This window comes from Lepus europaeus, chromosome 4, assembly GCF_033115175.1.
Source record: "Lepus europaeus isolate LE1 chromosome 4, mLepTim1.pri, whole genome shotgun sequence".
NCBI classification, from domain to species: domain Eukaryota; kingdom Metazoa; phylum Chordata; class Mammalia; order Lagomorpha; family Leporidae; genus Lepus; species Lepus europaeus.
The window spans coordinates 87,869,913-88,014,091 of record NC_084830.1 but is presented as its reverse complement, the minus strand read 5'-3'; the positions used below and the strand labels follow the sequence as shown (position 1 = coordinate 88,014,091).

Genomic DNA, 144,179 nt, shown 5'->3' with positions numbered 1-144,179 from the left:
ATTCTTAAAAAAAAAAAAGAAAGAAAAAAAAGAAATCACAGTGTGATAAACAAAATGCAAAGGAGGGCAAACAAGACCATTCATTTCAGCTAAACAGGAGTTAGCCAAGGAAACCTGGAGGGCCTGTGGGGACTGTGCAGCTAAGCAGAGGAAAGTTAGGTGCAAGGTGTACAGAGAACCTCAAGGAAAGTAACGCGTGTGGCTAAATCTTAGTGGTGGAAAGAAGATGAAAAGGAATGCTAAGTCCCAGCCTTACTTAAAACTTTGTTAACAACACAGAACTTTCTCCTAAATGCAAAGATCATTGTACCACCTGAACACACAGCATTTCTATGTTCCATTTTCTTGCATTTTTTGCAGTTTTAATTGAATATATCAATTTTTAACTATGAATTGTAGAGGAGTAAAATAGTTTTCTTCTTTTAACATACAGATGCCCTCAACTTCCAATGGGAATATGTCCTAATATATCCACTATAAGTTGAAAACATCCTAAGTGGGGAAACATTGACTCCACCTAACCGACCGCATGCTTTAGCTGAGCAGCACAGCGCACTGTGGAGCAGGGGCTGGACCCCTCTGACTGCAGAGCTGACTGGGAGCTGCGCTTGCTGCTGCTACTCAGCATGTCCCGCAGGATTAGGTTGTGCAGTACTAGCCCCAGAGAAGATTCAAGTTCAACATTCCAAGTATGATAAATGGGCATCACTTTCACATCACTGTAAAGTCCAATTATTACTAAGTTGAAACATCATAAGTCTGGGACCGTCAACAATAAATTAAATAGAGACACAACTTGGGTTACTGGATTCTTTTTTGGTCAAAATGCCCTTAACCACTAATTCCACTTCTTGGTTAGGGTCCTTTGTTGTGAAATTATGTCATGATGGGATTTACAGTAGAATTTAACTAGAAAGAAATTAGCATTTCCAGCCACTTAAAAGGCATAGAACTTGGGGCCAGTGCTGTGGTGCAGCAGGTTAAACCCCCGGCCTGCAGCGCTGACATCCCGTATGGAGTCCTGGATGCTCTACTTCCAATCCCACTCCCTGCTAATGTGCCTGGAAAAGCAGCAGAAGATTGCCCAAGTCCTTGGGGCCCTGCACCCATGTGGGAGACCTAGAAGAAGCTCCTGGCTCCTGGCTTCAGGTGGGCTCAGCTCTGGCTGTTGCGACCATTTAGGGAGTAAACCAGTGGATGGAAGACCTCTCTCTATATGTGTGACTCTACTTCTCTCTGTAACTCTGCCTTTCAAAATAATAAAATAAATCTTTTTTTAAAGGCATAGAACTTAACAAATGTGGATAAACCCCACTTCACATCACACTTTCCCACCTGGTCAGCAGGTGGGGCCTGGCTCCTGGCAGTGACACTCAGACCAAACTCTGTCCACTTTTTCAGTTCAAAAATTGTGCTTCCACTTCAAGAAGTAGCTCTTTGAAGGAACCAGTTTCTAATAGAGACCTGTTGCTCAAAATGAAAAGTAGAATACAGATAGAGGTGTGAATTTTCACACCTAATAAAGATCAGCACATGGAGAACATTTGTAGCGACTGTATGGGAATTTGCATCCTTCCCAGGTATCTTAACTTTGTGCCAAGAACGGTGGTTCTTGAATGCACTAGAGTAGTCACTCTGCAGTATTTTCAGATTTTTTTTCTCAAGTTTTGTTTTGGAGCTAAGATATTGTTTACTCATTAAAAAAAAAAAGAACCGTGCCCTGATCACTTAAAATATAAGTATGCTGGGGTAGGGGAAGTTGAGGGACCACATAAAAACAAACCATGACACCTTCAATGCTGTATGGACACCGTCACTATATTGGCCAGTTGTACATGGTGAACATATACTGAGTAACAATGGAGCAGGCTGTGCTGATTAAAAACGTATACAACAAATCTCAGTATGTGACTTAGGACGTTTGTCTATTTGGGACATAAAACCTTAAATAACAGTGGCTTCAAAACATTAGAAGCTGAGTCTAGTGTTGTGGCACAGCTCGTTAAGCTGCTGCTTAAGACTCTGGCATCCAGTATCAGACTGATGGTTTGAATCCCAGTACCTGTGTACCTGTGTACCTGGGAAAGCAATGGAAGATGGCCTCAAATACTTGGGACCCTGCCACCCACATGGAGACAGGAGTCTCCTGGAGTTCCTGTAAGATTATTCTGGGGGCCAGTATTGTGGCCAGTGGGTTAAGCCACCACTTGACATGCTAGCATCCCATATGAGTGCTGGTTCATGTCCTAGCTGTTCCACTTCTGATCCTGCTCCCTGCTAATGCACGTAGAAAGCATTGGAAGATGCCCTTGCATCCATGTGGGAGACCCAGACAGAGTTCCAGGCTCCTGGCTTCAGTCCAGCCCAGCCCGGCCATTGTGGAGTCATTGTGGCCATTTGGGGAAGTCAATCAGTGGATGGAAGATTCTCTCTCTCTCTCTCTCTCTCTATCTATCTTCCCCTTAACTCTGCCTTTTATGAACCAATCTTTAAAAAATTATTCTGTTGAAAAAAATTTTAATTCATGTAGTTTTTCCATAATATGCATTTTTCATGAATGTTTTGAAGACCCCTCATATGCACATATTCCAATTTTTTTTTGCACTAAAAAGTTTCCTTCTTAATTTCATTTTCCATGAAATTTTTGAAGTGTCCTGTGTAAAGAAAGCACCATAGCACTGAAAAGGTTTAGATTCTAGTAATGAAGCTAAGATCAAAATAAGAAAACAGAGAGCAGCACAAGCTGATGTGATATTTAATTAAATTATGCGACAATGGTACAAGTGCGAGAACTCAAAGTCCCAAAGGGCTTGTGTAGTCTTAATTTTGTAAAAATGAATGCATTTTCAATATGAGATGCCTAAGAATTCTGTTGTTGTGAGCAGAGTTAAATTTCTCAAAAGACTCATTACTCTTCATTTAATGCTTCAGTTTAAACTTTTCAAATAAAGAAAGAAATATTGGAATGATATAATTACTGAGAGAAAGCATATATAGTAAATAGATGACACTTAGGTTATCCTGTGTGAATATGCTAAACTGCTTTAGCTTCCCAATAAGCAAAGGATAAGCACTGAAAATGCACAAATTTGTGGGGACTCCTTAGCTGTTGCTCTCCCCACGGAACTGCCTGTCCCTAATCCAGACAACCAGCTGAGCCATTTTAGTATGACTAAAACCACAACTTTCTCCCTGCCTCTGAACTCCGTACCAGAAGCATGTCTTTATACCTTCTTCCTGTCCAGGTTTATACGTTTATAACATCAAAATAGTGTGTCCTGGAAGGTTAGATTTCTCAGGAATCTCTCTGCTTTTCCCTGTATTTTGAGAATGGATGGGAGATGGAATTGAGCTTCATGCAGTCCATTCAGTAGTGGGCCAGATTAAGTTCACTGAGAGTTGTTGGCTTAAAATCCATCTCTGCTTTTGGCTCATATATGTCTGAATTGTTTGTAGATATAGCTGTGGACAACAATTATGTAAGTACATTTTTAGAAAAATTATTTTTTTCATAACTTTAAAATTGGACTGTGGTATTTCTTAATAAGGAAATACGTCCAACATTCCTAAATAGTTGATGAGACTCATTCAGAAAATTAATGAGCATACGCTTGCTTGTTCCTCATAAAACCTGTTCTATGGAAGCTTGTGGCTATGATTTGGACATTAGCTGGGTATTCCCCGAAGTCTCATTTGCTGAAGGCTTCGTTCCCAAAGTCTTACGTCAATGGTCAATGGATTAACCAGGAGCGTCACCTATGGCCTTCCTAGACCAAGCAGGATTGGAATCAGAGACAGCACTGGGAGAGGCAGGAGACTCATGGGCTTTTGCAGAGATCTGCTCTTTGCTAACAAGTCATTTAATCTCTTGGAGTATTCAGGTTTCCTCCACGTCTATATAACACTGAAGGTGAGGATTCAAAAGCGTGAAACAAAAATCATTAGCACTGAGAAAATATGTAAGGGGTCTTCAGGAAGTTTCTGAGACTTGTGTATTATGAAAAGACTGTACCTGAATTCCAAAATTCTATTTGTGCCAGAATAAATTTATCTTTTAATTCTACTTTTTAATGAGCTTCATTTCATCTTTTTTTTTACTTATTTATTTGAAAGGCAGACTGATGGAAAGAGAGGGAGAGATAGAGAAAACCGTTCTTCTGTTCTACTGGTTCACTTCTGAAAGGGCCGCCATTGTTGGGATTGGGCCAAGAGGAAGCCAGGAGCCTGGAACTCCACCCAGGTCTCCCATGTGAGTGGCAGAATTTCAAGTATTTGGGTCTTCTGCTGTTTTACCAGGTGTGTTAGCAAGGAGCTGGATTGGAAGCAGGCGCTTCCAATCAATTTTTTAAATTTTTCAAATAGATAATGTTTTGGACTTTTTAGGTCATACAATCTGTTTCAACTGCTGAGTTCTGCCAGTGTAGAGTAAAATCAGCCATAGAAAATACATAAACAAATGAGCATGACCCTGTCTCAGTAAAACTATATTTGTGGAAACTGACATTTGAATTTCATGTGCCACAAACTATTATTCTTCTTCCAGCCTTTTCCCCAAACATAAAAATATACAGATTGGGGCCAGCCTGCGTCACTTGCATCCCATACTTGCACTTGTTTGTGTCCTGGCTGCTCCTCTTCCAATCTAGCTCTCTTTTTATGGCCTGGGAAAGCAGTGGAAGATAGTCCAAGTGCTTTAGTCCCTGCACCCCTGCAGGAGACCTGGAGGAAGCTCCTGGCACCTGGCTTCAGATCAGCCCACCTCCAGCCGTTGTGGCCATTTGGAGAGTGAACCAGCAGATGGAAGACTTCTCTCTGTCTCTGCCTCTGCCTTTCTGTAAATCTGCCTTTCAAATGAATAGTAAATAGATATTTTTTAAAAGTCTGCTGCTTAATTTTCAATTGTAGTTTTTCTTTTTTGTTTGTTTCAGTTGATTTCTAGCTTGTTCACTGTGGTCAATGAACATCCTTAAATGATTTCAATCAGTTAAAATTTGTTTTATGATGTAGCATGTGACCAATATTTGGCAAATATTTCATTGCTGCTTATAAAGAATTTTAACTCTTTTTAGGTCTTGATTTATGCATGTCGTTTAGACCAATTTTGTTACATGTACTTTCCAAATTTCCTATACCTATTAGTGGATGTGTTTACCTCTCCACATTTGCTTTATATATTGGGAAACTGTGTTTCTAAGTGCATGTACGTTGAGAATGTATACCTTCCTGATGAATTGATCCTTTCATCATCATTAAATATCACTTGTTAACTCCAGTTATATTCCTTTCCTGAAACCAACTTTGCTGATGGTATAGCTGAACCAGTTTTCTTTTGGTTGGTGTTTGTTCTTTTACCCATTCTTTAACATCCAGCTATTCTTCATTCTTATGCTTACAGTATTGTTTCTTATAAGCAATATATTTAGGTTTTATTTTATGTTATTGCCTGATAATCTGTCTTTTTTTTTTTTTGTAACTGCATGCATCTGAGTTTGTCTGTGAACTTAATTTTTTCTTTAAAATTTCCCACTTATTTTATATCCCTTCATATATTTTGGGGGGTTGATAATTTTTTTAAGATTTATTTATTTGAAAGGTAGGACTAAAAAGAGAGAGAGATCTTCCATCTGCTGGTTTACTCCCCAAATGACCATAACAGCCAGGGCTGGGCCAGGCCAAAGTCAGGAGCCAGGAGCTTTATTTGGGTTGCCGACGTGGGTGCAGGGTCCCAAGGACCTGAGCCATCCTCCTCTGTTTTCCCAGGCACATTAGCAGGAAGCTGGGTTGGAAGTGGAACAGCTGGGACACAAACTGGTGCTCATATGCGATGCTGGCATTGCATCTGTTATGCCACAATGCCGGCCTCCCTGTTCTTCCTTCTGGTAGATAATCCAGCTTAGTAGTTTTGAGTTCAGTGATGGCTGTTTTGCTATTTAACACACACACCACTTTATAATTTCATCATTGTATTTTGCTTTTTATTTTTTGTAAGTTCTGTTTTTGTTTTTTTTATAAAAATAATGCTTGATCATAATTAATAGCCCCTTGTTTCTTAATCACATTTTAAATCCTCTTTTTATTTTTTTTTATTTTTTATTTTTTAACTTTTATTTAATGAATATAAATTTCCAGTGTACAGCTTATGGATTACAATGGCTTCCCCCTCCCATAACTTCCCTCCCATCCGCAACCCTCCCCTCTCCCGCTCCCTCTCCCCTTCCATTTGCATCAAGATTCATTTTCAATTCTCTTTATATACAGAAGATCAAATTAGTATAAAGATTTCAACAGTTTGCACCCACATAGAAACACAAAGTGAAACATACTGTTTGAGTACTAGTTATAGCATTAAATCAAAATGTACAGCACATGAAGGACAGAGATCCCACATGAGGAGCAAGTGCACAGTGACTCCTGTTGTTGACCCAACAAATTGACACTCTAGTTTATGGCGCCAGTAACCATCCTAGGCTGTCGTCATGAGTTGCCAAGGCTATGGAAGCCTTCCAAGTTTACCGACTCTGATCATATTTAGACAAGGTCATAAAAGACAGAGTGAGGATAGTAACCAATGATCCTAAGAGTGGCATTTACCAGGTTTGACCAATTATACAGCATTAAGTGGGGAAGAGGACCATCAGTACACACAGGTTGGGAGTAGAGCCATTGATGGTAGAGTAGAGGTTATGATTACAAAGGAATGAGGCCCAAGTGCCCTAGACAGGGTCTAGAACAAAGGACAGAGTCATTATTAGAGGAGCTAAGAAAGGTGCTGTCTAAGCTACAAGTAATTTTTCTGATTTAAATCCTCTTTTTATTGAAAGCATCTTATTTTTTGGATTTAATATGCTGAGAATCTCCAAAAATGAAGTTTTTTTTTAACTTTTATTTAATGAATACAAATTTCCAAAGTACAGCTTATGGATTACAATGGCTTTTTCCCCCCCATAACTTCCCTCCCACCCGCAACCCTCCCCTTTCCCGCTCCCTCACCCTTTCATTCACATCAAAATTCTTTTTTTTTTTTTTTTGACAGGCAGAGTGGACAGTGAGAGAGAGACAGAGAGAAAGGTCTTCCTTTGCCATTGGTTCAACCTCAGCCAGCACGCTGCGGCCGGTGCACCGCACTGATCCGAAGGCAGGAGCCAGGTGCTTATCCTGGTCTCCCATGGGGTGCAGGGCCCAAGCACTTGGGCCTCTCTTTATATACAGAAGATCGGTTTAGTATATATTGAGTAATGATTTCAACAGTTTGCACCCACATAGAAACACAAAGTGAAAAATACTGTTTGAGTACTAGTTATAGCATTAAATCACAATGTACAGCACATTAAGGACAGAGATCCTACATGAGGAGTAAGTGCACAGTGACTCCTGTTGTTGACTTAACAAGTTGACACTCTTGTTTATGGTGTCAGTAATCACCCTAGGCTCTTGTCATGAGTTGCCAAGGCTATTGAAGCCTTTTGAGTTCACCGACTCTGATCATATTTAGACAAGGTCATAGTCAAAATGGATGTTCTCTCCTCCCTTCAGAGAAAAGGTACCTCCTTCTTTGATAACCTGTTCTTTCCACTGGGATCTCACTCTCAGAGATCTTTCATTTAGGTCATTTTTTTTTTTTTGGACAGTGTCTTGGCTTTCCATGCCTGAAATACTCTCATTGGCTTTTCAGCCAGATCCGAATGCCTTAAGGGCTGATTCTGAGGCCAGAGTGTTGTTTAGGACATCTGCCATTCTATGAGTCTGCTGTGTATCCTGCTTCCCATGTTGGATTGTTCTCTCCCTTTTTTATTCTATCAGTTAGTACTAGTCTTGTTTATGTGATCCCTTTGACTCTTAGACCTATCAGTGTGATCAATTGTGAACTGAAATTGATCACTTGGACTAGTGAGATGGTATTGGTACATGCAACCTTGATGGGATTGTATTGGAATCCCCTGGCACATTTCTAAGAAGTTATTTTTTTAAGATTTACTTATTTATTTGAAAGTCAGAGTTATACAAAGATAAAAGGAGAGGCAGAGAGAGAGAAAGAGAGGTCTTCCGTCTTCTGGCTCACTCCCCAGATGGCCGCATCAGCTAGAGCTGCGTTGATCCAAAGCCAGGAGCCTTCTCCAGGTCTCCCATGCAGGTACAGGGGCCCAAGGACTTGTGCCATCTTCTACTGCTTTCCCAGCCCATAGCAGAGAGCTGGATTGGAAGTGGAGCAGCTGGGACACGAACTGGCGCTCATATAGGATGCCAGCACCACGGGCAGCGGCGGCCCTACCCGCTACACCATTGCACAGCCCCTGAAGTTTTTTAATGTCTGGATCTGTATGTTCTGTAATTACTCTGACTCGGTCTTCTGAATCAGTTCAGTTTTGCCCTCCAGGTCATGTGTAAGTCAGATCTGGGCCCCTTTTTATTTGTCATGGTACTTTGTTTCCTTGGGTGATTTGTGATTTTGAATGTAAGCTTATATGAGGAATTTGGCAAGAATTCTGATGGGTCTAGTTTTTTGAGAGGTACAGAGACACACAGAAATGGAGCTCCCATTTGCTGATTCAGTCCCTGAATGAGCATCCTAACTTCTAGTCAAAATACATTCCCCCAATGCATCTGGTTTAAGTTAGTTTTCCTCTTAGATTATTAGCTTCTGCCTGTTGCCTGGGGACAACACAATCCTGGAACAACGTTAAACTAATTTCCCAGGAGCTGGCGTTGTGGCCTAGCAGGTTAAGCCTGTGCATGTGACACTGGCCCACATGGGCGCCGGTTGATTTGCGTCCCGGCTTCTCCACTTCTGATCCAGCTCCCTGCTAATGCGCCTGGGAAAGCAGCAGAAGATGGACCAAATGCTCGGCCCCCTGCACCCCTGTGGGAGACCCAGATAAAGCTCCTGGATGCTGGCTTCAGCTTGGCCCAGCCCTGGCTGTTGCAGCCATTTGAGGAGTGGATGGAAGATTCACTCTTTGTCTCTCCTCAGTGACCCTGCCTTTCAAATAAATAAAAACTAAGTCTTAAAAGAATTAACTTCTCAGCCTGAGCTATTTTTGAACTGTATGTTATATGTCAGTTTGCTGTACCCACCCCAAGCCAAACAAAAAATGCTGAAGGCCAATTTGTTGATTTTGATTTTTTTTTTTTTTTTGACAGGCAGAGTGGACAGTGAGAGAGAAAGCAGAGAGAAAGGTCTTCCTTTGCCGTTGGTTCACCCTCCAATGGCCGCTGTGGCCGGTGCACCGCGCTGATCTGAAGCCAGGAACCAGGTGCTTCTCCTGGTCTCCCATGCGGGTGCAGGGCCCAAGCACTTGGGCCATCCTCCACTGCACTCCTGGGCCATAGCAGAGAGCTGGCCTGGAAGAGGGGCAACTGGGACAGAATCCGGCGCCCCGACTGGGACTAGAACCCGGTGTGCCGGCGCCGCTAGGCCTGTTGAGCCACGGCACCGGCCCAATTTGTAGTTATAAATCCTAAGGGATTTTTTCCCCATTGTCCAAACGCCAGGATCAAGTAAGATCAACATCAAGACTAGAAGTTTGTCCCTTCTGATGATGAGCCATGTGAGGATGTCTGTCCTTTGGCATTGCAGCTTTATGGAGAAGGCTCCATTAGGTTTCTCACCTGGTGGGGATATGGGGCTTCTGAATTTTATCCTAAGTCAGATTCAGCGAAGAAAATAAGAACCTAAGAGGTAAAAGAGTTTGATGAGAAACATATATACAAAGGGAAGTGAAAAAATGTAGAAAATGGAATTAAAAGATAGGTTTATTTTGGAGCAATACATTTTTGAAGCTCATGCATGATTTATTTCATAATACATATTTTTATGAACTTTTAGAAGACAATTCACGGCCGGCGCCGTGGCTCAACAGGCTAATCCTCTGCCTTGTGGCGCCGGCACACCGGGTTCTAGTCCCGGTCGGGGCACCGATCCTGTCCCGGTTGCCCCTCTTCCAGGCCAGCTCTCTGCTGTGGCCAGGGAGTGCAGTGGAGGATAGCCTAAGTGTTTGGGCTCTGCACCCCATGGGAGACCAGGAGAAGCACCTAGCTCCTGCCATCGGAACAGCGCGGTGCGCCGGCCGCAGCGCGCTACCGCGGCGGCCATTCGAGGGTGAACCAACGGCAAAAGGAAGACCTTTCTCTCTGTCTCTCTCTCTCACTGTCCACTCTGCCTGTCAAAAATAAAAAAAAAAAAAGAAGACAATTCACTTACATCATCTTTTTTTTTTAAGGGAAAGAGTTTATTGGGGGAAACCCGACAGACTGGAGGGAAGGGGCGAAGAAGGAAAAGAGAAAGAAGGAGAGCATAAGAGGGAGACAGAGACAGAGAGACAGAGATCGGGAGACAGAGAGAAAGAGAGCCACGTGTTTAGGAACATCTCGCTTTAAAATTTTGCTGGGGGGGGGGGGGTGGCGCCGTGGCTCACTTGGTTAATCCTCTGCCTGCGGTGCAGGCATCCCATATGGGCGCCAGGTTCTAGTCCCGGTTACTCCTCTTCCAGTCCAGCTCTCTGCTATAGCCCAGAAGGGCAGTGGAGAATGGCCCAGGTCCTTGGGCCCCTGCACCCGCTTGGGAGACCAGGAAGAAGCACCTGGTTCCTGGCTTTGGATCGGCACAGCACTGGCCGTGGTGCCCATTTGGGGAGTGAACTAACAGAAGGAAAGACCTTTCTCTCTGTTTCTCTCTCTGTCTATAACTCTACCTGTCAAATAAATTTAAAAAAAAAAAATTTCCTGGGGGGTAGGGCAGGGAAGTAGGAGCAGCGAATTCCATTAGGATGGGAGTGGGGCTTGACACCAGTGGTTGGGCCATGTGGCCACCTGGCTTCCAGCAATGGAGGCAGGAGGCTAGGGCCTAGGATGGTGTCAGGGTGTAGATCGCGCCATAGATAAGACTGCGGCCATTTTGCTAACATTCTCCCCTTTTGTTTTTTATAAAGCACAAGTAATTTACATCATCTTAAACGTATCTATCCATCAAATCATTTTACAGGGAAATCTGGTAGATGCCCTCATAACCAAGTGATCAAAGTTACCAGCACTGTGAATGACACAAACAAACATACATGCCCCATGATGTAGATGTGCCAGGTGGAGCACAGTATCATTTTTGTACTATGTCTGCCAAAAAGGCATAACTTTGTGTTTATGTCTGACTGAAGACAAGTAAGGATAGCATTGGTTAAAGTGACTTTGGGGTTTTTTTTCCATAAAATTTTGAAGATGTAAAGTTGGCATTCTGCTTTTAATTTGACTTTTAATTTTTTGAAATCATAGTTTTTACAGAACAGGCAACTTTTACAAATCAACATGGAAGAAAACCACAGGAACACCAGTAAGAACATAGGAAAAAAGATGAATTACAGAGGAGGAAACGTAAGAGACCAAAAGCATATGAAGAGGTGCTCAAATCCCTCAGTTAACCCAAAAGAAGTAAGCCATTGGTATTCTTGTTGAACTGAAAGAGTGACTTGATAACTCTACACAGCCATTGTGAGTACCTAGTTGTGTGAAGTATCTGTGTACCCAGTCATCCAGCAGTTGCACTCCTGGACACACACTCCAGAAGTGCCTCCCAGGAGAGCTGGAGGAGCACTCGTCCCAGTGCTGTGTGCAACAAAGCACAGCCAATGCCAGTGTGATTGTTCAAATTGTGAAAATGTGAATACATGCAAAACAGATGTAAACACCATGAGATGAGTGGATCTTAACAACACAATGTTGAGCAAATAAAAAGTAGGGAACATAATGAATTATGTAACACAGGCATTCTAAAATAGTCTCTAGTGGTCACAAACACATGCAACAGGAAAGAACACACCCTGAACACATTGGAAGAGTTGTTTGTGTATGCCAAGGGAGGACTGGGAGTAGTCTTACCACTCAGGAAGTAAATTTTCAATGAACCTCCACTTTCCAAATGTAATCTCTGCCTCCCCTCTGCTGTGTTGGTGCCCAATCAAGAGCCTCCCTGATTCAGCTTCCCCAGGATGTGAACCTCAGTTTTCCTTTTCAAGACTTTGATGAATCTCACTGCTCTGGATGCTGTCTTCAACCCTGCTTTCTGGGGCAATTGGGACCCCCCCCCCAGTTCCAGATCTTTCTGGATTTTTGCTATGAACTTCACCTCACTTCCTGTTGGCTTCATTCTCTGGGATGTTGAAGGCTCAGTTTTCAGTTCTCTGCTCAGTTTTCTCTGCTACTCTATCATCCTCTTTCCACCACAGTCATAGACATGGCCCTTCCACAGACATTGCCCATTCTCTTTGCCTTTCTTTCCACAGATGATGTTTGTAAAACCTTTCATTACTGTCCCATTTCTGAGCGTTAGAAGGGAGCAAGTACTATGAATCCATCTGCTAAGTTTAAGTCCAGTGGAGGCAGGCAACATCCTTCTGAAGAACATCTTCAACCTGTGCTTTTGAGGGAAATTAGGATCCCCCAAAGCACTTTCCAACTTTCTAACATTACATTTTGAAGACTTAACTAAGATCATAGTGAAAGGACTTGTGGGCCGGCGCCATGGCTAACCAGGCTAATCCTCCGCCTGCTGCACCGGCACCCCAAGTTCTATCCGTCGGGACGCCGGATTCTGTCCCGATTGCTCCTTTTCCAGTCCAGCTCTCTACTGTGGCCCGGGAAGGCAGTGGAGGATGACCCAAGTGCTTGGGCCCTGCACCTGCATGGGAGACCAGGAGAAGCACCTGGCTCCTGGCTTTGGATCGCAGCGCTGGCTGTAGAGGCCATTAGGGGAGTGAACCAACGGAAGGAAGACCTTTCTCTCTGTCTCTCTCTCTCACTGTCTAACTCTGCCTGTCAAAAAAAAAAAAAAAGAAAAAAAAAAGAAAGGACTTGTGGAGGAATTGTAGTTTAATTTCTCATGCATTTTTTTCTTTGAGTGTTTGGGAATCTAGGTGAGAGATGCTCAGAATGTGGATTTAGACAGGTGCAGAAAATACAGAAAGGAGAAACATAAGATAAGGAGGTAGAAAGGATAGAATGACAAAGTGAGTGACAGAGGATGAATCTAGATAGTTCCATGACTCACTGGTGGAGAAAACATTGCAGGAGGAGGGATTAAGGAGAGTGTTTTTAAGTTTAAAAATTTTTTTTCATTTATTTGAAAGGCAGTGTGTGTGTGTGTGTGTGTGTTGAGAGAGAGAGAGAGAGAGTGAGAGAGAGAATCTTCCAACTGCTGGTTCATTCCCTAAATGGCTGCAATGGTTGGGGCTGGGCCAGGTCAAGGCCAAGAGTCTGGAACTCCATCTGGGTCTCCCCTGGGGGTGACAGAGGTTCAGGTATTAGGTGCATCTTCTGCTGCTTCCCCAGTGCATTGGCATGGAGTTGGGTCAGAAGCAGAGCAGCCAGGGTTGAAATTGGCCCTCAGATATGGGATGCTAGCATCATAGGTGATGGCTTAACCTGCTGCACCACAATGGCAGCCCCAAAGGAGGTGTTTTAAATATAGTTTTATTATTATCGAGGTGTGATGAAGCCAACACATTAGATGATACAACCAAAATTTTTGTTTTTGTTATGCTTATAGATCCCTTGATGTTCTTGATGCCATACAATAAGAGGCTGCCTGGAGAAACTCCAGCATCAATCAGGAGGCAGAGGAAAGAGGGGTGGAGACTGTGGGCCTTTATTGTGGCTTCTGAGGGAAGGCACACGTAAGACAGGGCAAGCAGGCATAGGACCGACTGGCTTAATTCATTTGTGCACACTGGAACACGGGCTGTCCCTGGTTGTCTGGTTCCTGGCCCTGGTGATTAGGACTGGTGGGTTAGTGGCCATGAATGAGTTTGGTAGTGCAAGTGGGGGGCATGCAGACAGAAATGAATTGGCTTATATAACTGGACACCCACACATAGAATGGCATTGAGGGTTGCCTTAATGTAATGGCATTGCTTCTATTTCCCTGTAAGTCTCTCAGCTCAGCTTCCTGTGATATTGGCTTTATCCTGGTTTCAGGTGGCATGCCCACAGCACTTCCAGAATGCACAGCTGTGTGTAGTAAATCCAGACAAAGACTTGTTGGACATAGAGCCAAGTCCTAAGTGTGGGTACTCAACAGGTTCCATTCCCATCAGCTGTTTCCTCCTTGTATGGACTTAAGCACATTGAATAAACGCTAAGGATCAGACTGCTCATGTGTTAAATGGACACACTGATCATACCTGCCTTGTGGAGTTGTTGGGGACATTAAGTGTGATCACATTCTACAAATTCCCATGAGCACAGTTTTTATTTAATATTCAGAACCTCCAGATTCTAACTTCTGCTGAATTTGCTCAGCTCAGGAATGGCCTGGAAGGCCCCTGTGCACTCGCCCTGCTCTACCCCTAACCCACCTACACAGAAATCCTGCCTCCTTTCCTTACTTTCCACAGGAAAACAAACAACTCTTTCACCCTCCGGCTCCCCCCAAACTCCCGCTCCTCCCAGGCCTTTTAGTGGATTTACTGAAGTTTTGAGGAAATGGTCAGGATTTACTTCCAGCAGCTTGAAATTGGATATTGGCCATTCTCATTTTCCTTTACTATAAAATAAATGCATTGTCATAGATTCAAGAAGTGCAAAGGAAAATGTTAAGAAGTTTCTTTCTCACCATTTCCACTCCCCCAAAATAACCATTGGTAATATTGTGGCATATTTTCCAGAAATATTGTATATAAAATAGACATGAACTTATATGGGTATGTCTTTAAAGAAGTGTAGGGTGGCCAGCGCCATGGCTTAACAGGCTAATCCTCCGTCTTGCGGTGCCGGCACACCGGGTTCTAGTCCCGGTTGGGGCACCGGATTCTGTCCCGGTTGCCCCTCTTCCAGGCCAGCTCTCTGCTATGGCACGGGAGTGCAGTGGAGGATGGCCCAAGTCCTTGGGCCCTGCACCCGCAAGGGAGACCAGGAGAAGCACCTGACTCCTGGCTTCGGATCAGTGAGATGCGCCGGCCACAGCGGTCATTGGAGAGTGAACCAACGGCAAAAAGGAAGACCTTCCTCTCTGTCTCTCTCTCTCACTATCCACTCTGCCTTTCAAAAAGAAAGAAAAAAAAAAGTGTAGGGAAAACCCCACTATTTCTGCAGCATGAACTTTAGTCTTCAGTCTTGAAGTCCTGATGCCTATATTCTTCATGGAAGAAGCCACACATACAGAGAAATAAATGCACACATGCATCTGATTTCTCCCAGCCCTGAGCTGAAGACATCATCTCTCATTCTTCATCATCAAATCCAGCGTCAAGTCACACCTCCTTTCATGAAGGTAAGAGTTCCACTTGGCAACAGCTACAGGTCAAGCCCTTGCCTTTTTTATAAATCATGCCTCCGTACACCAATTCTTACATTAACATTTCAAGAGACAAAATATGAAAAACAACAACATGTTTTAGAAGAATTGGGAAGTGTACAGGCCCTGCAGATTCCAAAGTTCAGTGTTTTAAATTCTTTTTTAAACTTCTTTGGGATGAGCTTTGGTTTTGTTGTTATATTTCATAACTGCAACCCACAAATATGACTAACGTGGGGACCAAGTGATGGAGCAGATGATCCATTGCTTGTGAGCTTCTTTACTCTCTCTCATCAGAAGGTAACATCATGTGGCATTCATTTCTATGGGTTTGCATTGCAAGATGCTCTGTTTTCTGGCCCTGCCTCCATCCCACCCAGGTGTGTGACCTTGGGCAGAATTACTCTCCCTCCAGGTACAGTTCACCTCCATGAAAAGCAAAGGGAATTAAGGGCCCTATTTCACAGGTTTGTTGAGAGAATCAATGAGGCCATCCACGTAAAGGGTTTAACACTTTTATGCCACCTGATTGCATAATGCACAAAGCAGGAAACATAGGATCTGGCTCGTAAGAAGCACAGGACTCGGTGGATTCCAGCTATTATTATTTTCTTTCCTGTCTGTGTATGTGCACAAGCATGCATGGGCGCACATGCCCGCCCTAACTCTTGGTTCTATGTTATATATCTTTATGCCAGTTTTGTTTCAGCTGTTTTTTTTAAGATTTATTTTTTTTTGAAAGTCAGAATTATACACAGAGAGGAGAGGCAGAGAGAGAGAGTTAGAGTTAGAGAGAGAGAGAGAGAGATAGAGAGGTCTTCCATCTGCTGGTTCCCCAATTGGCCGCAACAGCCAGAGCTGCACCGATCTGAAGCCAGGAGTCAGGAGTTTCTTCCGGGTCTCCCACATAGGTGTAGGGGTCCAAGGAGTTGGGCCATCCTCCACTGCTTTCCTAGGCCATAACAGAGAGCTGGATTGGAAGTGGAGCTGCCAGGACTTGAACCAGTGCCTATATGGGATGCCGGCACTGCAGACGGCAGCTTTACCCACTACACCACAGCACTGGACGCTGTTTCAGCTGTTATTCCAAATTGTAATGATCTCTGTGATTGAACATCCAACAAGCTGATGTTTCCTTCTATTTTAGAATAATATAATTTTATTTATTTGTTAACAGCTTTGTTGAGATGTGCGATCATTGCTTAAGTGTTGATTCATCTTCAGATTTGATATGCAATTCTTCCCTGGAGCTTAATCCAGATTTTTATTAAACAGTTTGTTGTGGCCTCTTTGCACTGTTATTAGAGCTGTTCTTTGGGTGTTAACTTCTCTCTGCCTGATTTCAAGCCCCCATATTCTGATTCTTTCCATTGCACAAGTCACTTAATTCCCACCTGCAGGAACAACCCTTCTTAGAGTCCACGGGGGAAATGAAAGTAACATTCATTAAGCACCTGTTAGATGAAGGTACTTTAAAAAGTCCATGGAGGGAGCTGGTGTTGTAGTGCAGCTGCACAGCATCCCATTGAGCTGTCTGCACCTTAATGTTTACTGCAGCTCAATTCACAATAGCTAAGACCTGGAATCAACCTGAATGCCCATCAACAGTATACTGGATAAAGAAATTATGGGACATGTACTCCATAGAATACTATAAAGCAGTAAAAAAAAATCAAATCCGGTCATTTGCAACAAAATGGAGGAATCTGGAACACATCATGCTGAGTGAAATAAGCCAGTCCCAGAGGGACAAATATCATATGTTCTCCCTGATCGGTGACAACTAACCGAGCACCAAAAAGGAAACCTGTTGAAGTGAAATGGACACTATGAGAAACAGTGACTTGATCTGCCCTTGTCCTGACTGTTGATGTACAACTTAATACTTTATCCCTTTTAGTATCTTTTTGTTCTACTTAATACTATTGGTTGAACTCTGTAATTAACACACAATTATTCTTAGGTGTTTAAATTTCACTGAAAAGTTATCTCTGTTAAATATAAGAGTGGGAATAAGAGAGGGAGGAGATGTACAATTTGGGACATGCTCAATCTGACTTTCCCCAAATGGAAGAGTTAGAAATGTGCCAGGGGATTCCAATACAATCCCATCAAGGTAGCATGTACCAATGCCATCTCACTAGTCCAAGTGATCAATTTCAGTTCACAATTGATCACACTGATAGGTCCAAGAGTCAAAGGGTTCACACAAACAAGACTAGTGTCTGCTAATACTGATAGAATAAAAAAGGGAGAGAACGATCCAACATGGGAGGTGGGAAACACAGCAGAATCATAGAATGGCAGCTGTAGGCTGGCGCCGTGGCTTAACAGGCTAATCCTCCTCCGTCTTGCGGCGCCGGCACACCGGGTTCTAGTCCCGGTTGGGGCGCCAGATTCCATCCCGGTTGCCCCTCTTCCAGGCCAGCTTTCTGCTATGGCCCGGGAAGGCAGTGGGGGATGGCCCAAGTGCTTGGGCCCTGCACCCGCATGGGAGACCAGGAGAAGCAGCTGGCTCCTGGCTTCGGATCAGTGCGATGCGCAGGCTGCAGCGGTCATTGGAGGGTGAACCAACGGCAAAAAGGAAGACCTTCCTCTCTGTCTCTCTCTCTCACTATCCACTCTGCCTGTCAAAAAAATAAAATTAAAAAAAAAAAAAAAAAGAATGGCAGATGTCCTAAACAGTACTCTGGCCTCAGAATCAGCCCTTAAGGCATTCGGATCTGGCTGAAGAGCCAATGAGAGTATTTCAGGCATGGAAAGCCAAGACACTCTGTAAAAAAAAAAAAAAAAAAAAAAAAAAGCAAGCTCTCTGAGAGTGAGATCCCAGTGGAAAGAACAGGCCATCAAAGAAGGAGGTATCTTTCTCTGAAGGGAGGAGTGAACTTCCACCTTGACTATGACCTTGTCTAAATATGATCAGAGTCGGTGAACTCAAAAGTCTTCTATAGCCTTGGCAACTCATGACAAGAGCCTAGGGTGATTACTGATGCCATAAATAAGAGCCAATTTGTTAAGTCAACAACAGGAGTCACTGTGCACTTACTCCTCATGTAGGATCTCTGTCCTTAATGTGCTGTACATTGTGATTTAATGCTATAACTAGTACTCAAACAGTATTTTACACTTTATGTTCTGTGTGGGTGCAAACTATTGAAATCTTTATACTAAATTGATCTTCTGTATATAAAGAGAATTGAAAATGAATCTTGATGTGAATGGAATGGGAGAGGGAGCAGGAGTAGGGAGGCTTGCAGGTGGGAGGGAAGTTATGGGGGGGAAAAAGCCACTGTAATCCATAAGCTGTACTTTGGAAATTTATATTTACTAAATAAAAGTTCAAAAATTTTTTTAAAAATTGATTAAATGACACATAAAATTATACTATGAGTCTGCTGTGTATCCCGCTTCCCATGTTGGATCCTTCTCTCCCTTTTTGATTCTATCAGTTAGTATTAGCAGACACTTGTCTTGTTTGTGTGATCCCTTTGACTCTTAGACCTATCAGAGCCATCAATTGTGAGCTGAAATTGATCACCTGGACTAGTGAGATGGCATTGGTACATGCCACCTTGATGGGATTGTATTGGAATCCCCTGGCACATTTCTAACTCCACCATTTGCAGCAAGTCGGATTGAGCATGTCCCAAATTGTACATCTCCTCCCTCTCTTTTTCCACTCTTATTTAACAGGGATCACTTTTCAGTTAAAATGTAAACACCCAAGAATAATTGTGTGTTGGCGAGCGGCAAGATGACGGAATAGGAAGTGAGCACATTGATAGTTCGGCAAGACACAGGTTAATAAAAGTGGAGATACTGCAGGGTCAAGGAAGAGTAGGGGAAGAAACAGCAGAGGAAACTCTTCCGGAACTAGTGATTCACAGTGGACCTGCGTGGAGAGCGTGGGAGCCCAAGATCGGGACACCAGCGGCAGACTCAACGCACCAGCGCTGGAACGCGAGGTGAGCCGAACCTCAATAGCCTGAGACACCAGCGGGCAAGCAGAAAGAGGAGACTAGAGGGAACGAGGCTTGAAACTCCGTGGGGAAAAGTTCACCAGGCTAACTAGAAGAGAGAGAGAGAGAAAAAAAAGTGACTGATACGGACATGAGTTTCTCTCTCTCCGCTCACCCCTCAAAGGCTAGCAAGACAAAGAGCAGGCGCCATTTTGGACATACGTCATAAGCAGGGCGACCTCAGGTCTGCACCAGCCCTGAGCCTAGCAGAAAAACCTGACTCTGGGGGGAGGGGTGAAGTAACAGGAGATTAGCATCTAACTTGGCAACCCAGTGGGAGACTGCAGGAGAATTGGAGCCCACACTGAGGGCAGCAGAGATTCCCTGTGTGGTCCTTGGGAAAGAGCTTCTGATCTCTGGCTCCTGTGGGTATATCATTTGCCTGCTAACTACCTCCGATTGCGTTCAGCTGTGTGAAATTACTTCCCTTTTGAATCAAAAAAAAAAAAAAAGAAAGAAAGAAAGAAAGAGAGATTTACCACGCCTAACCTGGGAGTGTCATCTTTGACATACCCTCAACCCTGAAAAACCAAACACAGCTCTCAGGCCACACTCATCTCAAGCCTCTAAGGCTCCACCGAAAGCAGACAGTCCACTTAATATAGAGCCATAGTGTAACAAGAAAAAACACCACAGTGAAGAAACCAAATATCTCCAACATGCCATACAACAAACGCAAAAACTGAGGTAACAAGAACAAGGAAGACACTATGATGCCCCCAAATGAAAAAGACACCCCAATTCAAGATTATGAAGATGATGAGATTGAAGAAATGCAAGAAGCAGATCTCAAAACATTGATAAGAACATTAAGAAGTTCTCAAAAACAAATTCTTGAACTACAGAAATCCTTAATGGACAAGATAGAAAATCTCTCTTGTGAAAATGAAATATTAAGGAGGAATCAAAATGAAATGAAACAACTAATAGAACAAGAAACTGTGATAGTGATGAGAAATCATAATGAAATGAAGAATTCAATAGATCAAATGACAAACACATTAGAGAGCCTTAAAAACAGAATGGGCAAAGCAGAAGAGAGAATATCAGACTTAGAAGACAGAGAACAGGAAAGGAAACGGGCAAACCAAAGAAAAGAAGAAGAAATCAGAAATCTAAAAAATATTGTCGGGAATCTACAGGATACTATTAAAAAACCTAACATTCGGGTTCTAGGAGTTCCTGAAGTCATGGAGAGGGAGAAAGGATTAGAAGGCATTTTCAGTGACATTCTAGCAGAAAATTTCCCAGGTTTGGAGAAGGACAGAGACATCCAAGTACAGGAAGCTTATAGAACCCCTAATAAACATGATCAAAAGAGACCTCACCACAACACTTTGTAATCAAACTCACCATGTGAAACATAAAGAAAAGATTCTAAAATGTGCAAGAGATAAACGTCAGATTACTCTCAGGGGATCTCCAATTAGACTCACAGCAGACTTCTCATCAGAAACCCTACAAGCTAGAAGGGAATGGCGAGACATAGCCCAGGTACTAAGAGAGAAAAACTGCCAGCCCAGAATATTATATCCTGCAAAGCTCTCATTTGCGAATGAAGGTGAAATTAAGACTTTTCATAGCAAACAGAAACTGAAAGAATTTGTTGCCACTCATCCTGCCCTGCAAAAGATGCTTAAAGATGTGTGACACACAGAAACACAGAAACATGGTCACCAATATGAAAGAAGGTAAAGGAAGGAAACCTCACAGCAAAAGATCACAGGAAGCTCAATTTCTCTTTGACATAGAATTAAACTCTGATGCTCTGTTAAATCAATGTGTTAAAGTAATCTATTATGTTCTCTTGATGTCTGTTAAATTCTAATTGTTCAAAAACAGCTGAATTTTTATTAACAGCTATGGGTTATTTAAATATGTGCTTATTTTCAAAGATTGGAATAATCACCTTGTAACAGTGATCAAATTTGGTCTATGTCGAAGGATGCCCAGGTCAGAGCCACAGATCTTATTGGCTCTAAGCTGAAAAGCCCTTCACTCAGCCCAACTTCCAAAGTGACCACTGCAGCTGAGGGTATGGTCAAGTAGGGTCAGCAACATTGAAGGCAGAACTGTAAATTTCTTGTTAGAGATGCCACCTGCCTTTACCTGGCCAGCTCTCCTCCCAGGCCAGCCAAGTAATGAAAGTCAACAGAATGCCTTCCCCTAGGAGGTTCACACCTCCCTTAGGATATACCCCATGTGAAGAGATAGATAGGTCTGGGCCTCTTAACTTACAAGGCCTAAAGCCCACCAGATTATTATCAAGCCCCTTCTATCAGGTTCTATTTGCCTCTCAGTCAGAAAACTTAATTGTAGCTTAGACAGCACCTTTCTTAGCTCCTCTAATAATGACTCTGTCCTTTGTTCTAGATCCTGCCTAGCGTACGTGGGCCTCATTCCTTCGTAATCATAACCTCTACCACCAATGGCTCTACTCCCAACCTGTGTGTACTGATGGTCCTCTTCCCCACTTAATGCTGTATAATTGTTCAAACCTGGTAAATGCCACTCTTAGGATCATTGGTTACTATCCTCACTCTGTCTTTTATGACCTTGTCTAAATATGATCAGAGTCGGCAAACTTGGAAGGCTTCCATAGCCTTGGCAACTCCTGACGCGAGCCTAGGGTGGTTGCTGGCGCCATAAACTAGAGTGTCAATTTGTTGGGTCAACAACAGGAGCCACTGTGCACTTGCTCCTCATGTGGGATCTCTGTCCTTAATGTGCTGTACATTTTGATTTAATGCTATAACTAGTACTCCAACAGTATGTTTCACTTTGTGTTTCTATGTGGGTGCAAACTGTTGAAATCTTTATACTAAATTGATCTTCTGTATATAAAGAGAATTGAAAATGAATCTTGATGCAAATGGAAGGGGAGAGGGAGCGGGAGAGGGGAGGGTTGCGGGTGGGAGGGAAGTTATGGGAAAAAAAAAATTTGGTCTATGTTATGTCATGATTTTAAGGAATCTTATTTCAACCAGATATTTGGATTTTGAGCCTTCTTGGCATTCTTGACAGGCATTCAAAAAATCAAAGTTTCAAACAATCTGGTCTCTAAAATTTCCAGTAAATCCTGGACTTTGGTTTTTCCAGTTTGGGCCCAACTGAAAAAATCAAAGGACCTATGTCTCTCATCTTATAGAGACACCAACTAATCAGGCTATTTGGATTATATTAGAAGTACTGTCAAGATGTGACGTGGTACTAAATTTTAAGTTTCTATAATGGAAAATGCTATTAATACAAATGTTTGAGAATTAAAAAGTCTAATGATCTTGTGTTACTAGACATGATAGTTATCTTAATGAGAAAGCCCCAGAGGCCTAAAGGGTTAAATACTTGTAAAATCCTACAGGTGCTTTCCAAAATACTGTGAAGTAAGCAAGTGCCTCTTGTTGGTTGATGAGTTTATAGTTTTAAACATGGCAACTTAAAGTCTTTTGTCATCCACAGTTATATATGATGTGCTGCTCATAAAACTAAAGTGTTGTTGGTTCTGTGTTTAGCTGTCCTCCTATAGGTTCCTATGGACTTTTTCCAGCCACTTCTATTGTATTCAGTACTTTGGGATGGCTCTGTAAACACATGAAGCCAATAATGTATTAACAGTACCAACTGAGAGAAAGTATGGTTAACTGAGGTTACTAAAAAGAAAAAGCAATTCAAATCAATTGGCAATCTACAAAAAGAGTTAAAGATTTTAAAAGCTATTATTAAAATTGCTATATTAGTCTATTATGCTATGTTATATGTGTGTACATATTGTATGTCCACATGGGGAAATTTTATTAAGAGTTTTATTTTAAATGGCTTATAGATAAGATTATCCATAAATTTAAGCTGCTAAAATTAATCAAAGATACATTTTAATTTGTGGGACCTGAATCTGTGTATCATATGTTTTAAACTTGTTGGTAGAAAGAAACTAAAAACATTTTAGATGGTTGTGCTTAAGTTTACTGGTTAAACAAACTACACCATGTTAGATATTTAAGAGGTGTTTTCAAATACATGATTCTTAAAATTTATAGAAGGCATTGGACCTTCTGGTAAATGTTTTCTTAAGTTGTTATCTAATGGTTGAAACAGTTTGCTAAGTATTCATGTAATATTGCTATTGTCAGCAAGCGATCTAGGACTTGCTCCCTCATTTCTCTATTCTAAGCCCAACTTGTTCTTTCATTTCTCTATTCTCTTCAAGGTAGGAAACTAATTCTATTATGAAGGAATCTGTAGGACGCACAATTTAATCTTTAGACCTTATAAAAGAGATGGCTAACATTTTTCTGTAATAGCATAGCCAAAATAAGAACTTAAATAATAATCTCATAGCTAGATTCTCTTCGCCATCAGCGAAGTAAACAGTAAGTAGAAAAAACCTCCCTTTCAGACCAAAGGGAAAAAAAGTTTTAAAGTGAGAATATAATTTTCCTCATGGGCATTGTCTACCTTAGAAAAACTACTACAGAACATGCCTGTGACTATAGACTTGTAGTTCAGGCCACCGAAGTTAGAGATGGGACTTGAGCACTCCCTTGACTTGCATCCTCTGGTCTGCTTTAACACAAACCAGGAGGAAAAGAAAGCTAGGCATCAGAAGCAATGTTGGCAGGCCTATTACTGGCTGATCTGTACAGTGATCTGCCCTCAAGGAGACCCAACAGGCCAGTCCACTGCAGTGGCTTTCAATGTGGTAAGCCTGGGCTTCAGCAGAAGTCAGCTTGTGAAGAGCCCTGGCAGCTCTGCCAAGAGTTGGATCACTGGAAATGGACCTGCCCTGGAGTCGAAGGATGCCCAGGTCAGAGCCACAGATCTTATTGGCTCTAAGCTGAAAAGCCCTTCACTCAGCCCAACTTCCAAAGTGACCACTGCAGCTGAGGGTATGGTCAAGTAGAGTCAGCAACATTGAAGGCAGAACTGTAAATTTCTTGTTAGAGATGCCACCTGCCTTTACCTGGCCAGCTCTCCTCCCAGGCCAGCCAAGTAATGAAAGTCAACAGAATGCCTTCCCCTAGGAGGTTCACACCTCCCTTAGGATATACCCCATGTGAAGAGATAGATAGGTCTGGGCCTCTTAACTTACAAGGCCTAAAGCCCACCAGATTATTATCAAGCCCCTTCTATCAGGTTCTATTTGCCTCTCAATCAGAAAACTTAATTGTAGCTTAGACAGCACCTTTCTTAGCTCCTCTAATAATGACTCTGTCCTTTGTTCTAGACCCTGTCTAGCGTACTTGGGCCACATTCCTTTGTAATCATAACCTCTACTCTACCACCAATGGCTCTACTCCCAACCTGTGTGTACTGATGGTCCTCTTCCCCACTTAATGCTGTATAATTGTTCAAACCTGGTAAATGCCACTCTTAGGATCATTGGTTACTATCCTCACTCTGTCTTTTATGACCTTGTCTAAATATGATCAGAGTCGGCAAACTTGGAAGGCTTCCATAGCCTTGGCAACTCCTGACGCGAGCCTAGGGTGGTTGCTGGCGCCATAAACTAGAGTGTCAATTTGTTGGGTCAACAACAGGAGCCACTGTGCACTTGCTCCTCATGTGGGATCTCTGTCCTTAATGTGCTGTACATTTTGATTTAATGCTATAACTAGTACTCCAACAGTATGTTTCACTTTGTGTTTCTATGTGGGTGCAAACTGTTGAAATCTTTATACTAAATTGATCTTCTGTATATAAAGAGAATTGAAAATGAATCTTGATGCAAATGGAAGGGGAGAGGGAGCGGGAGAGGGGAGGGTTGCGGGTGGGAGGGAAGTTATGGGAGGGGGAAGCCATTGTAATCCATAAGCTGTACACTGGAAATTTATATTCATTAAATAAAAGTTTAAAAAAAAGAATAATTGTGTGTTAATTACAGAGTTCAACCACTAGTACTAGAACAACAACAACAACAAATACTAAAAAGAATAAAGTATTACATTGTACATCTAGAGTCAGGACAAGAGCTGATCAGGTCATTGTTTCTTATAGTGTCCATTTCACTTAACAGGTTTCCCCTTTGGTGCTCAGTTGTCACCGATCAGGGAAAACAATGATATTTGTCTCTTTGGGACTGGCTTAATTCACTCAGCATGATGTTTTCCAGATTCCTCCATCTTGTTGCAAATGACCGGGTTTCGTTATGTAGAGTGTCATGCGATATTTTGATTCATGTATACATTGTGTAATATTCAATCAGGGCAACAAATCCATCCCTCAAATATTTATCATTTCTTCATGGTGAAAACATTAAGGAACATATGCAGTACAACACCATTATCCACAGTCACCCTACTGTGCAACAGAACTTCTTCCTCTTACCTAGTCGTAACTTAGTACCTGTTAATCAACCTTTCCTTATCCTGCCATCCCAGCTGTTCTCTCCAGGCTCTGGTTACCATCATTCTACTCTCAACTTGTAAGAGACCAAGTCTGACTCTTGGTAGAACTTCTTCAAATGCTGGCACACAGCTACCTGCTGACTACAAACTTGAAAAATGAACAAGCAAACAGTTTATAACTCTCAGCCTCACCATTTCAGTTACAATTAGTTTGAAGGCTATAACACCTAAAATATGTACTGTAATGGGCCCCCTTGACAGAAAATAAACTTAACAGGCTTTGTCCTAGGGTATCAAGGTAAAAAGAAAGGAATTGACACCAACAGAGGGAATGAGAAAACACAAATTACTAATGCTAGGTACAAAAGAAGGAAGTATCACTACAAATACAAGATATTATGAACAACTTCATGATAATAAATTTGAAATTTTACAGAAATGAACAAGTTTCTAGATAAACATCTTTTTGTTTGTTTGTTTGTTTAAAGATTTATTTAAAAGCCACAGTTACAGAGAGGGGGAAAGACACAGAAAAAGAAATCTTCCATCTGCTGGTTCACTGCCCAAATAGCCACAATGGCCAGGGCTGGGTCAGGCTGCAGCCAGGAGACTGGAACTCTATCCAAGCCTCCCACGTGGGTGCAGAGGCCCAAGCATTTAGGGCATTATCTGCTGCTTTCCCAGGGAAATAAGGGAGCTGCATCAGGAATGAAGCAGCCAGGACTTGAACTGACACTCCTATGGGATGCTGGCATCACAGCTGGTGACTTAATCTGCTGTGGTACAGCACCAGCCCCCTTATATAAACGTCTTATCCAACAAAACTTACTAACAGAAATGGAAAACTCTAAGATGAAATTGCCACACTCATGAATTCTTCCACTTGTTTAAAGAAGAAATATCAATAATACATAAAATTCTTCCAGAGAATAGAAAGGGTCATTTTTTATGAGTTTTATTAAGGCAGAGTCACCTCAATACTAAATCTGACAAAAACATGAGAGAAAGAAAAATTACAACCAGGTGTATATATTCATTAGTCACCTTTATGTAAATTCTGTATTTTATAATAATTTAAGCATTAAAGAAAAATATAACTTATACATAAATTTCTATGTTAAAAGAACTCTTTAAATATCTCACTCTTCAAATTAGAGAAGAGTTTATAATGGGAAGAGTTTATAATAGGATAGGAAAATAACTGTTAAGGAACAAACTAAATGGGATGACCAAGACAGAAGAACTGTTTCATAAGTATTTAATTATAATCTAAAACAATACCATAAAGCCACCTATAATTCCAAGATAATCTTAGCATCAGAAAGCCTGACGTGTAGAAGTCAATATGTCCAATATGGAAGAGATTTATTTATAGGATCACATCTATTCTTTCAGTTTCATAGAGTGTCATTATCTTTGAACATGAAAAAATAATCATATGATACTAACAGAAGTTTCAGGAACTATTAGGCAAACAGAATAAATAGAAAGGATCCAAACTGGAGCAAGTAAGATTGTTTATTCACAGATAACATAATCTAAGAAGTTGAAAACTCTAAAGATTTAAGACATAAAATAACTATTAGAACTAATATGCAAACTCAGTCGAGGGTACAAAATCAACTTCAGAAATCAACTGCATTTCTATATACTAAAAATGAACAGCTGAAAAGAAAATGAAGAAAACAATCTCATTTACAATACACCTAAAAGACTAAAATACTTAGGTATAAAAATAATCAAGATGATGAAGGTCTTATACATGAAAACTATAAAACATTTCTCAAATAAATACAAATGACAAATAAATGGAAAGAAAAGTTTCATGGGTTAATGACTTAATTCTGTTGAAAATACTTCCCAAAGTTACCCAGAGTCAGTGCATTCTGTATCAAAACTCCAACGGCTTGTTTTGTCATAAACAAACTTACAAATTTATTCTAAAGATCTTGATTGACTTTATTTTGTCATTCTTGGATTAGGATAGAAAATTAGATGAAACTTCATTCCATAAAACAAAATAAGTATTTCAATGAGCTCAGCCAAAAAAACTGGTTTTATAAACAGAGAAGGAAATGAAGAAAGCAAAACCGAAGAGCAGATTGGTCATTTCAAAGTTACTTTGCAGGGGTAGGTGTTTGGCACAGTGATTAAGATGCCCCACTTTGGAGCTGGTGCTGTGGCACAGCAGGTGAAGCTGCTGCCTGCAGTGCTGGCATCCCATATAGGTGCCAATTCAAGTCCCAGCTGCTCCACTTTCGATCCAGCTCCCTGCTATGGCCTGGGAAAGCAGTACAAGATGGCCCAAGTCCTTGGGCTCCGTACCCACATGGGAGACCCGAAGGAAGCTCCTGGCTCCTGGCTCCTGGCTTTGGATCGGCACAGCTCCAGCTGTTGCAGTCATCTGGAGAGTGAACCAGCAGATGGGAAAGCTTCTCTCTCCCTCTGCGTCTGCCTCTAACTCTGCCTTTCAAATAAATAAATAATCTCAAAAAAAAAAAAAAAAAAAAAAAAAAGGATGCCGCACTTTGTCCCTAAATTTGTATATATGAAACACATGAAACATGTAACAAATTTTAAAAAAATACAAATAAAAAAGATGCTGCTTGGAACATCTACATTACCTATCAGAGTGTCTGGTTCACATTTCACTTCTGCTTCCAATCTAGTATCCTGCTAATATGCATCCAGAACAGCTTCAAATGATTTTTAGTTGAATCCTTGCCACCCATGTGGGAGACCTGGATTGAGTTCCTGGCTCTTGGTTTCAGGAGAGTTCTGGATGTTACAGGCTTTTGGGGAAGTGAACCAATAGATGAATGATCTGTTTACCTCTCTGTCCTTCAAATAAAATGTAAAAGAAAGTCACTTTCCTTGTTAGGCAGTACAGTGAGATAGAAAAATTAAAAATAATTGATTAGTTAACATAAGGTTAATTCGGGTAATTTTTTTCTCAGCTAAAAGAGGGAACTTCAATGTGCCACTGACACTGCTTGGTTTGAAAAATTTACTTATCTTTCTCTCTCCTGATTTTTTTTTTAATTTATTTTTTTTTTTAATTTTATTTTTTTGACAGGCAGAGTGGACAGTGAGAGAAAGAGAGAGACAGAGAGAAAGGTCTTCCTTTGCCATTGGTTCACCCTCCAATGGCCGCCGCGGTAGCGCGCTGCGGCCGGCACACTGCGCTGATCCGAAGCCAGGAGCCAGGTGCTTCTCCTGGTCTCCCATGGGGTGCAGGGCCCAAGGACTTGGGCCATCCTCCACTGCACTCCCTGGCCACAGCCGAGAGCTGGCCTGGAAGAGGGGCAACCAGGACAGAATCCGGTGCCCCGACCGGAACTAGAACCCGTGTGCCGGCGCAGTTAGCCTATTGAGCCGCGGCGCTGGCCTCTCCTGATTGATTTAGATGGTTAAATAACTACTTACTTTTGGTTTGGTGATACCGAACTTTAGAATGCAGTATCTTCAAAAAGTTCACGGAGATACATACTATGAAACAATGTATGTGGATTTTAAAATTTTTTTGCACAAAAATACTTATTTTAATTCCATTTTCCAATGAATTTTTGGAGTACCCATATATTACTTCATTTTGATTTTTAGTCTGGTATCTGAGGTCTGGTGCAAGAGTTGAGTCCAAATCAATGGTCTCCAATATGCAATGTTTGTTTCTGCTGAGTCTCTCTTCAGAAAGCCACAGCAAATGTGTTATATTTTTTAAATAATGAATAATACGAATTATGATGAAACATCAGCAAAAACAAATTGAGGGCTTATTTACAAAATATGGCCCATTCTCTCTAAAAATGTACCTCTAAAGATTGAGGAATCATTCCAGGTTAAAGGTGACTAAAGGAATACAAAAACTAAATGCAATTTGTGATTCTGCTATATATGACAGATCAAGAAGGGAAACTGGATAAACTATATTATTGAGACAACAGGTGAAATTTAAAGATATCCTATAAAGCATTATATTAGTGATAAATTTTCTGACTTTGATTGTTGTTCTCTGGTTCTGTAGATGGATGACCTCACAGTCAAGGTAACATTAAGAGGCATGGTATTTGCAATTTACTATCAGATGATGCAGGAGAAAAAAAAAATTTGATGTTATGTTCAAAGAAAGAGAGGGAGGGCAAGGGGTGTGAAAAGAACAGAATAAATGTGACAACATTTAACACTGGTGAATATGGGTGAAAGCATATAGGGGTACTTTGTACTATTATTGTAAAGTTGTTAGTCTTAAGTTGTTCTAAAAGGCAAAATTTTACAAAAGGGCATGAAAAAATGTCCCATCAAAGTGTGCAACGTTCTGTGGACACTTTCCCCAGAAGACAAGACTGATAATCCACCAACTTTTCAATATTATTTCTATTTCCATATTTAGTAATATACCTTGACTATTATAAATGGTATTTAAATTCAAGTAGCAAAAATAAAGAGGAAGCCTTCCTGTTAGTCTGTGTATCAGGGAACAAAGAGGTTTTAAATAAAGCAGAACTTAAATACTTTAAAAATAATAGCTTTTGTTACACAAACAACAAATACTCTTCTTTCAGTCTTTAACACTCAAGTTTCCAATTTAACACCAGGGTTTTTTTTTTTTTTTTTCATTTCCAATTATCTTTATATACAGAAGATCGATTCAGTATATAATTAGTAAAGATCTCATCAGTTTGTACCCACACAGAAACACAAAGTGTAAAAATACTGTTTCAGTACTAGTTATAGCATCACTGCACATTAGACAACACATCAAGGACAGATCCCACATGGGATGTAAGTACACAGTGACTCCTGTTGCTGACTTAACAATTTGACACTCCTGTTCATGGCGTCAGTCAAAAAAACCTGGTGTTAAATTGGAAATGGCATAGAAAATTAATTAATTTTTTAAAAAAATATTATGTAGGATCTCTGTCTTTAATGTGCTGTACACTCTTATTTAATGCTATAACTAGTACTCCAACAGTATTTTTTTCACTTTGTGTTGCTATATGGGGGCAAACTGTTGAAATCTTTACCTAATATATACTAAACTAATCTTCTGTATATAAAGAGAATTGAAAATGAATCTTGATGTGAATGGAAGGGGAGAGGGAGCGGGAAAGAGGGGGGGATGCGGGTGGGAGGGAAGTTATGGGAGGGGGGAAGCCAGGGGATTCCAACACAATTCCATCAAGATGGCATGTACCAATGCCATCGCACTAGTCCAAGTGACCAATTTCAGCTCACAATTGATAGCTCTGATAGGTCTAAGACTCAAAGAGATCACACAAACAAGACAAGTATCTGCTAATACTAACTGATAGAATCAAAAAGGGAGAGAAAGATCCAACATGGGAAGTGGGATACACAGCAGACTCATAGGATGGCAGATGTCCTAAACAACACTCTGGCCTCAGAATCAGCCCTCAAGGCATTCAGATCTGGCTGAAGAGCCCATGAGAGTATAGCAGGCATGGAAAGCCAAGATATCATGGAAAAAAAAAAAAAAAAGACCTAAATGAATGATCTCTGTGAGTGAGATCCCAGTGGAAAGAACGGGGCCATCAAAGAAGGAGGTACCCTTCTCCGAAGGGAGGAGAGAACCTCCACTTTGACTATGACCCTATCGGAATAAGATCAAAGTCAGCGAACTCTAAAGGCTTCCATAGCCCTGGCAACTCATGACTAGAGCCTAGGGAGATTACTGACGCCATGAACAGGAGTGTCAAATTGTTAAATCAGCAACAGGAGTCACTGTGTACTTACACCCCATGTGGGATCTGTCCCTAATGTGTCGTCTAAAGCCAAGTGATGCTATGACTGGTACTGAAACGGTATTTTTATACTTTGTGTTTCTGTGTGGGTGCAGACTGATGAGGTCTTTGCTAATTATATACTGAAGTGATCTTCTGTATATAAAGAGAATTGGAAATGAAAAAAAAAAAAAAAACAACCTGGTGTTAAAATGGAAATGGCATAGAAAATTAATTAATTTGAAAAAAAAAAATTATGTAGGATCTCTGTCTTTAATGTGCTGTACATTGCTATTTAATGCTATAATTAGTAATCCAATGGTAGTTTTTTCACTTGATGTTGCTATATGGGCAAAAAGTTGAAATCTTTACCTAATATATACTAAACTGATCTTCTGTATACAAAGAGAATTGAAAATGAATCTTTACATGAATGGAAGGGGAAAGGGAGCGGGAAAGGGGAGGGTAGCGGGCGGGAGGGAAGTTATGGGAGGGGGGAAGCCATTGTAACCCATAAGCTATACTTTGGAAATTTATATTCATTAAATAAAAGTTAAATTAAAAAAAAAAAAAAAAAAAAAAAAGAAAATGAATCTTGATGTGAATGGAAGGGGAGAGGGAGCGGGAAAGAGGGGGGGATGCGGGTGGGAGGGAAGTTATGGGAGGGGGGAAGCCATTGTAACCCATAAGCAGTACTTTGGAAATTTATATTCATTAAATAAAAGTTTAATAAATGAAAAAAAAAAACTCAAGTTTCCCAAATACTACTTTTTCATTCATTTATGATGCTTATTTATTCATTATGAAAATATTTATCAATTTTGAATTAAGCACTACTTACTGGTGGAGGGAAATACTGCAAATTGACTCTTCATTGAAACTGAAATTAAAATATATTTATTACATTGGAAAGTAAGGCTTATTGTACTGCAGTGGCGCAATCGGTAGCGCGCGGTACTTATAGGAAAGTAAGGCTTATTCATAGTGGCTAAGATAAAAGAATAATTGTGGATGAGAAATGTGTAAAGAGTAAATAAAACAAAATGAGAAAAAACATTACATATTCAATCTCATAAGAAAATGAAATGCAAAGTCATCTTTATTTTTTACATTGTTTAATTTTATATATTACATGTACCATAAATACACACCTGTAATATAAAATTCTATACAAAAACCCAAGTAATTTAACATCTAAAAAAGGGAGATATACTGCATTTGATTTCTGATACTTTTGTTTAAATACTTTTTAAAATCAATTTTTAAGGAGACAACGAATCAGATGCCATTAATTTTTCATAAATCTTTGTGTTCACATAAATCTGTCATTCAAGTACATTTTTATTGGAACAATAACCCATCTGATTGGCTGTAAAGTCAAATGGAATAAGCCATGATCATCATACTAGAATCAGCATCTAATAGGAAAAACATGATTATGATTTTGAATCTTGTACTATTTAATGCCATAAACACAAGCACACCAAATGTTCATGTGGTTGGATTACCTCTTCATTAAAAATATAGTAAATACTAAAAATAATTATTAGAAATTTTAGTTTTCATAATTTTTTAAATTCAATTTGAAAAACAGTACATCCTTTTCATTGTGCTTGGCAACTGGACATGATACCTGAAGGAATAATTTATAGATCTAATGGACAAAATATATATATATATAACTAAAGGATTTGGTATTATTCAAAGAACAATCATTTTGGTTCAGAAGTCATCAATCACAGCAAATACAAATAACTTAAAATAAGGTTCCTCACCATAGTCTTGTCATGTTTTTAAAAAGTGAATTGTTGAGGCACAGAAACATTACATGATTTGCTCAAGGTCATGAAAGGAATGAAGGGGAAATAAAAGCCTTTTGTTCTCTAACTGAAGCGACTACACTACAGCCTAGATTATCCCATCCTCAAAATTGGATCAGTAAACATAAACTGAGAAATTAGATGCATTATTCAGGAATGTGTGTTTCACCTAAACTGCTGCTAGTAATAAAACTTAATTCTAAGGATCCATATTATTTTCATATATTATCAGGAATTAACAAATGAATATGATCACTTTCTGAATTATTAGGCATATAATAAAATACCTGTTAAATTTGACACAACTGATTGCAAAAACAAAATTGACAATATAATTTTAGACAAACAAGTTCTGAGAAAGATGCTTATCAACATGATTCTTAAAAAATACTAATCACAGGGCCTGTAAAATTCAGGAGACAGTACCATAGATGCGAACATATTAATACAAACATATTAAGTCATCTTCTAGTTGATCTTTTGTTTATGAAAACGTTCTAACAAAGCACTCATGATGTTTCCTGGTATTCTTTGGTGCTTATCAATCAAAGCTTGAACAGCATTCTTCGTCTATTAAGAAAACAAAAGAAAAGCCATTATTCTTTTAGTTATCAATAAAGGTCAATTATTTTGAAGAGATTTTAACATATTACGACTTTCAAGAAGTCCCATTTAGCCTCCATCTTCCCTCAGAATTCATGATTTCCTTCTCATTACACCAACAGTATATTTCTTAAACTTATTTTATTAAGCCTTGAATTAGTTGCTATCCATCCACACGGCTATTTTCTATAGCAGACTACAAGCTTCTTAAAATGTATCTTAGTATTTCTCTGTCATTCAGCACAGCAATGCATTGCACACAGTAACACTAAAATGAACTGAAGAAAGAAAAGCAGAATAACAATGGGGTAGGGAACTTTCTGGCAGGCAAAAAGAAGACATTAGTAAACTCTAGTGCATTTCTGTTTTATCACTATATGAGTACATGCCAAACGGTTACACCAGGCAATCCAGCAGGAAAAAGTGAGAAAAACAAAGCATAAACTGGTATGGTTTATTCCATTCCCACAATTTCTACACAGTTCAACAAATTTTAATTAAATCTAGAAACAGAAAAGTCAATTAGGATTATTGAGAAATCATCTATCAAAGTTATTGGTTTCTCATTACATCTATGGAAAATCTCAACCTTAAAAAAAAAAAAGATTTGGCCGGCGCCGCGGCTCACTAGGCTAATCCTCCGCCTTGCGGCGCCGGCACACCGGGTTCTAGTCCCGGTTTGGGCACCGATCCTGTCCCGGTTGTCCCTCTTCCAGGCCAGCTCTCTGCTGTGGCCAGGGAGTGCAGTGGAGGATGGCCCAAGTGCTTGGGCCCTGCACCCCATGGGAGACCAGGAGGAGCACCTGGCTCCTGCCATCGGAACAGCGCGGTGCGCCGGCCGCAGCGCGCTACCGCGGCGGCCATTGGAGGGTGAACCAACGGCAAAAGGAAGACCTTTCTCTCTGTCTCTCTCTCACTGTCCACTCTGCCTGTGGAAAAAAAAAAAAAAAAAAAAAGATTTATTTTATTTATTTAAAGAGTTACAGACAGAGAGGAATAGACAGAGAAATCATCCATCAGCTGATTCACTCCCCAAATGGCCACAACAGCCAGGTCTCCACCTAGGTCTCCCACTTGGGTGGCAGGGGCCCAAGCACTTGGGCCATCTTCCACAGCTTTCCCGGGAGCATTAGGAGGGAGCTAGACTAGAAGTGGAGCAACCAGCACTTTTCCTTCCCTGAGTTCCCTCCCTATTTCAGCTGTCATGAATCTAGCCAAGTAAGCCAAAACCTGGAGGTCATCCCTAACAACTCCCGCTTCTCACTCACAATTGTCAATCCATCATTAGAGCCAACTAGTTTCACCTCTTGAATAGCATTCAAATCAATCCATTTCTTTCCATCTTCTTCCTACACTAATAATACATGTGGATATAAATAAATCTATATTTACATGTGTTCATGGACATATGTATGAACGTGTAGAGAGAAAGGCAAAAAGACAGAAACAAACAGAAAACATGGAAACAGAACAGAAATGGAGACTGAGAGAACTTCCAGAAATTCCCCATAGTGTCCTTCAGACATTATTATAGCATATTTTACTTTAGACTCAGTTTTCAGAAAATGACTCTTTTCTACAATCAAATGCCTGAACAGTCTATCTCCAATTTTAAAATAAGTGTTTCATTTTCTATATATAAATATTAATTTAGATACTAATAATTTCAAATTGTGATAATTTAGGAATCATCATTACTCTGTGGTTTATGCTTATAAGATAAAAATGAGAAAGACTGGAAAATCATGACAATGCATTCACTAAGGGAGAATTTTAAATATTCTTGATTCCAAGTGTACTTTAGTTAAAAAATGTTAACTTACAGAATATATTCATCCAAAGTGATGAGAATACTTAATGGAAGAGTGAGAATCAGAACTCAGATCTCTAAATCTCCAGGACAGAATCTTTTTTCTTCTCTATTACTTTCTTTTTTGACATAAATATAGATAATATTTATTAAAAAAAAATTGCTAACTATCTCTGACCCACTTAAATTCTAATAAATAAGAAAAAAATTTAGAACAAAATAGAATTCAGCTCTATCCTAAAGGAGAATGCATTTGTTAGGAAGCAGCAAAGAAGTATGTTAGGTTACCAACAAAGCACGTGTGGGCAGAAGCAACGTCAGAGGGTCAAGTCTCGACCCAGGGAGAGGGCACCTGGAGCTCTCAGGAACACTTCACCTCTCCTGAGAGAAGAGTCATGCTCTGCGGAACGTGTGTCTTGGCCCTGAAAGCCGGTGTCATGTGGTTTTACTTTCAGAACAAAGGACAGAACTAAACAGAGTGTATACCTGATGAACAAATTAAATACATAACTAAAGGCAAAAATGAACACACTGCATCACAAATGTCACCCTTATGAAACTTCTGACATATCAGTTGCTCCATGCGAACAGTCTCATCTAAGACATATTATAGCTGTTACAGCTGCACATGCTTTTCTAAGTGACTATATGGCCAGCTGTGTTATTACAGTCATTCCTTCTCCCTGTCAGGGTCCTCTCTTATGGGCCATTCTTATAGGAAAAGTTCAGGTCCTCCCTCATAGAAATGCAGTGTGGCTTTGTGACTGCTTTGGTCAATAAAATGTCAGTGGGAGTGAGTAAATCACTTCCAAACAGAAGCTTTAAGGAGCATCCGATGGTTCAACTCTTGACCTCTTCCTTCTACTGTAAGTGGCAACACTCCACAAGGGTTCTGTTTTCAGTCTGAATCTCAAAGTCAAGAAGCAGGGATAAAGCCGCTGCTGAGTCTTATGGGAAACATAACATGATTAAGAAGGAGATTTTACAGTCATAAGCCTCTGAGAGTCTATGGCAGTTAACCTATCAGAGCAGACTGAATCACTCTGTCTTCTCACGTGTCAAACAGTAAAACAAGATCTACATTATAGGGTTGAGGTGAAGATTAAAGCATACTATATATGAAAAGGAAGAAGTAAAACTCTCTGTTGGTGACATGACCTTAGGCACAGAAAATTCTAAAGATATTTTAAATGCATACACACACACACACACATACAAACATACAAACAGAATGAATCCATTCAACAAAGTTGTACAACTCCAAATCAATACATAGTATCAGCTGTGTTTCTATGCACTAACAATGAACAACAGAAATGGAAAATAAAAGAATAGTTTCAATTACAGTAGCATCAAAAAGAATAAGAGGCAGGAATAAATTTAACCAACAAAGAGAAAGATTTATACACTGAAAACTATGAAATATCCTGAAAAAATTTAGACATAAACAAATGTAAAGATGCATCCTGTGTTCACAGAATGGAAGACTTAATAGGTTAAGATGGCCATACTATCCAAAGTAATCAACAGATTCAATATAATCCCTATCAAAAATCATAATGGCAATTTTTTACAGAGATAAGAAAAAAATCTTCTAATTCATGCAGAATCTCAAGGGACCCCAAATAGCCAAAACAATCTTCAAAAAGAAGCATAAAGCTGGAAGACTCAAAATTTCCAAATGCAAAGCAAATTACAAAGATATAGTAATTAAAAGAGTATAGTACTGCCATAAACACTACAACTGAAAGCCCAGAAATAAACTCCCACATACATGGTCAAATGATTTTCAATTGGGGTGCCAAGATCACACAATGGAAAAGTCTCCTACAAATGATGTCAAGAAAACTGGATATCCACATGTAAACAAGTGGAGGTGGTAAACCTTATCCTTATCTTATACTGTATATAAAATTAACTCAAAATGGCTTAAAGATCTAACTATAATATCTAAAACTATAAAACTCCTAGAAGAAAACATAGAGGAGAATCTCACAACTTCAGATTTGTTAAAGATTTCTTGGATGATAGCAAAACAACAGGCAACAAAAGCAAAAATATACAAATGGAACTATATCAACCTCAAAAACTTCTACCCATTAAAGGAAACAGTCAACAAACTGAAAAGGAATCTATAGAATGGGGGAAAATATCTGCACATCATATATCTGATAAGGAGTTGACTTCTAATAGACTATATATACAAAAGATTGGTATAAAAGTCAAAATACATTCTCACTTTTTTCAGAATTAACAATTGTTAACATTTTGCCATGTTTGCTTCACATGTAACTTTATATATATACACACACACACACACACACTATTTTCTTCAAAGGATATATGTTAGTTATCACAAATATGGAATTTATGAAAAAAATAAAAACAAGAAAGGTATATTATTACATAAGGGGTGTATTTCAGTAAAGACAATATTTTCAAATAATATGGCATCCACACATCATTTAAACTATATGTGTGTGTATATATATATATATATATATATTTTTTTTTTTTGACAGGCAGAGTGGACAGTGAGAGAGAGAGAGAAAGGTCTTCCTTTGTCATTGGTCCGCCCTCCAATGGCCACCGCGGCCGGCGCGCTGCGGCCGGCGCACCGCGCTGATCCAAAGGCAGGAACCAGGTGCTTCTCCTGGTCTCCCATGGGGTGCAGGGCCCAAGCACTTGCGCCATCCTCCACTGCACTCCCTGGCCATAGCAGAGAGCTGGCCTGGAAGAGGGGCAACCGGGATAGAATCCGGCGCCCCAACTGGGACTAGAACCCAGTGTGCTGGCGCCGCAAGGCGGAGGATTAGCCTGTTGAGCCACAGCACTGGCTATATGTATATATGTTTATACATCAGCTTCAACATAAGACAGAAAACACGGAGTTTTGTCTTTCTGAGTCTGGTTTATTTCACTTAGACTAATGACTTCCAAATGCATCTATTTTGTTGCAAATGTCTGGATTTCATCCTTTTTATGACCAAGTAATATTCCATTATGCATATATACCACATTTGTTTTTATCTAGGCATCCACTGATGGACATTTACATTGATTCCATATCTTTGTTATTGTGAATTGGGCTGCAGCAAACAGAAGTGCAGATATCTCTTTCATATGCTGACTTTATTTCTGGATATATTTCCAGAAGTGTGACAGCTAAGTCTTCCGGTAGATCTACTTCTAGTTTTTGAGGAATCTCTATACTGTTTCCCAAAAGGGCTGCACTAATCTGAACTCCTACCAACAGTGTTTCAGGGTCCCCTTTTCTCTACATCTTTCATCAACATTTGTTATTTTGATTTTTTTATAATAGCCATTATGATTATTAGTACATTTATTATTAACACACTTTTTCCATGTGTTTGGCAGCCATTTGTATTTCTCTTTTGAAAAATATCTATTCAGATCCTTTGCCCATTTCAGAACTGGACTGTTACTTTTGTTGTTACAGAATTTCTTGAGCTACTTATACAGTCTGGATAGCTATCCTTTATCGGATGCAAATTATGAAAATATTTTCTTACATTTTGTTAGTGTCTCTTTACTCTGCTGTTTCCTTTGCTGTGCAAAAGCTTCTTAGTTTTATAAAATCACATTTGTCTATATATTTGATTTTATAGCCTAAGCTTTTGGAGTTTTATCCAAAATAACTGTTGTCTATACCAATGTTTTGGAATGTTTCCCTTATGTTTTTTCTCAAGTAGCTTCATAGTATCAGGTCACATTTAGATCTTTGATCCATTTTGAGTTAACTTTTGTTTAGCACATAAAGTAGGAGTCTTGTTTCAAACTTCTGCATGTAGAAATCCAGTTTCTCCAACATCATTTTTTGAAGACTGTCCTTTCTCCAAGGAATGTTTTTAGCACCTTTGTCAAAGATAAGCTGGTTGTAGATGCACAGATTTATTTCTGTGATTCCTATTCTGTTCCATTAGTCTATGTGTGTATGTTTAGGCCAATGGCATGGTGACACTGTAGGCCTTTAGCAGCCTGATACTGTGATGCTCCCAGCTCTGTTTTAAATGTTTGAGATTGCTTTGGCTATTTAGGGTCTTTTGTGTTTTCACATGAATTTTAGCAATGTTTCTTCCAATTCCATGAAGATTGCCATTGGTATTTTGATGGGGACTTCACTGAATCTGCAAGTCACTTTGGGTAATATGGATATTTTGATACTATTAATTTTTCCAATCCACAAACAAGGGAGGTCTTTACATGTTTTGTGTCTTCTTCAATTTCCTTCATTAGTGTTTTGTAATTTTCACTGTACAGGACTTTCAAATTTCATTGTATTCCAGTCTTCATTAAATTTATCCCAAGACATTTGGTAGACATTGTGAAAGGCACTACTCTTCTAAGTTCTTTCTCAGAGTTAATTTTGTATTCTGCACTTTTGCTGAACTAACTCATCAGTTCAAATACTCTATTGGTAGATTCTTTTGGTTTCCTATACAAATATTCACGTCATCTGCAAGCAGGGAAAATCTGACTTTCTCCCTTTGGATTTTTCTCTTGCCTAATGGTGCTGGCTAAAATTCCAGAACTACACTGAATAAAAACCATGAATGTGGACATTCTTGTCTGATTCTAGATCTTAGTGAAAATGCTTTCACCTTTTTACCATTCATGATGATGCCTGTGGTTTTGTCGTATATCGCCTTTATTGTAATATTTAGCCTTTTTCTGTGTTAAGGTATGTTGTTTCTACATGGATGTTGTATTTTATGCTTTCTCTGCACCTCATGAGATTTCTTTATCCTTCATTCTGTTGATGTGACGTACTGATTTGAAAATGCTTAACTATCCCTGGGATATCCCTGGGATTCTTGGGATATATCCAACTTGGTCAGGGTAAATTATCTTTCTGATGTATTGTCATATTCAACTTGTTAGTATTTTGCTGAGGATTTTGCCATTTATGTTCATCAGGGATATTGGTCTGCAGTCTCTTTCTGTTGTATCTTTGTTGGGTTTTGGAGTTAAGGTGATATAGGCCTTTCAATTATTTGGAAAAGTTTGAAAGGAGTTGACAATAGTTCTTCCTTAAAAGTTTGGCAGAATTCATCAGTGAAGCCATCTGGTCCTGAGCTTTTCTTGTTGGGTCAGTCCTCTTCTTTTCCGAACCTACCTGGTAAATCTCAGCTTCCGATACTGAGTATAAATGACTTATGGCTCTTCAGCACCTAAACTGACTTCCCTCTCAAACTCCAGTCCAGTATTTCCAAAAACCTATATGTAGAAGTATATTCCTGCATATCTTGCAGGTAACTATAAATTCTATCACTGGCCTCTAAATATCTGTAGTACCACCCATCCCCAACTCCTTCCCTTGGTGACAATTAAGAAAAGTCTTCAGACATGGTCAAATATCCCATAGGGGACAAAATCACCATTGGTTGAGAACTATTGACTTAAAACACGCTTGTAGAAGAGATAAAATAACATTTTAGATAAAATTGAAAAATAAAAATCTGTCCAAAGATTACAGAAAGAACAATTTACCTTTTCAGCTAATTCTTCTGCTGTTACCTTTGGATCATATGGAATAGGATCACCTAAATAAGTTCGTAACTTCACTGGAAAACCTCCATACATTGGAGCAAATGGATAGCGGAATTTTTCATAAAGCCACCTAAATAACCCTGTTTTAAAGCAAACACAATAATTTTAAAAGGTTAAATATTCTGACCCTGTAATTGTAAACTTTATTATGTAAGACACAATAGGAAGGTAGTACAAAGTATCAACTCCTGTTAATTAGTATAATATTTTTTTCAAAAGATAAGCTTCCCATTAATTGTAACAAATGTATGTACCACATTACTACAAGATGTTAATAAGAAACTATGGGTTGGGAAGTGGATACATAATAACTCTGTACCTGCTGTTCCACTTTTCTGAATACCAAAAAATACCCCCCAAATTAAGAAGACTAATTTTTTAAATGAGAATTAAAAAAATTTTAAATATAAAAATTTAAAAATAATGCAATTTTGACTATTACAAAAAAATAGCAAAGACTGCATCCCAAATCTAGAAGCTAAAAGCCTAGAGGCTCACAACTAAGTGACTTATACAAATAAAAGAAGAAAAAAGATGGAAACATAAAATTTATACAAACTAAGACTATAGTGCAGCAAAAACTAGGTAGACTGAAACATTACTGTAAATTAGGGAAAACAAAACTAATATATCAAACCAAAGAATTACTAACACTAAATGACAAGCCTGAAATTTAGCAAGATTAAATTTAAAAAGCAGTAATAACATAAAATAAACTGATGGATTACATTTAAGACCAAAAAAAAAAAATCATCACAAAAGGAATCCAAAAAAGGCAAGTCACATGGAACGCACAGTGATGGATTATCCAGAATGCTGAAAATACTTTTTACTTAGGGAAACAGAGAATACATTTTAAGATCCAAAGTAACAGTCAAAAAAAAAAAAAATCACTAGACATTAATTTTTCTTTTATTTGAAAGGCAGAGAGCCACAGTAAGACAAAGATATTTTCCAACTTATAGTTCATTCCACAAATGCCCAGAACAACCAGGGTTGGGCCATGCCAAAGCCAGGAGCCTAAAACTCATTCTGGGTCTCCCCCACGGGTGTCAAGGATCTGAGTACTTGAGCCCACACCACTGCCTCCTGTAGCATATTAGAAAAAGCTGGAATCAGAAGCAAAGGCAGACTCAAACTTCAACATGGAATGTGGGCAAACCAAGCGATATTTTCAGCACTGTGCCAAATATCTACCTCACATGCTAACTTTTGATATATTCAGCTTTGAAGTTTTAAAAATATTAAGTAGTCAAAATAATTTTTAAAACAATTATAATTAAAAAAACACAATTTCTGGAATAATTTCTAGTTTGCCACTTAAATTTTAAAGAAATAAGCTGAGAGAAAATTTTGAATAATTCTACAAAAAGTGTTAAGTATCACATCAAACTCTTCACTTTAAACAAAGAAAAAACTAAGTCTAAAAAATATAATGAAATATCAACAAAATACCAATGTTACACATAAAAAGCAGTAGCAACAGTTTAAAACTCTTCCAAGGAAGACTTAAATGTGGACAGAAACACTAACAATAGTGCTAGGGATATAAAATAAAATCCATCAAATGTACAAACTATCAAGAACAAAAACACCACAAATTTCAAAGTACAAAGAAAAAGCATTTTTAATTGTTATCATTCTTATAAATAGATTAAAAGTTTGACTTTCAATTAATAAAGAAAGGTAAAAAGACTTTTCAATATGTTGTGTTAAGCTTCAGAATATTTTTTTAAAAGTACAAAAATAAGCTAAAGCAAATGATACCTCCTTATATAATTTTAGTTCAATAATCTTTGTCAGCCATTTTTAAAGTTATAAGTTCTTCAGGGCTGTGTTCAAAAGACAGTCTGGGTAGTACGTAAATTTGCTCTAAACCTCAGCAATATGGTTTAAAACAATAGACAAATCACTTTGAAATTTTAAAAGTCCACTACAAATGAACTTCAGTATGTATATGATACTCATAACAATAATAAATCTAATAATTGCCATTACTTAGACCCAGGTAATTAGACTTTAAATGAAAAACATCTGAGTAGTATATGAATTTTCTAAAGTTAATAATTTAGTAGGATTCTTTGTAGGGTTCAAAAGCCCCAATATTTTAAATATCACAGTAATTTAAAACCATACAAATGAGAACTTACTTGTTCCTCCAAGTGATCTAAATCCTTCTCGTATATTTTGTGTAAACATAGGAATAATGGGCTAAAGAAAAGAATTTGAATTAAAAAGTAAATAAGCCATTCAATGTCTCCACTGAGTCACTACTGTAAATTTTTGAGGGTCCCTTTGAGATTATGCAATAATAAAAAGAAAGGCATATGTGGCTAATGTAATTTATCAGACTATTCAACGTCATCATGTGCAAAAATACAAACTGGAAACACTACTCTCCAGTGGTAATATGTAATATTTCATTAACCAACCTTGCTAATAATCAACATAAAGCCTTGAAATTCAAAATAGCAATTATAGTAATCATTAATTTCATTAACATGAATGTGGTAGGTTAAATTGATTTTAAAGGGCTACTGGATAATATACTCAATGAAAAAAATTACAAGATAGAAATTCTCAATAAGGGGAATTAATATAAATTTAACAATAGATTTTGGCAAGATGGTGTCTTAGAATTAGTGAAAACACCATTTTTGGTGAGCCTATTATAAAATGTTCAACAGCAATGAAAAGCAAGTGTAAAACTCACTGACCCCTCCCCTGAAAAGGAAAAGCATACTATAAAAGAACTACTCATATTATTTTAAAAGAGTCCTGCTCTCAAATTCATGATTTTTTTTTATTTTTCCACACGTTATCAGTGATTATGTTTGTTTTAAATAGTGGGCACCTTAGTTAAATGCCATAAGGTAGTATCAAAGTATCATGTAGGAAAGTTATAGCAATGTGAATAGTGAAGTAGATAAAAAACTGAAGACAGCATTTTAAAATATACTGAATCAAATCTGTTAGAATAGATGACATGTGTGTATGTGTGGTTAGTATCACATTGCTTACAGGCAACTATCAGTATACGCCTAACACAGATCAACCCACCTTATAAGCAGGGTTTGAGATCCTTAAATAAGGTTATATTTTATAAAGCCATTCCTATTTAGCATTGGAAAGCAATATGGTGGACTGAAGGAAGTGGCTACATGCATACTTTTCTTTATAAAAGTATTATTTCACATATAACTAAGTGACCACTTATTTATTTTCTCCTTTTCCAGACGGGAGACACCTAATGTCTGGCAGGAGCATCGTTTTCTTCACTGCCATATCCATGAATGCCTGGAATACAGTTGGTGCTGAAATAAAGTATGATGGGTGGATTAAGGAATGAAAAAACAAAGCAAAGGATGATGCTGCTAATAAATTAATTTGCATTCTCTAAATGCAAAAGTTAGAAATAGGCAGCAACAATCTCAAAACCAGTTAGGAAAAAGAGAGAATCAGATAAAGAAAAGCAGTCAGGTGAAGAATTTAAATTCTGATGGAGTTAATTCACAAAGCTAATACATAAGATAAAGTGCCCTGAATTCTTTAAAAATTTCAAATTAGGATCTAGGAAACCACCACTATTTTGTGAAATAAAATGATGGCGTAAGTCCTAATATTTTAAATAGTAATGTCTTTGGAGTTGAAAACTTGGAACACCCAAGAAGGAACAGAAACTTCAGTTCACCTGAGTATGTACTGCAGTGTGCCTCCTCTCATCAGTACAGCTGGACTGATTTCTACCAACTGGCATGATTGCAGGAGTCCATATTTAAATATACACTGTATATAAAGACTACATGTATTTAGGTTAAACATCATTCCTTAAGTAGCTAACTCTTTGGAGCCTGGATATTTCCAGAACCTACTAAATAGGAAAAATTTGACCCAAGTAGGCTCAGTACTCTAGGCTGTTGTCTGGGCATATGGTTTCTACCAAGCTTGCATCCTTAAGTTACAAGCATTTTCTTATCACAAGTTGATCTGCTAGTATAATTATTATTTCTCTACTTGTGCACACTTAGTACACAAGGTAACACATAAGCAACCTAGAATTAGTACACAAGGTAACATGTAAGTAACCTAGAATTCAATTCTGTTTACATATACACGTGTCTGTATGATATATGTGCACACATGTGTACAAGACAGAGAGAGGATGTGCAGTTTTTAAAACTATTTTTGGGAAATTAGTTTAATATGGTTTTCAGGTCCTACCTCTGCTACAAAAATGTGGGAAGATACAAAAATGTTCAAGATACTTACCATGTCTAAGCCTTACTTTCTCTCTGTATACAATTGAGATAAATAATAATTATCCTCATCTCAAAGGACTTTATAGATTAAATGAAATATTATAAATAATTTTATTGAAACAAAACGTTATTGACTTTTACATCTAGTATTTATTTTCTAATTAGATTAATGTACTAACTTTTGTTCTAATTTATTTAGATATGAAATCTTATCAAAGTCATAATTCTTAGGAATTCACACAAAAAAAGTAATTTATATCAAATGTCTGTCACTTTCACAGGGGCCTTAAATATTCTCTACCAATATTTTGTGAACTTTCAGTGACAATCCAGCTCTTCCCCCCTTAAATTGTTACTATACCACAATTGAAATGCAGTTAATCCTACAACAGTTTGCTCATAGTTTATGATAATTTTCTAAGACCTATTAAGAGATTTTCCTAGACAGGATACTCATGCCATTTACAACTGCATACATACACTACTCAAAGAGTTGCCTTGCAAACCTGGAAGGCCCCTTCAATCTTGGATGCCAGCAGACTCACTGTGAAATGTAGTCAGGGATGGCAACAGCCCAGCTGCCCCGAGTCCTGAACTGTGTGCTCTGCTCTGCTGCTGCCTTGCTGTGTGACCAGCTCCCTTCCAGCCCTCCATCTCTCTGTGCCTGAGTCTCCTCATCTGTAACATTGGAATAATTACATATGTCACCTCCTTGTATGGGAGTACAAGATTAAGCCTTCGAAAACACTATAACATGTTGGGCTGGCACAATATGAAATTTATGCTATTTTTAAAATCCATGGCACTGAAGATTTTAGCTTGTAAGAAGCTATACCCTAAATCGTCTGAAGTTTCACATAAAAACTTTAATTAAGTTACCTAGAAAATCTTTCAATAATAGAAAAGAGAGTCATTTTCTGTATATCATTTCTTCCTTTCAGGCCTTCTTTGAAGCAATATGCTGCTTAAAACTGTAAACTTAAGGATGACAAATTAGAATCCCACAATAAATTTATGTGATTTCAAACCTCTTTTGTTATCTTTATCTTGAATTTTTAAAGAAATAATTCTTTCAAAATTTAAACTTGAAAAGTGAACCATCTTCATTGGGTTTTTAGCTTTTATCACTGCTTTAACAATACATTCAGTATACTTAATATTTGTTCAGCTCCATATATGTTTTGGTGTTCTGTTACATACTCATAAGTGTTTCTATATAACTGCTTAAAACTTTTTAGAAAGTAACTGAAACTTGTTATAAAATAATTTTCTATGTCACTATTAACATAAAATTAAATTCCAAAGGCTCCTTTTCACTACTGTTTAATATTTTATGTTTTAAAAAAAGTCAGTTCGATCAGTACTTAAATCCTACTCAATGCTGGTCATTATAGCAGAAATTTGGAATAAAATTGATAGGCTTATCTGAAAGCAATTTATAATCTACTGTAGGATAGTACTAATTTTTTAATGTTACTATTAAACAGCTGCACAAGTACATTAACTTGTATTAAGGTCATATCATTAAGGCCACTATAGCAACCATTTTTTAAATACTATCAGTTAAAACAAATCTAACCATAATCTTTCCCTTTTAATCAACAACAGTCTAGACTGGCAATATGGGCAGTCAAGCTAAAGGTAAAGACAGGTCTCCAAGTGGCAGAAGTGGGTACATAAAAAACCTGAAGTATGAAACTTACTTTTTAATTGGCCTGGGGAAAAAACCCTTTCAAAGGTACTAAGAGTTCTTCTTCTGACAATTTAACATGAAAATTAACAGAAAACTAAGAAGAAACTTTGGATAAATAATAGGTAAGTGTTTCATAAGACAAAGTAAAACATGGAGGCCAAAGCATTGAGAAATACTTTCCACAACAAAAGAACAAATGACATTCACTTTCTAATCTACTAAATGGAATAATTACAGTGAATCTCAGAGGATCTGTCAATTTTGCTGACAAAATTCATTTGTTTGTGAAGTCTTAAAAATACCTAAATTACACCAGTGTCTATTTACCTTAATTCCTACTATGAGATAGCTAATCACATTTGCTGGTAAAATATGAGATAAATCCTAAATTATTTGATTATTACTGTTATAAAAGCTGATCATATTAAAAAAAAACTAAAGTGAAATCAAAGTCACCACTGAAATATGACAACTTGATTATAACAAAGGGTTAAAATACACAAAATTGTATTGATTGCATTTATGTAAAAAGTAGAGCTGAAAGAATACTTAGTTATTTATACAAAATTACAAATTTGGTGAAAAGAAACTGGATTTTGAAATGTAAATAAAATTCTGCTGGATATTTGACAAATTTCCAGATTATTTTTTAAGGTGTATCTTCTCATGCACAAGAATACTTCCTTATGGATAGTATTTTAAAGTATTACAATGAAAGTATCTAAGTTCCTATATACTTTGGCTCATTATTTAAGCATTTATTTTAAATTTAACTAAACTTTATGTTAATAATTAATTTTATATAACTCACCACTTTTGCATCAATTGCAACCTGAGCGAAGCCTTTACGATTACCCCATACAATGTTGTAGGTTTCATCACTAATTAAGGCTTCTCGAACTCCACCTGGTGAAATAGCTAACAGGTGACCACTCCTCAGAATTTCAACACATTTTTCTCTTGGTCCGTGTAGAGCACAAAATACATCAAGTAACAAACTAAATCCTGTGGGAAAAAAATGTAAGCACAAACACATATTTAAATTCTGCTGGTGTAATTCTTCAAGAGTAAAAATTCTCACAACCTGCAAAATTAACTATCTACACTTAAAACAGTAAACTTTTTATTTTTAAAAATCAACAAAAACTCTAAAAGTTAACATAAGATTGATATGGCCTGAGAAATAACAGTTGCACCTTACTGAATATCTATAATTAACCACTTCACTGATCATCAATGCTCTGGCTGATTTACATATTCACACTCTTAATTGGAATTCACAACAACTTTGGAAACCAGGGATTCTACTCCCCATTTTACATATGAGCAGCTTGCTCAAAGTCATACACCTAAAAGAAGTGGCAGGGCAGAGCCTCCTGTACACATTTGTCTAGTCCAAACCTCCTTCTACTACATGTCATGGCCAAAAGTTATCTACAATAATTATTAGAATCATGAGAAATGATACTCTGGCAGTAATCACTAGGCTAATCTTTTATTAACCCTGTAAGAATCACTTGAGAACTGAATATGATTATGCTTAGCCCTATCAAGATGGCAAGATCACAATCAAGTCTATTAAAATTAGGGGCCGCTGTGGTGGTATAGCAGGTAAAGCTGTCACCTGCGATGCCAGTATCCCATATATGTATGCGTTTGTGTCCGATCTGATCCGCTTCTAATCCAGCTCCCTGCTAATGCACCTGGGAAAGCAGCAGAGGCTGCCTTAAGTGCTTGGACCCTGGTACCCATGTGGGAGATCCAGCAAAAGCTCCTGACTCCCAGCTTCAGCCTGGCCCAGCCCTGACAATGGCAGCCATTTGGGGAATAAACTAGCAAACGGAATACCTTTCTGTCTCTTTCTCTGTGTAACTCTGACTTTCTAATAAATAAATAAATCTTTTTTTAAAATCTATTAAAATTAAAAGTTGGATGGTGATGACTCTACAATTTTTAAAAATCAATAATATCAAACATCATAAGGAGCTTTTAATAAAGTAGCGGTGTCTGACTCAAGAGCAGTTAGTTCTTGTATGGGCATCAGGCACAGAGGTTAAAATGTCACCACGGATGCCCACCTCCTGTATCAGAGTGCCCAGGTTCGAGTCCCAGCTCCACTTTCAATTCCAGTTTCTTCCTGTGTACCCTGAGAGGCAACATTCTTGTTTCATATACATGGGCCCCTGCCTTCCCTGTGGGAGACCCATATTGAGTTCAGGCTTCTTCTGGGCCTTGCCCAATACCTCCACTGTTGTGAGCATTTGGGCAGTAAACTCTTTGTCCCTCTGTGTATCTTTAATTTTAATGTTAAAATTTTTTAAAAACGTAGTAAAATAAAAAAAAGAATGACTAGTTGTAAGGTTTACAGCTTTCTATGGACAAAAGAAATAATCCTGTCAGTAACTATGCTAGAACTTCAGGGGCTGATGTTAATACACATTATTCCTTGAAACTGGGAAATAAAGGGATGGGTGCTAAAACCTGTGCAGACTAACTAAGCTTCTCTTTGGCTTAAGGACCTGAAGAAAGAGTATAAATATCATAAAGACTGAAATAAAGGGCCAGCACTGTGGCACAGCAGGTTAAGCCACCATCTGCAGTGCCAGCATCCCATATGGGCATTGGTTCAAGTCCCAGCTGCTCCTCTTCCAATATAGCTTTCTGCTCTGGCTTGGGAAAGCAGCGGAAGATGGCCCAAGCCCTTGGGTCCCTGCACCCACATGGGAGACCTGGAAGAAGCATTGGCTCCTGGCTTCGGATTGGCACAGCTCTGGCTATTGTGGCCAATTGGGGAGTGAACCAGAGGATGGAAGATCTCTCTCTCTCTCTCTCTCTCTGCCTCTGCCACTCCTTCTCTCTCTGTGTAACTCCGACTTTCAAATAAATAAATAAATCTTAAAAAAATAAAATCTATTAAAATAAGAAATGTAATGATTTTATAACTTCAGAAATTGATGAAGGACTTCCAGTAAATCAATGTCAAAATATTAAAAGGGGGCCGGCGCCGTGGCTCAACGGGCTAATCCTCCGCCTTGCGGCGCCGGCACACCGGGTTCTAGTCCCGGTCGGGGCACCGATCCTGTCCCGGTTGCCCCTCTTCCAGGCCAGCTCTCTGCTGTGGCCAGGGAGTGCAGTGGAGGATGGCCCAGGTGCTTGGGCCCTGCACCCCATGGGAGACCAGGAGAAGTACCTGGCTCCTGCCATCGGAACAGCGCGGTGCGCAGGCCGCAGCACGCCTACCGCGGTGGCCATTGGAGGGTGAACCAACGGCAAAAAGGAAGACCTTTCTCCCTGTCTCTCTCTCACTGTCCACTCTGCCTGTCAAAAATTAAAAAAAAAAAAAAAAAAATTAAAAGGATTATAAAAGGGAAAAATTTTTGTAAAAGACAAATGCTAAAACTATTACCTTTTACTATTAAGGGAAAAATAGAATTTAATTTACCATAAAAGAAAATTAGTTAAGTAAATATTTTAGTCATACATTAAGACTATTTCTTATAAAACATGGTAAAATGTTAAATGATAACATTAAATTGTAAAAGAAAATACACAAGGGACCAGCACTATTACACAGCAGGTTAAAGCTACAACCTGCAGGGCTGGCATCCCAGATGGGTTCCAGTTCAAATCCCAGCTGCTTCAGATCTGGCTGAAGAGCCCATGAGAGTATAGCAGGCATGGAAAGCCAAGATATCATGGAAAAAAAAAAAAAGACCTAAATGAATGATCTCTGTGAGTGAGATCCCAGTGGAAAGAACGGGGCCATCAAAGAAGGAGGTACCCTTCTCCGAAGGGAGGAGAGAACTTCCACTTTGACTATGACCCTATCGGAATAAGATCAAAGTCAGCGAACTCTAAAGGCTTCCATAGCCCTGGCAACTCATGACTAGAGCCTAGGGAGATTACTGACGCCATGAACAGGAGTGTCAAATTGTTAAATCAGCAACAGGAGTCACTGTGTACTTACACCCCATGTGGGATCTGTCCCTAATGTGTCGTCTAAAGCCAAGTGATGCTATAACTAGTACTGAAACAGTATTTTTATACTTTGCGTTTCTGTGTGGGCACAAACTGATGAGGTCTTTACTAATTATATACTGAAGTGATCTTCTGTATATAAAGAGAATTGGAAATGAAAAAAAAAAAAAAAAACAACCTGGTGTTAAAATGGAAATGGCATAGAAAATTAATTAATTTGAAAAAAAAATTATGTAGGATCTCTGTCTTTAATGTGCTGTACATTGCTATTTAATGCTATAATTAGTAATTCAATGGTAGTTTTTTCACTTTATGTTGCTATATGGGCAAAATGTTGAAATCTTTACCTAATATATACTAAACTGATCTTCTGTATACAAAAAAAAAAAAAAAAAAAACAAATCCCAGCTGCTCTACTTCTAATCCAGTTCCTTACTAATGTGCCTGGGAAGGCAGCGGAAGAAGCAGATGGAAGACTTCTCTCTTTGTCTCTCCCTCTCCATCTCTGCCTTTCAAATAAATTTTTAAAAAAAATGTTTTTTTTTTTAAAAAGTAATGTACACAACAAATTGTATAATGTGTGAAAACATGTAAATTAAAAACTAGATAAAGTAAACTAAAATGACATTCTATAAGTTAGGATGGTAACAGTATAATGATGTTCTTTTATTTTCTAGTTTCTAAAATAAAGATGTTAGTTTTTAAAGGAAAATTTCATAGAAAATTTAATTTATACACACACAAAGTACAAATGGCTTTTTAGTGTCACTAAGATAGGCAAAACATTAACCTTGTTTATGAAAACTTAGTTTGTGTTCGTCTGGTTGATGTGTTTGGTTGATGTGTCAGCTTTGCTTTTATCATTACAAAGAAAACACAAACAACTTTCCTAGCTTATTTCTAGAGATTTAGTGACAGAAGAAAATAAGATTAAATCTCAATGAGTTTATTCAGGAATGATTTTTCAAAAACTCCATTATATTTAAAACTACTCAGTTAATTAAACATTTTTTAAAGGTACAAAGTCTTTATGAACAGATTAAGAAGGATATAGTTCTCAATCTGAGTTATAAATCTACCAGGCAGGTTGTATATGTAAGAAACCTAATGTATATACTCTTCAGAGTAGTATGATAATAATATTTATTTTTAAAACTTTTATTTTATTTGGAGAGACAGAGAAAAAGAGGTCCTATCTTCTGGTTCACTCCCCAAATGTCTGCAATGGGCCAGGACTGGGCCAGCACCAAATTTGGTAGCTGGGAATGCGATACAGCAATGACCCAATTACTTGAGCCATCACCACTACCACTTGCATTAGCAGGAAGCTGGAATCAGCAGTCAGAGATGAATATCAAATTCAGGCACACTCAATATGAGATGTGGGCATTGTAACTGCTAGGCTAAATGCCCAGTCCTATATTGTATTATTTGAAGACAAAATATATCCAAATATTTTTTACTAATTTTTACCTACTAACCACCTGCCAATTAACAAACTCTAATCACAAAATAAAATTAAAAATCAATACCTCATAGAAAAGTTCATCATCTGAAAAATCACCTACAGCAAAATACAAATTTTTGGCAGAAACTACATCTTATTTTTCAAAAGTTAAAGTTCAAGATTTGTCTAGGAAAAATAACAACTAGTTACCTGTTAATAAAGAAATCTGGTAACATTTCTGTCCATAATGTTTTTAGTTTTAGATATACTGCTTATATAGGATAATTAGGTTTTCCCAAATTAAGAGTTCTAAATGTATTGCCTTAAAAAGTCAAAAAGCTTTGCCAAGTGATACTGAAGAGATAAAGATAAAAACCACCATATATTTGCATTAATCTTAATATTTTTGTATCACTATGCACAATGAAAGTTTACCTGGAATTTTAAAGACAAAGTGATCAGCTACTACTCGGCAAGTTCTGCCTTTGTGGATAAAAATTTTAGCCATGAAATAGTAAAAATCTATGGGAATAGCTCCATGATAAAATATTATAAGAGCTGGTCCTTCTTCTGGTACTTTTTCCATCCCATGAACTTCATAACCTGTTTGAAAGACAGAACACAGATACTTAAAATATGTTTATTAGCTTATCTGTACTAAAGAACGGTCAGTAACTTTAGAAGCTCAGTCACCAAAGTGCATGAGCCTTCCTGGTTCTCTTCTTTCTTTTCCCTTCCCTTTCTGTCTTGAACAAATCAGTGCTGAAGTCATTAGGTGGGCATAACTGAAGTAAGCACCCATGTAGAGAGGTGGCCTGGAGAGCAGTCATGAGAGAATCCAAGCAGGAAGAGCCTCACCCTGGGTGTTGTCGCTGAGTAGGAGTGGGGGAGCCACGGGTGAATCAAACATTAGGATGAGAGCCTGAATGAAATGGGGGGTTTGGAGGATTTGTTGAACATGGCAGCAGCCAGCACAAGGTGTCAAGTGTCTGAATGGAGTGAGCAAGTGTCTATGTGGGAGAAGTGGCCTGGTGTAGGGCATCACAGCCTGAGCAGGTGAGGAGGGCACCATGCACAGGTCTGGCCTGGGCTGGATATCAGAGCCCAAGCAGAGTAAAAAGCATCTATGAGTGGAAGGGGATGGTGGCAATGATGGGAGGATGGTTACACGGAGCACTGACCAAGTGAGCCTACACACCAAGTGAGCCAGTTTTCTTACTGTTGGAGGTTACAAATGTAGAAAAGGAGCAAAATAAAATAAACTCTGCAGTCATAAGATAGCATCACTCCCTCCCTAACAATGAGAGAAAGCAAAATAGTCAACAAAAGCCTACGTTTTCTTGAACATATCAGAAAGCTGAGGTCACCAGACTCACAGAACCTTTACAATTAAAAAAAGAGTTACAACCTAACATAAAATTACAACTTCGTATTATTTTTAATTGTTAATCAAGGTCACTAAGAAGTCATGCAACTCTGAAGCAGTAAACATTTTCTTGAACCCACTGGCTTCTTAGAAACTATGTGGACTGTTCTATGAAAGCCTGATAGAGAATAGTTCCACAAGAACAAGCAGGTTATGAAAGGGGTAAGAAAATGAATCAAGAAAGGGTCAGGCCAGGAGGTATCAATTAAGCTATAATTTCCCTGAGATAACACAACCACGGGTAAAATTTAAAAGTCTTTAATTCACTGATAAAATAGGAAAAATTCTTTTTTTAAGATTTATTTATTTACTTGAAAGTCAGAGTTACACAGAGAGAGGAGAGGCAGAGAAAGAGAGAGAGGGGTCTTGCATCTGCTGGTTCACTCCCCAGATGACCACAACGGCTGGAGCTGCGCCGATCCAAAGCCAGGAGCCAGGAGCTTTTTCCAGGGTGCAGGGGCCCAAGGACTTGGGCCATCTTCTACTGCTTTTCCAGGCCATATCAGAGAGCCGGATCAGAAGTGGAGCAGCCGAGACTCGAACCGGTGCTCATATGGGATGCCAGCACTACAGGCGGTGGTGGCTTTACCCACTACACCACAGAGCCAGCCCCAGGAAAAATTCTTAACCAATGGCCCAATGCAAAATAGAACACCACTGAAACTCTTAGGAAGCAAGCATTTGGCCTAGTGCTTAAGATGCTGGTTGGGAATACCTGTATCCCATGTGGTAGTACCTAGGTTCAAGTCCCAGCTCCACACTAATCTGCACTCAAGGAGATAGCAGGTGGTGGCTCAACTACCTGGGTTCCTGTCACCTCTGTGGGAGACCTGGATTGCATTCCCTGCTCCCAACTTTGGCCAGCATGGGCCACTGTAGGCATTTGGGGAGTGAATCAGTAGATGGAAGTTCTCTGTCTCTTTGCCTTTCAAATAAAAAAAAATCAAAAAATAAACTGTTACATACAAATGGATGACATAATAGTGAAGCAAACTTTTGTGGCACTCAGACATAAGATTTCAGCTTTATATATTTAAAATATTTGGAAATCTCATTCTATTCACTAAGAATAAAAATGATGGAAAAGACTCTCTTACTGCATATGGGAAGGAACTGTGATCAAAGATTTGAAATGAACACTAAGAAAATCTCTCTTCTACAGCTAGGAGATCAGAGACTCGTGCTGTCTTTTCCCTCTCCCTTCCTGCCATTCAGTAAGTCCTATGCCAAGTCTCTGGAATCAGGAGCAAGGGTTTAAGCAAGAGAAATAAATAAGATGAAAAGGGTGTGGGGTTTGAGGAGGGGATGATCTTTGGAGCTACCCACTAGCATAACCCTAGGCTGGCTTCCTGGAGAGCCTCTTTTTCCTCTCTACATGACTATCAGTGCCAACATACTCGTCGTAGCAATTCTGTGCTGCTGGTGGACTTTGGGGAATATAAAGGTTTAAATCAGGTCTAACATAAAAGGTTGAAGGTTTCCTATGCCTCAGAGGAAATCTCTGGGCATTAGATCACAAGGAGTTGGGGATTCTGAGGGGGCTGTAGGAGTGGATGGCAGGTAACCTGTTCTCCCTTCCCACTGTGCCTGTCAGGCAAACCACCACAGACCAGGGAAAAAGCAAGTGTCCAGAGGCCAAGAGCAGAATTAAGCTCAAAGAAAGAGAAAGGGCAGAAAGTAAGGAAATCTTGACAGGTTGTAGTAGAGGAAAGGAACCTCCTGGAGTTACATTCTTTCACACAGAACAGTTATCCCCAAAACTCCTGTCACAAAGCCCAGAATATAGAAATCTGAAATGAATCTTCTTTTTCTTTCCTTAAGTTTATCCTTGTTAGATTTGCTAAGAAATAAACATTCAAAATAATAAAAAGCTTCAACCTAAATTTTAGAGCAGGAAATTCATTTTAAAAGTAGTTAAATGTGATTTTAATACTAAAGGAACAAAATACTTGGTAGTATCTCAGACTCAAGCGAATATCTTAAAAATTAAATTTAATAGTATTTCAATATTTTGCATTGTTTCCACATTTTATAGTAGTTCTTTCCAATTATCTAATTCCAATTCAGGTAATTCAATTCACTTTTGAGGTTGTCTGAGATTGCCAAAAGAACCACTGTCCCTTCAGATAAATTTTCTAGAAGGTTCTCTCTGGCATTACAGAATTATTTTTTTAAATTATGACATTGTTGAACTACTTACATAATACCAAATTACCTGGTCAAAATCACAAAAGTCCACTCAATCAATTATTGACAAAAATTAGAGTCTATCATGCTGCTACTAAACATTAAGCCCAAATACTCTGTCACTGAGTCACTCTTAAAGCACAGCAATGACCATACCAATCCCTGCTCAGAAAGCATACTTTTAGTTCCCAGTCGCCCAGTAAGTGACATTAGATAACTTCATGTATCATATGAACTAACTGTGGCTCCCTGGATATACTTTCCTACTTTTGTGCTTCTGCTCACATGGTTGCTGTAATTAGATCCTCCTGTCCCATCTCTCACTCTTCACAGTGAGAACCATATTGTTAACCCCTCTTCCCTCAAACTGCTCTGTTCTTTTTTCCTCCAAAGACTCTCCCCAGTTCATCACACTCTTCCTCTGTCCAACACCAGTACCCCTTTCGAGACTTCTCTATAATTTTAGATATTTTTTCAAAATGAAGCCAAAAATCATTAGTTATTGCAGAAAGGGACAGGAAGGGAGAAGGGAGAAAAAGAGGACAGGAAGAGAAAAGCTAGTTAACTTTCCCAAGGTCACAAAGCCAGTAAGGTAGGAGAGCCTGGCTTAACCTTAACTAGCTGAAGTCCTTCACTGCACGAAGGACAGAAGAGGTGAAATGAACCTGTTACTCAACTGAACAGAGATGTTTTCATGATATCTCAATCTAACTTTCCCGTAAAAAGTTGCTATGTATAACCTATAGAACCATTTAATGAACATGTCTATTTCTTTAAAAAATTATAAAATATGAAGCAAAACAAAGTTTAGAGTCTGTGTTACTGTGGTCTTTTTAAAAATTTCTAACTCAGGGGCCAGTGCTGTGGCATAGCAGGTAAAGCTGCCACCTGCAGTACTGTCATCTCATATGGGCACTGTTTCAAGTCCCAGCTGCTCCACTTCTGATCCAGCTCTCTGCTATGGCCTGGGAAAGCAGTAGAAGATGGCCCAAAGCCATGGGCCCCTGCACTCATGTGGGAGACCCAGAGGAAGCTCCTGGCTCCTGATTTTGGATTGGTGCAGCTCCAGTGTTGAAGCCAACTGGGGAGTGAACCAGTGGATGGAAGACCGCTCTCTCTCTCTCTCTCTCTCTCTCTCTCTGCCTCTCCTCTCTCTGTGTGACTCTGATTTTCAAATAAATAAATAAATCTTTAAAAAAAATTAGTAACTCATAAAATATGCATAATAAACCATATGACCAGGCTACCTAATTAATCAAACTACTGCATTTTCTCAAAATGTTATATTGCTAATGAATTGAACAAGTTAGGCTGGTATTAAGTAAGCATATAAGCATAAACAAATTTCAGACAATGCAGTAAATTCCTTTGTTAAATAAAATCAAAACCACAAAAATATACATACACATGATAAAACAAACAAGTAAAAGGCCCAAAGACAAAATATTTCTCATTTCCTGAAAATGAAAGCGATGGACTTCATTACCTTCACAACAGTGCTAAAATGCATGGCTTTTAATTTTCTCAAAAACACCCAGCTATCTAATTGAGGACTCTTTTTCAACATATGAACTTTCAGGAGAAATCATTCAATGTTAAGAGTCTAGCTTTTTTAAAGTGGCATCTGTATTTTCAAGGAATGAGATTTTTGGCAAAACAACTTAAAATTTTTATACTCTATAGGCTGTAGGCAACTGGAAGGTATAGGTGTTGCTGCCTCATTACTAAGATGCAGGTATCGAAAATATCAAGTGTTTTTGATGTAGTGTAGGCTAAATAAACGCAGCATATAAAAATCTCAGACTGTTTTTAAAAAATCAGAAAAGCTACATTACACATTCTGAGAGTAAAATTTAACTTCAAAACAGAAATACTGGAGACATTCTTGTACAAAAATTCTATTTAAATAGGAAAAAGAGGGCCAGCACTGTAGCATACCGGGTAAAGCTGCCATCTACAATGCAGGCTCCCCTTATAGGCGCTGGTTCGTGTCCTGGCTGCTCCACTTCCAATCCAGCTCTCTTCTATGGCCTGGGAAAGCAGTAGAAGATGGCCCAAGTCTTTGGGCCCCTGCACCCACATGGGAGACCCAGAGGATGCTCCTGGCTCCTGGTTTCAGATCCGCGTAGCTCCAGCCATTGTGGCCAATTAGATAGTGAACCGGTGGATGGAAGACCTCTTTCTTTCTCTCTCTCTCTCTCTCTCTCTCTCTGCCTCTCCTTCTCTCTCTGTGTAACCCTTACTTTCAAAATAAATAAATAAATCTTTTTAAAAAATAGTAAAGAGAAATTATTAAAAAAAATTATTGTTCAGTGGCAGCATTAGGCACAGCAGTTAAGGGACTGCTTGGAGGCCTGGTGTTGTGACACAGCAGATTAAGTTTCTTCTTACAACACCAGCATTCCATATCAGAGTGGTGGTTTGAGTCTCAGCTGCTCCACTTCCAACCCAGTTTCCTGCTAATGAGCCTAAGAAAGCAGCACAGAGGAGACCAGGATGGAGTTCCTTGCTCCTGGCTTCATCCTGGCCCAGATCTGGATGTTGCAGTCTTTTGGGGCGTGAACCCGTAGATGGAAGATCTTTCTCTCTCCCTCTGCCTCTTCTCCTTCTGTTGCTCTTTCAAATAAATAAGCTTATTAATTAATTTTAAAAAGAGAGAGACAGTGTGCCAGGTTTGAGCTCCTGTACTACTTCCAATTCCCATTTATTACTAATGTGTGCCTTAGAAGACAGTAAGCAAAGGCTAAGTACTCTGCCACTCATATGAAAGACCCAGATTGAATTCCAGGCTCCAAGTTTCAGCCTGGCCCAGTTCTGGCTACTGCAGGAATCTGGGGAGTTAACCAGTGGATAGAAGATCTCTGTCTCTTTCTCGCAATAGAAAGTGATTAAAATTAAATTTAGAAAATTTAATTATTACATAATAGCTAACTAATTAATTTACTTATATAATTAAAAGAATCTCATGTATCCATTAAAAGTCACATTTATTGGGGCCAGCACTGTGGCACAGTGGGTAAAGCCACAGCCTGCAATGCTCACATCCAATATGGCCACTGGTTTGAGTCCTGGCTGCTCCACTTCCTACACAGCTCCCTGCTAATGCACCTGGGAAAGCAGAAGATGGCTCAAGTGCTTCGGCCCCTGGACTCATATGGAAAACCCAGAAGAAGCTCCTGACTCCTAGCTTCAGACTGGCCCAGCCTCAGCTGTTGCAGCCATCTGGGGAGCGAACCAGCAGATGGAAGATCTCTCTTGTCTTCCCTCTCTCTAATTCTGCCTTTCAAATAAATAAAATAAATCTTTAAAAGTTACAGTTATGAAGAAGACTAAGTGAAATGAAAAACAGTAACATGCCACACATATGAGAACATGACAGTGGCTGATATTTGGCATCACATGGTACACCCACATTCTACACTGGAGTGACCAAGTTCAAGTCTTAACTCTACTTCCAAATCCAGCTTCCTGCCAAGCACACCATGTGAGGCAGCAGGTAAGGACTTACATAATTAGGTCCCTGCCACCCACATGGGAAACCCAGATTGAATTCCTAGCTCCTGGCTTCAACCTGGTCCAACTCCAGTGTTGCAGGCATCTGGGGAGCAAACCAGCAGATGGAAGATATCTCTGTGTCTTTCTCTTTCAAACATACATTAAAAAAATTTTTTTTTGTTTTAAATTTTTTTTTTTTTTTTTAATTTTTGACAGGCAGAGTGGACAGTGAGAGAGACAGAGAGAAAGGTCTTCCTTTTGCCGTTGGTTCACCCTCCAATGGCCGCCGCGGTAGCGCGCTGCGGCCAGCGCACCGCGCTGTTCCGATGGCAGGAGCCAGGTGCTTCTCCTGGTCTCCCATGGGGTGCAGGGCCCAAGCACTTGGGCCATCCTCCACTGCACTCCCTGGCCACAGCAGAGAGCTGGCCTGGAAGAGGGGCAACCGGGACAGGATCGGTGCCCCGACCGGGACTAGAACCCGGTGTGCCGGCGCCGCAAGGCGGAGGATTAGCCTGTTGAGCCACGGCGCCGGCCTTAAATCTTTACATTGCTAAAGTCAAAGGTATTTTCAACAAAATAAAAACAAATGCTAAATAACTAGAACATTTAAAAAATAGTTCGTGGGGCCAGTGTTGCAGCACAGCTGGTTAAGCTGCTTCCTAAAATGGATCAGAAGTGGAGCAGCCAGGACTCGAATTGCCAACCCTGCAGGCGATAGCTTAACCTGCTACACCACAATACCAGCCCCAGGGAGAAGAAAAAGTTTCCATCCAGTTTTTTTTTTAAAGATTTATTTATTTATTTGAAAGGCAGAGTTACAAAAGCAGGGGCACAGAGAGACAGATACAGAGAGAGAGAGAAAGAAAACGGCCGGAGCTGGGCCGATCCGAAGCCAGGAACCTGGAGCTTCTTCAGGGTCTCCCAATCAGGTGCAAAGGCCCAAGTCCATCTTCTATTGCTTTCCCAGGCCATAGCAGAGAGCTGGATCAGAAGCAGAGCAGCCAGGACTCAAACAGGCGCCCATATGGGATGCTAGCACTGCAGGCGGCAGCTTTACCCACGACACCACAGTGCCAGCCCCTCTATCCAGTTTTAATCTCTTATTCTTTCAGATGTCTTAAATATTAACTTCCATATTTTTGGCTTGCAGTAATAATCTACAGTGCTACATCATTCTTTGTTGATAAAAATTAATGTGCTTACACTCACTCAGACTTACCCCTAATGGTAGAGCAAGAAACGTGCCATGGGACTCCAAATCCTAGTAAGTTGGCATGTATCAATGCCATCTTACTAGTTAAAGTGATCAGTTTAAGTTCATAATTGATCATAAAGATAGGATTAAGTGTCAAAAGGATCACATTAATAAGACCAGTGTCCGCTAATAATAATTGATAGAATTAAAAAGGAGAGAACGCACTGGCGCCGCAGCTCAATAGGCTAATCCTCCACCTGCAGCGCTGGCACACCGGGTTCTAGTCCCGGTCGGGATGCCGGATTCTGTACCGGTTGCTCCTCTTCCAGTCCAGCTCTCTGTTGTGGCCCGGGAAGGCAGTGGAAGATGGCCCAAATGCTTGGGCCCTTGCACCCATATAGGAGACCAGGAGGAAGCACCTGGCTCCTGTCTTCGGATCGGCGCAGTGCCGACCGTGGCAGCCATTTCGGGAGTGAACCCAACGGAAGGAAGACCTTTCTCTCTTTCTCTCTCTCTCACTGTCTAACTCTGTCAAATTAAAAAAAAAAAAAAAAATGACCTAAATGAAAGATCTCTGTGAGTGAGATCCCAGTGGAAAGAACGGGCCATCAAAGAAGGAAGTAGCTTACTCTGAAGGGGAGGAGAGAACTTCCACTTTGATTATGGCTTTGTCTAAATAAGGCTGGAGTTTGTGAACTCAAGAGGCTTCCATAGCCTTGGCAGCTCATGACAAGTGCCTCGGTTGATTACTGACATCATAAATAAGAGTATCAATTGTTAAATCAACAACAGGAGTCACTGTGCACTTACTCCCCATGTAGGATCTCTGTCCTTAATGTGTTGTACTATGCGAATTAACGGTAAAACTAGTATTCAAATAGTACTTTATACTTTGTGTGTCTGCGTGTGTGCAATCTGTTGAAATCTTTACTTAGTATATACTAAGTTGATCTTCTGTTTATAAAGATAATTAAAAATGAATCTTAATGAAGAATGGGATGGGAGAGGGAGCAGGAGATGGGATAGTTTGCAGGTGGAGGGTGGTTATGGGGGGAAAAGAACACTATAGTCCAAAAGTTGTACTTTGGAAATTTATATTTATTAAATAAAAATTTTCTAAATGAAAAAAAATCAATGTGCTTGGGAAAAAATCATCTTAAGGAAGACACACATGGGCTGGCATTGTGGTGAAATGGGTTAAGCTGCTGCCATCAATGCCAGCATCCCATATGGGCACTGGTTTCAGCAGCTCCACTTCTAATCCAGCACCCTGTTAATTAACCTGGGGAAGCAGCAGAAAATGGCCCAAGTACTTGGGCCCCTACATCCACGTGGTAGACCTGAAAGAAGCTCCTGGCTCCTGGCTTTCGCCTTTTCCAGCCCTGGCCATTACAGCCATTTGGGAAGTGAACCAGCAGGTGGAAGATCTTTGTCTATCTCCATTTCTCCTTCTCTCTGTATGTAACTCTTTCAAATAAATAAAATAAATCTATAAAAAAAGACACACATGTATTCACAATGCATGCAAAAAGATAATGAATCACTTGAATTATCATTTTCACTATCTTCTCAGTCAGTAAAATGGAATGGAAATCCTTTCAGTGCTACCCACATGAGAAGCAACACACAGAGATCAAAGTGTACTTGCTTACCATGCCAAACTGCTGCATGTCCATCCCACAGGGTCGCCACCGTTTTCCTTGCACCATCCCACAAATTATGAGAATAGGCTTCTTTTAACACATTCTTCCTCTTATAAATGTGCAAGAAAATAATGGTAAGGTAGAGAAGAAAGATTGTAAAGTATGGAAGTATCAAAAGTATTAGTGGCGTAAAAACCCACAAGAGATAATTTGCAAAATTCAAGTAGTCCTCCAATTGTTCCACACCAAACCATTCTTCAAGGATGTGAATCAGACAAGTCATAAAGGGCACAGAATCCTGTCCTGCACCACAGGTTTGATTTTTATCAGTCATTTTTCTTTAGGTGAAAATGACAAATTCAGTCTCTTTCTTCATTGCCATAGCAGATTTTTAATTTTGGCACTATAAGGGAAAAATAATTCGGTGTTAGTCTCTTTAAAGTTGAATGTTTTTAGTCTACATAAATACTACTCAGAACTATTTCTTAATTTTTGTTAGTGATTAACTTTGTTGCAAATTTAAATGTGAAAATTACAAGGTTTCATCTGTTCCCTCAGGCAGTATGTTGAGTTTAGCTTTTGAAGTTAACTTGCAAGGTATACTTGAGAGAAGAAAATAAAGCTGATGAGAAATGAACTTTCAAGCCGATCTTAATAACAGTTCTTCACAAAAGAAACCATCAACATCTGGTCAATAAAAGTAAGCCTGATTCTTTTAGGAAAGGATAGCATACATTTTTGAATATTATTTTGTACAGAAATTTACTTAAAGCTGTCTGATCTTTTGATTTTATACAAAGAACTTTATTAGTACTGCTTTTATCTTACAGTCATTAAAATTTTAGTTAAGTGACTAAAAATACTGCCATACAATCATTTTATGAACTCACTCTCTAAAACAGTCATTTGACTTACCAGAAATCAGATAAATATCTTGTCACAAGCTTCAATGTATGTATATACTCTGGAAAACACAGTAAATAAATGAGATAAATACATGATTAAAGGGAAAAATAATCATCAATACTTAAAGTTGGAACTTCCATAAACTGCAAGTGATATTTGACAAATATAACAGCCCTATATTAACAAAGCACAATTAATAATCATACTAATGCTACCATTGACTAGTGAAGACAACAATTTAGTGTCACTATATAAAGGTCCACCTAAAGATTTTAACAGAGGTATAAAAAGTTTTGCTTCCTCAGAGAAAAAATATGAAGTTACAATGTACAATTAACTGGCCTTCCTTTTTAAATTTTTTTATTTATTTATTTTCATTTTATTTGAGAGACAACGAGGCAGACATTCCATCCTCTGGTTCACTCCTCAAATGCCTGCAATAGCCTGGGCTGGGCCAGTCCAAAGTGAGCAGCCTAGAACTCCATCTGGTTCTCTCATGTTAGTGGCTGAGACTCAAGTATTCGAGTCATCATCTGCTGCCTCCCAGGAGGTACACTAGCAGGAAGCTGGATCAGAAGTAGGGGAACTGGGACTTTAACCAAGCTCTCCAACAAGGGATACAGGTGGTCCATGCATCTGTTCTGGTTGCTTTGTTTTTTGATTACAGTTTCCTACTGGGAAAAGCTCTTTATTTTAAAAAGCATTACATTTTGCTGTGTTGCCATCTAGATGACCAAACTTTAATAATTTTGCCAGGTAACATAATGGTCAAGCAGGATATTTGATGATGCAGTTATACTAGCCCTATGATCATAATTTCCCACAGAGGATTTTCTTCTTCCAATCATACTTTCCTGGTTCTTGTACTATTATTAGAGATATTTTATTATTATTCCATGTTACATAATCTTAATGAAAATTATCTCAATTACTTCATGGATAAGGTAGAAAATAAATAAATAAAAGAAAGCGAAGGAGAGGCCAGTACTGTGGCGCAGCGGGTTAAAGCCCTGGCCTGAAGCGCCGGCATCCCATCTGGGCGCTGGTTCCAGTCCCAGCTGTTCCTCTTCCGATCCAGCTCTCTGCTATGCCCTAGGAAAGCAGCAGAAGATGGCCCAAGTCCTTGGACCTCTGTACCTGCGTGGGAGACCCGGAAGAAGCTCCTGGCTCCTGGCTTCGGATCAGCTCAGTTCTGGCATTGTAGCCATCTGGGGAGTGAACCAGCAGATGGAAGACCTCTCTCTCTGTCTTCTACCTCTCTCTGTAACTCTGTCTTTCAAATAAAATAAATCTTAAAAAAAAAAAAAAAAAAAGCGAAGGAGACAGAGAAAGAGACATACACACAAGAGCAATTCTTCATTGTCTTTCTGCCAAGATTATCTTGCTAACCAGCTTATTAGAAGGGCATGTACTCTGACCTGTTCCTCCAGGGATGGAGAATTTAGTATAATTTCCTTGTAACCAAAAGCATTTATTTGTGGGAAATCTAGGCCGCTATAGTAATAGAAAATGTACATAGTACACACTTAGCCCCTATCCTGGGCCTGTCTTATTTACATCAAATTTTAGTCAATCCATCTAAAAGTCAAATCATGGGGCCAGTGCTGTGGCGTAGTGGGTAAAGTGGCCGCCTGCAATGCCAGCATCCCATATGGGTGCCAGTTTGAGTCCCGGCTGCTCCTCTTTCAATCCAGCTCTCTGCTATGGCCTGGGAAAGCAGTAGAAGGTAACCTAAGTCCTTGGGCCCCTGCACCCACATGGGAGACCTGGAAAAAGCTCCTGGCTCTGGATCGGTGCAGTTGCGGACATTGCAGCCATTGGGGAGTGAACCAGCAGATGGAAGACTTCTCTCTCTGCCTATCCTTCTCTCTCTGTGTAACTCTGACTTTCAAGTAAAATAAATAAATCTTTAAATAAATAAAAGTCAAATCACTACAGATATAATTTACCAGTGTTTGATCACCTAGAATGCAACACAGCAAAATATAATACTTTTTAAAATAAAGAGCTTTTCCCAGTAGGAAAGCTATAATTTTTTAAAAAAATATAGAATAACGTATTGATGATGTGGAGATACTAGAATCTTCATACTGCTCATGGGATCGTAAAATGGTGTGGCCACTTGGCCACTGTAGAAATTAGTTTGGCAGTTTCTCAAAAAGCTAAATATGAGTTACCATATGACAGAAATTTTAGTCCTGGACATACAAACATATTTCAAAAAGTTCATGGAAAAATAGAACTAAGGGGGTCAGTGTTATAGCGTACAAGGTAAAGCTGCCACCTGCACACCAGCATTCCATATGGGTGCTGGGAGTCCTGGTTGCTCCACTTCAAATCCAGCTCCCTTCCAATGTGCCTGGGAAAGCAGCAGCAGATGGCCCAACCAGATATGAAAAAACAGCCAGATATGAAAAGCCACTTAGCATATGATTCTGGTTATATTAAATACCAAAACAGTCCAAACCACAGAGACAGGTTGCCAGGGTTGGGGAGGGGAGAATGAACAGTGACTGCTATCAGAAACAATGAAATATTCTGAAGTTACACAGTAAGAATGGCTGCACAACCTTGCAAATATGCAAGCTGGACATTTTAAACTGATGAATGCTTTGGTGAATTTTATCTCAATAGAAAAGAACTTAAAATATTATCAATAAATTATAAAATATAAGATAACTTTATAATATGTGTGTTAAAAGGAGCTTTTCTTAGCACCAATCAACATTTTGATGTTCTGACCCTTACTGGTTAATACAACTGCCCATAACATCTAGTCTCATTTCCCATTTTTAATAGTATTACAAAATGTTCTGATTTTAAACCTTCCCTCACAAGATCTAGTAGTCCTCTAACAAAGCAACAGGCAAGAACCTCTTCATAAATGGTCATTCCACCTTGGTTTGGATTTAAACTTTTCTAGAACAGAAAACTCAAAAAGGTTTCTAGCATATCTCCAAAACCAATCAGTGAAGCACTAAAAAGGTCTTCCTTATATTTACCTCACCCTAACTCTGTGCTGCAGACTCTCTTCCATTAGCCAACCTCTGAAAGCTTCAGAACAGCTAACAGGAGCCACGACATCCCCTAATCAGATCCTTTAATTATTTCAACCTCTCCTTAGACTTTCACCACTCAGGTCATTCTCTGTACCAGACTCCAGCTAACTGCTATTGAGAGGACCATGTCAGGAACCCCCTGTGCCTCACTTTGCTAAGATCTATAAAATTGGAATAATGAAAATTTCTACTCCAAGGGTTACTCTAATTAAAATGACTAATCGGTGCAAGGAACTTAGAAAAATGACATGTAATAGGTGCTACATGTTTGCTGTCGCTACTCTTAAAAGAATCAAAGATCTCTGTGGCTTTTAACGTAGCTCTATTTCATGTTCTGTTAAAAACATAGGACTATTTATTTACTACATCTCCATAATCTCTACTTCAACAAAGGTTTTTTGAACCCAGCAAAGATTCAGCCTGTTTCAAGAATGGCTTAAGAGCCAAGCTGCAAGTACCAGAATACTGGTTTTACAGTCTTTTGTTTTGTTTTGTTTAATACAATTTCATGCATTTAATATATACAAATTTGGGAACATGGTAATTCTTTCCCTGCCTCCACCCATATTCCCACTTTTTTCTTCTTCCCTCTTCCCTTCCCAGTCTTATTTTTTACAGATATCAATTTTCAGTTAATTAACCCTACACTATGTAGAGAGTTCAAGCAAATTATACCTCTTTGTGTCTCAATTTTGTCTTCAGAAAATAGAGATAATAATTCATTTGATAAAGACCAATTTCACCCCAGGTACCCTACTATGTACCAAGTACTTTCACAGCAAAAAATAAAGCAAATTCTATAGTTTCAAGCAGCTTACAATCTAGAGAAAGATATATAACAAAGAATTAGTAAATATATACTAGGCCAGATGACGACAGGTGCTGTGGAGAAAAACAGCAGCATAAGAGAACATGAAGTTGTACCGAAGCAGAGGAGGAGGTGTGGGGAGGCAGTGCTGTTATGTAGGGTGGTCTGGAAAGGCCCCTCTAGAAGGGGTATCTGAGCAGATCTCTGAGAAAGAAGTCAGAGAATCATGTGGATAGCTGGTGGAAGAGAATTCCTGACTAAATGAATAGCAAGTACAAAAAAGGTGTACTTGTTTGGTATAAGGAACAACAAGGAAGCCAAGTGGAACAGCAAGCAATAAGGAGAGCAGTCAGAAATGGGCATAGAGGGGTTGGCATTGTGGCACTGGCATCTCACATGGGCACCAGTTCGAGTCCCAGCTGCTCTGCTTCTGATCTAGCTCCCTGCTAATGTAGGATCTCTCTCTCTCTCTACATCTCTTCTCTCTCTGTATAACTCTGCCTTTCAAATAAATAAATATATCTTTTAAAACAAATTTAAAAATTTTTAAAAGATAGCATAATGGAGCCTTGTGTGTCAGCTTTGATCTAAGTGAGTGCTTTGACCAGATGGGCAAGATTGTCTGATCTGAATTTTAAGTGACTGCTATGTTGATCAAATACCAGGCACGTGGCTCAGTTCAACACTTCTGACAGCTCCATCACATGATGCAGTACCTGGGATCAAGCCTTGGCTTTCAATCCAGCTTCCTGTGAATGTAACAACAAACCAGGAGATAATGGCCCAAGTACTTGGGTCCCTCACACCCACATGGGAGACACAGACTGATTTCCTGGCTGCTGGCTTCGGCCTGGTTCAGTCCTGGTGTAGCAAACATTTGGGAAATGGATCCAGTGGATGGAAACTATTTCTCTCTCCCCACTGTCTCTCTGTCACTCTGCCTTTCAAATCAATAAAACAAACTTAAACAAATAAACACTGTAGAGGGAGAAAAGTGGAAATTACTGAAGTGACTGACACGAGGAATGAAAGCAGCATGTACACACGTGATAGAGTGAAGGCAATAAGAGACGGTCCATATCAAGGATACATTTTGAAGATAAAGCCAACAGGATTTGCTGAAGAATGGATACAGGATGTGAGTCAGAAAGAAGTCTGAGAATCCACTTGTTTTTGTTTTTGTTGTTTTGGCAATCTTGTTTGTGTTCTGGAAGGCTCTGCCACTCACTGTGTGACATAGACAAGTTATTTCTGCTTCAGTTTCATCACCTGTAAATGAACAGAATATCAACACCTGCCTGATAAGACTACTGTAAAGATTGCATGTTTACAAAGCTTAGCTAGCTTTTAGTAGATCCTTCTGTATAAGCACTAACCAAGTACTACTATCATTATCAGTATTATTATAGCTAGTTATTGGAATTATAGGAAGAACAGATTTGGGGGTTGGATGAGTATCAAGAATTCAATTTTGAAAACATTAAGTCTAAGATGTCCAAGTAAAGATGTTAAATATGCAGCTGGACACACCCAAGATTAGCAGGAAGGTCGGGGTAGAGATACAAATCTGGGAACTGGCAGCACAAAGACAGTAAACTAAAGAAGGTCCCTCTAGAGAGTGAATCTATAAGCTTTAGAGTTGAAATAACAACAAATAGCTAGCATCTTCCTTCTACAGGGGCATCCTGAAAGTCAAAGTAACAAGTGCTTCAAGAAGGAGTGGTCACTATGTTTTAAATACTACTGAGAGGGGCTGGCGCCATCTGCAGTGCCATCATCCCAAATGGACACCAGTACGTGTACCAGCTGCTCCACATCTGATCCAGTTCCCTGCTAATGCGTCTAGGAGAGCAGTGCAGGATGGCTCAGGTCCTTGGGCCCCTATACCCATGTGGGAAATCTGGAATAAGCTCCTGGCTCCTGGCTTTGGCCTGACCCAGCCCGGCCACTGTGGCCATTTGAGGAGTGAACCAGCAGATAGATCGATGTATCAATCAATCAATCAATCAATATCTCTCTCTAATTCTTTCAAATAAATAAATAAATCTCTTTAAAAATAAATAAATAAATACTCCTGAGAAGTCAAGTAAGATAAGGAATAACTGGTCACTGGATTTCATAACACAGAGGATGCTGGCAAACCCTGACAAGAGCTATTTTGATATAATGAGATCAAAGTAAAGTTTAGGAAAGAATGGAAGAGAATGAATTAGAAACAACAATTACAGCAAATCTTTCAGAGGTGCCCTACTGCATAAAGGAGCAAAGAAGGATGTGGGTATCCAGAAAGGGACATAGGTCAGTAGTTCATTACTGCTGTTGCTTTCAGATGAAAGAAAATATAGGAATTTTTAATGGCAATGATGCTGCACCAATGGGAGAGTGAGAAATGTGCAATATAGAAAAGATCATTGTTAGAGGGCATGTCCTTCACTAGGACATAGGGCACAGGACACAGTGTACAAGAAAGTGAACAGCCCTGAGAACTACTACATTGTGTTACTCATTTACATATTCCACAGGTATTTTCTGAGTAAGGAGACTTGACCAGACAGAAAACAAAAGACAGTAATCTGACAAAACATCCGTAAAGCACTTACATAATCCCTGCTACATAGGAGGCACAGAACAAACCTTGGCTAAAAATAGACCTCAACTGCTTCACTCAAATCTCTGACAAAAATGTGGTCCAAGATGATGTCCTAAAAGCTGCCACTGCTGTACTATCACAGGGGTTTGAAAGAGGTGCTCTGGAGTTGATATTTATTTTTTTAAACTGGCACTTTAATTCTTTTAATGTTTGTTTATTTTGATCTACTTGAAAGGCAGAGCAACAGTGAGAGTGAGGGAGACAGATCTTCCAGCCTCTGATTTACTCTTCAAGTGCCTACAAGTTGTGGCTGTGCCAGGTCAAAAATTAGGATTCAAGAACTCCAAGGGGGTTTCCCACATGGGTGGCAGGGTACCAAGTACTTGGGCCATCCCCTGCTGCATCCCAGGAACTATTAGCAGGAAGCTGGATGGGAAGTGGAGGAGCTAGGACTTGAACCAGCTCTCCGTTATGGGACACAGGCATCCCAAGTGGTGATAGCTCAACCTACTGCACCACAACTCCTCCCACTAAAATATTTATTTTTGATAATATGAAAAATAGGTCTTTAAAAATGAGTGCAGTGCCTGGGATTAAATTCCACCCCTGCCTTTTTTTTTTTTTTTTAAGATTTATTTATTTGAAAGGCACAGTTACAGAGAGGCAGAGAGAGACAGAGGTCTTCCATCTCTTGGTTCACTCCCCAGATGGCCGCAACAGCTGGAGCTGCACCAATCCAAAGCCAGGAGCCAGGAGCTTCTTGCAGATCTCTCACATAGGTACAGGGTCCCAAGGACCTGAGCCATCTTCTACTGCTTTCCCAGGCCATAGCAGATAGTTGGATTGGAAGCGGAGGAGCTGGGACTTGAACCAGCACCCAAATTGGATGCTGGCACTGAAGGCGACAGTTTTACCTGCTACGCCGCAGCATCAGCCCCACCCCTGCTTCTGACCCAGCCTCCTGCTAATGCATACCCTGTGAGGGTGCAGATGATGCTCAAGTACTTGGGTCCCTGGCCCCCGATATGGGGGACCAAGACTGAGTTCCAGGCTCCTGATTTGATCAGGCTCAGCACTGGCTGTTACAGACATTTCAGGAGTGAACCAGAGGGTATAAGATCTCTATCTCTCTGTTGCTCTACATTTGAAATCAATAAAAATAAATAAACTCTAAAACAGAAGGTAAAGGGTCAATCCTTGTGCGGACAGTAAATTAAGCCTCCGCTTGGGAAGCCCATTACCCCCATAATGGAGTTCCTGGGATGGAGTCTTGCCTCTACTTCTGACCTAACTTCCCGCTAATGTGACCAGTAGGCAGCAAATGATGGATCATGGAATGTGACCAGTAGGCAGCAAATAATGGATCATGGACTTGAGTCCTTGCCATGTAAGTCCTGGCTCCTTTTAGCCTGACCCAGCCATGGCTGTTGTAGGCATTTGGGGAATGACCAGCAGATGAAACATTTTTCTCTCTATTGCTCTTTCAAATAAATAAGTATTTTTAAAAAAAACTCAATGAGTGCAACCTGTTAATCTGCAGAAAACAAAAGTTAAACATAGAATGCCAAGAGTACTTACCCCAAATTACTAAATTAATTCAATGAAAAACCAAGAGTCACAATTAAACTCCTGTTTTCCCACATCCTAGCCTGGCTTTTACTCTATTTTAATGAATATACATGTGTGTGTGTGTCCATCTTTGTCCCTCTCTGTGGACAGAAAGGCTAAAGTGTTAGGATTGCAATTTCTGTCTTCTGTCTACTTCTACCTGGCTGTTCAGTGCCCACTCCCCCCCTCTCAATTTACCATAGGATATTTTCTCATTCTTTACTTTTAGTATGTGAGCTGCACTGAGAATATTCTGAAAACGCTATTTAAAGAAATGCCACAGACAAATTAATTTTTTTTCTTTTTTCATATTTAAAATTTAATCAGAGCCTGGCATTCAGTTTTAGCAAATAAACAGTCTTACTTCACATCATCAATAAAGCTGCAGTTTATCTAATATTTCGGTCTAGATAGCTGGCAAACCCAATCTTTCTAATCTTTAAAATAAACCTTTTTTATTTCAAGCTTCAAACTTAAGATACTAACAATTACCTTTCAAGATTTTCCTTTTTAAGTTCCCAAATGCCCTTCAACCTCCAGCTAAATTCTTCCACTCTATTTGATCTCCGCTGTTCTACCCTCAATTTCTTATCCTAGCCACTCAGCCCCGCAATGGTGCCCATCTCTAGACAACACATGTGTGAACTCTGTAGTACGTTTATCTTCTCAAATAACCAACATCAGCAGGTTTCAGACCTCAAAGTAGGGCGGCACTAAGGAATAAGCATTTCATTTGAAAAATCAATTTGTTCCCACTGACTCGTAAACGCCACCCAAACACTAGTGACCACTCTAAATGTCTGGATTTTACCTCAGTTTACACATAGTTCTCCAGAAGGACCAATACCATTTCGGGCATAACTAGCACCAACTATATCCTATCTTGCTTCTTTGAGGACACTGCCTAGGTAGCCCCACGGAATATCACACGCCAAGTGCTGATTTTCCCAATTCTGCAGTGATGCTCCAGTTTCCCCCACCCTATTTATGTGCACAGATACTCTTCTTATTAGACAATTAGCAGCTTGAAGGCAGAGACCTGTTTTACAGACTGCACACCCCAGGCACCACGCAGCGCCAGACGCCTGGCAGGTCTGTAACGACTCCAACTATTAATAGCACAACGGAAGTGCTTGACATACATTGTTTCATTGAGTGCTGCCCGCATCCCCATGAAGTTACTATCAACCATCCCCATTTCACAGATGACCAAGGCGAGGCTCAGGAAGGTGCCTGCCAGGTCACACACGGAGTCAAGGGTTCAGTAGAGACCACGACTGCAAGCCTGAGCTGTCCGGACGCGGAGCCTCTCGCCCACTACCCACACGACCTTCTCACCGTACCCTCGGATCACCACAAGCTTCCCTTTCTCTTTTAAACACAGAGGCCTCCAGTGAGGATGGACACACCTTGCCCGTCAGCTAAGCTCAGAAGAAACCCGCGGAACGCAAAGTTTCAGAGTGCCCAGGGACATGCCGGGCGGAGAGAACTGGCTCGTTCGCACCCGGGCAGGACCTCCCCTCACAGCCGGAAGCCCAGCCTGCTGGTCCGCGGGCCGGGGGACGCCCGCGGCAGGCCGCACGCGCGGCCCTCGCGGCTCCCAGCCTCATGAGACCGACGTGCCGCGGGCGGCAGGAGCGCGGGGAAGCCACGACGGGGACCGACGCACCTCGGATGGGAGTCCGTAAGGGCAGCTCGCCTTCCCCCTCCAGCGGCAGCAGGAGCTCTTCACCAGGTCAGCTGCCCAAGGAGGCGGACAGATCTGCGCGGCAGGTTTCGCAAGGGTAACCTGCGGGGGAAGCAACCAAGCGGCGGCTGCAGTCCGGACCGGTTTGGATGTGACACCGCCCGCCGTCCCGCCCCTTCCTGCAGCCGCTCGGAGCCACTTCCGGTAGCGGAGCCTTAACTGTGCCCGGCGCGAGCGGCTCCGGGCCCGTTCGTAACCTCGCAGCCTCCAGAACGCCGGCGGGGTCTCCTTTCGGTCTCCAGTGAGCAAGGAGCCGAGCCTCGCTCGGGCCGCCTGTGAGGTTGCAAGATGTGCTGCGAGAAGTGGAGCCGCGTGGCCGAAATGTTTCTGTTCCTTGAAGACCGGGAGGAGGAGTTTAAGATCCTTTGCGTCTGCTCCAGGGCGTTTGTGGAGTAAGTGGAAGCGCGCGTGTTTTCTTCCTAAGCCGCGAGTTCCCGAACCCCGGTGCGGCTGATCCGGAAGCCTGCCGGGCGGCCGGATCCTTGGGCCAAGTGATGCTTAAGGAAAACAGAAGCCCGTGCTGCCATTCGTGTCCAGTGGGAAATCAAATGTGCATTGTAGGTTCTTAGAGAAGTATACTGGGGCAGGCCGTGTGTGTCAGTTCGTGTTTACTGAGGAGCGTGCAAGACTCGGGGGAAAGCGAGGTGTAAAGTGAAAGGTCTCCTGGCAATGCTGTCGTGAGCTGGTTTGGATTCGCATCTCAAAACCTGAACCTGCGTTCGCGCACTAACGCACGTAATTAGAATTTCCAACATTTTGGCTAAAAGACTTTCCTATGTTTGTATCCGTTTTGACGCATCTTTATTTTGGGGAAATGTTTGTTTCAGGTAGGGAATACAGCCAACTAGAAAACTAGATTGCTGTTTTCTTTATAGTCAGTGTGTGAGTTAAACCACTTGAATTTTCTTTTCGTGTCTAAAACAGGTATACTTTGATCTCACGCGCTGCTTGTTAAAATCTTTGTAGAAATGAATTTTATGTGACTTAAAATAACCTAATGTGTCAGAATGTAAGCTGGAAGGACTTCTTTTTCATCCTGTGTTTTCGCAGAGTAATCTGGAAATGAACCGTAAAAGAAATTAAGCACCATGTTTAATTTCATGTGCAAGTATTGTCAGATATGCATAGAATTGTACATTCAGCCAATGCTTTTAGTGCCTCTGTGTATAGAGTACGCTGGTGGGCACTGGCAGACCACATGGAACCTTTCTCTACACGCACTGAGTTTGGTTTCTAGCAAAAGGAAGATCAGGGTTAAATTAAGACGGCTCATTATGTAATTACTTGGTTAATTAGAGTTTCAGGTAGTGTAAAAGAGAAGTGCAAAATGTTGTGATAACAAGTAATCTAGTTACCTTGAGTAGGTAGCATTTGGAAAGAGATCTAAAAGAAATAAACTGAGGTGCATCTGACTGGAACTGAACTCTGTGCAACCAGCAAGACAAAGTCTGTGAAACTGAGCAAAATGACTAGGAAAGAAAGGATTGATGAGGTAGTCAGTCAAAACATGCCAGGGCCGGCACCGTGGCTCACTTAGGGTTAGTCCTCTGCCTACGGCGCTGGCATCCCATATGGGCGCCGGGTTCTAGTCCCAGTGCTCCTCTTCCAGTCCAGCTCTCTGCTGTGGCCCGGGAGCGCAGTGGAGGATGGCCCAAGTGCTTGGGCCCCTGCACCCGCATCAGACACCAGGAGGAGGCGGCACCTGGCTCCTGGCTTCAGATTGATGCCACGGGCCAGCCATGGTGTCCATTTGGGGGGTGAACCAACGGAAGGAAGACCTTTCTCTCTGTCTCTCTTTCTCACTAACTGTGCCTGTCAAATAGAAAAAAAATGCCAGACTTTGGAAAACTACAGATGGCCCTCAAGTTCCCATGGTTCAATGTAATTTTCCCACTTTATGATGATGCAAAAGCTATACTCGTTCAGTAGAGACTGTACATTGAATTTAGTATTGTGATCCTTTCCTAGCTGCTGATATGCTGTATGACACTCTCACAATGCTGACAAGACCTGACCCCGTCAGTGCTTGTGTCTCCCCCTCCATAGTGTAGGAGCATCTGTATGGGAAAATCTGAAGCCTAGGAATGACATGATCAGATTTGCATTGTGAAAAGATTACTCTGGAAACAGTGTGGAGGATGGTTTGAGGGAGGAGAGCCACTTAAGGTCATCATCCAGGCAAAAGATCAGTGCCAATAGAAAGGGGAAAAGGTAGGGGAGAACCTGGGGGGTTGGGGATTGGATTGGATTGGATGTGGAGAGGTGAAGGTGATAAGGAATGGGAAGAAGACCAGGTCAGGCTAACTTCCTAGTATCTGGCTTGTGTTCCTGCCTTTCACTGAGATAGCAATCGCTGAAGAATAATGGCTTTTTCAGGGGGCAGCACTGAGAAGGTCATGAGTTATATTTTGGTTTTGAGGCAGCTTATGGGTTATTGGTTTGAAGCCCTAGAGAAGTCTGGGCTAGTCTTAAAAATCTGAACCATTCACCTTTATATAGTGATTAAAGCATTAATGGGGAGGGAGCAAAGTGGGATCCATCCTTGTGGAATTCCAACACTTTTTCTTTTCTTTTTCTTTTTTTTAAGGATTTATTTTATTTATTTGAAAGAGGTACAGAGAGAGAGAGAGACAGAGAGAAGTCTTCCATCCACTGGTTCACTCCGCAGGTGGCCGCAACGGCCAGAGCTGAGCTGATCTGAAGCTAGGAGGCAGGAGCCTCTTCTGAGTCTCCCACGTTGTGAAGGGACCCAAGGACTTGGGCCATCTTTCACTGCTTTTCCAGGTGCGTCAGCAGGGAGCTGGATTGGAAATGGAGCAGCTGGGATTCAAACTGGCACCCATACAGGATGCCAACACAGCAGGCCAGGGCTTTAACCCTCTGTGCTACAGCACTGGTCCCCCCAACACTTTCTCAAGATGAAAAGAGCAGAGCTGAAGTGACTGGGAAACAGGTAGCAGGCAAACCCAAGAATACTGTCACAGTTGTTTCATTGGAGTAGTCAACATTGGAAAGCAACTAAAATATCAAGCAAAATGGGGCCTAAAAGAGATCCACCAGAATTGGCAGGATCCACTGGACTGATTGATGCTTTATTAAATGCCACCACCAGTTGTTCTACCTTTACTACTGAAAGAGACTCATTGACTAAACTTCATACAGCTCTTTTGAACACTCTTTTTGATCAAGCCTCGTCCTTTAGGGCTTGTCTTCAGCCTTCCAGCCCAGTTTTACCAAGAATTCTGCTATGTCAGTTTAGTGTAACTTTCCCCACCCTTGGTATCTGATCGCTCTGGCCTCCCTTCAGCAAGAATCCTACATCATTCTCCCTTTAGCAAGAATCCCTCTAGCCATGACGCTACCCACGATGTCTCCTCTTAGTGTTCATCCACAGACACCTCCTCCTCAGCTCATGGGCTGTAACTCCCCAGCTGGCTTTTCTGTGTTAGGAGTGGGGCTAGATCCCTGCTCTAAGGCTGTAGGCTTGTTGCCTATCATGAGGGTCCTGATTAAAGTTCCCCTTGCTTTTTTAGCACATCAGAAATTTTTTTTTTTAATTTTGTTTCATTTAAGCCTTCCAGTAGCTCTCCTAGGTGTGTCTTGTCTTTACTTACTCAAGGAGAAATTGTATCTCAGTAGCTACCTAAAAAATCACATGGCTAGCAAGTGTCAGCCCTGAAATTCTGCCCCATGTCAATAGTGACTGCAGAACCTTTCACTTATCCCACCAGATAGTGTAGAACATAGGATTTCATCAATTCCTGCCAATTAAGGCATTTAAGGAGTCTACAGTTACTGGGACAATTAGTGTCCTCAAGACACTTTAACATTAATACAATAGTACTTCAAGATGGTTATAGAAATTGTATTAAAAGATAAATTGATTTTGATAACAAAAAATGAAATTAATGCATAAATAGGTCTTCAAGAAGTTCTTGGATAGTGTATATTATGAAGAAATTACGTGTGAATTTTAAAGTTCTTCCACCAAAATGAGCTTAACCTTTTAATTTCACTTTCCTGCGAACTTTTTAAAATACCCTCGTATGTATATATAGATTAGTTGTAATAGAAGATTTTTTTGGGAGACTAAAGAGCCTATATTTACTGCGGATTGTTCTCAGGTGACAGTATCTCTAATACTGCGTATGCTGATACAGTACAGCAAAAATATTTAATGTGTTTCCCTCTCCCGACAAGTTCCCAAGCTAGAATAACTATTTGATTTCATATTCTACACAAAAAATCAGCTGGGTGGCCTTGGGCAAACCACATAAAGTTTCAGCTCTTCTGAAAGGAACTTGCTTTCTCTTTTTCTTTTCTTTTTTTTTTTTTTAACTTTTATTTAATGAATATAAATTTCAGGCCAGCGCCGTGGCTTAACAGGCCAATCCTCCGCCTTGCGGTGCCGGCACACCGGGTTCTAGTCCCAGTTGGGGCACCGGATTCTATCCCGGTTGCCCCTCTTCTAGGCCAGCTCTCTGCTATGGCCCGGGAAGGCAGTGGAGGATGACCCAAGTGTTTGGGCCCTGCACCCGCATGGGAGACCAGGAAAAGCACCTGGCTCCTGGCTTCGGATCAGCGCAATGTGCCGGCCGCAGCGGCCATTGGAGGGTGAACCAACGGCAAAAGGAAGACCTTTCTCTCTCTCTCTCTCACTATCCACTCTGCCTGTCAAAAAAATAAATAAATAAATAAAAATTTCCAAAGTACAGCTTATGGGTTACAATGGCTCCCCCCCCCCATAACTTCCCTCCCACCCGCAACCCTCCCCTTTCCCACTCCCTCTCCCCTTCCATTCACATCAAGATTCATTTTCAATTCTCTTTATATACAGAAGATCAGTTTAGTATATATTAAATAAAGATTTCAACAGTTTGCCCCCACATAGCAACGCAAAGTGAAAAAATACTGTTGGAGTACTAGTTATAGCATTAAATAACAGTGTACAGCACATTAAAGACAGAGATCCTACATGATATTTTTTAAAAATTGATTAATTTTCTATGCAATTTCCAATTTAACCCAGGGCTTTTTTTTTTTTTCATTTCCAACTATCTTTATATACAGAAGATCGATTCTGTATATACTAAGTAAAGATTTCATCAGTTTGCACCCACACAGAAACACAAAGTGTAAAAATACTGTTTCAGAGTGATCCCTGTTAAATTTAAGAGTGGAAAAAGAGAGGGAGGAGATGTACAATTTGGGACATGCACAATCAGACTTGCCCCAAATGATGGAGTTAGAAATGTACCAGGGGATTCCAATACAATCCCATCAAGGTGGCATGTACCAATGCCATCTCACTAGTCCAAGTGATCAATTTCAGTTCACAACCGATGGCTCTGATAGGTCTAAGAATCAAAGGGATCACACAAACAAGACAAGTGTCTGCTAATACTAACTGATAGAATCAAAAACGGGGAGAAAGATCCAACATGGGAAGTGGGATACACAGCAGACTCATAGAATGGCAGATGTCCTAAACAACACTCTGGCCTCAGAATCAGCCCTTAAGGCATTTGGATCTGGCTGAAGAGCCCATGAGAGTATTGTAGGCATGGAAAGCCAAGATACCATGGAAAAGAAAAAAAAAAGAAGAAGAAGACCTAAATGAAAGATCTCTGTGAGTGAGATCCCAGTGGAAAGAACGGGGCCATCAAAGAAGGAGGTACCTTTCTCTGAAGGGAGGAGAGAACTTCCACTTTGACTATGACCCTATCGGAATAAGATCAAAGTCGGTGAACTCTAAAGGCTTCCATAGCCCTGGCAACTCATGACTAGAGCCTAGGGAGATTACTGACGCCATGAACAGGAGTGTCAAATTGTTAAGTCAGCAACAGGAGTCACTGTGTGCTTACATCCCATGTGGGATCTGTCCTTAATGTGTTGTCTAATGTGAAGTGATGCTATAACTAGTACTGAAACAGTATTTTTACACTTTGTGTTTCTGCGTGGGTACAAACTGATGAGATCTTTACTAATTATATACTGAATCGATCTTCTGTATATAAAGATAATTGGAAATGAAAAAAAAAAAAAACCTGGTGTTAAATTGGAAATGGCATAGAAAATTAATTTTTTTAAAAAAATATTATGTAGGATCTCTGTCTTTAATGTGCTGTACACTGTTATTTAATGCTATAACTAGTACTCCAACAGTATTTTTTTTCACTTTGTGTTGCTATATGGGGGCAAACTGTTGAAATCGTTACTTAATATATACTAAACTGATCTTCTGTATATAAAGAGAATTGAAAATGAATCATGATGTGATTGGAAGGGGAGAGGGAGCGGGAAAGGGGAGGGTTGCGGGTGGGAGGGAAGTTATGGGGGGGGGGGGGAAGCCATTGTAACCCATAAGCTGTACTTTGGAAATTTATATTCATTAAATAAAAGTTTAATAAACCCCCCCCAAAAAAAATACTGTTTCAGTACTATTATAGCATCACTTCACATTGGACAACACATTAAGGACAGATCCCACATGAGATGTAAGTACACAGTGACTCCTGTTGTTGACTTAACAATTTGACACTCTTGTTTATGGTGTCAGTAATCACCCTAGGCTCTTGTCATGAGTTGCCACGGCTATGGAAGCCTTTAGGGTTCGCCGACTTTGATCTTATTCCGACAGGGTCATAGTCAAAGTGGAAGTTCTCCCTTCAGAGAAAGGTACCTCCTTCTTTGATGGCCCCGTTCTTTCCACTGGGATCTCACTCACAGAGATCTTTCATTTAGGTGTTTTTTTGTTTGTTCGTTCGTTTGTTTTGCCAGAGTGTCTTGGCTTTCCATGCCTAAAATACTCTCATGGGCTCTTAAGCCATATCTGAATGCCTTAACGGCTGATTCTGAGGCCAGAGTGCTATTTAGGACATCTGCCATTCTATGAGTCTGCTGTGTATCCCACTTCCCATGTTGGATCTTTCTCCCCGTTTTTGATTCTATCAGTTAGTATTAGCAGACACTAGTCTTGTTTGTGTGATCCCTTTGACTCTTAGACCTATCAGTGTGATCGATTGTGAACTGAAACTGATCACTTGGACTAGTGAGATGGCATTGGTTACATGCCACCTTGATGGGATTGTATTGGAATCCCCTGGCATGTTTCTAACTCCACCATTTGGGGCAAGTCCGATTGGCTTTCTCTTTTTCTACTGAAACTGATCCTCAGTTCCTTTGCCATAGAGGAATTGTTCCTCATACTTGACAGATTCCCAAGTAATGTATTCAGCATGTATTTTTGGCCACCAAGTTGTCTGTGAGATAAAAAAAGATGACTTAGGCCTGATGATGATGACTGCCATATTCAAAGGTATGAGTTTGAGGGGAACCATGTTTCCTGGGTAATCAGGCAGAAGAGTAACATCAAAATTTGTCTCAAAGGAAAACAGGTGACTTCAACCAAGGAAGTAGGTGGCTTTGACGCTCAAGAATCTAGCCTGAACCATCCATGGTAACTATGGCTGGGACAGTTGAGCATATGCAAAGGTACAATAATTAATCAAGAATGAACCTTTCACTAACTTTAATGCTAAGATCTTTGCTCCAAGAGGAGCTTGAGCTTTATTGCCATGAAATGAGATGTATGTGTGAGCTTCTTTCTAAACTATACATGCGTAAGCTTGTGCCCACTCCTGCATGTTCAAGTACTTCCCCTCATGCACATTCATTTCCCCTAAGACAAAAAAAACTTTACTTCCCTTGGGTAATGCTGCCACAAAACACACCAAACACTGGAGTAAGGGAAAGGGTTTATTGGAAACCTGACAGACTGGAGGGAAGGGGCGAAGAAGGAAAAGAGGGAGAAGGAGAGCATAAGAGAGAGACAGAGACAGAGGGAGAGAGATCAGGAGACGGAGAGAAAGAGAGTCATGTGTTGAAGAATAGGTCCTTTTAAAACTTTGCGGGGGGACGGGCAGGGAAGTAGGAGCAGCAAATGCCATTAGGATGGGGGTGGAGCTGACACCAGTGGGTGGGCCATGTGGCCACCTGGCTTCCAGCAATGGCGGAGGGGGCCAAAGCCTAGGATGGTGTGAGGGTTGTAGATCACACCATAGATAAGACTGCGCCATTTTACTAACACCTTGACTAGTAGTCACTGCTTTGGAAATGATTCCTGCGGTCACCTTATTTGCTGCAGATAAATTACTTTGTGTGTCAACTCCTTCTAGTGCAAGTTCTGATTTCTATTCGCCAAGAAATGGACCCACAACTTGGGTGGGTGACATGATGATGCAAATTGAGATGACTGCTTAATCAGAACTCTAAGGAAAGCAATGTGTTAGTGAGGTTACTGCAGTCCTGGTCAGGTCTTCAACTTTGCAATTCAAGTCAGCACTTAAAGTTGATTTATTTAGTCCTTCGCCAGGTTCACAGATTAGTTTTTCCAGAGTCATTATGCTCTGTGTGTTGAATTATGCTAACCAAACTCAAAGATGGCTTTATAGAAAATATTTGGCAAGTATGATGGGAAATTCTTTGAATACAAGCCATCAAAAATAAGTAATTCCCAGTAACAAAAGCTCTTGCAGATACTTGAATATTGTCATAAGTAGGAAACATTGTTTCCATACAAATTTAGGAGATAGCATTCTCTATGGTTGCTGCCTTAGATTATCTGCAAACTTGGAACATATTAGTAGTAATCTTGAAAACCTGTTTCATCTCTGACCCCAGAAGTATAATTCTGCTGCGTCCTCCAAACTTGACAAAGGCATATTAAGCTGGACCCTTTTCCCATGGGGCTTACATGGAAGAACTGTGGGTGGGACCAAGGAGCCTCCCCTGAAGAGTACCTGCTATGTGTTAGAAATCCAGGGCATCTTCTTCTGAAGACCCAGCTTGCGGTAGTGGCGGCCCAAACTGTAGGCTTCATTCTCAGCCTGCGGCCTGGTTGGGTCCTGGGGCTGTTTATGGGAAGCCAGCTTTCCAAGAAAGAAAAAAGAGGGAGTGTAAGTAATAAAAACGCTGAGGAAATTTCTTGCAGCATACCACCAAAAAATGATATATAACTGCATTTTCATTAAGGTGACCATAAAACACAATTTAATGACCATCTAACCACCAGTTATAGTGAATTTGTCTTTTGAACTGAAACATTTTCATTACAGATAATCTCATACATATTCTTAAAATTTGGAGATTAGAACCTGTTCTTTGCTTTTAGAAGCTGCATTAAAATTGAAATAAGCGAAAAGAATGGCTTTTTCTTTTAGTTAGTTAGTTAGTTCTCAGACATATAATAACTGTTTAGAACCACAGAACTTGGAGGCAGAATCTTGGAATTGTTGCCAAGAGTTGTTCATTGAGAGGTCTGTGAAAATAAGGAACATGCTAGAAGTTCAGACTTTTAAGATAGGAAAAAAATGTTTCAAAAATAAAAACAACAGATATTAGTGTTGACTGATTCTAGAAGAGATTTTTCAAATCAGTGCCATGGAGCAGAAAACAAAAACTGAGCATTAACATAGGTGCCAAATGTCTTCCTAGTCATAAGAGTTGATTGTCTTACTAAATAGAATTAGGATTATTGCAGCACCTTGCCTCAAAGGCAGGAAATAAGACGTAATGTCATAATTAATTTTTATTTTCTAAAGTTAGTACATTTACATGCTGCCTTATGAACATTATAATTACAGTAATATTCTATTTCATCTACATATTCAACTTTTTATGTATTTGTACAAAGAAGGTACAATTGGAATATTAGGGAGCTCTTTAAAATCATTAGACTGGCTGGTGGTGACATGAAAAAATACTTTGTGTTATATTCACATTTCAGATATAGTGTTCTAAAAGTTTTATGCATATATATATATATATATAAAGCCTAGACTAGAACATAGGAAAATACTAAAATGAGGAGGGTATTGGTTTTTGTTATAAAGTCACTTGTGCTAGGAAAAAGCGTGCTTCAATTGTTTCTTAGATATTTCATCTTGAAATAATTTCAGACTTAACAAGGATACTTCAGAGAACTCCTGTAGCCTCCTCACTATGACCAGCTGTGAGCAATTAGCTGCATTTGCTTCATCCCTTTCTCCAGATAGACAGGTGTCTGTTCACTGGCGGTTGTTTCCAAGATCTCCCCACAGACACCAAAATTGAAGGATGTCAAGTTCTCTATGTAAAATGGTGCAATACTTGCATATAAGCTACATACTTGCTCCTGTGTACTGTAAATCATCTCTGTATTTCTTATATCTAATATTACTTAAAATAATTTATACAATATAAATACTATTCAAATAGTTTTTACACTGTATTGTTTCCAGAATGATAACAAAAAAGAAATCTGAACACGGTGTATTTCTTCTAAACAAGGTTGCTTTTTCTCCATAGCCACTGTAGGATTCAAATTCAAATTCAAGTTTCCCCAACTTTCCCACAGTATGTCTTTCTGTTTACTTATTTATGTCTTGGCAGTCTCCTACAATCACAAAAAAAATGCCTCACTCTTCTAGAAACTATATTCTGAGCTTCATGTCCTCAACAGTTATATGAAAAGTGGTGACCTTAGAAAATGAATTTGTAGGATGACCTCAGCTAACCTGGGTCCATCTGACATTTTATCAGGAAGAGTCTGGTCATCCTTTAGCAGGAATGCTACAGAAGATGCTATGTTGAGCTCTTCAGGAGCCACTTTATATAGGTACCGTAACAATAGTGCCCTTTGTATCAGCAGTTTTCAGGGCATGTTCCAGTGTTATATGAATACCCTGTCCCTCAGCAAACACATAGTTTCCACTGGCATCAGGAACCTCTGTGAAGGATGCCAAAGAATGATGCTTGGTACCAAAGCATGTTTGTGTCACACCCTCTTCCCTGTTCACTGTCCTGCTGTGAGTCCCTGCTTGCTTATGTTATATGAAGTATCCCTAAAAAGGCAACAGGAGGATGTGAAATAGATCAAGCACACGTGAATCATCTGTTATTAAATGGGTTCTAGCCCAATCAGAAAAGTAGTGTTTGCAGTAACTTGTAGTTGGTGTTATTATGGTACTTACACTGGAGTTTATTACGTTAGTGCAGTTCTGTTTACAGATAGGATTTTAAGTCTTCTGTTAACTTTACTATGATAATGTAATTTCAAATCATAGTAGATTAAGAAAAAAATTAGAAGTAAGCGTGTAAAGAAAAGCTTAATCTCTGTTTTTAAGATTTAGTGAAGCCGGCGCCGTGGCTCAACAGGCTAATCCTCCGCCTTGCGGCGCCGGCACACCGGGTTCTAGTCCCGGTCGGGGCACCGATCCTGTCCCGGTTGCCTCTCTTCCAGGCCAGCTCTCTGCTGTGGCCAGGGACTGCAGTGGAGGATAGCCCAAGTGTTTGGGCTCTGCACCCCATGGGAGACCAGGATAAACACCTGGCTCCTGCCATCGGAACAGCGCGGTGCGCCGGCCGCAGCGCGCTACCGCGGCGGCCATTGGAGGGTGAACCAACGGCAAAAGGAAGACCTTTCTCTCTGTCTCTCTCTCACTGTCCACTCTGCCTGTCAAAAATAAAAAAAAAAATAAAAAAAAAAAGATTTAGTGAGACAGAATTGCTGTGTGTTGATTGATTTTTCGGGTTGATAAACTACTTAAATTTAATAACTTCATTGTTAGTCCCCAAAACAGTTACTTGCTCAGGCCATGAATACTCCATCTTCTGGACAGTGGATAGTTTGGTCTCTTTGTAGATGAACTAGGGTCTGCTTCTGGATTTATATGTATGTAAACTGAGTCTTCCCACTGTTGCTTTAAGGTTCTTCCTCCAATATTCAGGAGAAATATCATTTAGTTTTAGTAGTTAGTACTTACAAATGCTACCGTGCATTAGGAACTATGTTAAATATGCTACATGTAATGTTAATCCTTAGAGCAACTCCATGAAAATGTATTAGCAAATTGCTTTATTGTTGCTTAACTTCTTCACTACTTCATCTATGCTACCTTGAACATTTTCTTTCTAAGTTTATAGTTTATTTTAATATGAATTGCTTAATTTGCTTCCCAGGGATCGAAAATTGTGCAACTTGGGATTAAAAGGCTACTATGTCAAAGGCAGTGACAACAATGCAGGTAATATAAAACTGTGTAACCCTTTTCTGCTCAAATTAGCCACAATTCCATATTAATTTATGCATAATTTGTTGTAATATTGTATTAACTTATTAACATAAAATGATGGAAAATAATCCTAAAATTGTGGTGGTCTTTTATATAACATGGTCCTAAAATCTCTGTCAAAGTAGATCTGTTATTTTCCTGTACCTTCTGTGTGGGCAAGGTGTAGCTTCTTTGGTCCCTTGTAGCATTCCTTTCTGAGTTGTGGCCATTAGATAAGAACAACCTAGAAACTGAAGCTTTCAAAAGTAGAAATGGAGGAGCTGGCATTCAGAATAAAGCAATAAATCTTTAAAAGGAAAGAAGGATCAAAAAATAGAAATGTATAGTTTCCTCATTAGAATACTTTTATTTAAGTAAATGATTCAGGATGAATTCCAAGTGAACATCCATTGACTTTTTCCTGAAGTAAAGAGGCTGCTATCAGTTAACTTTCCCAAATAGCAAGTAGATTTTGGTCTGTCCAACTTCTCTGCCTGACCTTTTCTTTCCACCTGGACCTTTATGTTTTGAGACTCAGAAAACTGCAATGTGGAGTCAGAAGACAAAGTGAGCCCCCCAAAACCATGCATCCTTGTTACCTTTGAAAATCCCTTAACTCTACGGTGCTGGAACCCATCGCTGTGTGTTCAGTGAAGCACTGGGTGAAATGTTGGCTTTGTGTTATTTAGTGCTGCAGAAATAAGGTTTCCGTAAACACTAGGCTGCCACTGACTGTAAGAAAACAGGCATGCCAGGAGAGGAACATAAAACTGAGCCAATCCCTTCCCCCATTCTGCTCTTCTCTGAGCTTTTGTAAGTTCATTGAATGGAATGGTGAGTAAAATCCCCTTCTTTATCTGTTTCCCTCTCCTAGGAGCCTGTTTGTAGAATTTACACATGGGAGATTTCTTATTTGTCTCTATTTTGCCATTTAAGATTAACTGTGTTATTGTCGGAGATCATCAAGCTTTTTTGTTATTTGTTAACTTGCTGATGTAAAACATGATAAATGGCAAATAGTTGTGAAATCATAGTCTTTACCCTTTATATAATGTGATCCTAAATTCTCTCAGAGCAGATCTGTTACTTTCCTGTAACTCCTGTGTGGACTTGATATAGCTCAGATGTCCCATGTAGCAGCTCAACACTAACTCATTATATTGTGACAAAAAAAATGTTATATTAATAGAGCACTTAAATGGCATTGGTCTAATTAATGCTATTACTACTGTTAGATAACCATATTCAGGCAAAGTGGAATTTGGTTGTGATAAATGGTTTTTCTCCAAGATCTGAAATCAGGAAGCTTGAAAGAACCTTCCAGTTTGGTAGGTTTCTTTCTTTTTTTTTTTTTTTTTTTTTTTTTAAGTCAGTTACAGAGAGAGAGAGAGAATCTTCCATCCACTTGTTCACTCCCCAAATGGGCACAATGGCCAGGACGGGACCAGGTTGAAGCCAGGAGCCCAAAGAGTTGACCATCTTTCCAGGCATGTTAGCAGGGAGCTGGATAGGAATTGGAACAGCCAGGACTTGAACCAGTGCCCACATGGGATGCCGGTACTGCTTAGGCCACAACACCAGCCCAGTTTGGTGAATTTCAAATGTTTAAGAGCAGAACACTTTGGTTAAATCAGCTCTTCCATAGACTCCTAGGACCTCAGTCCTCGTTGTATCAAAGTAGCTCTGAGGGGCCTGAAGGCAAACCTCTCTTACCTCATGCTAAAGCTCCTACAATCACTCCACAGATAAGAATTTTTTTTTATGGATCTTATTTATTTATTTGAGAAGTAGAGTTACAAACAGAGAGGGAGAAACAGAAAGGGCTTCCATCTACTGATTGGCTCTCCAAATGTCCTCAGTGGCTGGAGCTGGGCCAATCCAAATCCAGTAGCCAGGAGCTTCTTCTGGGCCTCCCATGTAGGTGCAGGGGCACAAGCACATGGTGGGCCATCTTCCACTGCCTTCCCAGGCCATAGGAGAGAGATGGATCGGAAGTGGAGCAGCCAGGACTCAATCTGGCACCTATACGGGATACTGGCACCACAGGTGGAAGTTTAGCCCACTATGCCACAGTACTGGCCCCAGATCAGGATTTTAAATCCACGAGCTCATGTAGCAATTTTGCAGGTAAGGAATGGGTACACAGAAGTGTTTTTCCCAAAGTTACACTGCCCTATCCCCTCTCATTTCTGTCCTCAGTATTTGTGTGGTACATGGCACAGAACAGATACTCAGTAAGGGAGCCACAGTTGAGCAGATTAATGGACAGTGGCAGGCAGAGCTGGAAGAGAAGTTGTCTGAATTCTTCATTGGCTGTTCTTGTGATTAATCTATATGACCATCAATTCTTTTTTTTTTCCACTTAAGAATTACAACATTACAAATGGTGTAATCATTCTGGTTCTCAGGTTCTTTAAAATAAGAATAAGAAAGCTCACCTCAAAATTTTCTCTAAAACTAAGCTCACAATGCTACCTTTAGGAGACCAGGCTACAGAAGAGGAGGAAGAGGGTCATTCCCTCTGCACTGCTGAATTACCTGACAGCAAACGCATGGGACTGGATGAAAGTGAACTTGATTCTGAGGCCGAACTCATGAGAAGTATGGGATTGCCGCTTCAGTTTGGTGGGGTTTCTGCACATAAGAATTTTGAGGTAAATATTAATATACTTTTATTATTTCTGTTTCTTGGTTTTCCTCATAAAATTTCACAAGTATGTATTTGTAGATTCACCAAAATTGCAAGTTGTGACAGTTCCATATGTGATTCTTCCTCCTCTTGGGAACTTAAATGTAAGAATCACTTGCTTGTGTAACTAAAAGCCCAACGTAGGGTTTTAGAGTATTTTACTTAATTCAATGTCAAAATAATGTTGGATTCTACTTTTATACTTAATGAAGTGCATTTTATATTCAAGTTATTGTTTATCTGTTGTAGATATCTATGAATACTAGAAATAAAGTTAAAATAAAAAAGAAAAAGAGAAAACATCAAAAGAAGTACTTAGATGAAATGATACGAGAATCTTTGAGAAAGGAATATGAAGATGATGACAGTTTGGCCTCAGATGATCCATCTTCAGTTGAACACTGTGAAAATACCAGAACATGTAAATTTCAAGGCAAAAAGGACGTTGAAACCAAAAGTCTTCCTGTTGAAAATACTTTATCTGCAAAGCTAGAAATTACAGAGAAATGGGAGCAATATTGGAATGAATATGGAGGAGGACTATTATGGCAAAGTTGGCAAGAAAAACATCCAGATCAAGCACTGTCTTCTGAACCTTGGAACTTTCCTGAAACAAAAGAAGAATGGGAACAACATTATAGTCAAATTTATTGGTATTATTTGGAACAGTTTCAGTATTGGGAAGCTCAGGGTTGGACTTTTGATACCTCACAAAACAGCAATATAGACACTTGTGCAATGAAAACAGAAGTTGATAACCAGGAAGATGAAAATTGCATGAAAGTTGGCTTAATATCTTTTCCATCATCACCTAGTATAGCTCATAATGAAAGCTCTAGTTCCGATGATAAGGATCATAATGAAATACTTGCTGGAATTAGTAATATAACTCTGAATTCAGAGGAAATAGGCCAGAGCCAGTTAGACTCCTCAGTAAGTTGTGATGGTCATCAGGAGCTAAGTGAGGACAGCAGCAGTAGAGAGTGCCCTGCTTCTGGCCAAAGGGAACCAAGTAATGGAGAAACCAAGGAGAACAACTTATCTGGGAATACAAGCACAGACCAACCAGCCCAGGGTAAGATTAGACAAAAAAATGTTTTACTAAGTGAGAGTTAGCAAAATAAACCTGTTTATCAAAACAACTACTGCTAATCCTTTATGGTGGAGTTGAATGATAGCAACTCTTTTCATAGTATAATACTTAAATTATTTTCCATCTTATTTTTAGATCATAGTTGTATATTGCCCTTCTGTATTAATAAGAGTATTTGGGTCTCAAAAGTATCATTCTTTCTTGTTACTCCTTGGTAGCCAGTGAAGGCAACCTTAACAGACTCTTGAGGAATCTTAAGTTAGAGGGAGCTTAGAACTTCCACAGTTTTCCAGAGCAAATGAGGTGATAGAAGGCATGTTAGAGAATGACTTGGCACATATATTTGACATTACATAAACTTATGGGTCACATGTGGCATTCATTCAGGATATGTGAAGTTTTGCTCGGTAGAGGATCTCAGTAAGCATAATATTAATGTATAAATAAAATATTTTATTTCAGAAGACATTTAGGTGAAAACTCTGTAAGAAAATGGCTGCTAAAATCTATCACAAAGGTGGCCTTGTGGAGTAATTTGTGTGGGTTTTTAACAGCTATGAAGAAGTAGTTTTAGTTTGCCTTTTTAAATTTTTAAACTTTACAGACATAGTTACGGTTTTTTTAAGCTCAGATTCTACATGTAGATACCAGGTAGATATGGCCAGGCACTTTCTCTGATGCACATGTACAGTTTGTTGAAGGAAAGGCACTAGAACATTTTAATTGTTTTTGTGAATGACAGAAAAGTTACCAAGCCAAGAGAAAAGTCTGCTGTATTATCTCTGCCTCTTTAGATTCACAGGAGTCTTCAGGAGCAAACAAAAGCAAAGGCAGACCACACACCAGTGGTGTTGATGGAGACGAGAGTGATGAAGATCCACCTGAGAGTAAACCAAGCAAACTCAAGAGGAGGCAAGTTGCACATTACCTCTCTGCAGAAGTTAACATAGCGTGTGTGCCCATGAGTGAATGGTTGTTAAATGTTTATGCAAACAGCCCTGCTAATCTGGTGAAATGAAGAGGCAGGAGTACATACAAACCTGAGCTTTTGGACCCTCAGTCTAGACCCAGCTCTGTCACTCACAAACTCCTAAGTACATTTCTTAATTTCTCATCTATGAGATGGAACTAACTCGGAGCGTGGAGCTGACCTTCAATATATCTGACACTTAGTAACTATCAGAGGGTTATAACTTTTATATTTTCTCCCTGCTCTTCTAAGCAATACTAATTTGTTCTCAAAAGTCTGGATATGTATTAACACAGATTTTATTGTTAAATAAACCTCAGTCTAGTGCTCTCCTTGACTAGGAATAGGAATAGCAAAGCAAACAGGGTCAAGTACCTTGCTCAAGAGTTTCCTCACAGCAGTGGCAGCTTTAGAGCAAGAGCCCAGACCAAGGTGATGCTCCTTCTGTTTTACCACCTACGCACGTAAGTAAACAAGTACAAAAAAATTAAGGTATAATATAAGGTGTGGTCAAACGTTAGTGCTATAAATAACAAGGAATGGTTGGATCATTACACAGATAGGATGTGTAGTGTCTCGTGCAGCTTTTGGAAAAACTGAAGGCAATCTCTGAAAGTTCAGTAACTTGATACATGAAACACCTTGGGAGAGTGGAGTGTTTGATGTGGTAGTGAAGATGCCCAAGTCCCATCTGGGTTCAATTTCAGCTCCAGTTCCCAATTCCAGCTTCTCACCAATGCAGACTCTCGGAGACAAATGGTGAAGACTAAAGTAGTTGTTCCCTGCCACTCATGTGGGAGACTTGGATTGAGTTCCAGGCTTCTGTAGCTATTTGGAGAATGAACCAGTGGATTGAATAAATTGATCAATCAATTAATCAGTCTCTCTCTCCCCCCTGTTTCTCCTTTTTCCCCCTCCTCCCTCTCAAGTAATATTTTTAAAACATGTCTCTACTATATTCCCTCTATATGGTAGACATTGCTGTTTTAACTCCATTAGTTCCTTCTAGTTTCTGGAGTTGGAGACCATGTGTGTACTTAGATTCTTAGGACCCAGTAGTTACTCAATAAAAGGTTCACTGAACTTAATTGAAAGGACAAACATAGTAAGAATTATTTCTCAGGGCCACTGTTGTGGTGTAGCAAGCCGCCTCATGTGATGCAGGCATCCCATGTGGGCACCAGTTCAAGACACAGCTGTTTGATTTCCAATCCAGCTCCTTGCTAGTGCACCTGGGAAAGCAGTGGAAGATGGCCAAAGTATTTGGGCTCTTGCACCCACGTGGGAGACCTGGATGAAGCTCCAGGTTCCTGGCTATAGTCTGGCCCATTGTGGCCATTGGAGATAGAAACAGTGGATGTTAAGATCCCTCTGTGTGTGTGTGTGTGTGTGTCCTCTCTCTGTAACTTTGCCTTTCAAAAAAATTAAACCTTTGAAATAAAATTATTTCTCTTGGGGCTGGCATTGTGGCACAGTGGCTTAAGCTACCACCTGCACAACACTGGCATCCTATTTGGGCACCAGTTCGAGTCTTGGCTGCCCTGGTTTCAATCCAGCTCCCTGCTAATATGCCTGGGAAAGCAGTGGAAGATGTACCAAGTGCTTGGGCCCCTGTGTTCATGTAGGAGACTGGATGAAGTTCCAGGCTCCTAGCTTCAGCCTGGCCCAGCCCCAGCCATTGCAGCCATTTCTTTCTCTCTGTCTCTGTCTCTCTCTCTCTCTCTCTCTCTCTGTCTAACTATGCCTTTAAGTAAAAAATAATTGTTTTAAGAAATGGAATTATTTTGGGGCCTACGCTATGGTGTAGTAGGCTAAGACTCCGCCTGCAGTGCCAGAATCCCATATGGGCACCAGTTCGTGTCCCAGCTGCTCCTCTTCCAATCCAACTCTCAATGGCCTGGGAAAGCAGTACAGGATGGCCACGTGCTTGGGCCCCTACACCCATGTGGGAGACCTGGAAGAGGTTCCTGGCTCCTGGTTTCAGACAGGCCCAGCTCCTGCCATTTTGCAGTCATTTGGGGAATGTACCAGCAGATGGAAGATCTCTCTATCTGTCTCTCCCTCTCTCTGTTTGTAACTCTGCCTCTGAAATAAATAAATCTTAAAGAAAAGGAATTATCTCTTGCCATTTTTACTTACTTGCTGTTATTTCTTTAAGATTTTTTTTTTTTTTTTGGAGAGGTAGAGCTACAGACAGAGGTGCAGGGGCCCATGCACTGGAGCCATCTTTTGCTTTCCCAGGCCATAAGCAGAGAGAGCTGGATCAGAAGAGGAGCAGCTGGGACAAGAACCAGGCACATATGGGGTGCCGGTCCCACAGGCAGAAGCTTAGCCCAATACACCAGCCCCTGTTATATTATTTCTGAAAGCTATCCCTGATAGATGGATTCTTCTGGATGCTTAGCATTACTTATCTCATAGCCCTATTCTTCTTACTGTTGCTTCTTCTCTTAAATTTTTTTATTTCCTTGTTTATTCTTTAAGGAAAACCTCTGAGGAAGTCACTTTCGTAGATGCAGGCTGCAACTTTACGGGTTTTATTCCACAGGACAGTGGAGAGATCTATATTTGTGCCATGTTCAGAAATAGAATTACTTGATATGGTTTAAGATTTCAATGCGTATTATGCTCCAAACTGTACTTTACCTCATTTGGAAAATCCTGACCACCATTCTCTTTCTCTTTGCTTTGTGAATTATGATTGATTACTGTGATGAGACCATTTGTATACATTGATTATATGTGCTTTTTAATGTTTTCTTGAACTGGAGATAATGGCTTATTACCATTTATCTTTTGTTTGTTTGTTTAGCCATGAACTGGACATCAATGAAAACCCAGATTCAGACATGGATGACAATGGTGCCCTTCTAGGATTCAAGCATGGCTCAGGACAAAAGTAACTATTCATAAAAGCTATTGTCTTCCAGAAATTGTGACCACTTATGCTACCTTAAAGCTCTCTAATATATAGGTAGCTAATAAATGTTAATGTATTTGATAGCATTGAAGGTGTTAGAACTAAAACACTGAAGTCTCTTAGGGTAAGAATTGCAGTAAAGTTACCACTCACTGTACACATGATATATTCATATGTATTAACTCCGTTCACTTCACAGCAATCCAGTGCTGTTTTTCCATTTCATAAATAGAAAGTGACTAAAGTTCACAGATATTTTCACTTGGTCAAAATCAGACCAATTAGAGAGGAGATTTAAGCCCAGCTCTTGTGACTTCTAAGCATAGCTATCTTCTCATCTAGCATCTCACATGTCTATCCCTGTGTATATCTAAAGAACATAATGAATATGACATTGAAATCTGCAGTAACCTCTTTTCTTTTTTATTGTGAAAGTAGCAAAACAGAAGTAAGAAGTAATAAGTAAACGTCTTCCCTTCAGATTATTTCCAGAAGTAGGCAGTGTGTAAAGTCTGGCATATGTCCTTCCAGATTTGCTCGCATATGTTTTTATGAAAATATGCATGCATACACATTACTTCCCTTTTAATAAAGCATATAAAATGGAATCATACTATACATACGTTACAGCTTGCTTTTCTCCTTCAAGAGTGTGCCATGGACACCCTTCTTTGTTGATGCATAAAATGTTCACCCAGTCCTTTCAGTGGGAGCATTGTGCTTAATCATCCTAGTTAGCAATATCTGGGTTATTTCCTAAGATGTAAGCCAATTAGTCCTTGAGGTTTATCAAGATTATTTCATGTATAGATCATTTTTTCCTTCTTATTGCTGAATAGTATTCCATTGTATGGATGTATACCAAAATTTGTAGAACCATTCATCTGTGGAAGGACATGTAGATCATTTCTGCTGTTTTGTTTAACAAAGATATATGAACTTTTGTATATGGAAAACCTAAGTTTTCTCTGGGGTTAAATTTCCAAGCATGAAATAGAAGGAAAGTATGAATAGATATGTAATTGTGTAAGAACAAATGGAGATTTTGTAACACTTGATGTTAAAACTGAACTAAGTAGACAGGGAATGTTAAAGATCAATTTGGCCAACTTGAACTTGTGACCTAACCTGAGGGTCTGTATCTAAGGGTTGAGACTATTTTATAAGTTGAGAAAATTAATAGATACCTACACTTTATGAAAACAGTAAGGAATGGACTTGGGGAATGGCTCAGATTGACTTATAAATTGAATCCAAACTCACATACAAGTACATATTGGTAATAAATAGTTTCTAAAGATTATCAATTGTTTCTTCTTTTGATACTTTGGGACAGTTGTGATTCATACAATCATTTGTGGCTAAAGATCATAAATTTTAGCAATAAAGCATTTTTAAATCTACATAGAGTGTATTATTTGCACATGCAATTTTATTAAGAAATTAGTAGATAGATTGTATAGATCTACAATATACAGTTGTGGAGATCTCTTTTGTTGCCTAGGATTTAACTTAACTGTTGTCCTTCTATTCAGAGTACCCAGTTTTACTTAAAAGAGAAGGATAAGGTTTATTTTTTTTTTATAATAAAGAAGCTTATATGACTAGACAATAAGACTTAACATTTAAAATCAAGCTACTCTAGATTTTTTAAGAGCTAATGTTTATATTATATTCTTTTCCTTTTTTAATTTTATTTATTTTAGAGGTAGAGTTATGGAGAGAGAGAAAGGGAGAAACAGAAAGGTCTTCCATCTACTGGTTCACTCCCCAGATGGCCACAATGGCCAGAGCTGAGCTGATCCGAAGCCAGGAGCTTCTTCCAGGTCTCTAACATGGGTACAGGGGCCCAAGTGCTTGGGCCATCTTCCACTGCTTTCCCAGTCCATAAGCAGAGACCTGGATTGAAAAAGGAGCAGCCAGGTCACGAACCATTGTCCATAGGGTGTTGGCACAACAGGTGGAAGCTTAGTCTATTACACCACAGCACTGGCCTCTGTATTAAACTCTTAAGTCCATGATAGTTTATAGGAGAGGAGTTAAATGAGCCTGGATATAGTCAAAGAAAGCTTCATAGTAGCCGGCGCCGTGGCTTAACAGGCTAATCCTCCACCTTGTGGCGCCGGCACACCGGGTTCTAGTCCTGGTCGGGGCGCCGGATTCTATCCCGGTTGCCCCTCTTCCAGGCCAGCTCTCTGCTATGGCCCGGGAAGGCAGTGGAGGATGGCCCAAGTCCTTGGGCCCTGCACCCGCATGGGAGACCAGGAGAAGCACCTGGCTCCTGGCTTCGGATCAGCGAGATGCGCCGGCCGCAGCGGCCTTTGGAGGGTGAACCAACGGCAAAAAGGAAGACCTTCCTCTCTGTCTCTCTCTCTCACTATCCACTCTGCCTGTCCAAAAAAAAAAAAAAAGCTTCATAGCAAATATACAAGAATACATGAAAAAGTTTGTAGAAAATGAAGTTTAAAATTAAATTTATTTTGGTACAAAACAACTTTGTGATCCATACCTAGCTTTTTCATATTTATAAGACCCTTATGTACTTTCAGGACTAGAAAGAATCAGATTATTAGATCAGGTGTTCTCCAGTCATTTTGACAATTTTTTTTGTAAGCTCAGATTCTTTTTTTTTTTTTTAATTTTATTTAATGAACATAAATTTCCAAAGTACATCTTATGTATTGCAATAGCTTCCCTCCCCCATAACTTCCCTCCCACCCACAACACTCCCCTCTCCCACCCCCTCTCCTCTTCCATTCACATCAAGATTAATTTTCAATTATCTTTATATACAGAAGATCAATTTAGCATATATTAAGTAAAGATTTCAACAGTTTGCACCCACACAGAAACACAAAGTATAAAATACTATTTGAGTACTAGTTATAATAAGCTCAGATTCATTTAGGTTAAGACTTTTGTGACCACTGTTAAGACAATTAGAACATGTCAGATACCTATTAAAAGAGTTTTGGAGGGCCAGCGCCATGGCTCAATAGGCTAATCCTCCGCCTGCGGCGCTGGTACCCCAGGTTCTAGTCCCGGTTAGGGTGCTGGATTCTGTCCCGGTTGCTCCTCTTCCAGTCCAGCTCGCTGCTGTGGCCCGGGAGTGCAGTGGAGGATGGCCCAAGTCCTTGGGCCCTGCACCTGCATGGGAGACCAGGAGGAAGCACCTGGCTCCTGGCTTTGGATCAGCGCAGCACGCTGGCCACAGCACACCGACCGTAGCAGCCACTTGAGGGGTGAACCAACAAAAGGAAGACCTTTCTCTCTCTCTCTCTCACTGTCTAACTCTGCCTGTCAAAAAAAAAAAAAAGTTTTGAAATTACCATGCTTTGAGAAAATTTGTATTTTCCCAATAAGGGGGTGTGTATTTTTTGCTATTTCTTTGTTGCAGCCCCTACATAATTTCTACCTCCATCTCCATTTAAGTTTCTATTCCCACCATTGGTGTTTCACATTTGCTTTAGAGTTTATGTAAAAGCTAGGCCAAAAGCCCTATGTAGTTTGAACTGCATTTTCCTAATTCTAAGAAGTTAAAATGGTGGTTGCTAATAGCAAAAACTAGTGAAATTATTAGCTTAATTCTCACATCAAAGCAACATAGTCTTGGAACTTAGGTTGTGAGTCACTTCTTTTGATCTAATCACAGATATGGAGGAATTGCAAATTTCAGTCATCGGCAGGTCAGGTATCTAGAGAAGAACATAAAGCATAAGTCAAAGCATCTGGACATGCGCAGACAAATCACGATGAAAAACAAGCACATCTTCTTTACCGAAGAGGCAGAAAAATCATTTTTAAAAAAAAGCAAAACTCTGAGTAAGGTATGTATAATTTTTCCTTTAGACTTAAATGTAGATTCACGTTTTGTGAGCCTAACCTCTTGAAACTGTTGTATTCAAATGAGAAGTCTGTTTCTAACAGATGTAAGGGTACCTAAAATTCTTTTCCCTTCCTGAAGGTATATGTTATATAAACTTCACTTGAAAAAAAGCATGCAGAGCCAAGTGAAATTGAAGTGTGTAAAGTTACAAAGCAGCCATGGCTAGGAAGATAAATAAGCCAAATTGCCTTGCCTCTGTAGTAATGGACAGGACAAAGGAGATTTTCAACTGTTTCAGATTAGGTAGGACCCTCTGGTAGTCCAATTCTGATGTAGCTTTTACTGTAAGCCTTAGTTTGGAGCTCATTCAGAAGTGATCAGTCACACTTTGAGTAACAGGTTCACCCTAGTAACCTGAAATACGAAGCCAACTTATTGATTAATGTTGTAATCTGAAATATTCATATACCATCTCTTGGACTTCGCTGTGCCTACCATGCAAATTCCTGGGAAACAGATGTAATTAGAAGACTGCTTGGTTTGATGAGTTACCCTTCCATATTCTAGGAAAAAAACACATTCTAATGAGCATCCGTCACAAGATCTCCAGCCGTGCTTCAGGGCAGAAGAACTTAATCTTAGCATGATGACTTTGTTTTATCCTAAGAGTACATTTTTCTTCCTAACCAGCATTCCTGGAAAACATGCTCCCATATGGGATGTCGGCAGTGCAGGCGGCAGCTTTACCCGCTATGCCACAGCACTAGCCCCGATACATTTTTGAGATGTATTTATTTATTTGAAAGACAGAGTTACAAAGAGAGAGAGAGAGAGATCTTCCATCCACTGGTTCACTCCCCAGTTGACCGCAACAGCCAGAGCTGCACTGATCCAAAGCCAGGAGCCAGGAGCTTCCTCCAGGTCCCCCTGCCCCTATATATTTTAATAAATGTATTTTAGTGACCCTGAGTATATCTGAAACAGACTGCCAATTGTCAGTCCTGTAGCACTTTTCATAATGTATTCAATGTAGTCATCTCCATGCATTCCTCTATAGCTGAGAACAGAAACATAGTTGCTAAGCATTACTGAGAAAAAAAAGGTGGCTGTTGAGTCCTGTGATACCTGGTGTGCCTGGTTTTTTAGTCACATTTCTCCTGAGAAAGATTCTGGATTGTTGCCCACCCTCTATCTCCTTCATTCTAATTTACTCAATCATAAGAAGGTCATAAAGACCTGTTAGAAAGAGTTTTCTTGTTACCCAAGCTGCAGGGAAGTATAACATCTGAACTTGAGCTATGTTAACATTTCAAAGAATAAATTTGGTTTGTTAGGACTGGTCTTCCTGACTCTGCTGCTTCGTTAAAAGGCAGTTCTCATTCTTTCCAGGATAGTGCTGCTTTTGTACTTAAAAGAAAAATTGACACTAAATCATTTCAGAATTCATCTTTGATGCTAAGTAACATTTAACCTAGATTGGAGCTTGACTATTGCAATATGCACATATATAATTTGAAAACCTAAAATTAATGGTTCAGCACTCAGTAGGTACATTTGTTATGGTGATATCACAAAGTTCACAGTTAGGTTGTAAGGAATCTTTATGAAAAACTACTGAAGCAATGTGGCTTTATCCTCCTAATGTTAATTGATGACAGGAAGTATTTACTTGGTGTTTTCCTTCCTTTTAAAGAAATTTTTCCTAAGATCATGGTTTGCCCAAATTCTAATTAGTTCAGAATTACTACACTGTGATACAGTATACTTCTCAGAACTAATAATTACAACACAATCTGTCATTCAAGTCAGAAATGCTAAAAGATGGAACATTCTTTGTAGTTTAGAATTTATTCTGATGATTACATCTTAATATTTCAGGTAGAAAAGTTCCTAAAATGGGTTAATGAACCAGTGGGTGAAGAAGCATCACAGGAGTCATTTTCTCACAACAGTGTGCAAGACACTTGTACAAGCAGTGACTCAGGGGAGCAGGACGTGTCTGTTAAAACAGCTGATGACCTGCTGGAGACTGGTAAGGCAGAACCTGAAAAGTGTCAGACCTTATCTTCTGCTGGCAAACTTGAACCAGAAAAAAGTGAAAGCGACAGCTTAGTAGCAGCTGTTCCGGATAAGCAGGATTGCGTTACTCAAGACACACCAGATTCCTTCCAGGTAGAAACTGAAGGTAAGACTAAATATGCCACAGCTTGTTAATAGAATTCACAAACTACAGTATTTCCTTGATCTGTTTTTCCTTAGTCTTCACTTTGAATCATCTATATGTCAGGATTACTGTTTAGGAGGAAGGCATATTAAATGTAATGTGCTAATTTGCTGGAATTTGCATCCCAAGCACTCTCTGAGCAAGGACGATGAGATCGAAGGGAAAGCATGTAGGGAAACTGCAGCTGAGGGCCAGATCTACCACTGGACTTGGGCTGGCCTGCTGCTCTGGTGCACAGGCTAACCATGGCCCATTCCTCTAAGACCTCAAGAAATTCAATGTAGCTCAGGTTTTTTCTTTGATAATTGTTTTGTGTGTTTGGTTGTTGCTGGTGGAAGTTTGTTTTTTGCTGGTGCATTGATGTAAAAAAAATTCATAGCAATTGGTTGCAATAAATGGAGAACAGAATAGCTTTTCACTTTATAACCCTTTGTACAGGTTAGATTCTTTATAACAAAAGTTCTTTTATAATTAAAAATGATAACTTTATTCAGTGGGACATTGTGACATAAAATTAAAATTTTCTTTAGACATAATACTCAGTTTATTAATGGTTATTTCAGATTATCCTTAGGAAGCAATTCTATTGTAATTCATCATTTCTTATTTAACATTAAGGAAAATACTTTATTTTAGTTTTTTTTTTTTTTTTAATCATTGTGCAGATATGAGTGTGTGTTTATCTGTGATCTTTGTTTCATGTGTTTCTTTGCTTTTCTCAGTGGCATACTTTGGGTATTTTAAATCTTTTCATTGCCAACATCCTCACAATAGATGTTTATGTGATACTGATATAGGCAGGCACATAGGATTAGATTGATTAGATTTGTGGGCTGGAGACCAGGCCTTCACCATGCCCCATGTGTTATCTCATGCCCCTATCTGACCTCACCTATATGCCCACCTGCCAATCAGACTAGAATATGGAAGGGTAACTCATCAAACCAAGCAGTCTTCTAATTACATCTGTTTCCCAGGAATTTGCCTGGTAGGCACAGCGAAGTCCAAGAGATGGTATATGATTAATCAATAAGTTGGCTTCGTATTTCAGGTTACTAGGGTGAACCTGTTACTCAAAGTGTGACTGATCACTTCTGAATGAGCTCCAAACTAAGGCTTACAGTAAAAGCTACATCAGAATTGGACTACCAGAGGGTCCTACCTAATCTGAAACAGTTGAAAATCTCCTTTGTCCTGTCCATTACTACAGAGGCAAGGCAATTTGGCTTATTTATCTTCCTAGCCATGGCTGCTTTGTAACTTTCCATAGTAAGACAGTTCTATCCTTGAGGTCCTTTTAAGGTAGTAGAGTTTTATTCTTTGTCAATTGTCACCTCTTGTTCTTTTACTTAACTGTGTCAGCACTTTGGTGTTTCTACATTACTGCTTCTGATCAGCTTGAAACTAAAATCAAATAACCACACTAATAAAAGTTGGTTATCTGAAAAAGAAAGTGTCCTCTGAGCCAGAACCCTATGAAATGGAACTAGTGACCCATATTGCAGTTTCTCAGACACCATGTGACCTCTGGAATTGATGTGGCTAAGAGCTAGAACATAAAGAAGTTGATGGGAAATGTTTAGATTCCTATTCACCAACTCAAGCTATGGTCAGCTTGGCTAACAGAAGTAATAACCTTCGTTTCTTTTTTTTTTTTTTTTTTTTTTTAATTTTTTTTTTAAATTTATTTGACAGGTAAAGTTATAGACAGTGAGAGAGAGAGACAGAGAGAAAGGTCTTCCTTCAGTTTGTTCACTCCCCAAATGGCCACTATGGCCAGCGCTGCACCGATCCGAAGCCAGGAGCCAGGTGTTTCTTCCTGGTCTCCCATGCGAGTGCAGGGGCCCAAGCACTTAGGCCATCCTCCACTGCCCTCCCAGGGCACAACAGAGAGCTGGACTGGAAGAGGAGCAACCGGGACTAGAACCTGGTGCCCATATGGGATGCCAGCACCACAGGTGGAGGATTAACCAAGTGAGCCACGGCGCCGGCCCAACCTTAGTTTCTTAATACTTTTTCATGTCTCCTGTCAGTGCTGTGCATGAAGTTAATAAAACACTGTTCATTCACTCATTCATTGCTTTTTCAGGATTTAAAATCTGGAGATTATAGAGCCTGTTGTACTTTCTTTCCAAGCTCCCAAAGCCAGTAATAGCATAGTGGAGGCTGTGACTAGGAACCATTGGGGTTCCCCTCAGCCCTCCTGCTTCTCTGAGTTGTTCCATGCTTGTTCTGGAGTGCAGTCAAAACCATAATTATCTGAAAAATTCACCTGTGATTTTTTTCATAGTGAGCATCTGTATCTTTGTGTTTTGTTTCAGCTGGAATAAAAAAGAAGAAGAAACACAAGAACAAAAAGCCGAATGACCTGCCTCCTGAGATAGCTGCTGATCCTGAGCTGGTAAAATACTGGGCCCAGAGATACAGGCTCTTCTCCCGTTTTGATGACGGGATTAAGTTAGACAGAGGTAAAGTATGGAGGTTTTATTTTGAAGCCATTTTACACTTACATAAAAGTTGTAAGAATAGTACAAGGAATCTTCATATCCCCTTTACACAGATTCAGCTATTCTCAACATTTTGCCACGTATACTGTGACATTTCATTTCCCTTAGTGTGTTTATGTATATCATTTTCAGATCCAGTTGCACACATCACATCCTTACTCCTGAATACTTGAGTATGTATTACCCAGGAACATGTATATTTTATGTAACAACAGTGAATTGTCAATTTAGCACTGTTACCATATTACAATTCTAGAGTGCTCTGGATTTATAGATTATCTTGCTCAAGTCCTGTATAATTTTTTTTTCTCCCAATATAGGATTGTATATTGTATTTATTCTTCATATTTCTTTAATTTCCTTTAGCATAGAATAGATCTTCAGCTTTTGTTGTCTTTGAGGGTACTGACATTTTTTAAATGCTTATTTTCATCTACTTAGAGAGAGAAAGAGAGATGTCTTTCATTCTCTCATTTACCATCCAAATGCCCACAACAGCTAGGACTGGGTCAGGCTGAAGCCAAGAGCCTGGAACACCATCCTGGGTCTCCCAACTGGGTGGCAGGGACCCAAGCAATTGAATCATCCAGGAATGCAGTAGCAGGAAGCTGGATCTGGGGCAGAGTAGCCAGGATTCAATTGGCACTGCAGTGTGAGTTATAGGCCTCCTAAACAATGACTTAACCCATGGCACCACAGCACCTGCTCCAACTTCAGCTTTCTTTTGTTTTAAGATTTATATATTTATTTGAAAGGCAGTTACAGAGAGGCAGAGGCAGAGAGAGATCTTCCATCTGCTGGTTCACTCTCCAAATGGCTGTGATGGCCAGAACTGAGCCAATCCAAAGCCAGGAACCAAGAGCTTCTTCCAGGTCTCCCACATGGGTGCAGGGGCCCGAAGACTTGGGCCATCTTCTGCTTTCCCAGGTACATTAGCAGGGAGCTGGATCAGAAGTGGAACAGCTGGAACTTGAACCAGCATCCTTATACAATGCCAGCACTGTCAGTGGTGGCTTCACCTGCTTCCCCACAGCATCAGCCCCAACATTTTTAAAGAAACAGTGGCAAACTGTTTCAAGAGACTATCCCTCAATTTTGAGTATATGTGTATTTTTAAAACTTCAGGTGTAGGTTTAAGCTGTACTTGTAGCATCTTATAGACAGTAACAGTACTTAGTACTTTTTTTAAAATTTTTTTAAGATTTATTTATTTATTTGAAAGTCGGAGTTACACACAGAGAGAAGGAGAGGCAAAAAGAGAGAGAGATCTTCCATCCACTGGGCCACAACAGCCGGAGGTGTGCCGAGCCAAGAGCCTCCTCCAGGTCTTCCTGTGCAGGTACAGGGCCTAAGGACTCGGACCATCTTCAGCTGCTTTCCCAGGCCATAGCAGAGAGCTGGATGGGAAGTGGAGCAGCCGGGACTTGAATCAGCACTCATATGGGATGCCAGCACTGCAGGTGGCAGCTTTACCCATTACACCACAGTGCCAGCCCCAATACATTATTAAATAGAACATCTGAGCAATAAATACCTAGTATGGAAAGATGTAATTCCATGAATTACCACTAGAAGCCTTTAATTCTTCCTGAGCTTTTTCTGCTGTGATCTTAACTCAGATATTGCAGACTAAGGTTCACCTTCATGTTGAGGCTACCTAAACAGTGCTGTTTATTAGCTATCAAAATCAGGAAAGGAGCCTGATTATATATTGTGACACAGAGGGATAAGCTGCCACATGCAGTGCTGGCATCCCATATCAGAATGCTGGTTCAAGTCTTGACTGCTCTGCTTCCAATCCAACTCCCTGAATGAACTTGGGAAGGCATCATAGGATAGCCCAAGTACTTGGGTCCCTGCCAACCACATGAAAGTCTAGGATGGAATTCCTAGTTCTTAGCTATTTGAGGAGTAAACCAGCATATAGAAGATCTCACTCAGGGTTGGTACTGTGGCTAGCAGGTTAAACTGCCACCTGCGATGCTGGCATTCCATATGGGCACCAGTTGGTGTCCCAGCTGCTCCACTTCTGATCCAGCTCCCTGCTAATGGCCTGGGAAAACAGCAAAAGATGGTCTAGGTCCCCTGCTACCTGCTACCCTGCTGCCACATGAGAAACCCAAATGAAGCTCCTGGCTTCTGGCTTCAGCCTGGCCCAGTCCTGGCTATTGCAGCTTGGGAGTGAACCACAGGTGGAAGATCTCTCCTTCTCTCTCTTTAACTCTAACTTTGAAATAATAAAATTTTATAAATTTATAAATAAATAAATTTTAAAAAGAAAAAGATTGATCTCTGTTTCTCTTTCCATCTCTCCCCTTCTCTGTGCTAGGACTTTCAAAGAAAGAAAAATCTTTAAAAAAATTAGATCTTGATCTGTGATCGAATGTCAGGGTTTCTGTGAGCCTCTCTTAATAACTTACCAAATGTTAGGTCTCTTTTTTTTTTAAGGATGGATGGATGGATTGATTGATTGATTGGAGAGGCAGAATTGTAGACACAGAGAGGGAGAGACAGAGATCTTCCATCTGCTGGTTCACTCCACAAATGGCCAAAACGACCAGAGGTAGCAGGGGCCGGCACTGTGGCGTAGAGGTTAAAGCCGCTGCCTGCAGTGCCGGCATCCCATATGGGCGCCAGTTTGAGACCCAGCTGCTCCACTTCTCATCCAGCTCTCTGCTGTGGCCTGGGAAAGCAGTAGAAGATGGCCCAAGTCCTTGGCTCCTGCACCCATGTGGGAGACCTGAAAGAAACTCCTGGCTCCTGGCTTTAGATCAGCACAGTTCCAGTTCTTGCAGCCAATTGGGGAGTGAACCAGCACATGGAAGACTCTCTTCCTCCCCCCGCCCTTCTCTCTCTGCCTCTCCTTCTCTCTCTGTGTAACTCTGACTTTCAAATAAATAAATAAATGTTTAAAGAAAAAAGAGTAGGTAGTAATGTTTGTTGTGTTTGTGCTTGGCGTGGCTTAGCCTAGAGCATCGTAAATAACAGAGACACTTCCTGTGCAGAGGGCTGGTTCTCAGTCACTCCTGAGAAGATTGCTGAGCACATTGCTGGCCGCGTCAGTCAGTCTTCCAACTGTAACGTGGTGGTGGATGCGTTCTGTGGAGTTGGAGGAAATACCATCCAGTTTGCCTTGACAGGAAAGAAAGGTAAGTGACCTTCAGTGGAGGAAGACCATTTCATTGCTTATTCGTGCAGTGAAGGTTTCTTTTTGCTTCTGCCTGTCTATGCTGAGTTTTAATATAATGCTGATCACTTAATACCAGATATTTAAAATAATGTTTTAATGAAGTTTTAAATAACCTCTTCATTTAAAAATATTTTAAATGACGAAGCTAGTAATGCATTAAGCATTCACATTGTATCAGAAGCTGATATAAGTTCCTGCTGTATATTAATTGATTTAGTCAGCAATCTTGGGGGGTATGTCTTTTGAGGTCTGTGTTTGACACAGATATATTAGGACATCAAAAGATGAAGTAATTTAACCAGGATTATACAAAACACCAACTGTTAGGGCCAAAATCATAACATTCTGTACAACCAAAAATGGGAGACTCTTCTTTAGAAGACAACAGCATTGGTCAGGGAATCCCTGCTTCGCCACTGACTCATTATCTTTTGACTTTGGGCATCCTGTAACCATAATTTAAAGGAGACATTGAATTGAGATAACCTTTCCGGGTTAACGTTCTAAGACTCTAAAAATCTTAAATCATCAACCTGGTTGTTTGGCTTTTGAATCACAAATAAAAAACACTCCATTACTGTGTGTTTGCCGTTAACTGTGTCAAGGAGGCAGTGTGCTTTCCCCAGGAAAAGAAGGCTTTAAGAAATTGAATATACATCCATTGTCAAATCCATTGTCAAATTTCATTCAGAAGGTAACTTTTTTTTTTTTTTTTTTTTTTTTTTTTGGACAGGCAGAGTGGATAGTGAGAGAGAGACAGAGAGAAAGGTCTTCCTTTTTGCCGTTGGTTCACCCTCCAATGGCCGTTGCGGCCGGCACATCATGCTGATCCGAAGCTAGGAGCCAGGCGCTTCTCCCGGTCTCCCATGCAGGTGCAGGGCCCAAGCACTTGGGCCATCCTCCACTGCCTTCCTGGGCCATAGCAGAGAGCTGGCCTGGAAGAGGGGCAACCGGGATAGAATCTGGCGCCCCAACTGGGACTAGAACCCGGTGTGCCGGTGCTGCAAGGCGGAGGATTCGCCTGTTAAGCCACGGCGCCGGCCGGGAACTCTTTTTTTAAAAAATATCTTCTTACCACTTATTATCAGTGATAGTTTCCATTTCAACAATTTTCAACTAGTTCTCAGTAATTTTTATGATGTTATTTATTGTTTAAAAAGTGCTTAAAGGCAGAGACAGCTCTTCCATCTGCTGGTTCACTCTCCAGATGCTCACAGTAGTAGCTACTGAGCCATGCCAAAACCAGAAACCAGATGTTCAGTCAAGGTCTCCCATTTGGGTGATAGAGACCCAAGTCCCTAAGTTATCACCTGATGCCTCCCAGGGTGCACATTAATAGTAGATTAATAAGTGGATTCAAGACTGGAACCAAACGCTGTGATATGGGTTGTAGGCATCCCACGTGCACTGTACATCCACCCCTAAAGTTCTGACTGTGAACTAAGAAAGCATACTTTGATCCTAGGAAGCATAATGTGAAAGCTAGGCAGTGATGAATTAAAACAATGTTGCTTTTATGACCAGTATTGCTCAACTGTTGTCCTCATTTGTTAACTCCCATGTTCCAGGGCATAAAGTTTACTAACTTTATGTGGTCTCCTAACAACCTCCTAAAACCTATTTTCATAATTGCTGGAATTGCAATTATTTTCTTGTTTTCCCTGAATTCATTATTTACTGTCAAAATTCTTTGACTTTGTCAGATAAACCATTCCCATGAGCTCATATCTAGGCTTATTGCCTGAAAATGATTTTTCCTCAGAAGCTGCAAAAATGTATCTTCATTTTGGCATTGTATCCTAACATAACAATTAAAATATGTGCCCCCTGATAAAGCAGCAAAAAAGATCTGGAATTTTCTCAAAATGAAGCAGTTCATATTATGTATTTGTATTTCTGTGATTAATTGCCAAGACTTTTGCATCTTAATACACTTTTTTTTTAAAGATTTATTTAAAGTCAGAGTTATGTAGAGAGAGAAGGAGAGGCAGAGAGAGAGGTCTTCCATCCACTGGTTCACTCCCCAGTTGACCGCAATGGTTGGAGCTGTGCCGATCCAAAGCCAGCAACCAGGAGCTTCTTCCAGGTCTCCCATGTGGGTACAGGGGCCCAAGGGCTTGGGCCATCTTCCACTGCTTTCCCAGGCCATAGCAGAGAGCTGTGTCAGAAGTGGAGCAGCCAGGACACAAACAGGCACCCATATGGGATGCCGGCACTGCAGGCAGTGGCTTTACCCACTACACCACAGCACCCACCCCATTAATACACTTTTGATGAAGGAAAATATCTATTGTTGGTCCCAAACTATAAGAAAACTACTTCCCTGTTCTCACAGACCAAGTCTTATCACACCCCTCAGTGTCCTAATTACTACCTGTACAGATTGCTAGTCCCTGATTTAAAAAAAAAAAAGGGGGAGGGAGAAGGAGCTGCAGATGACAAACACTTTGGTTCCCCAGTGCCCTCGCCTTTCAGCTTCTGCCCTGGCACCAAGTAAGACTGGAGGTTCAGGAACTCTCTATCATGTTCCCTATAGTGGCAGCCCAAGACCTTCTCCTCACATTAAAAGCAGTAGCTCACAGATGCCCTCTGAGTTAGTTATGATAATGCATCCCTAGAATCCCTCTAGTATGATTGAGCTAACTACATTGTGGCAGGAAATTCAAAATAAAGTGTAATTGTGTATGTTTGTATACAAATACATACATATACACACACATATGAACGTGCTTCAAAGAGTTCATAGAAAATGGAATAAATTGGGGCCAGCACGGTGGCAAAGCAAGTGAAGCCACTGCCTGTGACACCAGCATGCCATATGGGCACTGGTTCAAGTCCCGGCCACTCCACTTCCAATCCAGCTCCCTGCTAATGTGCCTGGGAAAGTAGCAGAAGATGGCCCAAGTGCTTGGACCCCTGTACCCACATGGGAGACCTAGGAGAGGCCCCTAACACCTGGCTTCTGCCTGGCCTAGCCTTTGCAGCCATTTGAGGAGTGAACCAGCAGATGGAAGTTCTTTCTCTTTGTCTCTTCCGCTCTCTCTAAAACTTTTTCAGATAAGTAAATAAATCTTTACAAAGGCTTTAAAAAATGAAATAAGTTTATGCTGGTGCAAGAATTCTTTAAATCCATATGTATGAGGGAATCTTCAAAACAGTAATGGAAATATATATTTAGAAAAAGGTATACATAGGTTTAACAGCTTTTATACCCTTGAATAATTGATTATTCAAAAATGTTTTGAATTCTCTGCCATAATGTATGTGCTTATGTGTTTATATTTACTGCATACACATGTAATACATTAGACTTGTATATATGCACACACATATGAGAAAATGGAATTGTGTAAAATTAACAATCTTCCTTTCTGCCAGTTATTTATACTCAAATCCATGCATATATTCAACTGAGAATCTTCAAAGTTTTGCACTTTTCATGTTAATATATTTTTTCTTCTTTCTTTGTGTTCCAATATTTCAGTATCATTGCTGCCCAGTAAAACTTCCCAAGATGATGAAAATATTCTTTATCTGTATTTCCAGTACAGTAGCCACTAGCCATGTGGCTGTTGAGCAGTTGAAATGTAGCAGTGTGGCTGAGGATCTGTATTTTGTAATATTATTTCATTTTCATCAGTTTAAAAGTAATAGCTACATGTGGCTACTAGCCACCATTATTGAACAAAACAGTTTTATGTAGTATTATCAAACTTTTTTTTTTTAAAGATTTATGTATTTGAGAGGCAGAGTTACAGAAAGAGGGAGTAACAGATGTTTCCCATCTTTCAGTTCACTTGCCAAATGGCCGCAATGGCCAGAACTGGGCCACTCTGAAGCCAGGAGCCTCCTCCAGGTCTCCCATGTGGGTGCAGGAGACCACGCACTTGGGCCTCCATCTACTGCTTTCTTAGGCCATCAGCAGGGAGCTTGACTGCAGGTAGAGCAGCTGGGACTCAAACCAGTACCCAGATGGGATGCTGGCACTACAGGAAGAGGTTTAACCTGCTATGCCACAGCGCCAGCACCTATCAGACATTCTTTTTTTTTTTTTTTTGACAGGCAGAGTGGACAGTGAGAGAGAGACAGAGAGAAAGGTCTTCCTTTGCCGTTGGTTCACCCTCCAATGGCCGCCGCGGTAGCGCGCTGCGGCCGGCGCACCGCACTGATCCGATGGCAGGAGCCAGGTGCTTCTCCTGGTCTCCCATGGGATGCAGGGCCCAAGGACTTGGGCCATCCTCCACTGCACTCCCTGGCCACAGCAGAGAGCTGGCCTGGAAGAGGGGCAACCGGGACAGGATCGGTGCCCCGACCGGGACTAGAACCCGGTGTGCCGGCGCTGCAAGGCAGAGGATTAGCCTAGTGAGCCGCGGCGCCGGCCCCTATCAGACATTCTTTAGCAGGGTAGGCATTGGGGCACAATAGGTTAAGCTTCCACTTGGGATGCCCACATCATATATTGTACCACTGGTTCAAATCCCAGCTACTCTGCTTCCAATTCAGCTTTCTGCTGTTGCCCCTTGGGAAGTAGCAGTTGATGGCTAGAGTGCTAGGGCCCCTGGCGCTTATCTGAGAGACCCTGATGGAGTTCTAGTCTCCTGGCTTTGGCCTGGCCCAACCCTGGCTGTTTGCAGGCATTTGGCATCTCCCTCCCCATCTCCCTCGTTTGTCCCCTCTCTCCTCCTCTTACCTCACTCTGCCTTTCAGGTTGATGAAAAAACCAGTTTTAAAAATGCATTCATGGCCGGCGCCGCGGCTCAATAGGCTAATCCTCTGCCTTGTGGCACCGGCACACTGGGTTCTAGTCTCGGTCGGGGCACCGGATTCTGTCCCGGTTGCTCTTCCAGGTCAGCTCTCTGCTGTGGCCAGGGAGTGCAGAGGAGGATGGCCCAAGTCCTTGGGCCCTGCACCCATTGGGAGACCAGGAGAAGCACCTGGCTCCTGCCTTTGGATCAGCGTGGTGCACCAGCCACAGCGCGCCAGCCGCGGTGGCCATTGGAGGGTGAACCAACAGCAAAGGAAGACCTTTCTCTCTGTCTCTCTCTCTCTCTCTCTCTCACTGTCCACTCTGCCTGTCCCCAAAAAAAAAAAAAAAAAAAAAAAATTCATTAGCATTTAATTGTTTGATAGATTGAGTGCTTACATTCTGTTAGGCCTATAAACTAAGTCTGTCTCCAAAAGAAATGTGAAAATAAGATTAGCTGAATAGTTATATAGTATAAATATTGGTTTATTTAGAACAGGGAAAACAGCATAGTAAATGCATGATTTTGCAACATATAATTGGTTCTTGTCTTTGTTCAAGTGATTTGGAATGTTATTTCCCTAAAGCATTGCAAATTTTAAAGCTGGCATTTTCTAGAAAACAGCTAGATTTTTAGATTTCCATGTTAACCACACTGTATGTGTTAGGGTCTCACTTAGCCCTCTCAGATATTGAAAACTATACCGGGGTCAACACAGTGATACCCATGCAGGTGCACTTGAGTAATTTACTGCAAGATGTGTGTGAACTAAAATTAACTTATGTTTGCAATGCTAATTATGAAATTGTGATAATTAAAAGAAAGCCCAATCAATGAAAACAATATTGTTGGTTCCCTCTACCTAAAATGTCTCATTAAATATCAACTTATTTTCATATTTCTTATTTGTTACTTGTCTATATGGGTTTATAAAAATTTGTCTATTCTTTGGTTTTCTGGAGAAGTTGTCAGATTTATCTTCATTTGGGTGTTCATTTTGAGGAAATTTGTCTTTTCCTAAACCTAGCATCATAGGTTATGTTGCAAACTTGGACTGTGCAGAGCACAACACAGTGCTGACTGTAGATCTGGCACTGAGTTTGTAGATTTTTTGGCATCTGTGGTCACTTGCTTGGGTGAAGCTGGCTGGATGAGACATCCATGAAAGCCAAGTCTTTGTAATTTTCTAGGTGTAACACAAGTGAATCTTTCTAATTTAAGTAAAATATTCTTAACTAAAACCTATACCTCAGGCGTATGTTGTACAGTGTTTCTTATTGTTATAAAAAGCTTCTTATACAGAAGAGAGACAAATTATTAGATGATCTATCCTTTATAAATTCTAATCAGTGTCAATTGATTTCGTTCTTTTCTTTTCCCATTTTTAGTGATTGCCATTGATATTGATCCTGTTAAGATTGATCTTGCTCGCAATAATGCAGAAGTTTATGGGATAGCAGACAAGATAGAGTTCATCTGTGGAGATTTCCTGCTGCTGGCTCCTTGTTTAAAGGCTGATGTTGTGTTCCTCAGCCCACCTTGGGGAGGACCAGACTATGCCACTGCAGAGACTTTCGACATTAGGACAATGATGTCTCCGGATGGATATCCTTTAAAAGTTCTAAGAGTTTACTCAAATGATGGTTGTGGAGTGGGTGTATATGAAAGACAGACAGAGAAGTTAATGAAGAGGGGAGATGGTTGTTAATAGCATTTGATAGACTGTGGCTTATTTTACAGAAAAAAATCAGGTAAATAAAAATCATGTGGTAGTTTATCTGCAAAATAATGGCAAACATGAAGTCGTAGTTCCCTTGGTTACTATCCCTTTTTACCTTTATAAACAAGAACAAGAATGCACTGTTTGGAATTATTGCCTGGAAATTGGGAATTTCCTCAAAACCTATTCCTAGAGACTGGGGGTAACCTTATCATTCAGCTCACACCAACTGTTACACATTTCACTATGTATCTTGTCTATAGTCTTTGTGCTTTCCTTTTTCTGGTTCTGTTTTCTCTGTTAAGAAATCACAGAAAGAGAGAGCATGTGCAATTTGGACCCTTAGCCGCCTTATGCTAGGCGAAACCAAAAGAAAGAGTTAACTCCTAATCTCTTACTGACATTTCGGGGACCTTGTGCTGCTGAATTGCAGAATTTCGTACTTAATTCTCTTTTGGTTCCATTAGAAGATTTAAATTGGTACCTTTTGGGGATAAGATGAGGAAAGAACATCTCTTTCTGATCAGAAATTAACTGTTGTTCTTGTTGCTTTTCCTTAACTATTCTCCACCTTTGAAATTTTCAGACTTTCCCAGCAGATTACTAATAATATTATTTATTTTCTTCCAAGAAATGCTGATATTGACCAGGTAAGCCAATACGACAGAATAAGCAGAAAAAGATAAGGACTTTGTTTACTAGATAGCATGTGTATGAGAAGTCCTTGGCTTACTATTACTGGAAAATTGGAAGTGCCTGGCAGTTAGATCCATGTCTGTTGTGTCATCTTCCTCTCCACAGCTCCTGGCATATATGACACAATTGGAGCGCTCTAGCCATTGACTAAGATGTATTGGAAGTGATAGAATATGTTGTGTTTCAAATGCTGCATGGCTAAGCTGGCCATGATCTGACTTTACTGAAAATTACCTTGAGAATGGAGGTTTTAGGTATTCCTGAAAGCAGTGGACTAAACAGAAGAATAGGGACACATAAGAGCATAATTTGGCCATCAGCAGTGTTAACTGTATGTAGCCTTGGAGTGTGAGATACTTGACTGACCTCAATATGTCCTGTTCAATTCTTACTGTAAATATTTAATCACTTTTTCTTTCCTTAGCAGAATTAGATTGGTGTGATAACTGCCTCAAAAATTTAATGATGTCCTCATCTCATGTTTTTGTTGATTCTTCTGTAAATACTTACTACATATTTGCTTTGGGCCAAGTATCTTTGGTCATTCATAATCTCACTATAATGTTATTAGTTGTGAATTTTTCCTTTCTTGCCTATTTGATACTCTCAGAATTAGCCCTATCATTCTGAGGATTTTAATCCTTTTTTTTAAATTATGAAGAATTTATGTTCATTATTTCTTTAGCTGTGTTCTCACCATCTTTTTTCCTTTGTCTGGGATAACTTATATAAATGTTAGCCTTCCATATCTTTACTTCCTTTTGCTTCTACATTATCTTGATCTGGTCTCTCAGGTATATCCAGTCTAGTAGGAAGTCAATTTGTAGCTTTCCAATATATCTAAGAGTGTTACACTTTTAGCCAGGAAGCATTTTACAGCTACTTGATATCCTAGACAACTGTGCGAACAATACGCTGTGATTCATTTTCTGGGATGAGGCTCCCTGAGTTTTCCTGATGTCCTCAGAGCTGTGATTCTCTTGGTTAAAAGAAAAGTAAATGAAATTAACAAGCATAAACTCCTTCTCTGTGAGTTGGAAGGAGCTGAAATTAAATCTCCTTGCATGTCATTTATTTATTACCCATCATGTCTAAGCATTAGGCCTCCCAAGAGTATGTGTTGTACAGTTATAAGAAGAAACTGTCCATTTGCTGTTTGTTATCTCATAACTGATATTAAACCTCATATCTACTGTTCATGTGATTCAGGGCTGCTTTCTAGACGGCCAGGTAGAGTTAACTCTACCTCCATAACTAGTCTCACAAGGGATCTTGCTGAGCTGTATCTTGACCTTTGTATTAAATGTAAATAAGCTCATTTGGGTACTTAAAAAATAGGAAATTCTGTGTTTAACATAAGTAATAGTTACAATGATTAAGTTTTTGAGTTAGCATTTCATAAAGAGAAGTTAGCTTTTTTGGTTTATAAAAAAACCTGTCGGAATTAAGGATGCTCATTCATATTTTCTACCTCTAGAGGGAGTAATGACACTAGTTTTTGAGTATAAGAACTCGGAATGGTTGAGCTTTCAAGTACATTATTTTATTTGGTGAATTTAGATCAACTTTTTCTTTTAAAATGGAGACAAATTTATCCATATGTAAGGTTTTCAAAATGAGAGGAGCTAGTACCACAAGAATGAGAGAAGTGAAATTTGTAAAGAAATTCTCATCTTTTTTGTTAAAGAACATTTAGAATGCTACAGAAACCTAAACTTAAAAATGTGTTGGGTTCCCAAAGTCATGAGCCTGCTGTTTGAAACTGAGGCTGCATTTTTCTCACTCAGATGTTTACAAAGGACAGTTAGCTTCTCATCTAGGGGAGTTTGTACTCTGGATAATATTTATATTATCCTAGACTGGCTATGGACTTAATACAGAAGCAGCTTGCCTTGAGATCTTTCTATGTAAGAAATGGTGCTGATTGTTTTCTGTATCTAGTGAAATACATTTCATGATCTCCTATTCCTTTTTTCTGTTTGGGAATTATTCCATCTTTTGCTAACCACATTCTCACTATCAAACCCAGTAACTGAGTAATTTTAAAAACCTTGTTGTTGAGACGTTTCTAGGAAGTAAGATGTATCTCACTGTCTAAAATTGCTGTTGACACCTAGGGACTAATCTTAGATTTGATTTAGAGAGCCCAGGATAAATATATGGACTTGACGCATCTCACTGTTTTCCATCATTGCTTTCTTTTGACAGCCATGGAATTCAAGTTTTGGATCTACCATGCTTTACAAACATGAAAAAAATTTTGCTTTTCATTTTTTTTTAATTTTTCTTTTTTAAGATTTACTTACTTATTTGAAAGGCAGAATGACAGATTTTCCATCCTCAGGTTCACTCCCCAAATAGCTACAGTGGCCAGAGCTGGGCCATGCCTGGAACCCCGGATCTCTCACATAGGTGACAGGGTCCAAGTACTTGACCCATCTTCTCCCAGGTGCATTAGCAGGCAGCTGAATTGGCAGCTGAGCATCTGGAACATGAACTGGTGCTTGTATGGGATGCCCGGATGCCACTGTTGTGAATGGTGGGTGTGCCCAACACCAGCCATGTAAAGGCTTTTTAAGTGGTAAACCTATACCAGGTAGATACAGGTCTCTGAGCAGACAAGGGAGATGGCTTGCAGCAACTATAGCACCACCTTTTCATGAAATCCCTGCCAGTAGACTCTGTGATCTTTCTCTTAGCTGTGCGTAATGGGAGAAATGGCTCCTGGTCCAGTTGATAGGGTAGCTCCTTCATTGTTTGCTTTTGTTCTGCACATAGGATGTATAGCCTCAGAAAAGTCATAGCATTTTTATTTTTCAGGTTAAATTAGCTTAAATCATTTTGTCTTTGCAATGTGTTAATAACCAGTACAGATTGCGGTAGCATTGAACAACATCTCTAAGAATTGTGTTAAAAAATGAACTGGAGGCCGGCGCCATGGCTCACTAGGCTAATCCTCCACCTGCGGCTCCGGCACCCCAGGTTCTAGTCCCGATCGGGGCGCCGGATTCTATCCCAGTTGCTCCTCTTCCAGTCTAGCTCTTTGCTGTGGCTGGGAGTGCAGTGGAGGATGGCCCAGGTCTTGGGCCCTGTACCCGCATGGGAGACCAGGAGGAAGCACCTGGCTCCTGGCTTCGGATTGGCGCAGCGCGCCAGCTGTATCAGCCACTGGGGGTGAACCAACGGAATAAAGGAAGACCTTTCTCTCTTCTCTCTCTCTCACTGTCTAACTCTGCCTGTCACAAAAAAAAAAAAAAAAAAAAAAAATGAACTGGAGCAGTGGGTATTTAACGCAGCCACTCTGCATTCCATATCCGAGTACCTGGATTTGAGCCCTGATTCTATTCCCAGTTAGCTTCCTGCTAATGCACATCCTAGGAGGGCAGGTAATAGCTCAGATAGTTGGGTCCCTACCTCCTGTTATGTGAAACCTAGGTTGAGTGCTGATTCCTGACTTTTGGCATTGGCCTGGCCCAGCCCCAGCTATTGTGGGTGTTTGGAGAGTGAACCAGCAGATAGGAGATCTCTAGCTCTTTGCCTTTCAAAGAAACAAAATAAATGAATCATTTTAAACAATGAACTGGAGATCATGTATCATGTAATTCCTGGCCCTTGTCTAAAAGACAAATTCCACCTTTCCATGGCCTCCCCAGACACATTTCAGAACAACACCTGGACTAAATCCCACCTGTTTTATTTCTACATAAAGGGAGAAAATATTTGCAGATTAACTTAATACTTCTGTGAAATTTATGCTGATTGAGTTATATCTGAGTATAGATGTTTACGTTAGATTTAATCAGTGGAGTTGTCTCAGATTAGTGGCAGAGTTGTTTTAGATGTAACTAAATTCAGTTTGTTAACATTCTGTATTCTTCCACTAGGATCTAGTTGGAAGTTTTCTTTCATTCACTTATTCATTTTTACTTTAAATCTATATTCTTTTTTAAAAAAAGTGCAGCTTTGAGTATTTGACTCTTAAACTTCTGTGCTGCTTCTTTAATGAAGTTAGTACCTTTGTTCTGGTGTTTCCAGTTTCTCCTTTCTCTAATTAATGAGAGTTTAGTCCTTACTTGTAGCTCTGAGCCAAACTAATCAGTTTCTTTTGGTAAATCTGATACGGAATGTAACCCAGAGCTGCTCATCAATATCAGATTATCTTCTGTTCTCCCTCCCTTGCCCTCCTTCCCCCTATCTCTTTCTCTCCCTCAATTTATTAAACTTTAACCAAGAAAGAAGGAAGCAAATAATATTTTGTCAGTTAAATCTCCAAGTAAAAAATAAAGAGAGCTAGAAATTGAAGGCATTAACTTGGCCTGAAGCAGAATATTATTTATTCACTTGAGCTACAAATGCATAAAGTTAGTCTTTGCAACTCAAATTCTACCCTTCAAATTACAGACACCTGTAAGAATATGAAAAGGTGCAAAAAGGCTAAGGTTAGAAATTACTCTTAATTTGCACACTTGATAATATGTTTTGTTTTTAATTTCTTTTGAACACTAGATGAGCATTTTCTCTTTGTTCTGACAGAATGTCTGGCCTTTTCCTCCAGGCTCAGGAGCACTGCTTGTTTCATTTGTCACCATCTGCCTCTCCCAGCTAGAATGCAGAATCCATGAAGATAGAGAGAGGCCAATTTCTGTTTCCTTTTTCTGCTAAACTCTTCTGAGAACAGAAACCTGTAAGCTCTCAGTGGAGAGGTGTTGAACTTTGTGAGCCCTGCCACAACTTAAAAAACTCCATCCGTACTCTTCCTTATCCAGAGTGCCCACACTGAGGCAGCCCTCTCATATACGTGTGAAGAAGGAAAAGAAAGAAACTATCCTGCCTTTTCAGAACAGGGGCTTTTTTTTGAAAGGCAGGGTGACAGAGACAAAGAGAGATCTCCCAGAGTGGCAGCAACAGCCAGGGCTAGACCAGGTGGAAGCCAGGAGCCTGAAACCTATCCAGTGGCAGGGCCCAGGTTCCTGGACCTGCTGCTTCCTGGATGCATTAGCAGGGTGTGGAGTTGAAAGTGGAGCAGATTTCTCTGACTTAGGCTGCTGGCATAACAAATGGTGGCTTTACCTTCTGCAACACACAATGCTAGCCCCTCAGATAGGTGTTTATGTAACTCTGTGGCTGGGTTATGTAAGAAATAACAACCATCTGTTTGTATGAGATCTTTAAATTTTTTACAAGTACATTTCAGAAATTGTTTTTTTCTTTTCCTCAGAATGCCCTTTTTAGGCATTAGGTGATATTCTGATTTGCAAATCTAGAAAGTCAAAGCTTTAAGGGCTTTCTAGGTTGATGTAATAAATTATTGGTAGACCTGGGATTGAAGTTAGCTCTGACTTACTTTTTTCTTGTTAGACCTTAGCAGGTATTGTGCTGTTGCTGCTACGCCATTGGTTCTCTTAACTCAACACGTGCTGTCCTCCTTTCATTTTCCTTCCCTTCTCAGCCCCAGCCATACCTCCCCCCCCCCCAACAAAACTCAAGCTGGCCAATTTTACATTCTTTAAATAAACTATTTATTAAAAGGAACATGAACAATACCACATCTGAGTTTTACCTTAATAAGCTCACATGAGTGTTCTTCATTTTTCTCTGTCTTATAAAGAATCAGAATGACTTAAAGATGACAAAATAGAACATATAACATGTATTCCTAATCATTGCTACTTCAAGTATTTCTTACAAATAGTGATGTGAATGTGGATTTTAATAATTTTTTTACGATTTATTTATTTATTATTTGAAAGGCAGAGTTATAGAGAGGCAGAGAGAGAGAGAGGTCTTCTCTCCGCTGGTTCACTCCCCAAATGGCTGCAAATGCCAGAGCTGGGCCTATCCAAAGCCAGAAGCCCAGAGCTTCTTCCAGGTCTCCCACCAGGGTGCAGAGACCCAAGGTCTTGGGCCATCTTCCTCTGCTTTCCCAGGCCATAGGCAGAGAGCTGGATCAGAAGAGGAGCAGCTAGGACTTGAACTGGTGCCCATATGGGATGCCGGCACTGAAGGCAGCAGCTCTACCCACTACACCACAGTGCCAGCCCCAAATGTGTGGTTTTTAAATCATAAGGGACACTATGTTTCTTTTATTTTCATCTATTCCTGGTGATAAAAACACAGTTAATCTCTTTGATGTCCCTTGGGGAGGGGGAGTGGGCATTGATGTTGGTGTTGTTACTGACTTGGTGAAACAACCTTTTTTTAAGAATGTATCATAAAATAAATGTACCATAGAATGACCTGTTTCTTCCCTATTTCTATATCTGTAACTTTTTTTCTAAGAGGAAGTTGAAAAATGTTTTAAACACATACTTACTGGAAATGCGCAGTAGATCTTGCCTTCTGCCAGATGCTGGTGCAGTGTGTATCGCACCCCTGAGATAGATTATCTCAGCTCTCAAAACCAAACTATACTGCCTGAGCACCTCTACAGAATCCTTAGCCATAGTGGCCAATTGCAGTTACAGAAAATGCATTGCTCCTGATTGCACCTGTCCCTGATCCTTCCAGTATCCTTTCTCTATCAGTCAGTGCCCTCTGTTCCCTGCACATCGCCCTTTCCCTTAATCTTATTGCCACCTGATAAACTGATTTCTGGGACACAATCTTGTGTTAAAAGGTGAGGCATTTTTTAGTAATGGATCTCTGAGACGCTGGATGAAAAAAAAAATGCTGGATTAAAACAAAGCCTTATCTATTTAAGAATTGAGGACAGGGGCCAGCATTATAACACAACTGGTTAAGCCTCTGCCTGCAACATGGGCATCCCATAGGAGCACCAGTTCACATCCAAGCTGCTCCACTTCCAATCCAGCTCCCTACTAATACCTTTGGAAAGGCAGCATAAGATGGCCTGATATTTGAACCCCCCTACCACTCACACAGGAGACCCAAATGGAGTTCAGGGCTCCTTGCTTCAGCCTGGCCCAACCTCCGCATTTGGGGAGTTAACCAGCAGATATAAAATCAATCAGTCAATCTCTCTCTTTCTCTCTCTCTCTGTCTCTCCCTTCCCCCCAAGTCTACCTTTCAAACTAAATCTTTTTTTAAAGAAAAGAATTTAGGACAAAACATTTGAAGTGTTACAAAGGCGGGTGAGTGCAAGCAGCATTGTCATGGATGTTAACTATAGGGGCAGTCAGTTCAGCTTCCTGATCAATAGATTGGTCCCCATATTGAAGCAGGCCTGAAAAAGAGCAGTATTTTGCCACAAATTTAAAAAAAAAAAAAAAAGATTTTAAATAGATAAAACAGCAGCTGGTGGAGGAAGTAGTCCAAGTTTAAGAAACCAGGAAGTGACCAGTGACAGAAGGGAAAAGTCATTAGTAGAAGCAAGACTCTTTGGGAGAGTAGGACTTGCAGCCTGGATCACAGCTGTCTTGCCCTCAGGTGTGGTCCCAGTATCTTATAAATATTGAATGAATGAGAGGATAAGATGCAAAGAAGGTGAACAGGACAAAGATGGTCAGAAAAATATGTCTTTATTTTCTCTTCCTTTGAGTTTAGTTTATGTCATTGGAGAAGTCAAGTATGGTCTTACCCATAATAGCAAAAATGTCTGAAACAACTAGTATTTCTGTCACAGAATATTGTACTTTACACCCACTTGGGAAGTAACAGTGTACATTTGAAAAGCCTAATTGTTTGAAAGACTTAACTGAAAAGCTAGATCATCCTATTAATTGTTAAAGGAATATGAATGAAAGAATTATTTTTGAAATAGTGTTTATTGTGTGGTTTTCTTCTGTTCATCTTTGTAGGTGGCATCCTTAGCTGGACCTGGAGGGCAAGTGGAAATAGAACAGAACTTTCTTAACAATAAACTGAAGACCATCACTGCCTATTTTGGTGACTTGATCAGAAGACCAGCCTCTGAAACCTAATTGTGAGGCAGTACAAGGGCAGAGAGGTCACCTGGTAGTCAGAACATAATTCTGACTACCAGAATTCTGGTATGTCTTCTTGAACTCACTGATAACTTTGTACTCAAGGTCTTCTATAGCCATATGGGATGAAAACTTACAGGAGCTTCATGAATATTAATGAAGTGCTTTGAGATTTTTGGACAATATTACTATGTACAATAGGATAGTAAGTGTCTGATATGGAAAAGGGAAACTTGCCTTTGTGGTTAATTTTAGGGTGTGTCTTTGTGTGTTTCTAAAATTTTATATGTTTTAACATTTTTGTGGATGTGGATGTATATATAAAACACAATTACTGTTTTTTTAAAAATAGATATAAAGAAAGTAGCAAATGAGGTGTATTATACTCATTTAAACCCTAATAAAAAAATAATGTTGCGTATTTAAGGCAGTACCAAATGGTACAAATGAAAAATTGAGTCTCCTATTCCCTCCCCTACTCATTATTCACCATTCTAAATAATCACAGCTAACAATGTTTTATAATTCCTTGGAGGACAGAAAGGAATTGCAGTATGCCCTATGATACTTTTTCTTATTGATGCACTGTTCAATTTTTTTTTCAATTTAATGCTTAATGTATTTTTAAGTATAGACTTTTTTATCTTGAAGACCTTTGGGTATCAGTACATCCGTATAGATCTACCTCATTTTTTTAAATGACTGCCCTGTACTCCATCTTCTGGATATGCAGTAATTAGTTTAACCAGTTCCTTGTGGATGGCTGTGGGCTGTTTGTAGTATTTTTGCTGTTATCAATGATTCTGCACTGTCCTTGAGTATAATGTTTATTACTGAACAGATGCACTGTTATACCCATAAAGTTGCACATTTTGATTTTGGTACATACGGTCAAAATGCCTCGAGAAAGGTGGGCCCACTTGTACTCTGACCCACACTAATTAAAATGCACATTTCCCTCCACCCTTCCCTGCCTAGCATTTCATTATCTGATGGGTGAGGAAATTGATAAATTACTGATTGTGTGTGTTTCTTTAATTATAAATGAGATTAGTGATAATATTCATGTATTTTGTCCTTTTTTGTTTCCTTCTTTTGAAAATTTTCCCTTGAATTGTCATTTTCTTATTAATATATATGAGTTCTTTGTAAATTAAAGAACCCTCAGTCCTTAGTAGGTGTTATAAATATGTCTTTCCAGTTACTGCCTTTTGACATGTTTTGAGTTTTGTTTTGTTTTGTTTTGTTTTTATACATGTATTTGGGCCAGGTATAAGTTTTTAATTTTAATGTAATCAGGCATTCTTTTTTCTTCGTGCCTTCTGAGTTTACGTCATTTTGAAATATATTTCCTACTCCTAAAATATACATTTCTTTAGTGTTTTCTAGAATGTTCTTGTTTTGATGTCTTTGCTTCATCTGGAATTTGCTTTTTAATATCATTTCATTTTAGAAAGTGTTTTTAAAATTTCCATTACAAAATCAATGTGAAATATATTTTGTAATACAGAAGTTGTATTTTTTCTATTAAAGTGGCAAAGAAAGGAGGAATGTGTGTTTAATTATTCGTCTAAAAAGTGGGCTCATTTTTATAAACAGATATAGAACTCTGACTAATGTGGATTGGATCTGAAACCATTATCTTTTAATAATGTAAGCTTGTTAGACATTAAACAAAATACAATTTTGGCTGAGATGGGGCTGGGGAAGTTGAAATAAAGTGGAGGAATTTCTAGTAAGTACTGGAAAAAAGACAAAAATAACTTATATTAAAGGAAAATTTTGTTGATATATGCTAACTTTATAAGTTATGCCCGATTGTGCTGCAATACAATATCAATTCAGCTGCTCGTTAAAGATGGAATTACTTTTTTATTAATTTGCATTAGCAAAACCTATGCAAATGTTCTTGACTTCCATATTTTTTCTTTATGTAGCATTAGTGTATATATCAAAAACTTGCGAAGTTTTTGAATATTGCTACTAGCATTGAATACCACTTCCAGGCCTAACATGTGACCCTGCTTAGCCATTTGGGGTGACAGGTAGGGTAAAAGCAAATTTCCAAAATGAACCAATTTTTCAGTTTTTTGTCATTTAACATATCATGCCTATGCTTCTTTAATATGTGTTATTACTTGTACATTATTAATACCAAAATTAATTTGTTTTTCTGAACACATGCCTATATATAGAATAGGAAGCCTCATCAAAACCGAAGTATGCCCACTGTTCACACAGGGTAAACTAATTTAAAGACTATTACAGGGGCTGGTGTTGTGGCACAGTAGGTTAAGCCACCACTTGTAACATTGACATCCTGTATCAGAGTGCCAGTTTGAGTCTCAGCTGCTCCACTTCAAATCCAGCTTCCTCCTTATGCACCTGAGAAGACTGCAGGTGACAGCTCAAGTACATGGATCCTTGCCTCCACATGGGAGACTTTGATTGAGTTCCCTACTCCCAGCTTCAGCCTGACCTGCCCTGGCTTCTGCAGGCATTTGAAGAGTGAACCAGGGAATGGATGATGGCCGTGTGTGTGTATGTATCTTTGCCTTTTAAATAAAGATAAGTTTTAAAATAAAGCTTTTGGAGCTGCTTAGAGTGAAAGAGACATGAAGAGGGTAGCAACCCTGTTCTTTTTCATTGTAAAATTATAATGCTTCTAAAATAATATTTAGTAAAATTAAGTATGTATTTTTAACAATGTAATTCAAAATGAGCAAGTCTAAAAGGAACCTTTCATTTGTGCTGTCTCTCTTCCCATGTGCTGCCTTTCCATTCTCCTCCCAAAGGCACAGACCACTGACACTGGCATGTTGGGGCTGGTGTCATGGCATAATGGGTTAATCCTGCTGGTTCAAGTCCTGGCTGCTCAGCTTCTGATCCAGCTTCCGATCCAGCTTCCTGCTGATGGTCTGGGAAAAGCAGCGAATGATGGCCCAAGTGTTTGGGCCCCTGCTACCCATGTGGGTGACCTGGAAGAAGCTCCTGGCTCCTGGCTTGGGCCTGGCCCAGCTCCAGCTGTTGTATCCATCTGGAGAGTGAAACAGTGGGTGAACAATCTCTGTCTCCCTCTTTCTGTGTAACTGATTTTCAAATCAACAAATAAGTTGTTTTTTTTTTTTTTCCAAATAAGTCTTTTAAAAAAACAAAGATATTGCTCTCTGCTGTGGCCAGGGAGTGCAGTGGAGGATGGCCCAAGTCCTTGGGCCCTGCACCCCATGGGAGACCAGGAGAAGCACCTGGCTCCTGCCATCGGATCAGCGCGGTGCGCCGGCCGCAGCACGCCAACCGCGGCGGCCATTGGAGGGTGAACCAACGGCAAAAGGAAGACATTTCTCTCTGTCTCTCTCTCTCACTGTCCACTCTGCCTGTCAAAAAAAAAAAAAAAAAAAAAAGATATTGGGGCTGTCACTGTGGCATAACGGGTAAAGCCACCATCTGCAGTGCTGGCATCCCATATGGGCACTGGTTCAAGACCTGGCTGCTCCACATAGCTCTCTGCTATGGCCTGGGAAAGCATTAGAAGATGGCCCATGTCCTTGGGCCCCCTGTATCCGTGTGGGAGACCCAGAAGAAGCTCCTGGCTCCTGGCCTCAGACTGGCACAGCTCCTGCCGTTGCAGCCATCTGGGAAGTGAACCAGCAGGTGAAGACCTCTCTGCCTCTCTGTGTAACTCTGACTTTCAAATAAATAAACTAATCTTTAAAAAAAATTTTGTGCAGTGAAAATCTGCATGCAGTATGCGGTAGAATAGGATTATATTATTCTGTGATTTTATTTCTAATTTACTGTCTTGACAAAGTTTCAGCTTCAATATGTATACATCTGTGATTTTTTTCAAAAAAAAAGATTTATTTGCAATAGTTACACTCCCTAGATGGCCCACAATGGCCAAGGCTGGGTTGGGCCAAAGCTGGGAGCTTATCCAGGTCTCCCAGGTGGGTGCAGGGGCCCAAACAATGGGGCCATCTTCCACTGCTTTTCCCAGACAGCAGGGAGCTGATTCAGAAGTGGAACAGCCGCTTTACCAGCTTTACTCCATTTTAAAGTGGAGTAGCCTTTACCAGCTACACCATAATGCCGGCTCCACATCTGTGATTATTTTTAGCAGGCACGTAGTACAAATCCATGAGAATTGCTTTAACCATGACTCAATTATGAGCATTCAAATTCATAGTTTTTGCAAGGTGAAAGAATAGATTCAGAAATAAATACTTACTGGCAAAGGTCATACTGTTTTTATTTGCTGTATCTCATCAAATTGCCCTCCAAAATGTGTGTTCTCACCAATAACCATGCATGAAAAGGACTAGTTTTCCTCACACAAGAATTTTATATATTCACTTCTCATTATAACTTTAATCAGTTACCTTAATTTGCATTCTCTGATTGCTAGTATGGAATGAGCATATTTTCATCTATTTCCTAGGCAAATGCATGTGTCAGACATCTGATTTTTATTGCTACATTTTCTCTAAATGAACCAACTTATTTCCACTACTTAGAAACCTCACCCTTATGCATGTGTATGTATGTGTGTGTGTGCGTGTGTGTACAAAAAGAGCATGCTGGAGTATGTTTTGTCTCTTGATCCGCTAGTCCTTTCCTATGTCATGTTTTGGATTACTGTGGTTTCCATTTTATGTGTTTCAGATAGTTGGAAATTCCTCCACTATTAATCACTTTAAATTTAATTTGCTGGTTCTTCCTGGCTGTTTTACTTTATTAGGCCAACTTGAATCTACTAAGTTCTATTTTTAAAACCCTTTGGGATTTTTAATTTTCACTTGAGGAGACGTGATATCTTCTCAACATTAAATCTTCCTATCCAAGAACATGTCTTTCCTTACTCTGATCTTTAATGTGTGACAGTAAAGCTATATCATTTATTTATATAAATCTTGACGTGGTCTTTGCCAAGCTTTTTGGTTGGTATTTCATACTTTTGACTCAGTTTTTGAACAGGATCTTTTTTAGTTAAATTTTTTTATTGTTGTCTGTGTGAGAATGCTTTGTATTATATCCAATCATGTTACTAAGGTCTTAATAACTCCTCTAGAAGTATTTCACTTGATTTCCTAATAAGCAATCATTTTTTTTTCTTTCACTTTTCAACTGGATGTGTTTGCATCCATTTTTTCTTTTATTTAATGAATACAAATTTCATAGGTACAGCTTTAGGATTATAGCGGTTCTTCCTTTCCCATACCTGCCCTCCCACCTCCACTTCCGTCCCATCTCCTTCTCCCTCTCCCATCCCATTCTCCATTAAGATTCATTTTTAATTATCTTTATATACAGAAGACCCACTCTATACTAAGTAAAGATTTCAACAGTTTGCACACACGCAGACACACAAAGTATAAAGTATTGTTAGAAGACAAGTTTTACCATTAATTCTCATAGTACAACTAATTAAGGACAGAGATCCTACATGGGGAGTAAGTGCACAGGATTCCTGTTGTTGATTCAACAATTGACACTCTTGTTTATGACATCAGTGATCACCCAAGGCTCTTGTCATGAGTTGCCAAGGCTATGGAAGCCTTTTGAGTCCACAAACTCCATCAGTATTTAGACAGGGCCATAAGCAAAGTGGAAGTTCTCTCCTCCCTTCAGAGAAAAGTACCTGCTCCTTCGATGGTCTCTGCTTTCCATTGGGATCTCACTCACAGAGATCCTTCATGTAGATCATTTTTTGCCACCATGTCTTGGCTTTCCATGGCTGAAATGCTCTCATGGGCTTTTCACCAGATCCTAATAACTTATGGGCTGATTCTGAGGTCAGAGTGCTGTTTAGGGTGTTTGTCATTCTATGAATTTGCTGTATGGCCCACTTCCCATGTTGGATCATTCTCTCTTTTTTAATTCTATTTATTATTATTACCAGACACTTGGTCTTATTTATGTGATCCCTTTGACATTAAATCCTATCTATATGATCAGTTACACACTTAATATGGTCACCTTAACATATAAGATGGCATTAGTACCACCCAGCATAATGGAATTTGGAGTCCCATGGCAAGTTTTTAGCTTTATCCTTAGGGGTAAGTCTATAGGAACATGTGCTGAACTGTACATATTCTCCCTCTCTTATTCCCACTCTTATTTTTTTACTGAGATATGTTTTCAATTGTATTTAAACACTTATGAATAATTTTGTGTTAAATAAAGAGTTCAACCAATGGTATTAGGTAAAAAAATAATTTAAAAAATAATAAGCTGCTCCTAGATGGTCAAGAAAAGGACTGTTCAAGTCATTGCTTTCCATAGTGTCAATTTCACTTCTAGTGCTCTGTTGTCATAGATCAGGGAGAACATATGATATTTGTCCCTTTGGGGACTGACTCTCATAAGCAATCATGATATCCACACCTGAGTTTTTCTCTTTGACGGTATGTCTACTTCTTAGTTTTTATTCTTTTCCCTATTGCATCAGTTAGGACTGCCAGGAATGTTACACTGTGGTGCTTGTTCCTTTTTATAATGAAAGGTTAGAAGTATTTCTGCATAGCTTCCATAAACATGAAGATTTACCTTTCTTGGGTAGGCATTCGATGCAGCTGTTGAGCCACTATTTGTGACACCTATATCCAATATCAAAGTGCCTGGGCTCAAGTTGTGATTCCACTGTCCATTCTAGCTTCCTGTTAATGCATACTCTTGGAGGCAGCAGGTGATAGCTTAAGTAGTTGGGTCCCTGCCACCCACATTTAAGACTGAGATTGAGTTCCTGGGTCTTGGGCCCAGCCTGGCTCAGCCCTAAGTGTTACAGGCATTTGAAGAGTAAATCAGTAGATAAGCGATCTCTGTGTGTCTCTCTAACTCTCCTTCCAAATAAAATAAATTTTCAAAAAGATAATATCTTTTCCTACAATTTTTTCCTCTAATATAGTAATGTCTAAATTACTTTGAAATTTTTAAGTTATTCAACTACATTTGCATTCCCATTGACTTTATTGCATCATATTGTGTTATTTTAGCTCAGTGTTAGACCTCATGTAACAGATTTACTTATGTTTGTTTTTTGTGTTCCTTTGCTAGCCTTGGTATCAAAATTAGAATATTCTGGCAATTTCTTCTGTGACCTGAATAATATTGGCAGTATCTCTTCATTGAACTCATGCTAGCACTCCAGGAAGACTGGATCTGGTATTTTTTTAAGCAAGATGTTTTGATTGTAGCATTTTTTCTAGGATCTTTTTATTCAGATTTTTAAGCCTTTATGAGCTTTTTTAAGCAATTTATAATTGTCTCAAAAATATGCATTCAGAGCCGGCATTGTGGCTTAGCAGGTAAAGCTGCCACCTGTGATGCTGGCATCACATATGGGCACCAGTTCAAGTCCTAGCTACTCCACTTCCATTCCAGCTCCCTGCTAATGTGCCTGGAAAAGCAAGGGAAGATGGCCCAAGTGGTTGGCCCTTAAACCAATGTAGGAAACCCAGAAAAGCTCCTGGCTCCTGGTTTCCGTCTGGCCCAGCCCTGGCCATTGCGACCATTTGGGAAGCAAACCAGCAGATGAAGATCTCTTTCTGTCTCTGTCTCTTCCTGTCTGTGCAACTTTTACATTCAAATAAATAAATCTTTAAAAAAATTATTTAAAAAAATTCACTCATGGGGCCTCAACAAACTGAGCTGCCACCTGCAATACCAGCATCCCATTTTGGAGTGTTGATTTGAGTCCCAGCGGCTCCACTTTTTTTTTTTTTTTTTTTTTTTTTTTTTTTTTGACAGGTAGAATTATAGACAGAGAGAGAGACAGAGAGAAAGGTCTTCCTCCCGTTGGTTCACCCCCCAAATGGCCACCATGGCTGGCCCGTTGTGCAAATCCGAAGCCAGGAGCCAGGTGCTTCCACCTGATCTCTCACACAGATGCAGGGACCCAAGCACTTGAGCCATCCTCCACTGCCCTCCCGGGCCACAGCAGAGAGCTGGACTGGAAGAGGAGCAACTGGGACTAGAACCCAATACCCATATGGTATGCCAGCGCCACAGGTGGAGGATCAACCAAGTGAGCCATGGTGCCAGCCAGCTGCTCCACTTCTAATCTGGATCCCTGCTATTGTTCCTGAGAAAGCAGCAGAAGATGCCCCAAGTCCTTGGACCCCTGTCACCCATGTTGGAGACCTGAATGAAGTTCAGGGCTCCTGGCTTCAGACTGGTGCAGTCTTGGCCATGTGGCCATTTGGGAAGTAAACCAGTGAATGAAATACTTTTTTTCTCTCTCCTCTCCATCTTTCAGATAAAATGTTTTTTAAAGATTTATTTATTGATTGACTTGAAAGTCAGAGTTACACAGAGAGAGAGGAGAGGCAGAGAGAGAGAGAGTCTTCCATCTGCTGGTTCACTCCCCAATTGGCTGCAATGGCCTGAGCTGCGCCAATCCGAAGCCAGGAGCCAGGAGCTTCCTCCAGGTCTCCCACATGGGTGCAGGAGCCCAAGGACTTGGGCCATCTTCTACTGCTTTCCCAGGCCATAGCAAAGAGCTGTATTGGAAGTGGAGCAGCCAGGCCTCGAACTGGCACCCATCTGGGATGCTGGTGCTTCAGGCCAGAGTGTCAACCCATTGTGCCACAGCACCAGCCCCTCAGATAAAATTAAATAAAATAAACTATCCAATATGCTTTTTAAAAAGAGAAAATATCCATTCACTTAATTTTTGGCATATTATGATACTTACTTGAATTCTAATTTTTTTATTTTTATTAGAATAATTCTGACTTAGAAAACGTTGAAAAATAACAGAATTTATGTGTGCATTTCACTCATCTCAACTTGTTAATATCTCAGGCTACTCAGAAACTGACCCAGCTGTTGTCTGCCATCATGCTAATATTGCCAACTCTGTGTCAATAAGTACTGTTACTTATTTAACTTTTTTTGGTTTTTTTGTTTTTGGACAAGCAGAGTGGACAGTGAGAGAGAGAGACAGAAAGGTCTTCCTTTTCCATTGGTTCACCCCCCAAAGGCCGCTGCGGCCGGCAACCTGCGCTGATCCGAAGCCAGGAGCCAGGTGCTTCTCCTGGTCTCCCATGCGGGTGCAGGGCCCAAGCACTTGGGCCACCCTCCATTGCACTCCTGGGCCACAACAGAGAGCTGGACTGGAAGAGGAGCAACCGGGACAGAATCCAGTGCCCCAACTGGGACTAGAACCCGGGGTGCCAGCGCCGCAGGTGGAGGATTAGCCTATTGAGCCGTGGCGCCGGCCTAATATTTTGTTTTTTATTTTATTTGAAAGGCAGAGTTACAGAGAAAGGGAGACAGTGAGAAACAGAGAGAGAGAGCACGCATGCGTCCATCTTTCAGTTCACTCCCAAATGGCCACAACAACCAGAGTTAGACCAGGGCAAAACCAGGAGCCAGGAGCTTCTTCCAGGTCTTCCACGTGAGTGCAGGGGCCTAAGCACTTGGACCATCTTCTGCTGCTTTCCCAGGCTTATTAGCAGGGAGCTGGAGTGCAAGAGGCACATCCGAACCAAATTGGTGCCCATACAGGTTGACATCACAGGCAGTGGCTTTGCCCACTACACCACAAGCCAGCACTTGGCTAATTTTCTTAAAAAATTTATGAAACTATGCACAACAAACATACCCCTTAAACAACAAGCATCCTGTAGCTGCCTCATCTACTAACAGGCCATAATAATTATTTGCCTACTATCGCATAGCAACTTGCAATCGCATTGTAGTTGCTTTTGCTAAATAATTTCTACAGAGCGTCTTTCCATGGTTCCTGATAAAGTTGGACAGAACTGCTATGGCCAACCTCGTAACGAGCCTGCACAGGCTGACCAGAGTTACCTAAGATTGATTTTTTTTTTTTTTTAACAGGCAGAGTGGATAGTGAGAGAGAGAGACAGAAAGAAAGGTCTTCCTTTTTGCCGTTGGCTCACCCTCCAATGGCCGCTGCGGCCGGCGCATCTCGCTGATCCGAAGCCAGGAGCCAGGTGCTTCTCCTGGTCTCCCATGCGGGTGCAGGGCCCAAGGACTTGGGCCATCCTCCACTGCCTTCCCGGGCCATAGCAGAGAGCTGGCCTGGAAGAGGGGCAACCGGGATAGAATCCGGCGCCCCAACCGGAACTAGAACCTGGTGTGCCGGCGCTGCAAGGCGGAGGATTAGCCTGTTAAGCCACGGCACCGGCCATTGATTATATTTTAAATCACATAACTCCCATGGCATTTCAGGAGCCATCTTTGAACATGCGATGTATGTAAAGGACTTCCCCCACCCCTTTGCTCTGCACCAGTCAGGTCCTGTCACTTGTTTCACCCAGTTCTGCCCCAGTTACCCTAACTCTATGCATTCCCAAACCCTTTTGTATCTGGGGAGACTGATTTGGGCCTTGACATGACCTGCTCCTTTCTCCAAATAAATACTTTTTCTCTGAAGGTAAGTCCAGTGTTTCTATACTTAATAGTAAATGCACAAGGAGAGAGCCCTGACAACACAAAATTGATGAGTAAAGGAATTTCAAGTATGACCATAAGTGAAAAACCATTACACATTTTCATATTTGTGCATTAATATGAAAAATGGCCTTCTATTTACTACCTAAAGAGAATGCCACATACTACACTTTGGGAAAATTGAAAGAGGTGGTGGACAGTGAAGATGGCCAAGACCCTAAAGGAGCTAGGAAGTGTGACATAGCCTGTGTGCCACCAAAAAAGCTGCCCTTTGAACAGCATGATAAGTTATCGTAGGAGCAGACGCTTAAACAGGGAAGGGGTTTTCCAGGTGAACAAATTGGGACACATTCCAAGATAGGAAACAGCGTTTAGAAAGGTACAAAGGCTAAAGCAGCCCAAGCATATCCAGGCATCCGTTAACGTTGAACTCACCGAGAATTTGCTAAAAAGAAAGCAGTGTCTCCTGTGCCAGGCTAAGGAGGACTGGCTGCCCCCTGGATGCAGTGGGAGACTTCTAGGCTTTGGAGCTTGGTAAAGCCTAAGGGCTCCTTTTCAGAAAGACGCTTTAGATGCGTGGACTAAAAGTCTCATATTACAAAGTAATCCTTTTCCGTGCCGATAGTGCTCCGCCAACATGGTGAACATTCCAAAAACCCACCAGACCTTCTGTAAGAAGTGTGGCGAGCATCAGCCCGCCAAGGGGCTACAGTATCAGAAGGGCAAAGACTATGCCCAGGGAAAGCGGCGTTATGATGGGAAGCAGAGTGGCTATCGGGGACAGACCAAGCTGATTTTCTGGAAAACTACAAAGAAGATTGTGCTAAGGCTTGAGTGTGTGGAGCCCAACTGCAGATCCAAGGGAGTGCTGGCTATTAAGAGATGTAAACATTTTGAACTGAGAGGCGATAAGAAGGGAAAGGGGCAAGTGATCCAGTTCTAATCTGCATCTTCTGTTTTGTTATAAAGACAATAAAATCTAAAGGCTATTACTGTTCACTTCATTTGATCTTTTGGAAGGGAATGAACTAGAGCTATCAATAAAACTCCTCTTGGAAATTTTTAAGCTTACAAAAAAACAAAGTAATCCCACTGTATCAAAGTTGCTACTAAAATGTCAAAAACACATTTGTGGTATAGTGAACATGGCTTTTTTTAAAGATGTATTTATTTATTTGAAAATTAGAGAGAGAGAAAAATATCTTCCATCTACTGGTTCACTCCCCAGATGGCCACAATATTCAGGGCTGGGCTAGGCCAAAGCCAGGAGCCAGGAGCTTCCTCTGGGTCTCCTATGTGGGGCAGGGGGCTGCCATCTTCTGCTGCTTTCCGAGGTGCATTAGCAGGGAGCTGGATCGGTAGTGGTGCATCCAGGATTCGAACCAGTGCCATATGAGATGCCAGTGTCACAGGCAGCGGCTTTTTGTGCTACACCACAATGCTGGCACCCCTAACTTCATTTTCTTGAAGAGCTCTTCCATCCACTAGTTAACTCCTTAAATGGCAACAGCATCCAAGGCTGGATCAAGATGAAGCCAGTAGCCAGGAACTTCATCTGGGTGTCCCACATGGTGCAGGGACTCAAGTACTTGGGCCATCCTCTGCTGCCTTCCCAGGCACATCAGCAGGAAGCTGGATCAGTAGCAGAGCAGCAAGGACTCCCATAGGATGCCAGAATCGCAGGTGGCGGTTTTACCTGCTGCACCACAATGCTGTCCCCTAAAAGTGCTTAAATTAACACATTAAATAACTAAATCTACTAGAGAGTCTACCAGCTACTACAGTTTCAAAGTAGTCATACATATAAATGATATTTCAAGAAAATTTAAACAGCTAGAATATTACAGGAAAATATGACAAAACAGTCACACTCAGAAGTTTGCTTTTTGTTTGATGTTTTGCCATCTGCTTTCACAAACCGCCTGAATTCTGCCTGTGAAGCACTTGGTGATCCACAGACTCCAGCTCAAGAGCCCCCTTCCTTGGGAAAGTCTCTGTAACAAAGGAGAATTAGACCAGGGAGGGGCTGGTCAATGGTGCTGGATCACAGTTGGAGAAGAAAGAAGAGCTGGTGTTGTCAGATTGGAATAGCTCTGGATTCTGGCCTTTTTTTAAAAAAAAAAAAAAAAAGATTTATTTATTTATTTGAAAGTCAGAGTTACACAGAGAGAGGAGAGGCAGTGAGAGAGAGAGAGGTCTTCCATATGTTGGTTCACTCCCCAATTGGCCGCAACAGCGCCAATCCAAAGCCAGGAACCAGGAGCTTCTTCCAGGTCTCCCACGTGGGTGCAGCGGCCCAAGGACTTGGGCCTTCTTCTACTGCTTTCCCAGGCCATAGCAGAGAATTGGATCAGAAGTGGAGTAGCCGGGTCTTGAACCGGTGCCCATATGGGATGCCAGCACTTCAAGCCAGGGCGTTAACCCTCTGCGCCACAGCATCGGCCCCAATTCTGGCCTTTTGTACCCCCAGAAAAGAGATGGAAAGGAGACCGAGCTCAATAGAGACAGGTTGCTTTATTGAAGCCAAGAGGTGGTGACAGCCTGTTCTTATGAAGAGACTATGCGCATGGCATGCATAGGGCTGGGCTTATATCTGGTCTGGTTGCTGAAGGAACTTGGCACCAGGGGCTCTCCAGAAACCTTGCAGGCCTTTCGAGTATCTAGTTTTGCTAGCTGTTTTGCAGGTGTCTAGAGGGAGAGAGAGACCGTGAAGAGGAAGGGTGACTTTCTTGTGAGCTGTATTGTCCTTTAGGTGTTCCACTGCACAGAAAGGATGGCACAGATGACATTCAAAGACCTCGAGGAGGGGATTTAGAGTGTTTTCACTATCACACAATGGTAAATGTTTAAGGAGACAGATGCATTTACCCAAACTTGACCATTACACAATGTATACATGTATCAAAACATCACACAATGTATACATGTATCAAAACATCACACAGTGCCTTGTAAGTACCAAAGTTTAATTTGTATGATCAGTTAAAAAAATAAACAAGAAAAGAGATTTAGACCAAAACAGAAGAAGAGAGAGGGGACTCCCTGCTCACAACCAGTGATGAGGCCTGCAGTGCTACCTGACTGGCGGCAGACTTAAAGGGGGCTTAGAAAACCGAGCTCAGGAGAGAAGAGCAAGTTTGTCATCAGCCCCATGGGCTGTGCATCACCCTTCCCAACCCACTCGCGGTTCCTCGAGACTTTTTCCACAAAAGAACGTGAGCTAACTGTCAAGATTTCAGTGGGGAAAGCACTCTACAATTAAATGAGATGCCTAGTGGAAATACTTTAAAAATATTAATGAGAATGATCTAATCACCACCTGCTTGTAGGAATATGACTTCAGCCACAAGTGCAACTTTAAATTTTCTGGCAGTGAAGTTTAAGAAGTGAAACTAAACAAGTGAAATTATTTTTAATAATATATTTAACTCTAGCCCAAACATTATCATTTCAACATGTAATCAGTATAAACAGTTATTAATGGGAAGCTTTACCTTTTTCTCACTGAGTCTTCAGTCTCCAGGGTATATTTTAAACGTAGAGCATATTTCAAGTTGCACAAGCCACATTTCAAGTAAGTATGCAGTACCCACAGGTGACTGACTGTGAAGGACTTCCATTTAAATAGTGCAGCTGGAGATTTCTGGAAAAGAAAAAGAACACTATTTCGCATGTTGAGGTGTTTGGTACTTTATAAGTCAATCTAAAATGATCGTGAACTTCCATTGCATTGTTAGGTGAAAGGGAGCCACAAAACTTTAAGCCAGAAAGCAAAATTACCAGGTTGGCATTGTACCGCATAGAGCAGATCAGTCTTCTGCAGTATTGCAAGTGTTTGGGAAACCAGGGTAAGAATTTGGCCTCATGGTTACTTGGGATGCCCAGATCCCAGATCGAGGTGCCTGGGTTCACCTCCAAACTCCACTTCAGAATCCAGCTTCTTGGCAGTGCACACACTGGGAGGCAGCAGGTGATGGCTTGGGAAGCTGCTCCCCTGCCAACTACATCAGAGATCTGGATTGAGTTCTAGGCTTCTAGCTTTAGCCTGGCCCAATCCTGACCACAATGGGCATTTAGGGAGCTCTCTGTTTCTCTGGCTCTCTCTCCCTCTCTCTTTGCCTTTCAAATAAATAAGTAAATGACTGTTTTTTAACTTTTATTTAGTAAATATAAATTTCCAAAGTACAGCTTATGGATTACAATGGCTTTTTCCCCCCATAACTTCCCTCCCACCCGCAACCCTCCCAACTCCCACTCCCTCTTCCATTCCATTCACATCAAGATTCAGTAAATGACTTTTTAAAAATGTATTTATTGAAAGGCAGTATTACAGAGAGAGAGTCTTCCATCTGTTGGTTCACTCACCAAATGGCTGCAATGGCAAGTCTGGGCTAGGACAAAGCCAGGAGCCAGGAACTCCATTCGGGTCTCCCACGAAGGTGCAGATGCCCAAACACTCAGACCACCTGCTGCTTTCCCAGGCGCATTAACAGAGAGCTGGATCGAAACTGGAGCAACATGGCCAGCGCCACGGCTCACTTGGCTAATCCTCCGCCTGTGGCACCAGCTCCCCAGGTTCTAGTCCCAGTAGGGGCGCCAGAGTCTGTCCTGGTTGTTCCTCTCCCAGTCCAGCTCTCTGCTGTGGCCTGGGAAGGCAGTGGAGGATGGCCCAAGTCACTGGGTCCTGCACCCACATGGGAGACCAGGAGAAGCACCTGGCTCCTGGCTTTGGTCCAGCGTGCACTGGCCATGGGGGGGGGGGGGTGAAACAACGGAAAACGAAGACTTTTCTCTCTGTCTCTCTCTCACTGTCCACTCTGCCTGTCCGGAAAAAAAAAAAAAAAAAAGAGGTTCTTTCCTGATGATGTCATTTGTAGATTGTTTTGAGTCTAGGGTAATAGCACTTTATTTATAAAGCATTTCCTAATATCATGTGAACAGTACTTTTATTTGAAACCAAGGGGACAGAGAGAGACCTATTTATCTGCTGACTCACTTTTCAAATGCCCGCAACGTCAAGGTTGGGTCAGGATCCCTGAATTCAATCCAGGTCTGACATGTAGGTGGCAGGGACCCAAGTACTTGAGCCATCACCTGCTGCCTCCCAGGGTGCTCATTAGCAGGAAGCTACAATCAGAAGCATGAACTCAGGCACTCCAACCCAGGCAAGTAACCTCACAGCATTATCATTTTGAATGTGTTAATATCGTGCCTTTAATTTGGTAGATTTAAAGACCATTACACTGCCAGTGTTCCAGATGTGGTGAAAGGAACAAAGTCAAACAAATATCTAATGTACATGTGGGAATTTGTAATAAAATCATCTACTTGTTTTTTAAAATATTTTATTTATTTATTTATTTATTTGAGAGGTAGAATTACAGACAGTGAGAGGGAGAGATGAAGAGAAAGGTCTTCCTTCCGTTGGTTCACTCCCCAGATGGCCGCAATGGCCAGAGCTGTGCTGATCTGAAGCCAGGAGCCAGGTGCTTCCTCCTGGTCTCCCATGCAGGTGCAGGGCCCAAGCACTTGAGTCATCCTCCACTGCCTTCCCGGGCCACAGCAGAGAGCTGGACTGGAAGAGGGGCAGCTGGGACTGGAACTGGTGCCCATATGGCATGCCAGTGCCACAGGCGGAGGATTAATCTACTGCGCCATGGTGCCGGCCTCTCAGCTACATAGTTTTAAAATTCCAAAAATAATGATAATAGTAAAATAATTGTTTCGTTATAGTTGTTCCAACAACTTCTTTCTGGACCTTACCTGGCTATGGGCCTTAGACAAATTTGCTTAGAGGTATCCAGGCTTCACAGACTCTTCTTTGGGAGCCTAAAGCACTTGAGCTAATGATGAGCTCAGGCTGTAGGAGTAACCAACCCCCATGCTGGGGAGTGAGGTGGGCCCTTCTCAACCTACACTCACAGCAAAGGGCAGGAAAACTGCTTACCTCTGTTCTAAGACATATGCTCCCTCCACTCAAATTGATTTTCTTTAAATTATTTTTCTATTACATAAGTAGGGAAAAGTACTTAAATGTTAATGTAAATGAGGAAATTAAAATAGTATGAAAAGAAATGGATTTCTTTGGGCCAAATGGCATTGTGGTGCAATAGGTTAAGCCACCATCTGCCACACCAGCATCCCATCTGAGCTCCAGTTCAATTCCTAGCTGCTCTACTTCCCATCCAACTCCCTGCTAATGTGCCTAGGAAAGCAGAGGAAGATGGTCCAAGTCTTTGGGGCCCTTCACCCACGTGGGAGACCTGGATGAAGCACTTGGCCTGTGGCTTCAGCCTGACCCAGCGCTGGCTGTTGTGGCCATTTGGGGAGTGAATCAGCAGATGGAAGTGCTCTCATTCTCTCTCTCTATCCCTCCTTCTCCCTCTCTATTAACTCTGCCTTTCAAATAAAGAAATCTTTTTTAAAAAATACACAAAAAAGAAATAAATTATTTCTTCTATCTAATAATCGCTTATTTATTTAACAAATAATTGTGCCAGGCACTGCAAGGCCTATAAGATTCTTATTACCATTGAAAATATCTCATCAATTAGGAATTTAAGAATAGAGACAATCAATGCTAGCCTGTTACAGACAATTCACTGGCCATACTATCATTGGGGCCTTGTGCACAAGCAATGCAATGGAATGTGAGATAGTTTGGAGCTCTATAAGACTCACCTCCAACCCAAACCTGTAGCCACAGTACAAGGATCCAGGCAACACCTTTCATTCTCAACATATAGCTTCTTGTATCATGCCTCTGGCCTCTGCTGCTGCCTTGTCCCTCCTAGGCTCTTCATAGGGTATCTGATTGAACTGACTGCCCCACTGTCCATTTCCTGCTTTGGCCTCTTGGTCTTCAGCTCTCTGTCCAATCCAGATTCATTCCTTTTGTTTCACTAATCTTGGCTCATGCTCTGTCCTAAGGAAACTTAAAAATAACTCACATATCCTATGAAGAAGAATGGCTAAATAAATTATCTCTATTCATTGTAGTGTTCCACAGCCATTGTGCAATGTGACTGCCAAGACTATAGAAATGGCTTTGTTCAAAATGTTTACAGTTCAAAATAATCTTAATGGCATATTCTTTAGTACAAAACAGGCCACTCTGGGGCCTCTACCTTAGGTCTGGCTACCACCTCTTGGTTGACCAGAGTGGCTGTAATTATTTTCTGCCCAGCCTTGATGTAGCCACCACATCCATCTTTCCTCCTCTGTCCTTGTTCCTTCTCAGAAATGAATGACCTTGGAGACAGGTGTCTGGCATAACGGTTAAGATGATGTGCTGGATGCCCACATCTAATACTGGAGGGCCTGGGTTCCAGTGCTGGCTTGACTGATGTACACCCCAGAAAGCAGCAGGTAGTGACCTAAGCATTTGGATCCTTAAGACCATATGAGAGACCTGGATTTAATTCTAAGGTCCTGACTTTGGCCTTGTCCAGAACTGCCTGTTGTGGGCATTTGGGAAACGAACCCACAGATAGAAGGTCTCTCTCTCTCTCTCTCTCTCTTTCTCTTTCTCTTTCTCTCTCTGCATTTCTAATAAAATGGGGGAGGGGAGAATGACACTGAAGGGCCCAGGAGAGCCAGGAGTGGGTTGAAAAGGGTAATTTCAGATCTGCCCTTTGGGGCTCCAGTCCACTTGTCCAGTCTGTCCTTTCTGTGCCCACTGCATGGGTTTGCCATAAGTATTTGTGTTCGTAAAAGTAGATGCATGTGCTAGAAAAGATATTTTTCCTTGGAATGGATGGTATTATATTCATTTCTTGGAGAAAATGTAAATGAGCTTCAGGCAAGTGTGGCTCATGTCCCCAGAATTTAATTTTTTAATTTTTAAGATTTTTCATTAGATGGCTAGTGACAGTCATTCTATTTGGTGTTAGAGCTCTCTAGAAAGAAATGGCTTCTAGTTGCATTTTACTAGACAAATGCAATAAGTAGGACACCATCTGTTTTGAGATTTTGTGTTATATCATGAAAAATCAGCAAGGCCTCCCCCTTTACCTATTAAGGATGCATTCCAAGGCCCAGTGGGTGCCTAAAACCGCTGGTGGTACCAAAATGTATATATGTTGGGAGCCTTTTCCTAGACATACATCCCTATGATTCATGTATAAGCTAATCAAATTCAGAGATTAACAATAATTTAACTTAGATCTTAGCAACCTCAGCCTACTACTTTTGCTCTTCAATCTAGAACTTTTATCTTTTTGCTTAAAGGAAGCACTTTATGGCTTTTCTTTTCCATATCCAAATTGCCAGCATTGCTACCCTTGTGCTTTGGGACCAAAAGTAAAACAAGGGTTAGTTGAACACAAACAGTGCAATACCATAATAGTAGAACTGATAACTAAGATGGCTACTTAAGTGGTTAGCAGGTAGATTGTGCAGATAATGTGGACACGCTCGACAAAAGGATGATCAAGTCCCAGACAGGACAGAGTAGAACATGCAAGCTTACATCACACTGCTCAGAACAGTATGCAATTTAAAATATGAAATTTTTTTTAATTTCTGGAATTTCCCATTTGATGTTTTCAGATCTTAAATGACTGTGGGTAATGAAAACCACAGAAAGTGAAACCACAAATTAGGAGGGGCTACTGCAACATGAAAAGAAGCATACCATAGAAAAAATTGAATAAAATACCACAAAGAGTATTGGAGTATTGGAGTAGGTGTCTGATATTAATCAGTGCTTCTTTATAACACCATTTATGAGACATTAAAAAGTGATTTTACTTTCCTAATTATTTCTTTTTGGAATTCTGCATCATTTTGCAAAGTGTCTTCTAAAATCTTTACTAATGAATGACCTAAGGTAAGTGAGTGATATCTTTAATGTAAAGCAAACGTATTAACTATTTTTTAAATGATTTATTTTTATTTGAAAAGCAGAGTTACAGAGAGAGGTAGGGACAAAGAGAGAGAGAGAGGTCTTCCATCCACTGGTTTACTCCCCAAATGGCTGCAATGACATGGGGCTGTGCCAGGCCAAAGCAGGAGCCAGGAGCTTCTTCTGGGGGTTCCACACAGGTGCAAGGGCCTAAGCACTTGGGTCATCTTCACTGCTTTCCCAGGCACATTAGCATGGAGCTGGATTGGAAGTGGAGCAGCCAGTACTCGAACCAGCCCAAGAGGGATGCCAGTACTACATGCCAGGGCTTTAACCTGCAGCATCACAGTGCTGGCCCCGGGTATTGACTATTTTTTATTTATTTGACAGGTAGAGTTATAGACAGTGAGAGAGAGAGAGATAGAGAGAAAGGTCTTCCTTCCATTGGTTCACTCTCCAAATGGGTGCTACGGCTGGTGCTGCGCCGATCCGAAGCCAGGAGCCAGGTGCTTCTTCCTGGTCTCCCATGCGCGTGCAGGAGCCCAAGCACTTGGGCCATCCTCCACTGCCCTCCAGAGCCACAGCAGAGAGCTGGACTGGAAGAGGAGCAACCAGGACTAGAACCCAGCACCCATATGGGATGCCGGTGCCGCAGGTGGAGGATTAACTAAGTGAGCCACTGAGCAGGCCCCTCATCAATTATTTAGAAACAAAATTCTTGACAAGCTGGATGTAAATGATGAGAAGTCAAAACCCTCATTTTGGCTTGGTCACCCAGGTGAACATAATAGCTTCCACAGCCTAGTTACTGTACTGGTTATTCATTGCTTTGTTACTAAGTTATCCCAAGCTTCACAGGTTACACCACCATACATGCAATATCTCGGTTTCTTAGGATCAGGAATCTATGAGGAGCTTAACTGGCTGCTCTTGACTCAAGGTCCCTCAGGAGACTGCAGTTAAGTGGTTGGCAGGACTGCAGTCTCGTCTGAAGCCTCAACTGAGGAGGCATCCAATTCCAGGCTTACTCACACCTGTGAGGGCAGGCCTGCTGCTCGCCACAAGGGCCTCTCCATGTGACTGGGGCTCCTCTTGGGGTGACAGAGGTTGTCCGAATAGAAGCTATGGGCTTTTTGTAAAGTGAAGTCTATTTGTTAGAAGAGATTCAGTTAAGTCAAGAGCACTGTAAAGGGGAAGGGATTTATACAAAATTGCAAATATTGCTAGACAGGATCATTGGGAGGTTCATCTTGAAAGTTGATCAATAGTCAATACCCTTGGGGCCGGTGCGAATCATCTTTTTCTTCACTCCATTCACACTGGTAATAGCTTCTGCAACCTTTTTCTCTAGTATCGGTTTCTACCATAGCCTCCTAACTGTTATTCTGAGACTTTCCCCATCAGTCTTCCAACTCGGCAGCCAGAGCAAGGCCATCACAGCTCTTTATCTCTTCGCCCAGATAAAAATCCTAACTATAAGTCCTGAGTCCTCCTCAATACACCCTCATGATAGAGCTCAAGTTCTCTCCTGTGGTCTAAAGGACCAGCACTATCTGCTTCCCACTTATCTGCCATTCTCTCCCCACACCCTCCCCTCATCCTGGCTTCTAGTCAACCCTGATCCTACTGCCCTTGGTTCTCCCAGCTAGCTCGCATGGCTGCCTCCCTATACTACACTACTACTACACTGCTATATATACTACACTGCACTAAAACCCGCCTGGCCTTCAGGCTTTGGCTTCAGGAGCCCTTCTTGTCACACACCAGCCCCTTCTTCCAGAGCTCTGTGAGTTCAACCCTTGCACACAATTTCTGGGTCTGCCTTGCACCCGGAGCTCTTAGAGACACTTCCTCTCTCTACTCATTCTCACGCTTCCAGTCAGTTCTCCTTTCTGCCTGTGAAACCCCTACCCTGCACTACGAACACTACACATGCCTTAAATACCCTATGACCTGGTCATCTTTATGTGAACATGTTCACTGTATCTAAAAGTGCATATCCAATAGGACATATAAAGGTACATTTACTTTCCCTATTCTCTCTCTTTTTTTTTTTAAAGATATATGTATTTGAAAGGCACAGTTACAGAGAGGGAAAGACAGAGAGGCAGAGAGATCTTCTTTGATCTGCTGGTTCATTCCCTAAAAGAACACAAAGTCAGGAGCCTGGAATTCCATTTGGGTCTCCCAAGTAGATCATAGAAACTCAAGTATTTGGGTCATCTTCCACTGCTTCCCAAGTGCATTATCAGAGAGTTGGATCAAAAACAAAGCAGCCAAGACTCGAACCAGTGCTTACGTGGGATGCCAGCATTGCAGGCACTGGCTCATCCCGCTGTGCCCCTACTTTTCCAATTATATCTATGGAAACAATGATTTAAAAATTAGTGAGAATTTCACATCATCATATGATCAATACTGAAGGGACAACTTTCAGTTCACTTTCTGGTTTTGTTATATCAGACTTTCCATGGTCCATATGTGCAAAGAGAATTTTGAAAATCAAATTTTACTACTTACTTAATTTTTGAGTGAATATAAAATTTACAGATAACCCGCTGGTTTCCTTTTTTTTTTTTAGCGAAGTTTTAGTTTTTGAATTTGGGGAAGCCTGCCACATGAGAAGTTTCAAAACTTGCTTTTAACTCACTTGCTTACTCTCTCTAGAGGAAAGTTGAAGACATGAGCCACATATCATTGAATCATTGAAAAAAGTCTACAGTAGAAGCTATGTGGGCCTTTGGAAAAAAAAGAAACTAAAGCTGGAAAGCCATCTACATCCTTGGAGAGAACACTTGCAGTAACAACTCTGTATGATGCTTTCATGGTATATTTGGGTACCATCACAATACTGTCTCACATGGGCCCAGGAAGGCTCCCAGGCTACAGTGATCATTCATGCCTTACACATGAGAAGAAATGGAGAGAGTCTCAATGAACCCAAGCCCTATCATTTCATGACCCAGGCCAAGATCACAATAGAGAACCACATTATGTTCCCATGTTGGTGGTAAGTGGTACTTTAAGCATGGAGCCCCTGGACCTGCCTCTCAAAGCCCATTTGATTTCAAAAGATAGAGCCAGGGCTGGCATTGTGGAGCAGGAGGTTAAGCCATAGCTTGCAATATCAGCATCCCATATTAGAAGAACACTTGTTTAAATGCCAGCTGTCCCATTTGCAGGTTTTTTTTTTTATTGTTTTTTGATTTTTAGATGATAGCCATTCTAGCTGGGATGAGGTGAAACCTTATTGTGTGTGTTATGTGTATGTATGTGTTTGTGTGTATTTTTTTAAGATTTTATTTATTTGAAAGTCAGAGTTATACAGAGAGAAGGAGAAGCAGAGAGAGAGAAAGGTCTTCCACCCGCTGGTTCACTCCCCAAAGCTAAAACCACAATGAAGAGGCCAGAACTGTAGCATTGTGATAAAGTCACCATCTGCAATGCCAGCATCCCATATGGGCACCAGGTCAAGTCCTGGCTGCTCCACTTACAGCTCCCTGCTAATGTGCCTGGGAAAATTGGAGGGTAGTCCATGTGCCACCTAGAAGATGCTCCTGGCTCCTAGCTTCAGTCTACCCCAGCCCAAACTATTGCAGCCATTTGGGGAATGAACCAATTGATGGAAGAGTTTCTCTCTCTCTCTCTCTCTCTCTCTCTCTCTCTGTCTCTCTCTGTCTCTCTCTCTCTCTCTCTCTCTGTGTGTGTGTGTGTAACTCTGCCTTTCAAATAAATAAAATAAATCTTAAAAAACATGCACACAGGTGCTGGCGCTGTGATGTAGTGGGTAAAGCCACTGCCTACAGTGCCGGCATCCCATATGAGCACCAGTTCGAGTCCTGGCTGCTCTGCTTCTGATCCAGCTCTCTGCTATGGCCTGGGAAAGCAGTGGAAGATGGCCCAAGTCCTTGGGCCCCTGCACCCACATGGGAGACTCGGAAGAAGCTCCTGGCTCCTGGCGTTGGATCGGCACAGCTCCGGCCATTGCAGCTAATTGGGGAGTGAACCAGCGGATGGAAGACCTTTCTCTCTCTCTGCTTCTCCTTCTCTCTGTATAACTCTGACTTTCAAATAAATAAATAAATAAAATCTTAAAAAAATACACACAAACACACACATACACATACACACACACAATAAGGTTTCACCTCATCCCAGTTAGAATGGCTATCATCTAAAAATCAAAAAACAATAAATGCTGGCAAGCGAAAAGGTACCATAATACAGTTTATGGGAATGTAAACTAGTGCAACCATTATGAAAGACAATGTGTAGATTCCTCAGAAATCTGAAAACAGATACACCATATGACCTAGCCATCCTACTCCTGGGAATTTACCCAAACAAAATGAAACCAGGATACGAAAGAGTTATCTGTACCTCCATGTTCATTGCAGCTCAATTCATAATACCTAAGATATGAAATCAACCCAGACGTTCTTCAACTGATAATTGGATAAAGAAAATGTAGTATATGTACATTATGGAATACTACACAGCCATAAAAAAGAATGAAATACTGTCTTTTGTAACAAAATGTATGCAACTGGAAACCATTATTTTAGTGAACTTAGTCTCAAAAAGACAAATATCATGTTTTCTCTGATATGTGGCAGTTAATATAGAATAAAAAATAATGTATAGGAATGAAAAAGACATCTTATATGATTGTTGTTTTTAGATTTTGTTTATACTCCTGTGGAACTATGGTCTTCCTACTTTTTACTTGATGAATATTATGGTTAGTAGTGAATGTAGTGTATGACTGTAGAGGGAAATGAAATTATGTATTTGCAAAAATTAAAGAAAAAAGGAATGAAGGAGGGTTGAGGGAGGGAAGGAAGAGGAAGAGAAGTATCGTTATCTTCTTAGAACTATACCTGATGAAACACATGAAATCTGGTTTTTTAGATTACTAAAAATTTTTAAAAAGCTAGAGCCACACATTATTTTGGGTCTGTCATTATTTAAACATTTTGTTTGAAAAATAGAGAAACCAGGGGACAGAGACAGATAGAGACCTCTCGCCCAACGAGTCAATCCCCAAATGCCCATAGTAGCATAGGCTGGATCAAGCAAAGACTAGGAGCCCAGAACTCAGTCCAAGTTTCCCATGTGGACAATGAGGGCC

At 40.4% G+C, this 144,179-nt stretch overlaps 3 protein-coding genes across 9 annotated transcripts; 2 read left to right on the top strand and 1 right to left on the bottom strand.

The window, feature by feature from the left end:
- Positions 1–32,452: 32,452 nt before the first annotated feature.
- On the bottom strand, positions 32,453–73,300 carry TMEM68 (transmembrane protein 68). 6 transcript variants are annotated; one of them, XM_062188489.1, is made up of 9 exons: positions 73,152–73,300; positions 68,331–68,553; positions 63,427–63,475; positions 62,521–62,914; positions 53,001–53,168; positions 47,952–48,145; positions 43,339–43,399; positions 41,129–41,268; positions 32,453–33,774 (listed from the first exon to the last, which is right to left on the bottom strand). In XM_062188489.1, exons 4-9 carry the CDS (start codon positions 62,843–62,845, stop codon positions 33,673–33,675), a joined length of 990 nt encoding a protein of 329 aa, XP_062044473.1. In that variant the 5' UTR covers positions 62,846–62,914; positions 63,427–63,475; positions 68,331–68,553; positions 73,152–73,300; the 3' UTR covers positions 32,453–33,672. The 6 variants fall into 6 exon arrangements, with proteins under 6 accessions (XP_062044473.1, XP_062044475.1, XP_062044471.1 ...); XM_062188491.1 differs by lacking the exon at positions 73,152–73,300 and adding an exon at positions 72,892–72,998; XM_062188487.1 differs by lacking the exon at positions 68,331–68,553.
- Positions 73,301–73,383: 83 nt separating this feature from the next.
- On the top strand, positions 73,384–121,226 carry TGS1 (trimethylguanosine synthase 1). Of its 2 annotated transcripts, none has more exons than XM_062188486.1 (13): positions 73,384–73,621; positions 85,230–85,294; positions 87,803–87,975; positions 88,260–89,085; positions 89,898–90,015; positions 92,886–92,972; positions 96,646–96,820; positions 98,698–98,851; positions 101,365–101,511; positions 104,556–104,699; positions 110,874–111,090; positions 111,777–111,855; positions 119,659–121,226. In XM_062188486.1, the coding sequence occupies exons 1-13, from the start codon at positions 73,518–73,520 to the stop codon at positions 119,779–119,781; spliced, it is 2,412 nt and encodes an 803-aa protein (XP_062044470.1). In that variant the 5' UTR covers positions 73,384–73,517; the 3' UTR covers positions 119,782–121,226. The 2 variants fall into 2 exon arrangements, with proteins under 2 accessions (XP_062044470.1, XP_062044469.1); XM_062188485.1 differs by having other exon boundaries at positions 98,698–99,004; positions 119,659–121,225.
- A 9,614-nt stretch (positions 121,227–130,840) lies between these two features.
- Positions 130,841–131,146, top strand: LOC133758423 (large ribosomal subunit protein eL42-like). The gene has a single exon (XM_062189581.1). It carries the CDS (start codon positions 130,841–130,843, stop codon positions 131,144–131,146), a length of 306 nt encoding a protein of 101 aa, XP_062045565.1.
- Positions 131,147–144,179: the final 13,033 nt, after the last annotated feature.

Excerpts from the sequence above, each read along its gene's own strand:
- TMEM68 (XM_062188489.1), bottom strand. The coding sequence starts at position 62,845 with ATGACTGATAAAAATCAAACCTGTGGTGCAGGACAGGATTCTGTGCCC. Across the intron at positions 41,269-43,338 it reads TAGATCACTTGGAGGAACAA|GGTTATTTAGGTGGCTTTAT; the intron begins GTAAGTTCTCAT and ends GCTTTAAAACAG. Across the intron at positions 33,775-41,128 it reads CAGAAGAATTAGCTGAAAAG|ACGAAGAATGCTGTTCAAGC; the intron begins GTAAATTGTTCT and ends TTTTCTTAATAG.
- TGS1 (XM_062188485.1), top strand. The coding sequence starts at position 73,518 with ATGTGCTGCGAGAAGTGGAGCCGCGTGGCCGAAATGTTTCTGTTCCTT. Across the intron at positions 85,295-87,802 it reads AGGCAGTGACAACAATGCAG|GAGACCAGGCTACAGAAGAG; the intron begins GTAATATAAAAC and ends TGCTACCTTTAG. Across the intron at positions 101,512-104,555 it reads CGGGATTAAGTTAGACAGAG|AGGGCTGGTTCTCAGTCACT; the intron begins GTAAAGTATGGA and ends CTTCCTGTGCAG.
- LOC133758423 (XM_062189581.1), top strand. The coding sequence starts at position 130,841 with ATGGTGAACATTCCAAAAACCCACCAGACCTTCTGTAAGAAGTGTGGC.